Below are 141,758 nucleotides of genomic sequence, written 5' to 3'. Positions count from 1 at the left end.
CTTAAGACATAAATAAATGAGTCTCATTCCGTCATGGTCTCGTGGACTAAACTAATCAACCAGATCTGAAAGGTTAAACACTTACCCCAATTATGATAAAGCAGACAGCTTTAATAAAGAAAATGGAGAACCATTTCATTTTGAAGTGTGGTTTGAGAGAGCTTGAGATGATATGAAATACCAATGACTAGCAAGTAGTAATAAATATGGAAAAGAGTAATTCTACAAAAAAATGCTAATCTCTCGTTCTACTTTCCTAAAAACTGCTGAATACATCGGGTACCTAATGCGCATATTTTGACGACATGCTTACCATATGGCTAAACTAGACCAACAAATGGCTGATTTATTCGACATGAATTTAGAATGAGTAAATGCAGAGAACTCTAAATCTCCATCCATGTGAAATTGGACACAGCTGTCATAAAAACAGGATGTAAGCTACCTGAAACCATATTTTAATACACGAAAAACAGTAAACATATATAGTCAGTTCAATAATAGATAAACGCGGTTTGCAGACTGCTGCCCGAAAGAAATGGAAATACACATTCGAGAGCTAACTTTGTATGAAATGTGCACGATCGTTAATTGAACATTATTTATGAAAAAATATGCAACACTCAATAAAACTTATTAAAACCCTTTTGTCTCGAAGGTACCTAAGTCTTCTCTTAGATTATAACTGGGTCATCAGCCCAAATCCGATTATTGGTCTCTTTCTCACACCGTGTTTTCTATAGGCACACGGAACGTGGCATCCCCCTTTCAAGCCTATCTGAAAGCATCAACCGCCCTCGTCGCCTTCCTCTTATTTCGCAGCCTCGTCCTCTTCTTTGTCCTTCATCCAAAAAACCGCCTTCCTTTACTTCTTCTTCGTGTAACCGACGATCCAACCCCAGTTTGTTTTTTTTCTTTCTCGTCTTCTCTTTTTCTTCTCATTTTTTTAATTCTCGTCTTCTTTCTCGTCCTCGTCTTCTTCCTTATCCATCTTCCTCAATCCATTTTCTTCCTCGTCCCCGTTCAATCAACGATCCAGTCAATCGGCCTCTTTGTCGTCGTCTACCCTACGATCCAGCCTCTAAGGTCTCTCAAGGTTTGTCTTTTTTCTGGTTTCCTTCTCTGTCTAATTGACGATCCAACTTCCAAAAGGTCATCTTTTCGTTTTCTTCTAACCGACGATCCGCTTCCTCGTCAAACCGCCGATCCGTTTTTCGTCGAACTGACGCTGCGGCCTCGGAATGGTCATCTTTTCGTCTTCGTCTAACCGTCGATCCAGCATCCAGTATGCCTTCTTCATTATTCTGATCCGCTTATTCAGAAACCCTCTATTTTATCTTGGGTCTATCAACTCTTACGCTAGGTTAGTTCAACTCTTACGCTTGGTTAGGGTTCGTCTTTAGTTGATTCTTTGTTGTCATTGTTTCCCCACTAGATGTCTTTGTTAGAGAACAATCAACGGTAGAATAACTGTTAAAAATGACTTTGTTGCAAATTTTGTTTGCGGCGGGTGTGATTTTTCTAGCGATATTTTTTATTAGTCTGCTAGTCACGTGTTCTGGCCGATCGGTTTAACACACAGCACAACAGCCAATCATCATCTGAATCAAGAAAAACTTTTTCGTATCTTTTCCACTGAAATGGTGAAGAACCCACACGAGTAACCATGACTTTCGGTTAGGTATACTACGAATCTGTCAGCCTGGTGTGTGTCACGTTCGGCACCCTAGCAGTGTGATAGCAAAGCACAACAGCCTTCGGTCCCAACTCTACTTACCCCCTAAAGGAGTAAAAACGTCTATCGGCGGAACGGACTTTTTCTCATTTTGTCATTTTAGCTAAAAAAGGGGGTATACCCTAAATAAAAATTTTAATTCAGACTTTTTAATGAGCATTATTTGTTCTTACTTTGTAAGTATGAAACCCGGACAAAATCGTACTGTTGGATCTTAAAGCAATTTATAATCAAAAATTTGTATTTGGAAAATATATGGAGTAATTATAAAAATTAAATTATTATATATTAAAACTTTTAATAATACTTACAGTATCAAACGAATTTAAAACACCCCTCCCCTTCGTTTTGCGAGTACATTCTTGTTGCGCTACGTGTCTCATTGCAACTCGAACAACTTTTGAAGGGCTAGAGATGGAGAAAAGACGATCTACAAATTTGATCAGATTTAACCCCACGTCTCTACATCCTCGTTTACCAATTAAGTACACCCACTTTTCCCCGCCATAAGCACAGTGTTAAAATCGGTCATTTAAAAAATTAGAAAACAACACTTTGAATATAAAAGTTTTTTACCAAAAGATGCATCATCAAATGGTAGATAAAAATAAAATATTTTCATAATTTATGAATATTTTCTAAACAACTTCCCTATCCATCGAAAAGGGTCTTTGCATGAATAAGGGATCGGGTGGAGATCATAATCATTCGAATCAGTTTTTTACGCTGATTCTCGCATTTTTTTTTATTTTTTTTTTTATTATATTTTTCTACCGTAATCTCTCTTCAAAGTTGAGATAAGCCCCTCGCAGAACAATACAGACCCCCGCCATGTTCGCTAGGCGGTCCTTTAAATGTGATCAATTTTCAGACGACCATCATTCAAATCCAAATCAGCCTTTCCGCATTTCGCCTTTACGCCCTAGAGGCAAAAGAGGGTTGTAGGTAGCCATAGGCAGCACGAAAAGGGTTATTTGGGTGAAGGTCGTCTGCAAATTGATCACATTTAAAGATCGCCCACCAAAAATGGTGTGGGGTCCGTTTTAAAGTGGGGGGAGCTTATCTCATCTTTGAAGAGAGATTACGGGGGGATTATAATTTTAAAAATAAAATAATAATACTATGAGAATCAGCGTTAAAAACTGGTTGCTAAAACCCCATCTAGCGACGGCTATTTTACATTACTGTGTATGTAGAACATGTTTAAATAGTGATTTGAATTTTTTTTACCCGTGTAAACACATTTTCTGGTGGAGGTCGGACCTATTGCCATGCCGGTCCGACAGGGCAATAGCCCTCTATGGCTATTGCCCTGTCAGTGTTAATAACCCCATCTAGCGACGGCTATTGCATTTTACTTTACGTATGTTGCATTTTGCATTTTTTCTTTAGTCAAGGCCTATTACACCTTCTTAAATTGTATCGTTCACGACTCACGAATCATGTGAGTGTTATCATGTATGTGGAATAATTTATGTCCCCATCACAAACTATAATGGATATGATGATTCTTATACCTACGATTGTTACTGAATTCTCAGGTTAGATAACCGTAATAACAGTAAGCGTTTTGTTTCATCTCGTTCAGTGCAAATAAGTGCAAAAAAGTAATCATTCAATTAAAAAGGCATAATAAAGGTTAAAGGGACGTGCTAGTTAAAACGCTATACAAGACACGGTGCACTTTAATGTGAAAAGAAATCATCGCGGAAATCTGAAAACTAATCAGTGGATCAAACATAAAAATCACAAATCACAAATCAGTGATTGAGAGGGTGATCTTTTACACAAGCAAAAAACATTTTCGGTGGTTCTTGTATCATAAAAATCAATTGAGAGAGATAGTACACGAGTGACGGTAAACACACTCTTGTGTAAAATTCGAAGGCAGGACACTAATTAAAACTGTATAAACGAAACTCTATAAACTAAAAAATATAATTGGCGCAGGAATACATAGGTAGAAAGATGAAAGATTTCAATGTCACGGAATCAGATCGATCATTAAAATTCAGTGAACTATCCGTCTTGTTTAAAAAATATAACTTAATGTTATTTTGTTAATTAATATGCGGTGATTGAAGTGCTTAAAAAATAATCGACCCGGGGGAAGAAAAGCATTCAAAGTGGAACGATTCAGTGCAACAGGCGTGAACCAGTTTTATTTTTTTAAAGTAGCAGGACGGCAATATTTCCTGTGTTCATGATTTTTTTTTTTTTAGACTATTGAATTTCCGTTAATTCTCTCAGACGTAAGAGGGTGAACGATGAACCATGCGCAGCCAGTTCTGCATAAAACGGGAGACGGAAGAACGGGAGTCCCGTCGGTTAAGTAGTTCAAATCTTTCGTAGCCTATGTATTTCTTGTTTGATTCACACGTTACGTGGGAATCAATCTGCAGAAAAGGTCGATAGGGTGAGTCACGTTGCTGGTTGATGTTTATTCAAGGTCGTTAACAACCCCTCGCACCCCATTCTGACTTCTGAGAACTCCGGCTCAACCTTCAACCAACCAACTGAACAAGGTCAAGGGGGGAGACTAAGGGTGACTCACTTTGTTGTTGTAAATAAACCAGGTAAAAACCCAACAAATGCGTTGCGTTTTTCAAAAATGTCTTACTATAAACGAGTTTTAAAACTATTCATCCATAATGATACGAAATTTTATAAAATATCCATAATTAATATACAATAGCTTACTTTAATTTAACTCTAGTTTTGTTGGATCCAAACATAGTAAAATAAAAAAAAACGAGAAATTATTTTCGTGTTAACTTATTCCAGATTAAGGTTTATAATCATAAGAAAACAAATTAAATGAAAAATTTTCTGGGATAACTTTACAATATTAAACGTTCCATATTAAATTATAACTTTCCTAGTCGTTAATTCTACATAGTATTCATATGGATTCAAAAACGCTACAATTTTTTTTCTTTTGAAGTTCATCTTTCTCATATGCTATTTGATTGATTTTTATGAAAAAAAAATCATAAACATCCCTTCGGATACCTTGCTAATAACGCAGGTAGCTGACATCATATCGTGACATGTGTTTTTCGAAAAAATAAAATTTTTGTCATAAAATTTGTTTGTAATTTTACCCTATGCATCTTATTTTAAAAACCCAAACCAAACCTAAAAGTTTTACCATTAAGATTGTTCTTGGTTCAGAAAGGCTACCAATAGCCGTCGCCAGGTGGCGGTTTTAGCACTGACAGGGCAATAGCTCTCTATGGCTATTGCCCTGTCGGACCGGCATGGCAATAGATTTCACGCAATTTGCTGGGACATGGCAGCTTTGTCAGGGGTATGGAGAGAAAGGTATGGGGGTCTTTCCATACCCCTGGCTTTGTTAAACACACTTTCCGTACCATGTCGAGAGTAGGCATGGTCGAGAGTACTCAAGGCATCATCTTATTGGGTAAAATGTGGCATCACGTGACTTTTGGCAACGTCTATTGGGAGATTGACTGTGTGCATGGACTACTCTAATTAAGGACGGGATTCTTCGCCTATCCTGCCTTGTTAAAGCTAGTCGGGTGGGGTATTTTCATGAAAACATTAATAAAAAATATCATTAAATTCAGTTTTTTTTGCTGATTCCAACTATAGATATAAATCTTAGTGAAATAAACTAATCATTAAGATATTATAAATTTACTTTCAGAAGTAGGGGTAAAAGGATAAAACACCGGTGCCATCTAGCAACCAAACACCCTAAGCTCTTAAGAATATACGCTACAAGGTAAAATATAGTTAGGCAGCTATGTCAGAGGACTAGATAAGAGAGTGGTTTTTTCTTTCTCTCGGTATGCATGCATGGGCATCTGCTTGCAAACTAACAAGAGCTTAGGAGGTTTGGTTCCTAGATGGCACTGGTGTTTTGCCCTATTTCAAATTTTTCGTTAAGGAATTGGAAATATCTCTATAAAAATAAATGTTAGGTATAGGGCTCTTCGGGATCTGTTTTATTTAGCCGATTTATCTGGCAACGCAGCATGGTTCGAGACTTTTTTAGGGCGAGAACGGGGAGAAGAGGGAGAATGGGAGGACACCCTCCTCCCTCCCATTCCTCCCATCCTCCCTCTTCTCCCCGTTCTAGCCCTAAAAAAGTCTCGAACCATGCTGCGTTGCCAGATAAATCGGCTAAATAAAACAGATCCCGAAGAGCCCTATAGGAACATATGGTAATTCTATGATAATTTTTAAATTCTGATTCTGATTCTCCCACAAAAAAATTTACATGGCCGACATAGGAAACGCCGAAGAATATACCGTCCTTAATTAGAGTAGTTCATGCTGTGTGCACACTTAACGAACCCCACCCGTGAGCCGCCCAGCAGTCGACGTTTTTTTCTAACTTCGAAGTTGTTCTGGTGTGCGAAAAAAATGACGAATAAAGAATCAGACAAATGTGTAATATGCACTCCCGGTAATATTAAAAAACATATTTTTTTAGTTGTCATTTTGATAAAATGTTTGCATTTTTCAGGACAACGCATATGTCTGTCGGATAACCAATATATTGGAGGAGCCGGAACTTACACAAGACAAGGTTATATCACATCATGTTTAGCAGGTGTTGTTAAAGTAACTTCACAACCTGATAAGGTTAGTGGTTAAACAGTGAAATTAGATCAGTGAAACAATTCATTTGGTGTGAAATAATGAACTTCCGAATATTATGTTCAAACTTTTCTTCCTAGAGAATCCTGATAGAGGTTAGAAGTGGTAAAGAACAGACAGTTGTTCCATCTGCTGGTGATGTGGTTACAGGTACTGTTTAAATTATGTGTTGAATTTTGTGAATTTCATCTTAAACCTTTAAATAGCCAGAGTAACACAAATAAATCCTCGCTGGGCACGATGTGCCATTTTGTGTGTTAAGGACATTGTATTGGCAGAACCCTTTAGAGGACAGCTGAGGAAAGAAGATGTGCGTGCTACAGAAAAGGACAGGGTTGAAATGTACAAATGTTTTCGTCCCAATGACATTATTTTAGCAAGAGTGGTAATTATTTGATTTTGATCATTATTTCAACTGTAAAGTGAGTATGACTTCTAAGATGAAATTTTTTTTCATGTTGCTGTTAGCTCTCATTAGGTGATGCACATTCCTATGTTTTGTCAACAGCAGAAAATGAATTGGGTGTTGTTATAGCATACAGTGAAGAAGGTACTCCTATGGTTCCAGTAGGATGGCAAGAAATGCAGTGCCCAAAAACTTATGTTAAAGAATTGAGAAAAGTTGCAAAAGTTTCGCCAGAAACAATTTCAAACGAAAATGCAACAGGCGTCTAGATTATATTAATACATGAAATTTGACAACAAAGCTTTTCGGATTTTATTTTATTGGTGTTTTGTCGACTGCTTGCGTTTCTGTTCAATTCATTTCATTTTCTCCAAGTTCCTTTTTTCTAATCATAATTTATATTCTTATAGTTTTTTCAAGCATGTAAATAAAATGAGGAAACATCGCCAAGTGAAATGGAAAAATTTGCCGAAATCTCTAGCTGTCATTTTTATAATTGGGTATTTCAATTCCTAGCGAGTTCTTGTAATCAGCATATAGAAAACTACAATGTATCTTTTCTTTTTTATGAAGAGGAGGAACTACTCTGGCATACCAAATTCATTCTTTAAACCGCCGGTTTTCATCTTTATTGTCAGATGCCGCAGTTGAGAGAGAACGTCAAAAGGCTGGGTGCTATATTGCTATTCCTCAAACTGTAATTGAAACTGAGATTCATGCTATGACCTCTAAACTGAAAAATGTTGAACAAATGGTGGAGACTCTTATGAAGGGACCAACACATCTTGGTCTTGATTCAAATCCCTGGCATCTTCTTCGAATTCTTAAATCAGAACTCCCTTCTCATACTCAAGAACACTCCACTGCTTTAAAAACATTGGCTACTTCACATTATAATGGTATCTTCAAATATATTATTTACAGATTATGGTTATGGTTATAAAGTGTAAAATAACTGCTGATTATTCTTTATATAATATAGTTGGATTATCCCAGCAAATTGCCCAAGCATGTGATTTCAGGGTTAGTGTCAAACTGGCAAGAACAAAAAATGTTAACCTAAACTTGTTCCTACAACCCCCTGCTTACATAATTTCAACCTCTGAGGTTTTAAATTATATATTTAAAAGCTTATAAATGATGTGTCTTTTAAACAATCCTATATCCTCTATTATAGCCCATAGAAGATGTGTTAAACCACATTCTTGACAAAATTCCTACCTCCAATCAACACACTTGTGCTACATATTTTCTTAGCATTGCTCAAAAAATTACTGAAAAAGACAAAGATGAAGTAAGTATTTCATTTATGTAGTAGTTGATGAAACTTGTATAATATGATTCATTTGTTATTCCAGGAATTCAATCTTAGATGGGATCCTGATACTGCTAGAATTATACATCCGGGAAACATTGTTCAAATCGTAGAGCTGTACTTACAAGCTTTATTGGAACTGTCTCGTTCATTCGAATCCTCAATTTTAATGGTGCAAAATGGACTTCTTGTCGCGCTCTGGCGAGTCGTGCATATGTTCAACAAGGAAGCAGCGCTCAAAGCATTGTGTGTTAATATAATTGTGAACATCTCTTTATTCTCTCAGCTCCATCATCAGATTTTTCAATCAGGTATACTGTATAAGAATTTAAAACGTAATAAATTTTACGTAAAAAATTAACTTAACCTAAAAAATTAAACAGGTTGGATTGGCCTTTTAGCAGAATTTTTTGGTCCTCAACATGCTTCTCTAAATTTAGCTGCTGGAAAAGCTCTAGCTAATATGGACCAAAATAGCCGCAAATGTGGAGTATATGATAGATCAGTTTACCTGCTGCATCCGTTGTACGAGGATAAGGATGAAAGCAAGAAACCTTGCGTTAGACAAAATGTAGTTGGTCAAATTACGCTATGTTTTGCTAGTCTCATAAATGTTTACTAATTTTCTTTACATTACTTGTTAATATTTCATTCATATATCGCATCGACACTCGACAGGCAAAAAAATGGAGCATGGATGTTATTTTCGTTCATGGACTTCTTGGAGGGGTGGGATGGACTTGGCGGCAGAGTGAACTACTCGGCATGAATAGCGACTATAGCGAATGCTGGCCAAGGTATAATAATAATAATAAGCTATGATGTCATGCTGGCTCACTAGGTAAAGTTTATGATTACTCATGTGCGAGTCGTTAAGATTAACCATAAAAGAGGAGGTTGTGTTGACCCGCTACACCCTTATAATCTTTATTTATTTACTAATTTCAATGGGAATTTATTATTTTACAGGGACTGGTTACCGGCTGACATTCCTGATCTCCGAATTCTAGGTGTCGATTATGCGACTTCTCTGTCACACTGGAAGAGTCGATGTCCGGATGATGCACGTAGGTAATGGAAGCATAAAAATCGGAATAAGGGGGATTTGTATTGGTTGCTTTGAGACAAAGTAGAAATCTTAACCTGTTATAAATCATTTATTACAATAGGAGTGCAATCAATTCTAGAGCAGACCAAATATTGCTTTCACTTAAGCTAGCTGGAGTGGGAGGTCGACCTATTGTTTGGGTTGGACACTCCATGGGAGGCTTGCTATTGAAACAACTTCTAATTAACGGTAGGGTGTTGTGGATCCGCTCTCTTCGGAATATTCACTAGCTGTTATTCTTCCCTAGCTTCGAAATCTACTGATCCTGAGCTACAGAATATAGTCAGGAACACAAAAGCATTGTTAATGTTAAGCGTCCCACACGACGGATCAAGTGTAGCAACCTTGAATCTACCTGCGCGTTTCCTTCTGCTTCCTTCTGTAGAAGTAGAAGAATTAAGGAAAGGTGAGTAAAAGACAATGTTGTAATACTACTTTTTGTTTCTTTATCTACAGAGAATTTCTTGTGCAATGCAGGCTCTAACATACTAGATAATCTGAACTTAGAGTTCAAGAACTTGTTGCTAAAATTCCCAATAGGAATTGTCAGTCTAGTGGAAACCAAAGCAACGCTAGTACAACCATGGGGAATTGAGTTCAAATTTGTGGAACCAAATTCTGCTGGTAAACCCATACTTTATATGTATATACATTTTTTGTTAATCTCTTGATTTTTAGATTTACTTTCCGCTGGTGAAGTTCATTATTTACCTGTTGACCATTTTGAAATTTGTAAACCTCTTAATAGGTATAATTTCATCTTTATCGTCTTAAGTTTTTGTTTAACATCCGAATCTTTTTATTTTTTTTTAGAAATTCATTTATCTACCAGCGCCTTATTAAGCTGATTCTGGGAGTTCGGGTAGGATCTCCACCAAAAGATCTAGTTCTCACACTACCTGAACATAAATAGGAGATTTTAACCATTCAACTAGTACCAATTTATGTTTGAATAAAGTGACAAATGATTTAAAATGTATCAAATTATTTACTATTTAGATATAATGCCAAAATAAGAATAACTGGCAATGCCATTTGAAAATACTCAACATGGTGTATTTACAATTTTAAATTCATGACAAATTTTTTTGGACAAAATAAAATGAGAAGCTGGATTTAAAATTAGTAATACATAATTTTTTTTATATGTATATTTATTGTCATGAGTTTTATATTTTAGAATCCTCGAAAGCCCGATACCCACGTGTTTATTTTACAGGCAACATTGGGCGGCTGTTGTGTACTGTCGTCTGCTTGTACAGATCACAACTAAAAGTAAAAACTGAAAAGTAGCAGGACTACTAAACGAAAGGAACCTTGGAAAATTCGAAGGAGTAGAAGAAGCTCTATCATTCGATTGAGCGCTCTCGATGGTAAACCATCGAAGTCAATCTCATCCTCTCACTCATTCCAGTGTTTATCTCTCGTAAACGATGGCTGAATTCGACGAATACGAGTCTTTGCCTACCTCGAATTCCACTACACACATGATTGCTGGTTCCATGGCTGGAGTTTTAGAGCACTGTGTAATGTATCCAATCGACTCTGTCAAGGTAATTTAGATGAGACATTAAACCTTAATTTTTGAGCCAAATAACTATATAGTTGGGTGGGACTTGGGAGAAAAGTTATCGTTCAGTCTGTACTAGTCTAATGCATTCCATGTTTCCATAATTAGAATTTTCCCTAAATTTCTTATTCAGTATGCTAGCATGTGATGGACATGGGTATCAAATATTGGATGCATTCATAATAACCTGTCTTTAGACAACAAATATATTTTTTCTGGTTTCTTTTTTGGAGGCTTATTCACATTTATGCCTTTTACATTTACGCCTTATTCACATTTATACTTTCTCTCAACGTAAAAAGTCGAAATGGGCGAAAAAATATTTTATTTGATGGTCATATCTTAATCCGGGAGTGTGCTTATGACGAAGGATGTAGCTTTATCACTGTGACCTGTGTCTCTCAGTCGAAACTTTCCACATCAACTTGTGGCTCAAGTTGCACTGCTAGTACGCCGGACAGCTGATAATGATAGTGGGGTTGATAGCGCGGTTCTATGTTTATGATTACTATTGGCCATCCGAAGCTAGCAGTGTGTGTGAAATGTTGATAAAGCCAATAAAAACATGAACTTTGGAAGATTTCAAAATATTTCTCAAAAGTGCCCTCTCATTCCATTTGATTAATATACTGTTTTATCTCATGCAGACCCGTTTACAGAGTCTTGTTAGCGCCAATCGAAGTCTCGGGTCAGTCCTGGTGACTATGATGAGAGATGAAGGGGCATTGAGACCTCTTCGCGGAATTGGAGTCACGGTGGCCGGAGCTGGACCAGCTCACGCCTTGTACTTTGCTGCCTATGAGCGATTGAAAGTTGATTTCACATCGACAGGCTCAGCACATCATAACTACTTGGCTCAGGGAGCAGCTGCCTCCGCTGCCACTGTTCTCCATGATGGAATTATGACGCCAGCGGAAGGTATCCATCACGTTTCCGACAAAGTTAATGCGTGTAGCTTTGACAAATCCATATGATCTGATGACCGACTGTGTTTCCCTTGAAAAAAAAATTAACATGAAAATCCCCTGCTAGGTACATCATATCAAATGTGATGGATGTAATTTGATTTGTTTCTTTTTTCTTGGGTGCGCTCACAGTGGTGAAGCAGCGATTGCAGATGTACAACAGCCCCTTCCGGTCCATGACAGAGTGTGCCCTAAAAGTCTATAAGACGGAAGGATTTTCCGCCTTTTATCGCTCTTACGGCACGCAACTCGCCATGAATGTGCCGTTCCAGTGTGTTCACTTCATCGTGTACGAGGCAATGCAAAATGCCACCAACCCCGAACGCACCTACAATCCTTTAGGTCACGTCGTCTCGGGTGGAGTTTCAGGTGCGCTTATTATTCATGTTTTGTAGGAGATATGTAATAACTATCCATTTTGGATTCATAGGAGCCCTTGCAGCTGCCCTTACCACGCCGCTTGACGTCTGCAAAACTCTGTTGAATACTCAGGTAATTCCTTGTTTTCCAGACATTCGATTTCATTTTGAACTTAAATCTCAATTTTGAAATCATTTTAGGAGGCTGAAGTTCTGCAGCGAGCGCAGAAGACGCAAATCAGTGGATTTGTTAACGCCGCCAAAATGGTTTACCGACTGGGCGGTGTGAGCGGCTTCTTTCAGGTGAAAAATTTAATAATTTTCTTCTTTATGGGTCCACACCAGTTAATTTTCAAAAATCAACCTATATACATCTATGGATCAAATTGCTCAGCCTTTTTAACTCGTAAGCGTCGAATTTCGATTCCGTGGCAATGGTGCATTGCCTTCCTATTCACCTTCCTCCCCTTTTGTTGCCAACAAGGTTAGTCATACGAGTTGCGTGAAATGTGAAATCGCTTCATCGTTGTGCCACCCAGAAACCCGAGTCCTTGAGCTGTTTGTCGAACTTGCTTGTCGTTTGTTCGGCACAGTGCCTGTTTTTTTTTTATGATAACATCGAATCAATTCATGCGACATTTTATTAACCAAATTTTCTCAATTTATTCTCTTTGTTTTCAGGGATTGCAAGCGCGTGTATTGTTTCAAGTTCCCTCGACGGCTATCTGCTGGTCCGTCTACGAGTTTTTCAAATATTTTTTGACAAAGAACGGACTGAACGACCAAAGAGAAGGGGGCGGAGTCACGTATGAAAAATCCGACAGGGTCAGCGGAGGCTCAGGAACTGGCTATCCGCTCAATTCGTTGAACGACGTCTCATCTAACAACGCTATCGTTGGCGGTGTGTCTTTGGGGGCTGGCCACGTCCTCATAAAAGAGGACCTACTTCCAACCGGATCTGCCGCCAGCTCTGCTTTGTCAGCCGCCCGTGCCTTGGGTGCTGTTTAAATATTTTTCTTCCTTCTAAAGCAAAGAAGTAGAATGAGAAAAAAAAAAAAAAAATCGCCAAGTATCCCCAATTAAATCCCCAATCTCTAGGTCACGCCTCTCTTTCTCTTCCGTTCCCAAGATCTGTCAAAATTAATAAACACATCTTTCTCTAGCGACAACTCAAATGGCATTACGTATATAAATTTGCACCAGAAAATGTAGCCACAAAAATTACTTGAATTCTTGATGCCATATGAAATTGTCGTTAAAGAAAGTACGTTGAGTTATTTTGATAGCTCCCATTCAATTCTTTTATACATCCCGGCTGCCTTCTTTTGGATCCTTCTTCGGAAATCATGTCTATGTTATCACATGTGAGTTAATCATTCTGTAGGAGCACCGTAACGATATCGTTATTTGTATCCTTTTTTTTTTTTTTTTTTTAATTGTTATTGTTCCCCCTCCTTCTTTTTTCACTGTTCATTTTACGTTTTATCCATTTCCGAAGCAGCTGTTGCCTCGTTGGGGTGATTAGCCTTTAGATGAGGCAGTCCTTCCAGATCTGAGTCTTCTAGTCTGTGATGCTATTTTCCTGTTTTCCCATTTGTTTATTAACTTTGGACGCTTCGCGTTAGGGGGAAATCATTTTTTTTCCTTTTTTTTCTTTCATACCAAGTCCCACAACAATCTCTCTTCAAATAACCTCAACACTTCCTTGCAGAAAGCAACGATGAAGTTATTCTATCACAGTGATAGTGTGTTAAAAAAAAATAACTAACCAAATTAGATTAGAAAAAGCAAGAAAAAATTTATTGGCCTTTGAAAAGTCTGGCCGCTAGGTGGCACTTGGGTTCCAGAGTGAACTAAGTTGCCTCGTTCGAAATGGTGCGGTTTTTTTTTCAGCCTTTTAGATTTGAAGATTGTTTCCTACACATTTTCTTAAAATTCGGTGTTGGGATCCTTTTTTAATCGACTCTTTTTTTCCTCACATTCCAGATGATGTAGGAGAACGGGAGAAAAATTAAATGAGACCCAGTTCAAAATTTGTTGGATTTACTTTATTGATACTGTGACGTAATTATCACCCGTTTCCTCCACACCCAACTCCCCTTATTTTTTTTACAAGCCTTCTGTCGCTCAATGATGTCAATGCCCAGTGACGGTTTACTGAAATTGATGTTCATCAGAAGGTATAGGGGGTGAAGTGAAGTGGAAGAGTCTATTGTTTGCATAGTATTGACGGAAATGTATAACGACTAGAAAACGAAACGAAGAAATAAATGCATCAATGTAGGAAAAGATCGATTTCTACTAGCAGGCTTGTTTGGGTTCGTGTGCTATTTAGAAGGCTAACCTACGCTGTGTAATAGAGAGAGTCTACGACCATCCAAGAGTGGCTCGTCTAAACGGTTGACTATATCAATAAATACTTGATCCTTGGAATTAAAACTTCTTCTTTTATTTCTAGTCTTTGTTTTGTTTTTTTTTTAATTTCAGGAAAAGAAAACTGCCTACGTCGCATGTTTCGCGACTGCTGCTGAAAATAGACAAGAAAAAGATTTTTTGATTTTTAAAGAAAAGAAAAAAGAGCCATGCCCATATAACTGCGGTCACAAGCACGCAAGCGTCTCATGTCTCACCCCGAGCGTGCCAGGAGCGCGCGGGTGCGTTCGGATGGATGGCGATAGAAGGAGAGAAGAAAAAAAAAACTCTTTCCACTGGAACTTTGTCTACGCCTGTTTAACCTTCAACGTCAGATCCTCTGCCTCGAAGGCCGGGCTGCATACCTGTGCCCAACACACACAGACTCCCATACGACTGCTGGAACGACTCTTTGTAGCTGGACGCGCAATCTCCAGATAGGGCGGAAGGACGAATGAGGAAAACAATCGACTTAACCCTGGTCTTTTTTTTTTGTTTTTTCCTCAAGAGAACTGATGATATTATTGTGTTTAGAGGCGTACGAATACGTCGAGTAGAAGAGTCAACAAGAAATAGAAAGAGCCATATGGAGTCGACAGGACTGACAACAGCTGTCGGTAGGTTTGTTATGTAAGAATGTCTAATGTTGTGTTTCTCTCTCTCGTTCCCGAAAACTGGCCAGGGGAATAAAAAGAGTGGCGCAGTTATGATCAGGAATGGCTGGAAAAATGGCGATTCGGTGGCCACTAAGAACTGGGTTGTTGCGCAATAGTCCACCACCTGAATAAGGAGAGAAACGTTTTAATATTTCGACAGAGATTTCAATGCGCAAAAGTAAGTCGAATTTAGTAAACAGATGAGAGAGAGCGACGAGAGACAAAGATGGTTCATCATCATCATCTAGAACTCAAATTGTTTCTTCATCCCCCGAAGTCCCGAACGAAGCAAAAGTGCTGGTAATTGTTCGCAACTTTCCTGGCTGCTGGCCGTTTGACTTATTATGCAGATCTCATGACAAAATTCAAAAATATAATACAAATCAGCACACACAAAAGCGGAGAAACAGAGAGAGATGATGATGTGGCATGAAAGAGTCTTATTACTAGGAAGAGCTTAACCCTTTTTTATTTTTCTCGGCCACAGCCCATTGAATGTCATTGTTCATTCATGGTTTTATTTGCGTTCCTACATTCTCGTCCCCATTTTTGTTTGTTTGCCCACAAGAAAAATAAGACGGTCGGGAAAAAAAAAATAAACAACATGGCGTCACCGTATAGAAAGGGAGAGCGTTTTCTCTTTAACCCTTTTTTTGGACTGCAGGCTTCACTTCCCAATGACGGAATAGGCAATGGGGAAACATCTGGTCGTAATTTGGCCTTATTTTCTTGTTGTTTTAGTTTTCATTTTGATTGTTATTTTCCCTTTTTTTCTTTGTTTTCAGCAAAGACTCACGTTCTTTTCGGCTCGTCTGACGAGCTATTGAATTATTGAACGGGCGTCGATGTGTCACGCTATAAGAGCCGCAAACGACGACGCTAACAGACCGAGCAATATTATACAGTTGCATATATTATTACGCGACCAGAAATGAAAAATAAACATTTTCAGACGGTCCCTGGAATTGACCATCAAATCAAGTTGCACGGTGGAAATGGGATGCGCGCAAAAACACAAACAGGCGGCGGTCACTCTCACTCGTGACGTGTGTTTGATTATATAGGCATATGCTTCGAGTCACGATGGTCCACCATGTCTGAACCGAACCGAACCGAACCGGGAAAAAAAAGAGGGTCTCTCTTATCTATCGCCGTGTGTCCGGCCGTGCGCAACTTTCTTGACCCTGTTCTTCCCGTACGTTGGTGTCTATTGTTGCCAAAAATTCACGCACACGCTATTTGGAAAGAGAGAAGAATAGAAAACGATGCTATCCGACAAAACTCGTCAAATGATGGCGAAGTTGGTTGTGCCGACAGGTCCGTGTGACCGTGTCATCCCATCAAGATGATAAGATGGCGTGGAATTTTTCATGAGAGAGGGGTCCCACTTTCCCGCTCGCGGGATGAGCCGCCCGGATCCTATCACTGGGAATCAAAGTGAGACGCTGGGGCTGGTGAAATCTGACTGAACGACTAGGTTATTTTCCACACAAAACTAAATAAATCATTCGACAAAATCCACAGAGAGAAATTACTGGCATATGCAACAGAATGGACCAAATAATAATCAGAAAAAAAGTTATAAGAAAAAACCTGTTTGCTTTTATATTTCCACGCTCCAATGCCGAAAAAGAAATTAAAAAAACGGACACACATCGCACAGCAGTCAAATTCGTTCATATGAATTTATTGTTTCGGGTTTTTCTTTGTTTTTTCGTTTTTCCTCAGACTTTCTATCTGCTTCTTTTTCCTCGCATTATACAATTGAGAGGGTTGTTGTTGTTGTTGTTGTTGTTGTTGTTTTGAAGGTGGACAACAGTGCTCACTCAATTGGGAGATGGTCTTGTTTGGCTGTTGGATTCGTGCAAGTGAAAGTGAACGCGCCGCCGCCGCTCTGTCGCAATACCGCCACCAGTCCCCCCCCCCACCAATCCCGTCACGTTTGTTACATTGTATACGTCACGTTCTTTTTTTCTTTTTTCCCCTCTCTATTTTGCTCAACATCTCTTTCCGCCCGGCGCTCGCTCACCCATTTCCCATCATGCATCTTTCTTCCTATGCCAGACATTGACGCAATATCCTAATTTACATGGCTGACATCTTTTCGTTCGTGCCAAAAAAATTGCGCTGGGGTTTCCGTGACGGATGTTTGGATCCAGGTTGCGAGATCGAAAGGTGAGAGCCGCAACGACGTCACAGAAATTTTCGGGACCAACAAGGAAAAAAAAAAGTCGAAACGAAAAAATACCATCCCCGAAATGGGCAAGATATGGGGGGGAAAGTTGAATGCCGCAGGAGAGGAAGCTGAAGAATGACGCAACAACAACAACCGGCATAATACAAAAAAATAAAAATAAATCCGGAGGAGGGTGATAATAATATTATAGTATTTTTCTTTTATATGATTATCTTTCCACTCACTCTCTCTCTCTCTATCAATAAAGATTGGCCATCTTTCGTTCGGTCTTGTTAGATTCGGTACATTTTGACGCAACTATAGACTCGCTTGCACGCTGCTGGCGACCCTGCCAGAATCTAGAAGTCGGTCAAAGTCAGCAGCGCGGTGTTTTAGACTCTCGGTCAAAGGTTCTCATTGGGAAATCAAGGTAAGAGTCCAAAATTGGCAGTCAGTTCGTTTCTACATGTAACGTTAAGTCCGCGCGCGGCCCTTTCTCTTTTTTTTTTCTTCTTCTTCTTCTTCGCTTGTCTAATAACACACAGGTGTGTGCGCTGCTGGCTGGATTTGACGCTCGTGGCAGCTCTTTTTTTCAGACATGGTAAATGCGGATCCCCAGCAATATCCCGTTCGTTCGTGTCCATGTTGACCGAGTCCCCCACTTTTTGTATTTATTATTAGCTCGGCTATAAAGCGCCAAACTCTAGACTCTCGGCCAGTGCAGGTGGATAAATAGAGAAAGCGATCTGTATAGACGATGAGAGAACTCTCGGCCGGGTATTGATTAGATCGAGCCCGTGATTTCTCGGATTGGAATCGGAAAACAGCAATCTCGCATTAGGATTTTGACTTTTCTAAATAGTAGCGGACGTGTTTGGGATTAATTGAAAATTTCATTTCAGTTTCGCTTTTCTTTCGTTGACCGTCGGCGGCGTTGATAAATCGCACGCAAGTTGACAACTTTCACTTGCTGAACTTCGTCTGAGAAAGAGAGAGAGAGAACGTCCGGCCACACACACATAAACAAACAAAAACTCTCGTCCTGTTGGCTCCTTGCCTACAACTTTTTTTCTCCGTATTTTTGAGGGCAATCATCATTTACTAATTTCTTCGTAAGCCACTGATTTTGATAGCTGGACTGAACTAGTTTTTATTCCCCATTTTCTACGTAATATCCCTTCTTTTCTTCTTAGTATTTTTTAAAATGAGTCCTGATAGTTTTTTGCTCCCTCTCAGATCAACAGAACCGCAATATAACAAATGAGTATTAATAATCAACACCAAACTCTATAGACTGGGCCATACACACAACAGCTAGAAGGAATTTAATAGCACCCGGTATACGGGTTTGGCTGCTATACTTTGGTATATAAGTATTTTTGAAAGTAAAAGGAGTTTTTTAATTTTTTTTCCTTCTTCTTCTTCTTCTTGTAGTGGAAAAGAGGGGAGGAATCGGTCAATCGGTGGTTCCACGCACAGGTGCGCCGGAGGAGGTGTCTATAAGCGCGCGCGCACAGGTCCCCGTGTGTGTGTGTGTGTGTGTTGTGTAGAGGAACAAGAAGAGAGAGTGAGACACACACACAACTTTCTCGATAGCTATACACAGTCAAGGTTACGTAAACCTACATTCGTGGGAGAATGTGGAGAATTCGAAGCTCTCGGGCCCGCTATCACGATGGAAGCTTGCAAGAGTCGTGTATGTACAGAGGAACATAGACATACGCTGCACACAGAGTTTCCCGTTCATTTTGTTCACCCTCTCCCTCAATTTTCAGCGTCAGAGAACCATGCAGAGAAAAGTTTTTATTTCAAAAAATACGAATATACTCATAGGGTAGAAGACCTCCTTGTCAAACTTTTTCTGGCTAGGCTTTTTTCCCCCTCTAGCCCGTCATCATCATTGGGCCTTTTTTCTGACATTCTCACGCATCGTGCGGCCGAATATTCCCGGCATTTCACGCTGCATGCAACTCACTCTCCCTAGGGGTTTCTTATATTATTACCTGCATTCGTAGCTATATATATATAAGGGTAGTTTAATTATTTGGGATTTTATTTTTAACCTTAACTTTTTTTTCCCCTTTTACAATTTTTGACAAAAGGAGAAGCGATGGCTATCGCCAAAGACTCTTTATTTTATTTTATTTTTCTCTCTCTCTGAAAGAAAAGAAGTCGACCGAAAAGAAGAAGAGAAAAGAGCATTTTTTTTTCTTCTTCTTTTTTTTTAAACATGGGAAAATGTGTGGTGGATAACTAACGCACCGCGCGAGCGATGCATGTTAACCTTGGCCTATAGCCGGAAGCTAGCAGATCCGCCTGCCGCACAGGCCCGCGCTTCATCCATGCATTCCCCTGGATGTGTGTGTATACCTTTCTTACTTTTTTTTTTCAACATTTTGTCTTGTTTCTTTATTTTTTTTCCACCTGTTTCATTTCTTCCCTCTCTTCGTGTTCTCTCCGCTTCTTCCTCTATATTTATCCATTATTATTTTTGAGGTTCCCAAAAAATGGGGGGTGCAAAGGGGAAAAGTTTTTTTTCGGGGACTGTTGAGGTCCTTACTCTTTCTCTCCACCCAATGTGAAGAATTAGACGGTCCTGCGGCAGGATCGTTTGTTCAAAAAATGTGGAAAAGGCGCGCCGTAATAACAAAATGACTGTAGCGTTTTATTATTTTTTTAAAAATCCCGCCCTGGTGATCCATTGAGTTTAAAACTGTATATACAGTCGTCAAATAATTGTGCATGTTCCAGCTGTCATTTCATAACTAGTTAGAATTTTGTAACCATTATTTTTTGGCGATGATTTTGGCATTTGACTAAAGTTGCATAACATGCTGGTAAAACTTTTTGAGTAGAAATCCTTTCAAAACTTTCAAAGGAAAATTTTCCCTTTTTTTTTGGCGACGGAGATAGACCCTAAATGGAGCAGATGGTTTTTGTTCCGATTGCACCATGCATTTTCATTTGCCGTAGTGAACCAACTTGCCAAGGCCGCGATATTATAACGTTATTTGGCGAGTTGCATATATTCCGAAACGTAATATCCCCAGCCAGCTCAGCCGCCAGAGTGTTTCAATGGTGTCAGTTTCACAACATTTCCTTTCTCTCAGTTTTTACCTGCATGTTTCCACCTATAAATATATTATGGCTATACCTATATACTGCCATTTTCTCTTGTTCCTATTACGGATGAATGAATTTTATGGAATGATTTAGAGAAGCAGAAACAAGTTCAAGGAGTGATTTGCGGCGGATCTCTCCCGTTTTTGTTTCATTTCTGCTTCAACATTGCCTTGATTGACATCCTTAACCTTCTACTCTCCTTTTTCCCCGTCTGAGATGTTGAGGGATCGTTAACTGGAAGACCTTGGCGTTAGGCAAAGAGTTTTCGCCGTCTATCCTACTATACACACATTCATTCAGACATCGAACGCGTATACGACATAGGCATTCCAATTAGGTGTGGCCGCCACCCGTATGCTCTTTGAATTTTCACTTTCGGTCCCGTATATATGGAGACAAGGTCTTGTGCTCTACCTATACCTAACCACCCTCAACTCGTTTTATTTTATTTTCTTTTTGAGTCTATTACGTATATTTACTTTTGTTTTCTTTAAGCTGCGGTTATTCAGTCTTCCCTCTACATGTGAACGGAAATGGGACATTTCACTTGCTCGGTCGGGGCGCACACTCACGATGATTATTTCAAATTTCCTCTCGACGACGACGACGTCGACTAATAAGTTTGTGTAAACTTTTCTTCTTCTCTCATTCACGAGAAGAACCATTATCGTAATAACCGTTTTACTTCTTTTTATTTTATTTCTTCTATTTTATTTTTAGAAAAAACAACGACGACGATTGTCCATTAGTCGGCGTGCAATCCCAGCCTTCTGCCGCCGCTCCGTCTGTCGTCGCTGGCTGTTTGTCTGCGTTCGTGTAGATATACGTAGAGTGTGTGGTGGATTGCCCGTTCACACGTCACGGGTCATGCTTCAATATTTGCCTAGAGCCACAAAAAAAAATTCTATTTTGGTATTTAAAGAATTAAGAATTTCGGGATAGGCGCATATGGTCCGTTACGCTTTATGTTTTCTTATTTTTTCATTGCCATTTTGTTTTATATCATTTCATTTTATTTCATTGTTGCTATCCTCGGTTCCTCCCTATATCTTGTATGGGCGACGTTTGTCGCACAGGTGCGGAGTGCCTATGTAGAGTCCCATTTGGTTTTCTGGCTGTTATATACCGTGTTGCGTGCTGTACACGCCGACGATCATTATCTGCCATTAATTGTTTCCTGTTGGGCGAGTCTGCTATAGACAGACGAAAAAAAGTAAAAATGCCGTCATCATCTGGTATGGGCTCCTTTGCTAAGAAAAAAAGAAAAAAGAAACAAAAAACAAATTATAATAAAACAGTCAAAATGTCTTTTCTCGTCTGTTCGTCAATGAACGACTCGCGGCCGGTCAGCGTCTACGATATCTTCTTTTTCGGTTGTGTTAGTCTCTTCTCTATACGGCAGGTGTGTCCCGCAACTCGTCGGGTTTAACCCATTCGTTCACCCCATCGGCAAGTCTGGAGATGAGATAAGAAATAGAAAAGAACTTGTGATTCTGCATTCTTTCGTCCTCCTTTTTTTCCTTTTTTCTTTTTTATATTATGAATCCCATTTGCATATCAGGGCTAATGACGTTCTTCAGAGCTCCGAAATGTCTCGCCGGAATATCCCAAGGTGAAAAAGAACGAAACAACCTGTAAAATAAGAGACTAATCGACGCTAGACACAACAAAACTACGACTCGTCGTTATGTGTCTCCCGAAATGTAACCCATTAAACAATGGGGGGAAGAAAAAGAGGGGGGTCTGTGCTTGTGTCTGTGTGTGTGGGTGATTGGTTCTTTTGTATAATTCATAGATGTTCTCCTTTTTGTTTCTCCTTTGAGAAGAATAGAAGAGAACAAATAAAAAAAAGGGAGGTAACAAGATAAAGGTGGGCGAAATAAAACTGGGCCACTAGACTGTGACATTGACCCGGCGGGAGTATTTCCAAATCTAAGAACAGCAGCACACAGGTAGATAGTAGTAATATACAGGACTGACTGGCCATTGAAGAAGGAGCGGCATTTTTTAAGTCGCCGCTGCTTAGTAATCATCAAGGTAGTGCTGAACTGCCGCTGCCAGTCGTGGCCATTTCTTTTTACTTTTCCACAGTCTCCTTTTTCCGCTATATAGTATCTTGTTTCGTTATTCTTTTGCTGTGTGTAGGTATTTAATGGGAGATCGAATGCATCACCTTTTGTCCTTGACAGCGGTATATATATGTAGAGAGAGAGAGTCACGGCCGTCTGGTTGCCTCCAACACATCGCCATCGGTGAGCCAACAACTACAAACTTGAAAATCGAGAGAAACAAAACAATTTTTTAAGGGGAAAAACAAAATGATTCTTACATTTTTCTCCCAACTCGACTCGACTCAATTGGAAACATCACGCACAAAAATAGGGGAAAATTTGCATACGTGATTGAACAAAACGGATGAATAAATCAAAAAATGACTCATCAACACCTGAAACATTTGATGTCAAATGTTTTTCCATTTTCTGATGATTGTGATGCAATATTTTCAGTTGGCGCGCTCGGTTCAAGGTTGTCTCTACTAGCACTTTCTTTGATACCCGAAAATAAAACGAAATAAAAATTCCCAAACGCAAGCGCGCTGTATATACACACGTACGGTTGCGGGTTTTGAACTTCTCCATTCAAAATCGAAAGGGAAAAAAAAAGAGAGAGTGTTTCTTTTTTTTTTTTACCATTTCACTCTCCCCTTCTTTATATGATTCCTGCTGCCCCCCTCCTCACTCTCTCTTTCGTTCCCACTGGTAAGTTCTTCCTTTTGCTGGCCCGTACAGCTCCAGTGCGTCCGCTGCCGGCCGTTTTTCGAGGGTTTTTTTTTATTTCGTTGTTATTTTTTTTTCCTTCTCTCTATTATTTTTTTTTTCGGCCCAGCTGGCGCCTTCCTCGAACGATAAAAGAAGAAGAAGAAGAACGAAAATGTTGGAGATGTGGAGATAAATGAAGCGCGCCGTTGTTATATAATGAACCTGTTTTCGGGGCATCTTTCTTTCTATTCTTTTTCATTCAACCCGGGCAGCACCAGGAGCAAAGATTATTACAACAACAATCTCTTGTTCCTATGCAGAAAAAAGTTCATGGGGGATGGAAGGAAAGGAAAAAAAAAGTGGTGGGGGGTGAAGGGAATAAATAAATAAAAAAAAACCTGACCAATTGTTGTTGGCTGTCGGAGCTCTTTTGAAGCTTGTAACTTATAAATATAAGCATCAACTATTTCCCAAGATGAATAGCTTTTATGTTTAGGGTTGTGTAAGTTTTTTTTCCCCAACTTGTTTTTATTATTTTCCTTTTTTTAAAACAACAACAACCGGCTTACTGGTTTTGAGGAATCTTAGACGAGTGTCTATATGCGTACATGCGAGTTGTAACACAAAACAAAAAATCCACTCTCACTCTCACTCTCTGCACCAAAACTGTGCAGGTTGTCCGACCAGATAAACCCAGCAGGCAGATGAAAGTTGAAAAAGGAGACAAACAAGCGCAGCAAAAGGCAGCAGGGTGCCAATGTCAATTGCATCGACTTCTTTTTGTTTTAAGAGGAAAAAGAGTGTCACTTGACTAGCCTCCGTGACAGCGGCCATAAAAGGGCCCTGCGTTGCTGTCCACTTGTGTGCCTATGTACGGCCACTCTTAACCTGTCAGCCATTAAAAAATTGATAGACGCAGAGCTGTGTACCTCCTGTCTCCCAATCATGTTTCGCACCTTCGTTATCCCTCCATATTTTCCAAACGTACGATTTTCTGTCTGTCCTTTTTTTTTCTTCCTTTTCTACTATTGTGGCCCTTTGATTTCACATGCCACGAGAGTCGATGATGTCGTAAAAAATAACATGCAACAACCCAGCCAGACCAAAGCAGTTTGCCTATTACCCCGCCTGTCACCTTGAATGGCATTTTTATGATGCAGAAAACCAAATCGAACAATGCGAAAATGTAATATAAAAAAAGAGAGAAAAAAACGGGTATGTGTGTAAGCATTTCTCGTGGAAAAAAAAGGCGAGTCATTCTCACTTGGAAAAAATTTCTTTTTTATGATGCCAAAAAAGTTATTCTTAAGAATATGGACAGCGCGAATTTTGAAAATTTAATTCTTTGGCGGGATATGTAACACAGACGTGGTACTGGGTATATGTGCAGCATCTCAAAGGTGTTTATTGAAATGCTTTGGCTTTATATTGTCCTGCTAATTTTTCGTAGTTTCATTTTGAGATGGAAACACATCACGGCAATTGGCGCTTAGGTGATAGGTTCGATGCTGAGGTCTTCGGCGCGTTTATCGGTTAGAGCCGTAAACAAAAATTCGTTTCCCCCCTTTCAAGGTCTACCAGAGTTTTCACTATTTAAAAACCAATCACGTCATTTGGGAAAGTAAAAGCGATGCGTGGCATCGGTGACAACCGAACGAAGACGACGGCGGCGGCGGACGGGAGTTTTTTTTATTATTATTATTTGTTGTGTTTTGGTGCCACATCATGGCGTTGCCAGGCACCGAACCTTAACAATATATTCTTCTGAGCTCTTTTAAAATAATATCTTCCACATTTGTCTTTTTTTTTTTTGGTCATGCACGGCCGACGCTTGATGCGGCAGCGGACGTTTTGCGCGTCCGTTATGTAATAACCAAGATGGATCTCTCTTTTTCTGACCATATTGAAGACTCGCCCGGCGTCAAAACAATTCCAAACGGGATGATGTTTTCGGTTACCCGCGGTGGGCTCGCCATGGGGGTGCCTTGTTTGACAGACAGAACAACACGGAATGAATAATAATAAGAGGCGCCCATTTTAAACAAAAAAAAAATGCCAAATGAATTTCATGCCGTGTTTTTAACTCGTTTTATCTTTTTCGAGTGAAAAATTGGTCGGCGAAAATTTAGAAGACGCAGAATGTGCTGGGCGCTGCCCAAAAAATCCAAGAGATGAGTCTGCATCTTTTAACAGCCCCGGCGGAGAGTTTCGCCATCATCCGCTTGAACGAAGATCTGTGCCAAGCTACTATACAGCACAGGCGATAAATGGTTGGTTCCTTAATAGTCTGCTAGGTGGCAAAAGGGCTGGGCCACATATCACAACTAGGCTGTATGTGTCATACCGTCTAAACGATCATTAAAAAGAAAAACCCAGAATTGGCTATTACACATGCTAAAAAGAACGGTGTGTTGTACAGCACGCGCCAACTCTATAGTTGGATTTCGTCCTCCAATTTTTTCGACTCGGCGTTCCATTTCTCGACCGCATGAGCGGGCCAAATGAAACAATCGGTACTTGGGCGATGTTGCGACTTTTGTTGGTGATGAAATTCCTACCCAAAAATTGGTTTTATTTTGGTGTTTTTCACTTAGCCGCCGCCTTCGTGACATCGTCTAGGCTCTCTGTACATTGTTGTGTGCTGCTCCTGTTAGTCCCTCTTACTGCCATATAATTGACCAGATCTCTCTGCGCTGTGCACATTCGCATGCAACCGCCGCGATTATTATCGTTACAAAAATGCACGAGAAATGGACGACTGGAGTAAGTCAAAAGTGACGTCACTTAACGATTTCTCTAGCTCTCGCGTCTTTTGGGAAACCTATTTGGCGCGCGGAATGAAAATAAAAAAAAGCGAAAACCAAACGAGCGACTTTTAATGTTTTAATGAGACCTTCGAAACTCGAATTCTTCAAGCCAAAACTGTAACTGGGAAACAGCGAGATGACAACACACACACACACACACACCAAAGAATAGTATAGTGCGTCTGTGGTCCCTCGACCGTTAAAAAACCCACAGCGTAGAGGACCGTGCAGCGGGAAAAAAAACGGAACATAACATAAACAAAATATAATCGTTTGACATTGTTATATGTATTTGTGTGTCCGTAAGTTAACAACTGACCAGGACGTTTAGCTGTGTGTTATACCTTTCAAGGGTGACTTATTATTATTTTTTTCTGGCTCATGTGTGGGTGTAGTCTGTACTAATATGTGCCAAATTTAATTATTGAAATAAAAAATAGGTTTCCACTTGGCTGGCCACAAAATGTTGAACCTGTTGACTGTCGTCGTCAACTGCGGCAGCGGAGTCGGCCATGCGTGCGCTTTTCTTCTTCTTCTTCTTCTTCTTCTTTCAATTTTCATTTCAACATTAATGGCCGGCAAATGATGGGTGTCCTTGGCAGGCGAAATAGTAGTCAGATAGAAAACAACAAGGTAAAATAACACACACGTCTATGAAGCCTTCATTTAGTTTTTTAGTTTTTTATTTGTCGTCCTCATGTCGGGCGACATCCCACCCACCGCTTGCAGTGCCTTCAAGGAACTCTGGGAGGATGTTCTAACCCCCCCCCCCCCCCCGCTAATATACACACAGCACTCGCTTAGTTTTTAAGAGAGAGAAAAAAATAAGACAGAAAATTGAATGATAATAATTGTACGATGTTCCAGCAGCGACCGCAAGCGCGGCTTTCGAATGCGCGCGCAGGTAGCGCTGCTGTTGGCTGCTGCTGGCGCTGCCACTTTGAGAAAGTTGTTGTAACCTTGCCGGACGTTTAGTCGTCGGCCGCTATGGGCGCGCGTGTAACTTTTGAGTAAATGCGACGACGACGACTCTATGGAGATATAATATAACCAACGACCGGAGACGCAAAAGATGATGATGAACAAGAAGATGACGGCCAAAAAATATTAGTTTCCAGAACATTCGCGTCGTTGGCCAGATGTTCGTCAAAAAAATCTAGTCAGACACTGCGCGGTAGAGTCGTAGAGATATACTTGGGTTTTTTAGGCTGCTACTCTAATAGCAGTGGTATAAATTTGCGTTCGCGTGAGTCGCTTGCGTCTTGGTCACCTGTCGCCGCCAGCCACTCAGCGGCAGTAACGATGAATTGTGTAAATTTATAATAGCACTCGATGCTAAAAGAGAGAGAGAAACGATTATGAAATATAGAAAGGACCGCCCATATGTGCGCACCAAAGAAAGCAGAAGAAAAAAAAAAACAAAAACAAAAAACAATAGCGATTGATGTTTGTAAATATAGTTAGATAATATACCAGAGGCTTATATAAATGGCGCGCATCCTCCGGGTATACTTGGACAACAACCGAGACGCTACCAGAAACCGAATGGGTCACATCTTTTCTAATATAGACGGCCCTGTTGGGTACCAATATTTCTTTTTTCCTTGGCGTCAATACAGACTGTATCGAGAAACAGATATGTACACAATCACCCACCTCGGGTTTTTTTAAATTTTTTCATCTATAGACCTCTCGAATCATGGCAGTCATCGTCGACATCATTTTTATCCGTCAGCTTTTTCTTTGTTGGAAATATGGCAGACGCATCGGCTGAATAGAGAAACTGCACAGTCCCCCTCTGAAAAAAGTAAGAGGATGATGAAACGAAATTTCGTCAATTTTCGTGCGCCAGCATAGATCGTTCGGGACGAGAGAGAGAGAAGTTTCATTTTTGCAGATGAGATAAAAATCCGTTTCGCCACTTAGATGTGTAAAGATCCCCCTCCCATCTCTGGAGAGGAGTCGTGTGTAACACATTGACAACAAGTGAAGGGATTTCCCCATTGGTAATTCGTAAATGTGCCGCGCAAATAAATGGTGTTTCTAGGTTCTCCAACGGAAATTTGCATTCTCTAGAAGGATATCTATATAATATTACTCTGAGTCGCTCGTACACATATACCAGCAACTTTTCATTTTTCTTTGAGGAGGAATAACCTGTAATTTACAAGAATTAAAAAGAAAAAAAAAGAGAGCTTAGCGGGTTTAGTTGTTTCGACTCGACACATCCATCATGTGTTTGTTTCGACCCTCCTTGCGAAAACAATGTCCCAACTTTTTTTCATATTATTTTTTCAAAAAAGAAAAAGGGCGGGAGAAGAGTGTCACATTTTCTTATGATTCAATTATTTCAAATCTCGAAAATTTCTACAGTCGGTCGTGCTGTTGCGTGATGCACGGGGGATGAGAAAATTACCGGCGCTGTCGTGCAGCACTATACACAGGTACGGTGACGGGTTCCACGATATCCACAGCCTGTCGCTGTGATGGGCCTCACAAGTCACACACCTTCAAGGATGGTTCACAGTATTGCCCGCGTCTTGTTGATTCCTCTCTCCCACGCTCGTCACGTTATCCTCGACTGGGTCGTGAGTGTACATCGAGACAAGCGTAGATGAAACGAATCCTAGCCGCCGGTATTGTACAGCACCTTACGTAAGAAGCGATACACTACCGTATGAACCCGGCCGTGTACGGATCGGTTTTTTTGGGTTATTGTCTTGTACATATTGTACATATTGTACACGCTCCTGCAATGTTGATGGATGGAGGCGAGCTCGTTATATTCGGGACTGTCCATCACTATCACTCACTCCCTTTTGTTATAACCTTTTCCATCTTGACTGTTGGGGTGGGCTCTTGTTTGATGGCGTGAGAAGGACCATTATACGGGACCCCACCTGTTTGGTTTTTTTTGTCAGGTCCAGACAGAATATATATGGTCAAACAAAAAGTGCATCGCCAAAAATCGCCGTCTGTCATTTTTGGCAGAACAAATATGTACACGGAGCGGTGCCCGATTTCTATTGACACGAAAAATAAAACGGTTCTCTCTGTGGCACACAATCGACGTCATGCGCGATGACGCAAACGGGGTATACTCGAGCAAATATAAGGGAAATACATATGCGATGGCAAAAAATAAATAAAATGCGCGTCCTTTTTTGTTTTTCATCCGAAATGGCATTGCGGTTGAAGCGACAAATATGTAATAACGGAATTGTGCGCAATAGGTTATAATCCTTCCATGGCTTCCTATTTATTTATTTTTTTTTTTTTATTATAATATTTTTTAAAAAATCATCTATTGCCTCATCGAGTTGAAACTATGTGAATGTGCGTACTATACCGTCTTGGGTGTGTGAATTGTCCTTGGCGGTTTCCGAGTCGAGGCTTTTTGTTTTTTTGTTTTTGACTCTCTCTCTGCTGCTGCTGGTTACTATTTCTGTTTCAGAGTTATTTCTCTTTTTTTTTTCCTTCTTCGCCTCGTTGTGTGTCGCAGTGAACAACCCGGACTCGTGACGCACATATCAATAACGGACCGCGCGGGTACATTAGTCGACCGAAAAGTGGGTCGCACCTACTTACCAATTATCGTCGTTCAAGTTCATTCCGTCTTTCGCTTTTTACTTGGACTTTTTTTTTCTTCTTTCGCTTTCCACTTCTTCTATCTTTCACGTAACTCTCTCTCTCTATTGGGGCTTCCATCCTCATTTTTTGTTTTATTAGATAAAATCAGACGACAGGCCGATGAAGTCGCATAACTCGTTTAGGTAGAGAGGCCCGCGTCGATGCTGTTGGATGTATAAGATTTTCCCATTCGGATTTTATTGCGTAGAAGGGAGTTTGATTGCAGGGGGTAATCCATCTCTATACCACTGGCAATCTTGGCGTGCGACTGGAACTTTTTGATCATTTATACGGCTCATGTCCTTTTGCCTTGATTATCTGTTGCGTAAAAAAATAAAAACGGAGAGAAAGACATAAAGCCGGGGCTGTGTGTACGAAATATTATATGATTATTCGTTCAAGGTTATATATAGATGGATGACACATGATGCGTCAAAAGGATCTCTTTTTATTCTTTCTTTCTTTTGTTTCGGTTGCAATTTGCTTGTTAAATTCCGGTCGCAGATGGCTGGCGATTATTTACCGATGGGCGTGTCACGTTCGGACGCTGCAATTGCAATTTATTCAATTGAAAACATTTGGCGGAATCTTGGACAAGAATGTCTCCCTTTTCACGGTCGTATAACAAGATAAATGCATTTATGGGACAGCGATTGTTGTACATAGAGATATACAACTTTCGTTCAACGCTCCAACGAAAGAAGAAACATAAAAACCAATGAGGTATGCGCAGATCTATTTCGCATTTTCTTTGAAATTGATTTCTTCATAATTCCAGACAGAAAGAAGAAAGAACAAAAGATTAGACTGTATTAGACGTACGACGAGGCCATATTACACATATTGTTCACCTTCTATTCTCGGTGAGATGAATTGGAAGAAGGGAGAAAAAAAAAACGGCCTCCCAGAGAGTATGAGGACTAAGGACGGACTATAAGGCGAAGGCTTTATATTGTCAACGTTCTTCGGAGGAACCTTGTATCGGCCGTTAGGTATAGCGATAGGCATTTCCGAATGTTATTTCGTATTGGGAAAAAACGCGGACCGGTTTTCGCTTCCTTCCCGCATCCTGGACGGACGACTGAGCCTTGAAAAGTTGGAAGAATAAATACAAACCGCTTTTAGATGTATATGTAGTATGCACCCTCAAAAATCCGGCATTGACCGATGAGACATATCAAACGAACCCGCCATACAATCTATTAATCGTTTTCTTTTCCACTTTGGTTTTCTACCACCTTTTTCAATCTTCTAACATTTTTCTTTTTTTTTACTGAATATATATATACACATCTTCAGCTTGATGGTGATGGCCACTTTCCTCCACTGATTTTTGGGCAGATAAGGAAAGGCGAGGTTTTTCCCGTGTAAAGTTGGGGGTCGTGGTCGGTACGAGCCGGTACCATTAATTATCAAATTGCCAGACCAAATAAGTACCTTTGCGAATCTCAGCACCGTCAAAACAGAGGCTTATATAACCGTAGGTAACCTTGCACGATAAAGGTCGTTTACTTTTTTTTTAATCAAAGACGCATTGCTTGGATGCTTCCAGGGAAATATCTACTACTATAACCAGTTTAGAGCGGTTTACCATCATCAAACCAGAATAACTCTTTAGGAGCTGTTGGAGCCGCTGCTATTTTTTGTCGGCCGCTTCTTATGGATAGACGAGCGTGTTTTTTTTGTTTTTTAAGGGGGGAGATGGGATGGAAGAAAAATAAATATGAAGGACGTTCAATATCATTATTCATATCGCGACAGAGACACAGCACGAATGTGCGCACTTGAAACGTGCAGACCTCTCCGTATGGGAGAAATAATTCCCCTGCTTTATCGTCGAATTTAAGCGTGGCCCAGAGCGCTTCGCATGGGGGAAGAGGACAGAGTGGTACTTGATAAGTAGACGCTTGTATAGTCTGTTACTGTAACATGTATGTAAGGTCGTAAAAACAAATCGGTCTAGCGTTTAAAATGACTTAAAAAACTGGAAGGAGAACCACCGAGTGGAAATACCCAGGCCTAGGAAGCGCGGACAAACTACTGCCGGGTAAAACCTGATGTCGCTTAGGTTTGTTTATGTAACGTTGTTATTTTTTTGTTATCCAGTTATAACGTTTTTTCTTTAAGGGGTTTCGTATGATTATCATTTTCTTCGGAAACTTAGGAATTGAGTTCGGTCGAAGGAGATATTGTCACGTCATGGTTTTGAATGCCGCAAGGAAACAAAAGCCGAGCGTGAAGCGAGAAAATGACCAGTCGAGAGTAACATGTAGTACTAGTCTATAGTGTAGCCTTGAGTGTATATCTATCAACCACTAGGACGCTTCTATTATTCGGTTTAGAGGAGCGCAGAGCCCACACGTCCGGCATTTCTCCTATACACCAAAACGTGGACGCGTACAATTTGTCATGTCGGTTTTCTTTTTCCGTTAACTCCTCTTTCAATAATCGCGTTGACTGAATTACACCCTATGTACACTGTATACACTCTAGATCATCTTTAGATAACGCGCTCGTTGAAAATAAAGGTGCAGTAATAATATAAGGATTTTTCGAATGTTGGAACTTCCGGACTCCGGGGAGGTCTCTATCTCTTTAGAAGTTCGGACAACCTCGTTGAATACGCGCAGTCGAGCACGAAAAAAGAAAAATGACAGTGGCACAATATAAAAATTATTTAAAACAAAATTTTATCTAGCTACTATACAGTATTTTATTATTAACTTAAGTTGATAACGTTGATACGTATACCTTTGCTGCTCAAAATATATGTATAAAATCTCTTGGGGGCACCCCCGAGTTTTTAAGTGTATGCTGATGGTCTGATGGATCGTTTTACCTTGAGCGGGCTAAGATTATTCATCATATAGCGTTTTGATTAATGGTTGTTGGCCAACCAACCAGCAACAATCCGACTTTGCAACATTTTTGTTTAGATGCAAAGTGCAAAAAATAAATAAAAAGGCTAAATTTATTTCAGGTATTTCAAATCATATTGGCTTGAAGCGAGTCCCGAAAAGGGGCAAAATTTTTTATTTATATTTATGCTGATGATGGATCGTCCTAGTCGTAAATGTTTTATCTCAAATTCAATTTTAAACGATTGTGGTCGATTCAGCCCAACGTTATAATTTCGCCACAATTTTTTTTCTGCTGCAATCGTATAAAAGTATAAAATTATTCTAGTATTTCAAAGTAATGTTGTTTTGGAGTGGTAAAATCATTGGAGCTTAGAGTCCCGAAAGGATGACATTTCTGCCATCCAGTTGAATAAGTCTCAAATTCAGCACAGCGGTTCTTGCATTGTCGATTTTTATAGGACTTGCACTTATTCAACTACCGCATCTCCGATTACCGATAGATAATGTCATCAACATATTGGCGTCAAAGTCCTTGCATCGTGTCTGTTATAAAAAAAAAAAACATCTGCACAGGAGGGATATAAATTTTACAAATATGTTGAAATCACTTTTAATTTTTTTATGTTTATAACGTTGTCCCTGAAAATAAATAACAACAAAACTAATTTGAAAAAGTATTTTTTTAAACAATCAATATCCATCGTTAATGTAAAATTTTAAATTAGTATATGCAATGGCTATAGGCAAATTAAAAATTTATCAGCAAATTTTCTTTTCTCGGAAGTTCTCCCATTTTTGTCAATTGTCATTTGTTTGTTTCCTGACTAGTCCCCCAGGGCGAAGCTCTGGGTTTTTTTTCCATTATGTAATCTAGTTTTTTCCGCTTCGACAAGGTCAATGCCACGCAGGTTGAACGCGTGGCGAAGTAGAAATAAATAAATGCGAAAAACCAAGATAATCACCAAAAAAATTTATGTAAATACTCTTTGCAAGGGAATAACACGGAAATCTTCAATTGCATGCTGTCACTTGTTCCGCCCATTCGGAATTTTTACACGATGCGAATCGTTACTTTCAGACGAAATCAGCGTGAAATAAATGAAATAACAATACGCCACAGCAGGAGTCTCAGAACTTCATGACAGACATTTTTCCCCCACTTTCTTTCTATTAGATTTGGCGACCGGAGTCTATAGCTCTGTTGGCGACGAATATTTAAACATTTTTTTAACGCACTCGAGTGAATTATTGAAATCCGCGCAGGTTGCAAAAAAACTGAATGTCTCAAGCGATCGATCACAGCGCAGTGAGATGCGCTTTTTAGTAAACAAAGAGACTATGTACCTTATGAACCTTCAACTGACGTCGGCGTAACCAATTTGGTTTTTTCTCTTCGTCACGTTCTAACGTGTACGCCTACAGAGAAGCTTTCAAATTTTCCATGTTTTGATACAGCGCTATAGATCTTCGAAGATATATTTTTTTTTCGCATATAATTTTAAAATGATTTGTCTTCCTCCATGGTACAGCATTTTTACAAGCATAAGGCTTAGGACTGAGCGTACTAAGCTCAGCTGTCAAGTTGAGACCGGAGACCTTGATAATTTCGACACCATTAAACACCTATAGCTTCCTTGCTAGATATCTCCTCCCTCCGCCTATTGTCGAAATCCAAATAGTATATAAGGAATTCCCTTTTTTGGCTTTCGGCGTGCTAGAACCCTGATGATTCTCCGACTTACTAGCAATTATATATAAACAACACGGATATAACGAACACATGTTACTGTTGGCCTTCATCCTGGATGAAACCCACAAGTAAATTCTTCATGCAGCCCACATTCATGAACACCCAAGGGAATCTGTAGATAGTAAATCATTTTGGACTCAGCAGATACGCAACATGTGGATTCTTGCACAATAAGTTTGGTGAAAAAAACAGCAGCTTTTGTAATTTTCTTTAATTTCAGATTAATTTATTTTTTGCTTTTTGCTTCCAGCCAAGCAATATTCAAGCGAATTTTTTTGTTTTTTGTCGAAACCGCTTCTCTCCTGTGCGTTTCATAATCCCTAGCCGGATCGTTCCAGTTCATAGCAAAAAAAAAAACACATGTTAAACGCTTGGGGTCATCGTTCTGACGACACAAGTCATCAGGAAACCGAAAAAATAATAAAGTTGTTGCGGATACGAAGGCCAGGGGAGGAGCAGGGAAAAACCCTTTTCCCCAGGAAAAAAAATTTCAGATGCGGAACGAAGAGGTACGGATGCGAGTATGCGACCGAACCGTCTCCGGTTGGCACCAATCGTGAAGTGTTTCGTTTTTTCGCAGGTACACAAAGGTTGCTCCTCTGCACAAAAGAACGAACCTTCTAGAAACATTTAATCGGTATGCTGCTCAAGCGCCCGATTACATAACAATTGAGGTCAACCCGACTCCAGACTAAATTGCATTTCAGCGAATGTGTATTGTATCAAAGTGTGCCGTTGTGTGCCTTCCGGTTACCAACGAAAGGCCAGGAGTTCTAATTAACAAAAGTATATTTGAACTCTCTTTCTAAAAAATCAGCATCAAAGGATTTCGAAACGTTGAATCATTTTCTGTGCTACTTTTACTGCGCTTCAAGACAAATTTGCGCCAAATTCAAAATGCCTCCTCACCATACATTCACAATATGCAATTATGTGGGGTTTCTAGTTTATATTTCCCGTTGAGAACGTACATCCCGTTGTCACACTGGGGATTCGCCTACGTTACACCTAGTGCACGTCAGTTTTCTACGCAAAGAGCGTTGACCGCTAAGCACCGTACAAGTCACGACTCGGCCGTGTATGTTGTATGTATAGTGGGGTGCTAGGTGCTACTCAGGTGCTACTTGTTGCGACAACTGGCGAAGAAGCGTGCTACTTTTTTTTCGCCAGAATAAGATCAAAACATGAGGTCGGTAAACCTTTTCAAGGGTGGCTAAAGGATCTGGATTTAGCTGGTTTGAGGCGTGACAATCAACTATTACGCAATTATATGTTCTTTTTTGGTTTAAACGAAAAATTAAATTCATTTAGCCTATCTGTCGTAGATATTACAGCGCTTCGCTAATGGATTTTGCATCGCGTAATTTCGTTACTTACTGGGGTTTTCTATGAATAATATGTACGACTTATAATTGTTGACACTTGCCTTGGGAATAGCTATCTGCGCGTCAAGATATGAATCTCATTGCATCAGAGAGTCGAGGAAAATGGAATAACTCCTTCTAAGCGATAGCCGGCCCTGGTGAGGATGATTTGGCAAATAATATCAAATTGAATAGGAGGTGCAAGACACGTTTTTCTGTCAGGTTGTTCGATGAATTTTCAATGATTCTTGAAGGTTACCAGGAAACGGAGGAACTCACTCAGCCATATGTTGCGCAATTAAAATCAAAACAGAAAGGTCGTCGTGAAGTTGATAAACGCGAAATCAAGGCCGACATTCCTGTCCGTTCCTGTCAGGCCTGCCCAGGCTGCTGATCTCGCATTGCGCGTTATCTCATCTAATTGCAGCCCAGTCAAATTCGGAGAACATCATCGGCTTGTAGCAGTACAACATATCCTAAAATTGTCAATGTCTACCAAGTCACGCATTGTGAATCAAACGGGAATTGTCTCTCGGTGTTCCTAATAATTTTATGATCGATGAACGATAAAACCCATAGAAATCCTTATCATTCCTTATTCTTTTTTAGAGGACGACCAAGTTTTTTTTTCTCAGGCACATCTTTCGCTTATCGATTCATTCATTTTTTTGTTTGTTTAGCTTATACCGCACGAATCAAAATGCCCTTGAAAGATGGAAATTTCAAACAAACAGAAGAAACACACAAAAAAATAAGAATATAAGACAGGGGGCGAAGGGAATAGATCTTCCTTTGGCCTTTCACACGAAACAAGTTATTTTTTGTTTGTCTGCTGGAGAGGTTTTCTTTTCAATGTCGTTTCTAACAATTTCTTTTTGTTTGGATCGCATTCATCCAAACTGATGTACACCACCATACATGAATAACCGAGCTGCGCATATTTGCGCTTGCTATTGTCTGAAATAAAAAGTAAGGATGAAGACTTGGGAACAATACTTTAAATACATGAATCAGTAAATTGAGGAAACGTGTAGGTACATCTAAAGAAACGAATAAAACAATTATTCGTCTCCGACAGTGACATAGTTTACCCAGCAGAATTTTTTTGCTTTGATGTAGTCGTGCAAACTTTTTGACAAATGTTCGCATTATTCTGTATACGATCGATTTTTATGATATTATGGCGGAAGTACCCAAGTGTTTGATTCTCGATTGGTTTTTTTCTTTTTTGACGAGGTTCGCGTAACCTTCATACATCCTCTAGTCTTTACAATGTCAACATGCGCTTTGCATCTTGCCTTTTTTCCCTATGTCTTCGTTTTTTATTTGCCAACCGAACGACTGCTTGTCACCATTTGGCATTTAGGTGATATAATTTAGAGGACATTATAAACGAAATTGCATCGACAAAATTTTTATTTCTCGTCCCTGAAAAATATAACTATTTTCATTTAATTTTTTCACAGCAGTTTTTCTTTTATTTATTTTTCTTCGCATTTTCTTTGTTTCTTTTCTTTGTTTCTTTTCACGAAATGCGCTATTTCAAGTCTTATATTGCCCACGTGAGTCGATGGTTTTGCGGGCGTTCCTCTTCACGATCACCCACACAGTGACGTCAACGAACGACGATGTTCCATCCGTTGCGAAACAATAAACCCAGCAGGTTATGAGGGGGAATCCGGACTTCCCCTGGTGTGTAGATGTAGTCCACGTGTTGCTTGTGTTTGGCCATGCATTGCATACACGGAAGATCAGAGAATGCTAGTCTAGAACCTTCCAATCCAAGTTCAAAACGTTGCCACGCTATAGGCGAATAGACCAGCGTAAAAAGGTATAAGCTAAAAAGGAATGAGTCACAGACCATGTGGTAGTAGGGACTAGAAGAAGCCAAGCATAGTTACAAACTTGGTCGTATCCTAAATAGCAAGTCATGGCGATTCAGCATTCGCCTTCCATACCTATCCTGAAAACCCAAAACAACGCTTAATCACCGCTTGTACGCAGTATATTTTTTTTATCCGGTTTCTGCCAAGTTTATTAATATAATGACAACCCGCAACCCTATCAGTTATATATATATACTCAATTGCTGTACATGATGTTACTAAAATATTAACAGTCTACTTAAAAATGGCGGTGGTTTTGGTTGAAGGATTCGGGATTCTTTTTTTTTTTTTTTTTAACATTTCTGATCCGGAACGGCCTTTAATTGGTTGTCGTTCATTAATAATGAACGACCATCACGAAGCATTGCGGAACATCGCAACTCATTCACGTTCCGTCTCTCTCTTTGTGTGTGGGGTCGTTTTGCTCGTTTGCGGCCACTAACGAACTGACGGAAGGGATGAGTTTCCCATGTCGTTACCGTCTATACTTCTTTCCTTAAGCTCTCCGTTTTGATATAGCCTTGCCAGAGCTAGTTTTACACTATTTTCTAATATTATCTGTTACAAAGTAATAATTCGTCTTTTTTTTCTTCTTCTTCTCTGGGTCCTTATTTGCCATCGTCTAAAGTCCTTGAAAAACTCCAGATCGAATCGGGAAATTGCCGGAACAATGACTTGCCGAGTTTGAGTATAGTGCTGTAGAACACTTCTTCCAAGGCTCTTGATATCACCTGTCCCCAGCGAACTTCTGCACTTGGCATAAATACATTTTTCTTTTATATCATGCTATTTGGTTTGAATCGTATTCTGAGCAAAAGAATAAATAAAAAATTTGTCAAGTTTGGTAAACCACATTTCGCAACCTCTCCTATTTTTGGCGACCAAGCATACATAGATTTACACATGATTAAGAATTGGTCACTAGAATATAATTTTGGACATGTGTCTCGGATCTCCGAAGATGGATTAATACATTTGATAATTATAATTGCAGTCCTTGAAATTAGCTGATACCGCAAGTTGATTGCGTTTCATAGAAATTAGACGAGGAATTTACACGATGTTAAAATGTACTTTTCTAACAGCGAGAAACAATAAATCCGGAGCCATTGGCTCGGTGGTAACCAACGATTATTATTATTACGCAAGATGAAAGTAACGGCCAAACTGGTGTGATGAACCGCATAGATATATACTGATATCCGCTTATTATCTCTCTCTGAAGAGATTTATTGCGAAGGTTATTATCGTTCTTCATCAGCGTATGATGGCCAGGTAACTTCTTTCTATTTCTTTGAATTCTCCCACCTTTTCTGTTGTTTTTTGTTCCTGCCTCAAAAGTTTCCTTGACTGAATTAAGCTAAATCTACGGGAAAAAAATCAATCGAAATTATTTAAAAAATGAACTAACATGTTGTTAAAATGATTAAGCTATATATCCTCCTGACAGCCAGCCTTCTATGCGCTCCTATATCTTATCTCAAGGGTGTTGCCATTTGCGGTGCCTACGGTATACCATAACTGCAGCTGGTAATTCGAGAAAGATAAGTCACGTAATAATAAAAATTGAAATTAATAATAAAATTGCAATCCCCTGCGGGAAAGGGGGAATCCCATTCTACAAGGCAGCGCATTAAAATGTAATTTTTTTATTTGTTTTTCTGTTATTGAAATATTTTTCACGTACTTTTTTTTCCTTTTTTTAACGTTATTGCGGTTTCCTATACCGAGTGTTGATGAGTGAAAGAAAAATGTGATTTTGATCTTATTTCAAGGTTTTTGAGGTATAACCTTGTTGCAGGAAGGCGCACTGATGTGCTGGTGGCAAGAAGTGCTTCCATCTTACTTCCTGAAGCGGAAAGGAAGTTGCGTCGTCGTGTGTTGATCACGATCAGCGTGTCGCCAGCAACAGTCGGCATTTTTTTTTTCGCAGCATAAACGTAAACGCTAAGCTATTGGGAAGACGTGCATCGCTCAAAGAGACGGTCATCGTATCGCTTAGTCACGAACTTGCAATTGTACACCGCGCCCGTTAACACCCAAACGGGCTGTATATTTATTCAAATAGGAGATGCGGAAGGTCTTTGCAAGGATTTTATACAATTCTTTGAACAGGGTTTCCGGCCAAACCCCTTATATCCCGAAGAATGGGAAGGAAATGTGTTATGAATTGCGCTTTTGGAAATATTATTTTTTTTTTACTTTTTGTTTGTATTATTGACGATAATTTTTTACACCTAATATAATCAGGGAAACGTGTAGAAAAGGGCTGTCTTCTATATCCAGCTCTAAAGAAAATAATGGGATAGTCAAGGTAACGTCAAGCGCATGAAGTGCGCATGAACTTACTGAGTTCATCATTTTTAGTAGTCTCTGAGTGCGCATAAACGCCAAGATACAATAAACTCATTCGAGTTATTTGTTCTTTCTTATATATGACATTTGGGGTTTTTTTCAATGAGCTTCTTCTTCGCCACCTGTCGTTCTGTTTGAAATGCTCCGTCCGAGCGATAATTCCTATAGCGTCGTAAATGCCACCAGCCACCCGGAAATGTGTTAATGTGTGGAGCCGACGGCTAAAAACAGCAGCATCACTCGGACACAAGTCTCTTCCGGGTTTTTAAACGCTAAACACACACACACACACACGGCGACACACGAGAAGATACTTAAGATTTACCTGACGTGTCACTAACTAGCTACTGCATCCATCCGCAACCTTGGCAGGAAATAACCTCCGTGTAACGCATTCTCAATGACGTACTATTGCGAGCGTGCAGCTGACGATTTTGAGAGAGACAGATAGAGGAAAACGGTGCCGGTGCTGATAGCTTTGCGGTTACTTTGATTTGAAGAAAAGTCTCATCTTTAAAAAGCATCGCTTTGTATTGTGATGAGAATGTCGTATCCGCCGTAGGCCGGATGTTAGTTTGTATTACGGAACTTGACGCAAACCAAAAATCAAAAATAATAATAATAATAATTCTCATCAGAAAAAAAGGAAACAACAGAAATCCGGATTCTTGGGAACCTTGCGGACATGACTGTTAATATTATTTCATCTAATTTGGCATTGGAAGAAGTAGTTGACGAATATTTCAATACTCGCGCCTTCACCTCAATCACGGCGTTCGTCAATTGATTTTTTTAATAAGATTCGCCTTGGAACACTTTGCGGCAGACACTCATTCATTTCCATCATCCGCCCAGTACAGCAGGAAACTAGGTAGACTTCCATTCACAATTGTGATAGTCTCTATTGTCTTTGCCCATCAGCGTAGTGTTCCTCATAAACTATTTGGATGGGTAAAAAAAAAAGGTAAGAAGAAGCAGAGTAGGGAAGATAATTTCAAAAAATAGAATTATATCGTCGTGGAATTGCTGTCGTCGCCGACGCACTCTAAACTATAAAGCCTCGTTAAACCATAGCGACCTTGCTTAAGAGCTGGCCGGCTAGGCGACATGAATGGTTGTTTCCGTCGTACGTCCGACAGTCAACTCGGCAGAATAAATACAGGGAGAGAGAAGAGTAATTCAAAGATTTTAAAAATAAAAATTGTAGCCTAATGTGTGCATTGCATTTTACTCCAACTCTCAAGGCTCTGTACATGCCGAGATGTCAGAATTGCTACCCTTTTTTGTTTTCTTTATTTTATTATTTTATTTTTTTCACTAGACTTTCTTTTGTGTTATATGTTTCTTTTCATTCCTTCCGGGAACATTATTCGATACTTGAGGGGTTCTTGTGTTCACCAAAAGAGGAGCCGACGAAGCAGTGAATTACACATGTATTATACCCGCGTCGTCCCCTTGGTCTATAGTCACTGGAACATGAGAGACACGAGGCCGTGCCTGGCAAATGTCAAGGCGCTCTTCAAGCACACGAAGGCTTCCGTGTTACGTGTGGAGAGTATAGAGCACTTAAATGCGCGGAGGAGATAGAAAGGTTCGATATACATACAACACAGCGACGCGGTTGTCAAAGGCCAAGCGCAGTTGATGACAAAAGACAAAAGAAAAGCCAACGGGTACAAAGTTATATATCATATTACAATGATAAACCCAAGACGGCTGCCCATGTAAGCGTTTGGCCGCTTTTCTTTTCTTTTTTCTCTCTCTCTGATTGTCTCGCGGGAATGAGAACTGCCGGCCAGACGGCCATACCTGCGATAAATAAAGATTTGACGACCTTTGCGTCAGCTAAATCTCTTTCTATCCTATTCCATTATTCAGCAGCATTTCGGTCGATTTCGGGTTTTTATGCAGCGACTAGGAAATCGATCGTTTCTTATCGGTTAATGTCGTCGTTTTCCCTCGCCGACTTGTCGAGTTTCCTGCTCTCCCCGCTGTATCATCTACCGAACCAGAGATGACAGGTCGCTCCTTTCACGCACGATCGGAAGGTCTCTCTCCCCATATGGTTCTCGGCCAACACGCAAAATTACACAAGAAGAAAGAAACAGACATCCACGCCGAAATAAACGCGTAAATGAGCATGAATGAAAATTGGAAATGAATCCCTTCGTCGGCTTTTTTGGCCGCTTATACACTTTACAACGCATAATATCTGCTTTACGTTTGGATGGACACGCACGGAATAGGGAATCTTAGAAACAACAAAAGTTGGACACGAGGAAATAAGGATTTTTTTTTTTTTTTTTTTCGCAAAAATCGGAAATTCCCGAAACAATTTGGCTAGTAATGTTTTTTTATCGTGAGAATTCCAACTCGTATAATAATATTGCCTTTGCTTCACCTTCGATGATTATTGTCACTTCCTTTTTACAGCTATTCGATTTTTGATACTTATCAATTCCCTTCGCATGTTCGTGTCGTTTGGATCACTTCCCACTCGAATAACAATTGAATAGATTGGGAGTTTTGTAATTGAAGTTCGTGGAAATTCAAAACTGTGTTTTTTTCGGAAAGGTCAACAGTTCCTGTATTCGTGCAGAGTGACTTTTTGGAAAAAACCCAGTAACATTAGCTTCGATTATTAGCTATGACGTTTCCACCCATTTGAATATCTCCAATCGTAACCGTCGTGCAGCGGTTGTTTTCGTCCGACTCGACATGTTTCATAGTTTGACGTAACTACAAACAAAACAAAAAAAAAAACAAAAATTTGGGTAAGACGTTGGATAATGGACACAATCTGTAATTCAAGTTTCCAGTCATTAGAGTTCTGCTATTCCTTGAAATCGAAGGAGGGAGAGTTGCATTCATCTTTTGGGTCAAAACCTCGGCAGAGGTTTCTGGGACGTGTCTTTAAACATTCTGATCTGTAGATTCTCGAGATTCAACAGACAGGGTGACAATGGTGCACTATCCGACCCCTTTTGCTCTCACCTGGAGAGCTGTGAGTTGAAGATAAAACACTTTTTTTCTTTAAACGCTTTTAACCATCTATTATAACCTTTCTGGCTTTCTCTCCATCAGAGCAGCCCAGAAAAAGCCATGCCCAAAACATTATCCAAACAATCGACTTTCCAAGTCTTTCGCTTCCAACCTCGTCGTCCTGAATTTTGTTAAATAAAAGTATTTGTGAGGAATACAAGTAAGAAATCTAATCTTAATGGCAGAGTACAATGGGTAGCAAATGCCATGTATTTTTATTTTTATATTTCTTACAAAACGTCTCTCTTTATTCTGTCCGACACAATTGCTACTGTTAAGATCATGAACTTCGATGTGGTCTCTCTCTCTCTGTGCGCCAACCCACTAATCATTGTTCCTGGTCAACCCCATGTTGAGGCAGCACTATGGGGGGAACAAACCGTTGAGGTTTTTTCTTCTCTCAATGCTGCTAATAACTAATAACTAGCCGGGATAAGTGTCAGCTATTGACGTTATCATTTTTCGCACCTCTGCGAAAATCATTCTCATTCACGCTGAGATAATCACACGTCAGGAAAGCCCCCAAAAAGTATTATAAGACACTTTTTCGGCGGTGTAAGAAACAACTGGGAAACATACTACGAAAACTTGAAAAGATTTTTCGTCGATATACTATACAGACATATACAACTATGTGTTTATATTATAATATACATACGTATATATTTAGTGAGAGACGAGAGAGAGAGTGAAAAAAAGAAACGAGCGGAGAGAAGAGAGAGACTCGACTATTTCAAGGCCGTACGTCGATGGATTGGGTGCCGGAATGCCGGGCTCTTATTTCTCGACTTGTATTCCGCGCCCCCCGGACGACATTTTCACTTTCGAAAAAGGTAAAATAGAAGAAGGAGAGAATGAGAGAAAACGAAAAAAAGTTTAAAAAAAATCTTTCTCCCTTCTTCTTTTTTTTTCCCTCTTCTTCTTCTTCTTCTTCTTCGTTTTACAAGGTTAAACCTAGAATACGGTAACTTGGCTCCGAAACTTGTATAGCCCGCGCGTTGCGGTCGGGGCTCATCGTCGACGTGGAGCCGGCCATGGTGCAACCGTGCACAACTCCAAAAGGTCCTTCTTCTTCTTCTTGTTCCTTTTAAAAAATTGAGAGAGGGACACGGTAGTTGTTATATGGCGCTTCTTTTTTTTTGAAAAAAAAAATCGAGGGTTTCGTTGTCTCCCTTTCGCTTTCATTTGAAAAACTGATGGAATTTTCTCTATAATAATGGAAGACGTCACGGCGAGCGCGTTATTACAATCCCCCATGAGCCGCTGTATACATACACCGTATGGTGGGGGATTGGCCCAGCACCGCGCGCAGCAGACAACTTATTAACTAACCTTGACTGTGTAGAGTTGTAGAGTGTAGAGAGCAAAGATGATTATCTGGGTCCGATTGCAGTGCGGGGGGAAAATCCACGAAATCGAAGGTAAATTAACGTCGAAAAAATAGAAAGGGTTGAAGGTAGGACCGGAGAAAAAATAAAAGGGTGAGGGCGAATAAATCAGGGTCAGATGCGCGAGTTTGGATTGAAAATTTTGAAAAGCTTTCACCCCCACCTTCGTCGACGCTCACCTGCCCTATACCAAGAACTTCGGTGGTTGTGTGTACACACAACACACCATCCTCTTTCTCTCGCTCTCTCCATCTTCTTTTTTTTTTAGTTTTTTAACTTTTTCTCACCTGGATTTCCCAGCAGGAGGAGGAAGAAAACATTCCGGACCCCAAGACAAGTTTTTCGGTCTTTTTTTTTCTCCACTTGTTGTTTTCCACGACAGCCCTTATATTTTCTCCCTTTTCTTTTTGACTCGCCCTCCACCCTTTTATTCTAATTTCTTTTTTTTTCTTTCTTTTTCTTTCTCTGTGTCTTTTATTTCTTTTCTCATTTCGGTACTTTTTCTCCCATCTCCCTCTCGACATTTTCTAATTCGATTTTCGCAGACAGCACTCTCAATTTGTCGGTTATTTTTCAAGTGAGATTACTTCTTTTCTCTTTTTTTGAAATATCGACTTGATTTATTTATCTCATTTAAATATAAAAAAGGCAATTAAAAAAAATGAATAACTGAGTTCAAACAATCGCGAACATTTGCGTGGGAGTGTGTGACAGTTACAGCATAACGGGAGCTTTACGATATTGCGGTTATCAGATTGTCAAACGGGTGCTGATGTCAACTGTCGCAGTGCCGTTTGTTGTTTTGGTTGACGTGCGTGAAATATCATCGCCATTTTTGGTGTGAATACACCACGTTGCCCCACCTCCGTTTCCGCGGCTGTCGTAATCTAATATCCGGATCCGCAACATAATCTGCCCATTAAAAAAGCTGGCGTTACATAAGACACGCAGTCTGCTAGCCCCCATCCTAATTCAATTTCCGTTACTCTTGGTTTCGTCTGCGTTTATTATTCATTTATTCATTTCGAAATGAAGACAACAAAATCCCCCCCCCCACCAAAAAAGAGGGGGAAAAAACCCAACTCCCTTGAAATTTAAAAAATAAATTAAACAAAAAAAAAAGAAAAATCCCCCGAAATACTCACCATCACTTTTGTCAACGAGAGGACTCGACTAGCAGTGCAGCAGTCTTTTAGTGAGAGAGAGAAAGAGAAGCCCCTGGAACCGAAAATTCTTCTAGTCTCACTGGATTGGTTCGGGACCGAGCCGAAGCCCCGCCTCTGGTGGTAGAGCGGGCGGCTTTTTGGGCTGTATAAGCTATCTCCTACCTATGTGTATATACCTCCCCGAGTGGCGAGAGGGTGTTGGAAGAGGTGGCGAGAGGCTTCCAGCTCAAAAACTGGGCAGAGAGACTCGACTAGTCGACTGGGCTTTTTGATAAAAGGAAGACGACTGGAGTGGTGGAGTCTTAGTTGAATCGCCAAAGCCACCGAACTTACCTGTTCGCAGCCTCGTCTGGTTGTGTGTGCGCGTCCGCGTGTGCCAGTGTGCCTTAGTCTCTCTTGTGTCGTGCCGTGTCTCACTCAGGTAATGATCGTTACCCCCGCTCTCTCAACCACACACATACATACACCCACACAGCCAACACAACACAGGTTGCTACCGCCGTTATTGCGTCTTTAAACAAATCAAACCCCCAGCACCCCCCATTCATCCAATGGATTTTTTCCCCAACCACCAGAAAAACAGCAGGACGGAATAGTTCCCCCCCCCCCCCCCCCCCAAATTCAACACCGAATTGAGCGCGGGGAATTTAAAAATTTGGCGTCAGATTGAAAAAAACAAAACAAAATTGTAACATCATCGGCTGCTATTTTTTCTTTCCGTGTGCCATCCGGTTTTCTCGAAATCCATGTCCAATGTGGGGAGAGAGAGAAGAGAAGAGAAGAGAGAAAAGAGGCAAATTAAAAGGGTGGAGAGTCTCGGATTTTCTCTCTTCTCTCCTCTCTGTGGAGTCTTCTTCTGCTTTCCTCTCTTTGGCTCTCTGTATATAGTTGTATGGGTTTTCGGTTTCCCAACACAGCTCGCCGATGGAATTACCCTTGATCAAAAATTTTAGAAAGTGGCGCGGACTTATTTCTCTCTCTCTCTCTGCCGGATGTTTCTAGACTAACCGACGTTGCTGTTCGATGTTTGGCCCGCTTTTTTTTCTCTCTCTCTCTTTGGCAATTTTTTAATTATCTCTTTCCTTTTTAGCATGAATTGGATGTTAGCCGCAAAAAAAAAAAAGAATGAAATTGAAGGTATCCAAAGTCATTGGACGTCGGGACTCGTTGTTAGTCATGTTAGAATGTCCCGTTTAGAATCATTGATTTCTCAGAAAGAACTAAATCTCAAATAGAAACATTGAAATGTAGAGTGATAAAACGAGTTTTGGGTTGTTTCATCTAGTTCGTTCACGCTGTGATGCGATTCTTGTCGGTCGCAACCGTCACGGATGGGAGTAACCCTGTCCTCTTATATGCGCTACACATTCTCGTTCTCCTCCTCTCTCTCTCTCTCTCTCTGTTTTGTTGTTGTTGGGTTTCTAGCGTATGTGTTATGTCTTTTCTCCCTCTCTCGGTCTCTCTTTCTATTCGGAGGCTGTTAACCTACTTCAGGCTGCCTCGTAGCACTGGTTCGGGTCCCGCCGCCGCCGTATCTCTCTGCGTGTTTCTTCTCTTTTTCGTCTCTACTACTACTTACTTCTCCTCACTCGATTCTTTCGCTTTCTTCCAACGAGCCCCCAACAGGTGTTAGGAGCAGGGCGATGCATAGGCACTTTTGCAATGAATCTCCTTTTTGGGCGTTCTTTTTCGATGTATAGCCGGTGTGTTTGATACCAACCACAGACAATGACGACATTCATTCGTCTCCTATGGGTTTTTTTTTTCTTTTCTTGTGTAGCTTAGAGACGTCACCGCGTTCGGTAATGCCGCACTTGGTAATCGAGGGAATTGCTGATTGTTTAGCCAACTGCGTGAATATCTTGGTAACGGAATTCCTTGGTGGCCGACACCGAGTGTATCTTTTTTATCTTGTCACATCGATCTTCTTGGGCAACTCAACCCGCCGAAAGAGAGAGAGAAAGCGCAAGGGTCGTAGTCGCTACTTTTTTTTTTTTGACGTTATAAGACAATCGGGTCAATATCTGTCGCCAATCTTTTGGATTAAAAACGATCAATATTATATACGCGCAGTCGAAACTCGTCGTGACAAAAAAATAATAATCTAGTTACCCAAATTTAGAATTTTGCGAAAGTGGTTGTCAAGTTTGCCTTTTTTTCCCCCGCCGAGTTCAAATCTATTTCAAGGATATTTTTTTATTTCGATTGTATAATTTTGATTCGGGATTCGGATTTCCAAAAAGTACTTGCCCTCTTTCTCACTGCCGCACCTGGTTTCGTTATTTTTAGTTTTTTTTTCTGTGTGTTTGTTTAAAAAAAAAAGGGATTTTATTTTCACGAAAACTGCCTCCTTATTTTTGTTGGTTAATTTGGTATGGTTCGGTTTTTCGACGGTGGCCGAAATTTCTCCTTTCGCATTGTTTAGCTCACGGCGCGGCCGACTGTATTTTCTGTTGTATTCTTCCAGTTTCTTCTTCACGTTTTCCTTGTGGCTAATGGCATCAGCAATTGAATAGCTTTGTGGTGCCATGGTTTTCCATCGAGGTCCTAGCTCACTGCAAGTCGGGTTGGATGGTTGGATGGCCAGTTTGATTAGTCGGTGGCGGGATTGATTAGTATCTATTTCTTTTGACTAACTTTTCAATTCATTCAAATGTTTTCTTTTTATTCTTCCCTCCATTTTCACCGAGTCAAAATAAAAAAAGAGTTGCGTCAAGTAGATTATATTTAGTGTAGATGTATTTACATCCCCTAGAGGCCCACCAGATTGGCTCCGCTGACTTGCTAATAACTTGCCTAATAACTACTGGCCGAGGACTACAAAAAAAGAAGAAATATTAAAAAAATCTTACCCACACAGAAAAAAGGCAACGCGCGCGTTTCACTTTCCAAACTCGTTTTCCGTGTCGTGGATTTGGCTGGCGAGCATCTCGCAATCTTACCGGGAGAATCTAATGCGCGTGTTTCTTTTGCTTCTCTCTTTTTTTTCTCATTCTTTTGCTTCGACTTTGTTTCGCTTCTTTTTCTTTTCTTTCCTTCTGTTTTTCTCTCGTTTGTTGTGTTGTGTAGCGCTGTACAGCAGACAACGTTTTCTGCCAGGGATGTTCGACTACTCTTTTCTCTTTTCTTTTGTCAGCATCGATGTCTTTTGATACGGCAGCCGGATTGTTGAGGACGCGCATTGATTCGCGATGGGGAATCGTTTGAGCATCTCTTCTTCTTCTTCTTCGTCTTATTGTTTCTTACTTCTTCCTTTTTTTTACCTTTCCAGCCGACGAAAGCGAAGGAATGAAGATAAGCAGCGCCAGAACTTTCCCTTGCTAAGTTGAGTTGAATGGCGAACTGTTATTCAGGTCGAAGAGCTCTCGGTCAGAGAGAGAGAGAGAGATGGAAATAGGCACACAAAATAAAAGTAAAAAGAGACGAGAGAAAAAAAGGGGGGATATTTCTTCTTTCATTTTCTTTTTTCTTTTTACTTTTCATTTTATGTGGCGCGTCTGTCAGGTCGCGTGACCCCGTTCGGACACTTCCACCCTCTTTCCGTTTTTATTTTTTGCCCAGCGTTTGAGTTGTTGTTGTTATCGTCTAGTATATATTTGCCGAGAGTAGGAAAGAAAGTAAAAAGGGTCGGAAAAACGGTTGGGGTTCTCGGCTTTATTCAGTCAGGTGAACAAAAAAAAAACGAAAATAACCTTTGGAGATGGGTTGTCCTGACCTACCCCACAAATAATTTGGAATACTTTTTCAATGTCCCATGGTTGTTTTTTTTCCTTCCCCCCATGATGAATCGTTGTGTGCTAATTTTGGGTGTTTAAGTGACGGGACTCCCTGCCGTTTGAGATCTTTCAATTTTCATTAGAAAAAAAAAAAGATAAAAAAAGTGGGCACACACGAAAAAATAGAAAACGAGGACATGTGTGCACTGCCAATGTGGACTGTGGTGGTACGGCGTTGTGCACATGACTCAGCAGTCCGGGATCAGTTCATGGCCGTTGTGTTTTATTTCTTTAAGAGGGGAAAACGACGATGGCTTTTAAGGTGATTTCAACCGGCGGACAGCGTCTCGCCGTCAGCGGCAATGCTTACATAAGCTGTCATGCCAAAAGGAAAGAAAGAATATAGGAGACAAGTCACAGAGTAAAAAAAAAAAGAGAGAGAGAGAATGAACGAGAACGAAACGGATCCGTGTCGCGCATGATTTCACTTGCTCATTCGACTCACTTGAAGACAAACCTTTTTCTTGTGCGTTTCCCTCGCGTTCGATATCCAAGTCATGTCAGGAGTTGTCTCACTCTCCCTTTCACGAAACTCTCTACACGAGTCGCTGGTTTAAAAAATAAAAACACATTTTGATTTCTGAATTTTGTGTTTGATTATTTTGACAAACTTGATTGATTAATCGTTCTTTTTTTCTTTTGGTTTCCTTTTTTGACAAGCAGAAATTCTAGAATTGGATCAACCCAAATTGCCGGTTTCCATTCGATCAAAAAATCAACAGGAGGGAAAAAGAAATAAGACGGAACAACTTTTGGGGTTTTAAAAAGCCAACCATTTGGACCGCCCAGTGTTTTGTTTCATTTGGAGCTCGAGTGTGGGAACAACGACGACGTCGAGCGTCGGCGTCGCGATCATTTGATTGGCGGGCGGCAACCCCCTTTGAATCCTGCCCGAAAAACAAGAGAGCGGCGAATTCCGTGCCAATTACTCTACAACAAAATGTAAGTCTTTCTCATCATTACCGTTTTTCTTTAGATTTTTCAAACTCTCGGGTTTCTAAATCGATGCATCACTGTTGTTATTATTATTGTGCCGTAATATTTGCGTGGGAGAGAGAATTTTGTAATCAGTTCCCAAGAGTGTGTCGAGTAAAAAAAAAACCATCGGGGAGGGTTTAAGGGTGCGGCTATTTTTTCCCGGCTTATATATATATTTGTGTGTGTGGTAACGGGCGGCACATACCAACCGTCTCATAAAGACTATCAAAATAAGTTTTACCCCTCCAAACAGTAAAAAAAAAGGGAAAGAAATGAAAAGCGAAAGGTATACATGTCTATATGATTGCCTTCGTTTTCTCCCTTGCAAGCCAATAGTTTTGAAGAGAGCCCCTCCGTGCCCTTATTGTCCATTTCGGCCATCTGTGTGTGTGTGTGAAACAAGTGCTTTTTTGGGGGCCCTTTTCCCTCAAAAATGTACTTTTTCTCTCTTAAACATTTTTATGAAGGTTGGAACGGTTCATCTGCTCAATACCAAATTGCCCCCACACGGCCTAGTAGGTCTGGGCAGGCTTAAGCCGGGTTAGACTGGACCCAGGTAGAATAGCAGATAGCATAAATATATAGATGAAAGAGAGAGGGGTTTGGCTTCTGGCGTGTATCTGCTAACAGCGATACAGACACGGTCACATACACACAAGACACACACACAGGTACAGGTACAAGAAAAGCGAAAGTTTTCCCTTTTCCTTTCTTTTTTTTTCTGTTTCTTTTTCTTTTTTTGTTTTTCTTCTTTTTCTCGGTCCTTCTATTCTTTATTCATCGCACCGCATCGCACTCCTCTTCGTCTTCTTTCGGACAGAATCGAGTCTAGAATAGGTAAATAGATGCACGCGTCCAATAGTAAATAAGCTCTTTTCTCTCCCAAATATTTTACTTCTTCTTCTTCTTTAGACTTCTCATATTCTCTTGCTTTTCTCTTGTATACTCACCTATCCGTCTTTTCTTTCTTTTTTTTGGGAATTTTCCGGCGCGCATTTCAAAAGCTTCTTTTGACGCTGCAGCTTATAGCTAGTATATAGTATAGGATATGGCCGTTGAGTGTAGCTGCTGCCGGCCCCGTGTGTGTGCGTGTTATTTTGGACGTTGGCTGGTTGAAAGTAAAAGTGAGAAATTTCTCTCGGCGCTTGTCTTGCCCCCCTTCCATCGTCCTCCTCCTACGTATACCATCGTCCAAAGTTCTTTTAGGCTGGGCTGTCGCTGCTAAAAAAAAAAAAAAAAAACCCAGCCAACTCTATTGACCTCAATGTTGAAAGACTCGCCGGTTTGGCTTGGCAAACAGGTTCTTTTCTAAATTCCTCCCATGTGTGTTTGCTTTTTATTTTCTGCGATTCCTTTTCACTTTGGATTTTGTTGTTTTTTTCTTTTTTCTTTCGATGTAGTAGGTCTGTCGCAATGAAAAGGCAAATAACAAGCCATCCGTCAGATTTTTTGTCGTTTTATTCTTCGGGTTTTATTTGATTTAGATACAAAAATGTGGAAATTGTCAATGTGTATATGGCGTTCCGGAAACGAACAATCAATGATCCGTAGGAATGTCTCTTTGCTCTACCTACCTGTGTGAGCCATGGAAAACACAAATTTATTTTTTATTTTTACGATTTCCAAATTTTTTCCCCTGGTTAGTTTTCGTTTTGTTTTATTAGTTTTGACTCGGCGTAGGGAAAAAAAAAGAGTGTAGGTATATCTTATGGTGGAAACGTTTGTCCTATCCTTTATATGGCGAGTCAAGAGAAGAAGAAAAAAAGAAACGAGAGAAAAGGGTTGCGCCGTTTGGGGCCATAAGCGGGTGCCCATAAGTGTTGCGTCCAACGAGCGATTCAAGGCCCCGCGTGTGTGGAAAACACACACAGACAACAACCGAAACTCGTATACTATACTATACTCGCTCTCTCAGCTTTTGGTGAAGCTTTAGCTATTTATTTTTCTCGTTTCTTTTTCAAAAAAGGAGAGCCAAGTTGGTCATCAAAGTAGGGCAAGACTCTCCTAGCGGGCAGGAAAAAACGAAACACAATCGAGCTTTTTTATATATTTTTTTTTAACTTTTTGGTGGAGATTATTTGGTTGCTGGCTATCTTTCGTTCGCTTAACACAGACGATCAACAAAACAAACCCTATTTTTTTCTGTGCTCCGCGTCTTGTCTGAAGGAGTAAAGTGTGTGTGATATGCTAATAAAGATGACGGACGATTCGCCAGCGATTCGCGCAAGGTAAGAATAAACGAAGGAATTTTTTCGACTGGTCAAATCTTTTTACTTTTCCAGACTCTCTTGATCTCTCATGTAGCACACTCACTTGTCTGGCCAGTCGTTTTCCCTTTCGTTTTCTTTTTTTTTCAGTTTTGAAGGGAGCTATGCAAGTATATCTGTGCTTGCTGGTCTGTTTTAATAGAACGGCTGGCCTTGTGGGCTCTTGTAGTCATGGGCATCTTACAGTCCTGTTCTTGTTCTCTTCTTAATTGTCCAATAAGGTTTTCTTTTTTTTCCAATGTTTCGAAAAGTTATTATCATTATTTTTGGGAAGCTTATTTTATGGAAGAGGTGTGTGTGTGTTGCAGCTTGGGCCGTGTCCCGTGACGCATGAATCCCGTTTTGTGGTATACACATGGCACTAGTTAAAAAAAAGAAACGACCAACAACAAACACAAACAAAAAACCCTGAAGGGCTCGGTTCCGGCCTCTGCCAATAATCCGCCGTTCCTTTTATTTATTTATTTTTTTCATATTCGACCCGCTGAAACGAATCGAACGAGGGAGATCATTGGGTTGGGATAATATTGACGGGCCAGTCGACTGGAAAAATATCCCCGTGTAATGCGAGAAGGGTAAGGCACCACACAAACGTATAATCGCGTGTTCTCTTATACAAAACACACAAGAGCATTTACGCTTGTCAACATTGTAAACACACGGTAGGCACGACACGCGTGCGGGAGCTCGCCAAACTCTCGTCGATGGGATTTTGGAAAGTCGATAAAAGTAAAAATCGTAACCTATAGCTATTGGCGATTGTCTTGCGTGCTTGCCAGCCCAAGCTTATACATGTGTGTGTTCCCTTTTCTCTCTGCTAATTCACGTTCACAATATCAGTCCTCTCCCCACCGCCCGCCAACTGGTTGCCCCCCTTTTTTTGGTTCGTTGTTGTGCCATTCATTGCGGATTTTGGTCAAATTTCCGTTCGCATCCGGGGACGATGTTGCCGAGCGAAACGAAACCGGACCTAAGCACGATATAGTGACCGTCAGAGAGAGAGAGAGAGAGAGAGAGATTTGACCAAGTATACACGCACGTATACATGTACTACCACACAGTGAAAATTTCGATATTGAATTTTTTCTCGACTGGGCTGGACTTTCCGGCCGACCGCTTCACTTGTCCTCTCTTTTGATGGCTTTGTTGCGGTGTAGTAGATTATAGAAATAGTGAAATGTGCAGGCAGTGACTGTGTTTGGACCGTCAGCAATCCGGTCATTCATCATCGATCCGAATTCGAGAGAAACCGGTCCGGTTTTTTCTTCTTCTTCTTTCGATGGTCGTCCTTTTTTTTATTAGTTTTTTTTTTATTGTTTAATAATCATTTGCTTTGTGGGGGAGTTTTCGACGTGATGCGTGAGATTCGCTTGTCAGCTTGTCAGTGATATGTGTCGTGTGATTTTGGGAATGCTCGTCGCCGCCGCCGCCGCTTGAAACGGACGAGTTTGCGGGAGTTTAGTTCACGTGAATCACGCGCTTTCACGTCATCCATTCACCTCGCGGGCTCAGACGGACGGTATCCTACATACGTAACGAACTCGTGTAAAAGGTAGGCTATTGTGCAAACCAAACGGGACCGGTGACGTAGCAGTCCGACGTACAGTCTGGCCCGTGACGTCAAACAACACAAACAGGGATAGTGTGATGGACTAGCGGTATCGGATATTATTACCCTCTGCGTGTAATCAGCGATTGACCGAACGGTGCCCGATAGGGTCATGTAATCGTTTCGCCAAATGAGGCAATGACAAGACCGAAGAACAAAAGAATTAGCCAAAATAGGCCAAAGAGAAATTTGCACTGTGTAACCGATTGGAAAGAGAAGGTTTTTCTTTATACCTTATTCTCTTTTTTTTTTCTTCTCCCGAGCTATACTTGCGGGCGGGCTATTAAGTTTTTGGGGCTCGTCTTATAACCAGTCGGCCCAACAGGTGTTAGGGCAGTGGCCACTGGTCAGTTATACATAAAAGTTTTTGATTTGAGAGAGCTCAGAGACGGTCGGGAACTTTTGTTTTTTTTTGTTTTGTTTGTGGAACGAAAAATAAAATAAAATAGGGTTAGCCGCCGCTGTGTCTGCGTTAACCCAAAGTTGCCGTAGCTAGTAGCGGTTTTCGTTCGATGGAACACTTTGGCGCGAAAGTTTACCGCGTCTGCTTCACTATTTAATGAGCAGTTTTCTCCTCGCCCGTTTCACGCTGTATTTTTGTCTTTTTTTTTTATTATTATTATTCTTTTTTCCATTTTCTTTGAATGTGGTTTGTGCTGCTGCTGGCGGCTATCGGGTTATTTTAGTATTTGGCAGTTAAAAGCAGAGACCGGCTATCTTTTCTGTTTGAATTTCATTCGTAAATTTGGTGAGAACGGCGCTTGATGTAGTGTGAATGATTGGAATGTGCCAGTAAGTCGGTAACTGTGAATCTCGTGTGTAAGTTTGACTTTGAAAGATGGACCCGGCCTTTTTGAAAGAAAAAATCAGCCCTACTCTACATTTACACGAGCCGTAAGGCCTTCTTAGAAGATATTACTAGTAAAATCCCGCTCGTCTAATAATCACGCGTTCCTGAATGTCGAACGAGCCGAGATTCTTTCTGGGAAAAGAGCAAAACAAACACAAACAACCGAGAAAAATTCACCGGCCCTCTAGGACTTTTTTCTTTCTGCCCCATTCATCGTCTTGTCGCTGGTTTTTTCCTCCGTTGTAATTCCATCGCATATCTATTCATCCGCCTGAATATATTACACAGCGTAAACCCCTTTTTTCCCCTCTTTCTTGATTCGGTGTCTAAGGTTCCCATCGGCAGTTATTCAACGTTTTTTTTTTCGTGCGTGTTACTTTGTTTGGTCTAGGCGTGTGTGTGTGTGTGTGTGTGTGTGTTAATATTCTGAGCCAGCGCCAGGTCGTCTAGCGATGGCTGGCGGTAGTTTTCCCATTCGCTCTGTTCGCCATGTGAATTTTCGGGTTCCGTTATATAAGTCATCTATAGGGGGAAAAAGAAGAAGAACGAAGTCGAAACACACCAAATAAATACCGGCATAATTTTCTTGTTCTTTTTTTGACCGTTGTTGGTCGTTGTGTTTCGGACCTCTTCAAAATGGACGCATCTAAATTTCTGTCTATAAATTTCGGCCACGTTTCGGCCTCTTTTTCTATTTCTGTACAAAATAGGAGCTCCTTCTTTTCTTGCAGTTGTTGCCCTTTTGGATTTTTTTTTTTAATTTAAAATCTGGACACCCCTATAGTCATATATGCTCACGCAGAAGACGGGAATGCTGTTCGGACTTCACGAGCGTTCACGGACAATGTGCTGCCCATGTGAACCTGTTTCCGACCTCTAGGCTCTTTTGGGGCCTGTCTGGCTTGGTCGCTCAATCAGCGAAGATATGGGAGGGAGAACAAAAGAATGAAGAAAACAAATTAACTGAACGTTATTTAACGTCTAAGAGCTTTGGGTTCCACAAATGGCGACATAGTGAATATAGCGTAGGTGCGGCCGTGTTGGTAAATATAGAAATAATAGAGCGAAACAAAAGCGTTTTTTTTTTATTCTCTTGAGAAAAGAAATTGACGATATAGTCGAGAGAGAACCCCGAACGCGCGCAATGTTTGGAATTCCAAATTGAGCCCCACCAGAATGAGAAAACGAGACCTTGGGACTGCGGCTGGCTGGCCGGGCGCTCTCTTCCGATCATCACGCCGCCACCAAGTTCATCACGGACGCGATGATGCCCCTTTTCTCCTCTCTTATATTTTTTCTTCTTCCCTGTATCCTATAAGACATTAGAAGGTTTTTTTCTTCTTCTTTTGTTATCTCTCTCTCTGATTTCTCCCAATCTCTTTTGTTACAATCCTCAAGTGATGTTTTCTTTAACCTTGACCGGCCAACAGGGTTCTGAGGGATTTATGATGAGGCATTAGTTTTATTTCTCCCTTTTCTTTTTGATTAGTTCATGTATATACCTACATAGTTGAAATTTATACCTCTCTTGCCCATCATCCATCCGCTTGGATTTCTTGATTTGCTCCAACGAATTTCCCTGGCGTTCACTCACGCTCTCTCTCTATCTCCTTCTGATTCATTGCGGGTCGTATACTACGAAGGAAAGTGCAAGTTGCGCTGTTTTTTTTTATCTTGGTGTCCCAATTTTTCGCCATTTTCGGAATGTTTTGGTTCGGTTTTTGGGGAAGTTTTGGGCTTTTTCGATCGATTGGATCCGCTGTCTGTCTAAAAACTAAAATAAAAAATAAAAAAAGCCGGACTAACGACTATGCGTGTGGCCCATGTGTCTAGTTCTTGTTTGGTGGACCGCAAGTCGCCCTCGTGACTCACGGTTGTCGGGTCGTTAACATCAATGCCCGGGCCAGTCAAGACAGAAAAAACCGACACACACAACCTGTTGGTAGGTGTTCTCGGAAGACATTTGGGAGAGAGAGATACAAGCAGGCCAGCTGGCCGGCTTGCCGACCAGTCAGCCTAGATATAATATCGAATAGAAACAAAAGAGTAATAGATCTACATACTGCCAATCAGATATGATTTACGACTCGCTCTCCTATATATATTCGCTTCGAACGAAATCACGCTCACGCACATTCACTCAAAAAACAGCTACACACACACATACTTGTGAATGAAATGATAATGCCCTCTTTTGAATGAAGTGAAAACCCTCGAGCGCTTTTTCCTCTTTTTTTCTTTCAACTGTTGTGTGGACCGTATAGCCAAAAGGTAGACGGAGAAAAAAAACCGTAGGCTAACAGGTGTGCTCTCTCTCTACTATCTCGCCTTTTTTTTTTCCTTAAAAACTTGGCGTTCCTCCTCCTCTTTGCCCTTTGATTCACCTCCTCATTCCTCCGTATGTTTCCCTATTTATTTCCCTGGTTTTATTTCAGCTCTTAAGACTTCTATCTTGTTACTAGAGGACATGAAATTCCTGTAATTTTCACGTTAATGTCCCATACGCCCGATGTTAAAAAATAAAATAAAATGGGTGAGGCCAGTGCCTGAAACGCTTCTGACGTGCAATCCATTCAAAAAATTTTATTATTTTCTTTCTTAGCGTGTTAACCCCCCTATCCTTTTCACGCAAGTCTATGGGTTGTTGGCCCTGGTAACAACATCCGACGTCACATCCGGCCAATTTTTTTTTGTTAGTAGTAGGCTATACTTTAGGAATACGAAAACCCGAGATGAGATCATCAGTTACACCCTGCGCCGACGTCACGCCTTTTTCTTTAATCCGAGAAAACAATCAAACAAAAAACAACAGACGCCGGAATTCCCCTTTGCAATCTTGCAATGTCGCACCTTTTACCAAATTTAATTAATTCACACCTTTCATTTTGCAATTGCAACCCCGGTTTTTTTTTCTCCACCCAATTAGCGCGCTGCGCGCTTACGCCTCCATTATTCTTGACGCTCTTTCAGTAGTCTGCTCTCCCACGACGAGACGAGAAGTTCCCCGTGACAATCCTCGTCTATTTTGTTTTTTATTTTTAAATTATTTTACATTTTGAACGTAACTGAATTTTACAAGTGTCAGAAAAATTATTAATCGACCGAGAGCAAAAGAGACAAGATATCGAGAAGAATTCGAGAAGATTGTTCTTCTACCTTGGCGCAGCAGTCATCATCATCGTAGGCTGTCAACGTAGGACCAATCCTCTTTTCTGCCTCCATCTTCTTCTTATCTCTTCTTTGAGTTTTTTTCCATTTTTTTTCTCTCCATCTCCTCCCGGGCTTGTGTCTAGCGCATTTTCGAGTTGGCTGTGAAATCGGACTCGCCTCTTGGTTGTATGTTTTTTAACTTGGGGGTTTTGGCCGTATAAGCCTGTATTTCTCTCTTTTTTTTCTCTCTTTCCATCTAGCTGCTTCACTCTGTAGTCGCTGTAGTTTTGAGGCCAAGGTTACAGTCGGAAGGAGGGGCCAGGGCCTCTCTTTTCTCTCTTTCTTCATCGGCTTCTCCCAACAAAATTCTCTCTCTCTCCAAAAACCCACCTGAGCGCTTTGCCAGGAGATTTTTTTTTCTTTGGTTTTTTTGGGCCCGAACGAGCTGCTGCTGCTGCCAGGCTGCCACCAGGCGACAGGTTCACGCTCTTTTCGCTCGTTCCATCTGTGGCCCCTTTTGAAATCAACAACAACCCAAATCTCTCTCTCTCTCCCAATCAATGCCGAAGACACTCGACGGGTTGGCTGGCTGGACTTAGTCGTCTGGTGCGCCTCGTCGAGTGTGTTTGTGCGCTGATTGTTTCATCAAAGTGCGCCCGTTGGTCGTCGTCGTCAGTTTCTGGAGAAATCAGAAATCAAATGTATTCGTTTTGTGGCTTGTTTCTTGTTTGTCACGGTACTGGATTACGAAGAAATTGATTAACAATTCTTGGATTTTTTCTTTGTTTGTCTTTCTTTTCGGCCGGTTTTTCTTTCAACAGGATGTCTGAAGACATGATGAACGGCGTCGGAGCACCGAAGACGTCCGCACCACCTTCTCCACCGATTCACCGCAGCGGCGCCGACAATGAGGCGGGCAGCGCCGGCATCGCGGAGGCCATTTTCGTCCGCAACGCCTGCAAGAGTTATGGCGTCGGCAAGCGCCGGTCCACCGTCTTGCGCGGACTCGACATGAACGTCAAAAAAGGAACCATGTAAGTTGGTCGCCTCATTCTAATTTTTTTATTTTCCCGCCCGTGATGACGCAACAAGTGTTATGATGTCATTATGAGGGTAGTGACACTCTCGTGCAGTTTGAACGCCTTCATCGGTGTCGACGGCCATTCTTTCATTTTCCTCCTCAATTGCTGGGAATTTGTGACAATTTGATGAGTGGATAATTGACGGGGGGATTGTCTCCGCTGATAGAACGGCCGAAGAATTCAAACAAGAAGGATGTCGCCTTTTCCGTCTTGCTTTCTGTCTCTCTCTTTTTTTAAAAATATGGCGGCGGTGTGTGCCACATAAGAAAAAGAAAAAGGCAGCCGTTTTTGTTTTCCTTGTTACGCGCGGATTGAAGAGACAATTGAGAGAGACAGAGAAATAAAGGATTTGCCTCATTATCGTAGCGGTGCGGACGACGGGGGGAAGAAAGGGGGTCGACGTGATTTATGTTTATAGTGTGCCGCGACGATCGTATCATTTTCCCAAACGTCCAGGGGTTGACTGGGTTTACATGTCTGGCAACTTATTGCCTTTATTCGTTGGCTTTTATTTTTATTTATTTGACTTGTTGTATTCAAACATTTTTTTTTGCGTGATTTTCTCCGTAGATACGGATTGCTCGGAGCCAGCGGCTGCGGTAAGACGACTCTACTCAGCTGCATCGTTGGCCGGCGCAGCTTCGACAGCGGCGAGGTGCTGGTGTTTGGTGGAGAGCCGGGTTCGGTCGAAAGCGGGATCCCCGGTCCGCGGGTCGGCTACATGCCGCAGGAATTGGCCCTTTACGGCGAATTCACCATCAAAGAGACGCTGCAGTACTTTGGGCGCATCTACAATTTGCCGACCGCCTTCGTCAAATCGCAGATGGAGTTTCTGTTTAACCTGCTCGATTTGCCGCCCGGTCATCGCTACGTCAAAACGCTCAGCGGCGGCCAACAGCGACGCGTTTCATTCGCCGTCGCTCTGTTTCACGAGCCCGAGCTGCTCATCCTGGACGAACCGACAGTCGGAGTCGATCCGTTGCTCCGCCAAAGGTTTGTGGCCTTTTTTTTTTCCTTTGTCGTCTCCATTACGGTTTTGTCGCGTGCAAACATTTGATGGATTGTGACCAAATTAGTTGGACATTCTGAGAAAAAAAGAAGGAAGACGGACGGTATTATACAAAAGGGCCGTTCTTTTATAGCGATAGATTACCCTATCTGCTTTGGAAATCCCATCGGCCCTCGAGCTGTAGAGTCTCGGGGCTCATGTTCCACTCCAGGAATGTGCCACTTTGACCGCTTGTTCTTTTCCCTCAGACATTTGATTGTTCGCAAACGATTTATTTGATTTCGTCTTCATTTAATTTATTGTTTGTTTTTTTGTTTGTTTGTTTGTTTTTTTTTGCCGATATCTGCAGCATCTGGAACCACTTGGTCCGTCTGAGTACCGACCATGGCCGGACGGTCATCATCACCACCCATTACATCGAAGAAGCCAGACAGGCTCACACGGTAAGCGCCAACAGCCAATGGGAATCGGAGAAACCCTTTGACCCTATAGAAAACATTGTCTGTGGCCTTTATGCACATCACTTTCAACTTTCTCAAACGAGCCATAAATCATTTTGGCTGACTAGTCCTTGGCAGCAGTTATTTACCTATGAATATCCTCTCGCATACTACTTGCTGAGCTGTACTGTGGCCATTTACTGCTAGCCCCCCTCCTCACTCTTTGTTCATCCTCCTCTTTTCTCTACCATCTAACCAAACACGGGTGGGGATATCATCATCATAAAAAAAGGAAAGAAACTATCCCCGAACTATCCATTCCGTCACTGCGGGCGGTTTTGTTTTTTAAAAGGCCCGCGCGTTCTGCGCGTTACCGAAACAAAATGAAAGGGGGGTCTCTGATTTTTTAAAATAAAATGTTTCTTAAGACATTTTTTAAATAAAAGATGTACTGCAAATAGTCAGAATTTTGGTGAATCGGCGAAAAATCTAGCGCCAAATTTGTATAGGCGCTGGTCACGTGTTGATCAACCAACGTACAACAATACCTTATTTTACTATTTGGCTGCGGGGCGACGAATAACGAAGAGGTCAAAAACTCTAGCCATCTTCTGTTGGAGTGGGACTCGACTGTGGATGGATGCTTTCGGTCCGTGCGTGCGCGCCTTGGCTAGTTACCTTGACACGGGTATGGTGAGATCTTCTAGAACTTTCGGTCTTTTTGTATGGAGGAAATTTCTTTTCTTATTTTTTCCAGGGGAAGAAAAGAAAAAGAGTCGTCAACCCCCAAATGGGGTAACCGAGTTGTTGTAGGAGTGTGGAGGATTGTGTTTGGGCTCACAGCTTTTGAGACTTGGCTTTTGATCTAGGACACACGATAGGGCAGCAAATCTTGTAGAAGAATGGGGCATGGGAGTAGTTTTGTGGGCTCTAAACCCGTAGCTTCGTGTTAGGCTTATTATATTATGCATCTCGCCCAGTGGGCGTCATCTTGAGGCCATGAGGGTTTTGTGTCGTTTTTCTTGTGTGTGGTTAAGTTCGTTGAACTTTTCTCTATTTTTCTATTTTTCCTGGGACTGGAATCGTCTTCATTGTTGTCTAGAACTAGTCTAGCTTCGCTTTTATTATTTGACGTTATCATTACTACTTAACGGATCAAGACATCTGTTATGTTTGCAACTGGCAATGGCCTAGCGATACTGATGAATGAGATAATCATTATTTTTGTTGGTGATGTGTTATGGTTTCGTTAGATTGGCCTGATGCGTTCTGGTCACCTGCTGGCCGAAGAGTCGCCCCACAACCTGCTTTCTCTGCACGGATTGAGCACGCTTGAAGACGTCTTCCTCAAGTTGTGCATGAAGGATGGCGTCGTCAAGCACGCTACGGCGCCCGTCGTCGCCACCATTACCAACGGCAAAACTGGCTACCCCAATATGGCTCACCAACAGGACCTGGAGGGTCACGACAACCCTGCCTACGTCCAGACTTTCAATAATGTGGATGCCATCACGACCGACATCGAACATCAACACCACAACAGCCAAGATGAAGAAGAGGATCACACAGCTCTAGCGCAACTTTCAATCGTAAGTCGATAACATTTTTGGCCGTTCATTTGTTTCTTCTATTTAATAATTATTTTGAATGGAAACAGATTCCTTTTGGAGCCCAATACTGGAAGAATACGAAATCCATCCTACCGGTAGCCGATGAGGATGGCATTGTTGGATTGACTTTCAGTCCGTCTGGTGACAGTATGGTGCACACATACAGCAACAAGGCGTCCAACAACCAGCAGCAGCACATCAACCAAATGAACGCGTTCAACAATCACGGCAACGACGACTCGGCCACCGCCACCTTCGACACGAAAGAAGGTCTCTTCAACTTGAAGCACGGCGGGAGCAGCACCAATGGAAGCAGCTCGAGCACGGCCAGCTGCAGTAGCTCCAGCAGCAACGCGGGAGACACTAGCAGCAGTTGCGGGAGCACGGCGGCCAGCAGCCGGGCGGTTGGCAAGCGCCGCAGCGGCACTTTCAAATTGGCCATTCCATCGTGGCATCGCAGCGCTGCGCTCATCCGCAAGAATTTCATGCAGACGTTCCGCAACATTGGGTAATGACATTTATTTTATTCCAACATTCTAGATCAATTTTTTAAAACATTTTTCTTCTTTTTTTTTGCAGAATGTTCTTGTTCATTTTCCTTTTGCCGGCCGCTCAAGCCATCCTCTTCTGTTTGGCTATCGGCCGAGATCCTTCTTTCCTGAAGATGGCCATTGTTAACGACGAACTGGATCCGAGTCAGGGCCGCGTTTGCAACTATACGACGGACTGTTCGTATTCCATGTTCAGTTGTCGCTATCTCCGATTCATAGACAATACGACGATAGTCCAGGTTCGATACTTTCCCTTTTGTTTTAGATCCTCCTAACGAGGCCATGACGTCATTATTAATTTTTTACGTCTTGTGCGTATTGCAGGTTCCATTCAAAAGTTTATCGGACGCCATAGACGCGACGAAACGGGGCGAAGTGTGGGGCGTGGTCCATTTCGGGCAGAATTTCACGGACGAGCTGGTCGTCCGTCAAGCGGATGGCAATCATGCGGACAATGAAACGATCCTCGCCAGCCGCATTGCCATCACCCTGGATTGGTCCAGTGCGTAACGTTTCCTGAATATTTTTCTTTCTTTTTACTGTTGTCGTTTATTGCGTGTGATTATTAATTTGTTTATCTATTTACGACAGATCAACAGATTTCGCTGACTCTCCAACGGCGCCTCATTGAGGCATTTGAAGACTTCAGCAAAGACGTTTTGTCCGCCTGCTCCTACGAGCCTGCGGCCGCCAGCATCCCCGTCACGGTAAATAGAATTTCGAAAGTTTGAGACATTTGATTCTAGAGCACAAGCTCATGGGCGCTGGTCTCGGATTGATTCGTTACGTGCTCTGTATGTGTAATTCGCCTGGATAGCCCGCCAGCCGTTTCAAATCAACCACCGGTTTCAAAGTTATCCTGTTGTAACGAATCTTTTTGTTTTCTTTCTTTTTTCTTTTCTTTTCTTGCGTGGGAATTTTTGTTTTCCAATCAACTTTCAGTTTTTGGATCCCATCTACGGCGAAAAGAAACCATCCTTCACGGAGTTTATGGCTCCCGGTATTATTCTAACGTAAGTTTGCCACGCTACCTTTAGCGCTTTAATAGACGTCTATTTTCCAAATGTGTTCATTGCGCTAACTGTTATTTATTCTCTTTATTGCAGTATCGTCTATTTTATTGCCGTCGCCCTGACAGCTGCCGTGTTCATCAACGAGCGAAAGTCTGGACTCCTCGACCGTAGCATTGTGGCCGGTATGTTTTTGGGTTCTCCAGTTTTTTTGTTTTTTCTTTTTCTAAAAGGCAATTTCACCAAATGCAAATGTTTTCACAGGTGTCCAAATGACTGAAATTATGTTGGCTCATCTGGTCAACCAGTTTACTGTCCTCATTGGCCAGACGGCCCTTGTCTTCTTGTTCATGCTTCTCGTTTTCAACATCGCTTGCCACGGCAGCCTGGCCCTGGCCGTTTTCATCACTCTCCTTCAGGGATTGTGCGGCATGTCTTATGGTAAATTTAACAATGGCCTCATTTTTAAAAACTAAACAATTAACCGAATTTTTATTTTTGACTTTCAGGTCTGGTGGTGTCGACTCTGTGCGACGAAGAGACCAGCGCCATCCACCTCTCGCTGGGCAGCTTCTACCCGAATCTCTTGCTCAGCGGTGTTCTATGGCCGATGGAGGGCATGCCCGTCTACTTGCGTTACGTTTCCTACTTCCTGCCGCAGACGTACGCCGTTGAGTCGCTGAGGAACGTCTTCGGCCGAGGCTGGGGAATTGAGCGGCCCGAAGTCTACTTTGGCATCGTCATCAGCTTCAGCTGGATTTTCGCCCTCTTGGCGCTCAGTCTTATCGTCGTGCGTATCCGCAAGTACACGGGTTAGAACTGCTCACGCGCGGGTGCGGTTAAGGAACAAATTAGAAGCAACGACACAGTAGGAAAAAAAAGAAAAGAGACGAAGGTCGTGTCATTCCAGACGGGGAAAAAAAAGCAAGTTCATCATTTTATCTTTATTATATGACGCAAAAAACAAAAAAATTGTACGGGCTCCTTTTTTTCTCGTTCCCGGGTTATTATCTCTTCAACGTGTCGACACTTAAAAGAAAGAAAAAAAACGCAAAAAGAGTTTTACCTACATTTTTCTATTTGTTTGAATTTTTTGGGAAAGTAGTGATTTGTGTGTGCGTGTGTATGTGTGCGTAGACCCGCGTATTCCGTTCCGCTTGTCGAAATGTCTGCTCAAAGACGCATCTGATATCCTCGTACGTTTCACGTCCACTTCAAACATGGGCTCTCCTCTGCACAGCAAACGACTGGACCGGGGAAGCCTTTTTTATTTAAAGAAAAAAAACACTTCATGGATATATGATGACATGATGTTGGTCCTTTCCACTTCTTTCAAGCACATCTGGATAAAATATTTTTGACATTTTTGCGTTCCCATCACATGACTTTTGTACATCCCCCCCTAGACATCAATTCCTCTGGATTGATTTCCCATTTGAATTTTCCATCAAACGGCGCGAAACCGTTTTTTGAAGTGGCTCGTTCCACTTTGAAAATGTGAAAGCGCTTTGTGTCACAGTGTATGTATGCTTGGTCCCCCTTTATTTTTTAGTTTATTTCTATTTTTATAAATATGCAGGATGTGTTCTTTAACGTTCGATTTTTACAATTATCTTATCTTATTCAAAGCGTTAGGTCAATGCGATTCTCGTCCTCTCCCGATTGATTTCGTTAGATTTACATTTTTGACAAGTCCTCGCTCCCAATATTTGGATTTTTCTTTGCTCTTTGATATCGTTTTTTAAATAAATTTAAAATCAATAGTATCTGCGTCTGCGTCTCGATCGTGTGTGAATGAATTTTTTTTTGAATTTTTTAAAATTTTATTCTTTCCGACTGTAATGTTTGAGTGACTGCGACAAAAGGTGTGCAAGTGAGTACGAAGATGAGCGGCGTTAAAAAAACAACAACACAATTTTCAATTCATTTCCGGGGGGTTATTTCCATCATTTTTTTTAAGAATATTTGTATTATTTCACTGCTAAAAAGGAAATGGCCACCCATTCACTTTTGCTAAGTTTTTCCACCCAATTCTGTATGACATGGAATTCTGATTCGACTTTGTAGCGTCACGTCATCATTTCAGCATTTGCTCAAATCGTCGCTCTCCTTTATTTTCTTTACAAAATAATTTGACTGAATATGTATTGTTGCACCAATTCAAATCAGCAAATTACTCCGCAACTTCTTTCTCACTTTCATAATAGTTTTTTTTTATTCTTTTTTTTTATGATGAAAAATGCCAATTCAGATGTGCTACATTATAAACAAAAAAAAGTATGTCGTGTGAAAGAAATAGATTGTAATACATGCCCCCCTCCAGCCCCTCAATCGACTCTTGAATAAAAATTGTTCATCCCGTACTTAGTCTCCGTCTTTTATTTTCTTTTTTTTTCCTCTGCGGTTTTTGCCATCGCCGAATGGACTATTACCGTTGTTTTCTCTTTTTTTGTGTGTATGCTGAAGCTACTATATACGTACATATATAATATCTAATTTCAGAAATTGGCGATTTATGAAGTATAGCCTACTTTATGCTATTGGCCTTTAAACCTGGAAATGAAAACATGTTTGAAAAGACCTGCGGGTAAAAGAACTATTTGGCTGGCGAAAGCGTAGCCGTCAAGGCCGCGATCCGCCTTAAATGGAATCAAGACTCTTGTCTTGTGTAATTTTACTACGTGTATATATATACGCATACGCAGTATACGCATATGAGGAACGCGTGAATAACGTGGAGTCGTGAATGCATTTTGCATCTTCCCATCTGTTACAAGGGCCTTTTACGTTGGAATTCCACAAGGAGAGAGTTTTTTTTTCCTTTCTGGGTTTTCTTTTATTTGATTATTTAAAATTAAAAGACGCAGAAGGAACGAGAAAGGAAAGGGGGGAAAACACAAAAACAACTGAGCCTCTGATCAATAAGACGAATCCAAATGACATTTCTTGGGTTTTTTTGTTGTCCTTCTCGTCGTCTCATCAAGTGGATTAAAATTAATATTAAATCAATTAACGACATCATAGTTTCCAATGGACAAGGCCACGAATGACCAGGCTTTTTTGTTGTTGTTGTTGTTCAAGGTGGAAGAGTGGGGGGCTCATTTGCGCCTTTCAAATTGAGAGTTTCTCCAGGACGAGAAACCGGATCTTGAAAGAAAATTGGTGATGATAGTGGACTAGCGGTCTAGCCAAGTAAAATAGTCATTGGAATGCCTTGAGGTATCGCCACTACCTACTTTAGTTGTGACATCGCATTCTATACCTGCATACACATACACCTTTAACTATCGACACATAACTCGACTACCTGCTTTTTATTTTTGTTTTATGCCCGTGAAAGATATAGTACGACTGATTTCACCTGGCTCTTCTTACCTACAATATAAAATATCATGTGTATATCTTGTTGTCGTCGCGGATTCCTAATAAACAGCAGGCACCAGACTGGTGGAATGTCAAAATATGCGAAATTTTTTCGTTTTCTTTTTCTAACTTGTTTTCCTGGTTTGGTAATAGAGAGTGAGCGAAATACCGATCATTTCAATAGGTTTCTCAACTCACAAAGTTTTTTATTTATGAATTGAAATTTGACCCGATCATCAGCAATCAGAGTCTTGTGTTGGTTTCGAGAAAGTATAAGACCTCTTATACTTTCTCGAAACCAACAGTCCTACACTTATGTAGAAATATAATATCTCTATCTGCACCGTTCGATTAAACAAATATTAATCATATTAAATGTATTCAAATATTTGTTGTTAAATGATTATTTTATAAAATATTAGGCAATAACTCCTCGTTAACTTTTATTTCTGAATAAATTGCTTGGCGTGCTTGATTATAAATCAACAAATATTTTATAGAAATATTTTAACTGTTGCAAAATATTACAATCAATTAATCCCTGTACCATTTATGGATGTTCGCATCATAGACAACTGAAGGCCATTTGATTTTGTTCCTGTTGAGGAGAAAGTTGCGGAAAAACAAATATTGTGACAGGATTGGAACGTGTTCCGGTATCATTCAGCGTTAGTACCAAATGACATACATACTTTAAAAGTTTCCCAGTTACTCAGAGTGGAAACTGGAAACAACAGGTGGTTTGCAGTGCTGCGCAACTGGAAACGGCATTTCGTTTCTTTGACGTAATCGAACGAGAAAGCTGCCGAGTTGCATACTGCTTACCGGTTTCACAGATGACCGCGAACACAACATCTTTTCACTTTCCCTTATAGAAATGCCATTTGTCTCACATTGGAGTCAGATTTGAGATTTGTTGAAATTTCACTGAATCTCGGATTAGGACCTTATTATTTTTGAAATGAAAAATGAGACTTTCTACTTTGTTTGGGGAATTCCGTGTGGAGATATTTTCTTTATTTTTTTTTGCTTATTCTCACATTTGGAATATACAGCAATCCGGGATAAGTTATTTAAGAGACCACGATAAAAAAAGTTTTTATTTGCGGTGCCACCCGATCGTCTGATCGAGTTTTTGATATTTGTGATAAAGATACATGTTGGGGATAGGTGAAACCTAACTTTTTCAGTGTCCGCTTTCCATACGAAATTCTACAGCAGATGTAATTATACACTTCTTTATTCTTCAATCGTTCAAGTTTCTCAGTTACAAGTAATAAAATTATTATTATTATTATTCACATTCTCCCATTTAAATTTAACTTAGAAGGACACGATGTAGGGCACATCTAGGATCATTTTAAATTGCTCGATAATTATTATAGCATATGTAACAGATGGTATTATAAATTAAGAGTGAAATCTCGTTTCAGTAAAGGGCCCATAACTCCATAATAGTAAGGGTAAAAAAAGACTATTAGTTGCGTTTTTCCAGATTCACAATTTAAGCAACAGGTCGAAAGGATCTTAGCGCGTGTCTCTTGAGTATGGGAACGATTCCATGCATCCGACCTTGAGTCAAGCAAAATGCTCTTTTGTTCGAAAAACACGCCTATTTGATCGTATAGAAAATTATGTCGTTCGAGTTTCGAAGATACAGACAAATGAAAATTTTTCTGGAATTAAAAAATTTTCGCGTTCAAGCAATGATATAACTTATGGGGTGGTGTGAAATATGAGTCGCATAGAGCTTTTTCTATGAGAATTTAAGTCTGAGAAGAAATGGCAGCCCATATTTTATTATTATTTTTTAAAATCTTACATTTTGTCCTTTAGTGCAGTTTATGACGTATTTTTATTAAATTGGAGTCACTGATGTTTCTTTGGGATCCATAGAAGTGAGAAAAATATGTCATAATGAATTAAATAGAGCAATAGTCTCTTAGTCTTTGTTATGCTATTATATTTAATTAGACTATCCCAGAAAATCGAAAATTACTACAACGGATTTCTAATCGACACTTCGGAGACAAACCTAAACACACCCAAATGACCTTGTTTATTATTTCGAAAACGCTAGGAAAATCCACATAAAAAAAAGAGGAAAGGCTAGAAAGGCATAAGGTTTATATGCTCGAAAACAACAGAGGAAAGGTATTCTTTTCATCAGGTCAAGGTAATGCGGCAGAGGTTAGGTTAACTATTTTCTTTATTACTTGTGTAACTCCCACCTGCTTTGGCATCACCTGCATGCCCTCATACTTGATATTAGGCCTATGCTAGGCTTTCCAATAAACCACTTGCTGTTCAGCTACCGACCGAGATCCTCGACAATTTTATCCTCTTGACATTTTTAGACAGCAATTTTTTCACTTTCATACTCACCCCTGCACCCCAGTTTAAATCAGACAGCTTTGTTTTAACAGCAAGTAATTTGTTTTATACAACATTTTCAAAAATTGAAATGAAGAATAGCGCTGATTTACCGAAGTTGGCGGCTCCGTCCAGTCAAGGCGTCATTGTTCGAAACGCGATTAAAAGCTATGGTGTTGGTAGTCGTCGATCCACAGTCCTGGATGGACTCGACATGAACGTTAAAAAAGGAACCATGTAATTAAGTTTTCTTAATTCATTTGACTCCTTCATTGTGTTGGTGTTTACTGAAATTTGCTTTAATTATTGAAAATATATTTTACAGCTATGGGTTGCTGGGAGCTAGTGGTTGCGGCAAGACAACTCTGCTGAGCTGTATCGTTGGTCGCCGTAGCTTTGATAGTGGACAAGTGATGGTATTAGGTGGTCCACCAGGAACGCCGGATAGCGGTATTCCAGGTCCGCGGGTCGGCTACATGCCACAAGAACTGGCTCTGTATGGTGAATTTACCATTAAAGAGACGCTCCAGTACTTTGGCCGCATCTACAAATTGGAAGCGGATTTTGTCGACTCGCAGTTGGACTTTCTGTCGAAATTGCTGGACCTGCCACCTGACCATCGCTACGTCAAGACACTGAGTGGTGGCCAGCAACGGCGTGTCTCGTTTGCCGTTGCACTCTTTCACGAACCCGAATTATTAATTTTAGATGAGCCAACCGTTGGCGTTGATCCTCTACTCAGACGCAGGTATATCTGAAACTTGGTTGTTCTTGATTTCTGTTCTGCAGATTGTTTGATCTTATTTCGTTTTCATTATCCTCGTGTTAATTTTTGAAAATATTACTTAATGCGGATTGAATGTTCTATTGTAGCATATGGGATCATCTTGTCCAGCAAAGTGTCGACCATGGGCGAACGGTAATTATCACTACCCATTACATCGAAGAAGCACGGCAAGCGGATGCGGTAAGTGCTTAGATAATAACCTTACAGTAAATCTTTTTGCGAATAATATAGCTTCAAATATTGGAAAAATAAGTAGCACTTTTAGACCATTTGACTCGTCCTTGGACGTTTACTAGTCTCTGGGGTTTGCTCTAACAGTTTGTTATTGTATACTCGAGAAATATTCCTTTCTGTGATTCTCGTGATTTATATGACGTAACCTTGGGCTTTCAAGTATTTGACTGTCTTATTGCCTGGTGAATACTGTTTCGTCTATTGTTTGATTTCTTTGAAGCTGTACCATAGAACTATACAGACTTTAGCACTGAGTTGAAATGCTTTTCAGCATTTCACCAACTTTCAGCCGAGTTTTTAATTAACTGTATTCATCAATATTTTAGATTGGAATGATGCGTTCTGGGCGTTTGTTAGCAGAAGAGTCGCCCGAAAATCTGTTGAAGAATTACGGGCTCCCTACATTAGAAGAAGTGTTCCTCAAACTGTGCATGAGGGATGGTAGTTACAAGGTTAAAGATGCGGTGGTAAACGCACCCATTTCCAAAGAGAAGAGCTATACGACATCTCAAAACCATCTTGGTGGTCATGACAACATGGCTTTTAACTACAGCATCAGCCAGTTTGATGTCTCTCAGGTGGGCGTTGAGCGTCAAGAAAACATTAAAAGCCATCCCGGATCTCTGGCTAATTACGATGTTGTAAGTAAATTTTGTGATTTACAGGGCTATATCTGCAAACATGAACACACAACTGATTTGTCACTACTTGTTCTGATTTACAGCCGACTTCGAAATCAACTTTGCCGATCGATGGGAATGGGATCGTCTGTTTAAATTTCAACCGATATGGTGACGGAAGTCTGCCTACGCACAGTAACAAGCGCGCTGATCTGCTGCAAATTACTAACAGTTCTATTCAGAATCCTTCCAAGAATGGGCCGAGATCCGCAGCATCGTTTGAAATGAAAGGACGGCACAATCTCCCGCTTGGGGGTAGCATCACTAAGAGGGGAACAGTTTACACCATTAACCAAAGTAGCAGCAAATCGCCCGAGAATATAATTCAAGACAACGAAGTTATTTCACGACGCAGTCGCACATTCAAAATGACCCTGCCGTCCATGCACCGTAGCGCAGCGCTCATCCACAAGAATTTCATGCAAACATTCCGCAATATTGGGTACGAATTTATTTTCCATGAAGTAGTGCTGTTCTAATTATTTTTATTGAATTTTAGGATGTTCCTGTTCGTTTTCCTGTTGCCTGCCCTCCAAGCCACAATCTTTTGTCTGGCTATCGGACGGGATCCGACGCTTCTCAAGATGGCCATCGTTAACGATGAGCTAGATCCGAGTGAGGGCCGTATCTGTAACTACACGACGGACTGCTCGTATTTCATGTTTAGTTGCCGTTATCTTCGGTTTGTTAACAACGACACAATAATTCAGGTTTGGTTTTTTTTTCTTTGCTTTTTTCTTTATATTGAAAAGTAACATCCAGGATGTGTTAAATAGATTCCGTACCCAAATTTGTCGAGCGCCATTGAAGCTACGAGGAACGGTGAAGTGTGGGGGGTAGTGCACTTTGGCCAAAATTTTACGGATGAGATAATAATTCGACAGTCTGACGGCAGTGCGTCCAGTAACGAAACCGTTATTGGGAGTCGTATTGGGGTTACTATGGATTTTTCTAGTGAGTTTCAATGGTCAATTTTAATAGCTCCCTCTAATATTTAGCTTTCATTTTTCACAGACCAGCAGATTTCGGTTGTTCTTCAGCGACGGCTGAATGAGGCTTTCGAGGACTTCACAAATGACATTTTGAGAGCTTGCGATTACGAGCCAACTGCTGGCAACATCCCCGTCACGGTATATTTTTAATGCAATTTAATCGGTTACTTGTGTGCTTTTATGTGGACTCGTGATTGATATCGATCTATTTTTCTTAGTTCCTTGATCCTGTTTACGGTAAGAAAGATTCTACGTACACCGAATTCATGGCTCCTGGAATGATTCTCACGTAAGTTTATTTTTATCGAAGTGATATGCATCCTAAAACAATATTGATTTTTCAACAGCATTGTATACTTCATTGCTGTTGCATTGACTGCTGGTGTCTTTATTAGTGAACGAAAGGAGGGTCTGCTAGATCGCAGTTTAGTGGCCGGTATGTCATGTTCAAACGTTTTTTTTTATTCGCGCGGACATTTATTGTGAACTGGTTAATTTTTACAGGTGTACAGATGACTGAGGTGCTGTTGGCTCATTTGGTTAACCAGTTTACGATATTGCTTGGTCAAACTGCGCTGGTGTTCTTGTGTATGCTGGCAGTCTTTAACATCCCGTGTGAGGGCAATTTAGCTCTGGCTGTATTCATTACTCTGCTTCAAGGTCTCTGTGGGATGTCTTTTGGTAAGTGTGTGATCTTCGTATAGGTATAGTTTTGGTTTGCTAATTCGAATTTTTTTGGCGCTAGGTTTTTTGGTGTCCAGTATTTGCGATAGCGAAATCAGCGCTATTCACCTTTCACTTGGGAGTTTTTATCCTACTCTACTGCTCAGTGGGATTATATGGCCGATTGAAGGAATGACATCAACTTGGATGCGTTCTTTGACGTATTCTCTCCCGCAAACGTATGCCATAGAAGCTTTGAGGTCAGTTTTCGCGAGAGGGTGGAGTGCTGAATTGCCTGATGTCTACCGGGGTATCTTGATCAGCACTGGGTGGATTTTTATCATGTTGGGTCTTAGCTTGATAGTTGTGCGTGTTCGCAAGCACACAGGTTAAAGTTCTTATTCTCGCGAGAATCCAGAATTCAGTACTGTCAAAGGTTATTGGTTAATTGTGGTGTTTAAGTTACCGATTTGGCAGTGGTGGGGGAATTGGAGATATTTCATTCCCTATTTCTCAGGACTGTCCTATCGATTCGTGTAGAATTTTGAGCTCACTTTTGTTTCAATCGGTGTTTTGTACAACCAACTTACTGTTTTTAACGAATCTTCAACATTGTAAAATTTCTAGTTAAGTGTAAACTCCAATTCCGGTTTAACGAGGTTTGTTATTACTTATTATTGTCTAAAGTTCATGGTTGTATTCTAGTTCGACAATTGTTTCCTGTATTGTGGTATTTTCTTCGCTCACTTACAACGCTGCGTTATTTTTCATTTCGTTGTTTTTTTTTTTTTAATTTCTAGTGTCATTCTGTTGTACAATCTGCATAATTGTGTCTGAATTCACCTCTTATTATGATGGGACGACAGCAGTTCATAAACTGTTGCGCATACTTAGTTATTCCGACAAATAAGAAAAAAATAAAATTTGTCATGAAATAATTACAATTATCTGAACATTTATTGATCAACATATTTCAAGATAACTGTTTGTCCATTGAAAACAATTTCCCTATCAACCATTTCAGTAATTGTAAAATCCATATTTTCTGACAAACAATCACCAGAAGAGGTGAACAAATTAAGATGAGGTTTCCCTGTGATGTTATTGAAATTGGTGATTTTACATGCACTGGCAATGTAATCAATACATTTCCCTACAGACCACAATGTAGAAACAAAAACACCCATTTTAGCTTGTAAAGGGGTTTGGACCAAAAAATATACCCTTTCTTCAGCTGGTAGTTCACTAACACCTATCGAGTTTTGTTTAAGCTTCATTAACTGTACTTTGGCAGAGAGTTTATCCGATTTCATTCCTCTACAACTTTTCTTGCCTGCATTTTTCATCTGAATCTGTCTAACCAATTCAGCAGTTTGAACCATTTTTTCTACAGGTTTCTCTAGTTTAGAGCAATTATGTTCAACTTGGTGGCGATGGTGAAGGCAGAAGTGTAGATCACAGAATGGACATGGCATGTTGATCAATTCTTTAGTAGTACAATGGGGAAGAGAACAAACATGCATTTCATGTGGGATATCAGATGGTTTTGGCAAGGAATCTTGATTGGATGAACATGAATGATCGAAAGGCTGAAAATGTGTTTTGCAAAATGATTGTCGACAAAAGTGACAACAAATTGGAAGGATATCCAATTGTTGGCACACATCCATGCTGCATCTCTTACCCAGGGAAGGAAACTCCATAGTTACTGCTTGGAATAAAAAGAAATGATAAATGAGGGTACACATAATAAATTGGTATAAATTATTATTATGATAATTACTTACAAATACTATTATTGAATTGTAATTCGATTAATTGCAATATCAGCCCACTTCTTTTCAACAGCTTTAAGGGAATTTTCTGTGTTTAAATCATCAGGGTCTGGATCGGGCAATTCAATAGCAGAAACTGCTATATCATCAGTTGGAAGGGAATCTTTCGCCCACTCTTTATCAACCACTTCGACAAGAGAAGCTTCCATTAGAAACTCGTTGTCCATTTTAGCATCAACTATAATATTCTAATACTACCAATTCGTTTGCCGCACAACAATGACTTAACTAAAATTCGGTGTGTTATCGAAGAAGCTCAAACGAAAACAGTGTGGATTGTGCCTTTGGAATATAAACCATTGACATATTCATCATTATATTCCGCATAGTGTTCAACGGCTTGATTCCGCGCACTTCTGTCGGTTTGATTCGGGGCTGCCAGATCTGGTCTGGCAGAAAAGTTTTAAAGACCTAAAATAAAGAAAGACAAGAAATGAATTTGAAAATATTAAAAATGAATTTTCAAATTCATTTATATATGTTTATTCTTCATTAGAATAAACAAAATTAAGTAATTCAAAACACATTTGATTTTTTCTTGCGCAATTTTCAAAAAATTTTGAATTTCAATAACAAATTTAAAATCTACAGTAGAGACCGGGAAAACAATTTAATTTTAAGACAATTAATAATTTTAAGACTCGATATCAAAATAAGAAATAAATTATCTACAATTCCATTTTGAAACGATTTCAATGGTCACCCGTCGCGGTAAAAATTTCTGCGTTTTGGAGGAGGAAAAGAAGATTTTTTTTGCGTTTAGTTATAAATATGACGGTATATTCATTAAAGAGTAAATATTCCCTGAGAGATTTTTTTAAATTCTTATTTTATTTTTAAATGATGCCGACGAACATGGTTCATTTTACGTAGCTACAGCGCAACGACATCGAATACAAGAGAATGAGATAAACTAACAGCATTGGCTGCTGAGGCGCTCCGCCAAAAATTGCGTCAACAAACTGGCGAGTAATGTTGGTTTGGCCGCTGCAAGGCCAACGGTCCTGTACAGAGTATAGCTATAGCCTATATTTGGACAAATTCGAACGTCCCGCCTCAAAACTGTGACCGATTCAACTTTGTTCAAAGTTCCAAGGGCCAACAACTAACAGCAGGTATCCTGTGGGTCTTTCTGCAGTTTCCCCTTCTGCCGTCATTGGCAGCCGCTGTATACAGTTTGAATCCTACCGTCAAACTCGATCACCGCACTGCATACGAGCAGCGCAGCAACAACATCAACAACTATTTTTGTTTGTCCTCTAAAAGAGTTCTTTTCCCCTCTTATGTAGACTTCCATATAACTCTCACAGTCAACACCGCTAGCAGGCGGAAGGGGGGCAAGACGGAGGAGCGTTCTTCTTCGTTCTTTACCATCAATATTTCTGTTTTCTTCCTATTTTTTTTTATCCTGTCCAGCACGTTTACCTACGTAAGAAAGTACGTCATCCACCTCCAGCGCGTGTCTGTGTATGTGCGTGTTTTGCGACCAAGAACAATTCATCAGCTCCGCATGACTCAGCTCGCAACAAGAAAACAACCCTGAGACCCTGCTGCTGTATACACGCTGCCTTGGTCGGTATATAAGCGTGTGCTATTCTGTCGGCCAACAAAGACCCTAGATGATGTGGCTACACAGTTTGTTCAACAGTAAACACCCAACGCCATCAAGTACTGCTGCTGCTGCTGCTACTACTACACTATATACTAAGCGTCAATTTTGTATGATGATGCATTGTTTTTTCGCCGACGCCAGATGCCGTGAATGATGAAGGACAACTATGTTGTTCCCGAGAGGACGAGATCTCGCATCGGACGTCAATGATAAAGATCTTATAGGATAGGCTTTGTGGCCATCCACGTGCAATTACTCTACAGTGTATATAAACGAATATATACGCTAAGGAATGTCGAATGAGCAATCAAAGTTGGTTAATGCCGGGCTATTTTTGGTGAGGCCGACCGAGGCCGACTGATGATGATGTTATTACGACGCAACAGCAACCAAACTTTTTCGCATCTCGAATTTAATCATCACGAACTGGGACAAAGACAATTTTTGTTTTATAACATTTGCAAAGTAGGGCCTATCTTGACAGTTTGATGAGACAAGGTGTTGATTTTTAAACTCGGTCATTTGGGCACTATATACTTTATGCTCTAAGAATTCAACTTTGTCTAGTGGAACTTGTCTCCGTTGATAATCAAGGAGGAAATTGTTCATTCTAGGTCATTGGGAATTGATTTCCTTTACCAAGACTATGTCAGATAAGATATGAATACAGAAATTGCTGACTGACCGGTGCGATTGTTTCTGGTAATCAAAATCCGTTGAAGCGCAGCACAAACTAGAAACTAGTCTAGTTTCGACTAAATTGCGCAAAGTTCTGCCAACTTTTGACAAAAACAAGAAAGGATGGCCAGCCGTTTGAAAATTGGCCGATTGTCTTAACTTGAACGAAAGTTGGGACGGCAGCCTTTATATAGACTTTGCCACTTTGGCGTTAAATATTTAAAAAAGGTCAGTAGACGCTTATATGTCCATTTTTAAATTCGTCGGTCACGGAGTAGCAGTTGACTGTTGGAGTCGACTCGTCGCTATAAAGTCGTCGCTCCCTCTTGCCTATACTGTGCCGCCCAAAACGACGCACACTCGTGAGCGTTCAGTCGGCGGGAAATCAGTGTCGACAACACAAACAGTGGTACATCGTGACAAGATGTGCGTGTCGAATTATTGAACATTAAAAAGTCGGAAAAATCAGCCGAATTAATGGTTCGTTGAATCCTTTTTCCTGGACGAGAATAAGGACAGATTGACGTTTACCAAGATGTTATTTTAAGGTAAGAATGAATAGATGAATCATCATTTTGAATTTCGCTCGCGTCAGCAGACCAGGTGGTGACATGCGCGGGTAGGCGACCGGCACGACATATTTTGACAACTTGTTGCCTTTCTCTATTTGAATTTCGAAACAAAGTGATGGATTATTGGATTTGAATTGTGATGTATACGTAAACGACAAACTTTTTAGGGTTTTTTAAATTATTGACGCTAAATTATTTCAAAGTTTTTGAACTTTTTGGAATTCAAAAAGCCGAAGATTTCAACTTAGAATTTGTGTTAGATCGGCTTCTATGAGATTAAATGTAATTTTTAATATTTTTTTTCTTAATATTCTGTTTTTATTTTGACTGACTAGTTAAAAGTGACGTATTTATGGGGAATTAACAAGTAGTGCCATCTAGTGAATGAATAAGTAACAAGACATGAAATACAATCGAAACAGTAAGAAAAAAAACATCGTTATGTTTCATAATTTCATAATTATAAATTTTGGAAATTTAGGCATGAAGAATATAAAGCGCGGTACTTAAAAAATTAGTCGAATCAAATTTACAATGCGGATGCTGGCGTTTGAAATGAACTGCAATGTTAACTATAAAGTTCGCACACGCCAGCCATAACTTTAGCGTTAACGTCTTTGTCGTTGATTTGAACTTGACATCGTCATCTTTCCCCCCCAGATCTTCTTCCTTTTTGGAAGGCGCAGGACAAAAGAGAATCGAGCCATTTTTGTGTTGTGTTATTGACTCAGCCACTTTGAGAAAGAACCGGGTGTGATTCGAAAAAAAGTCTCCCCGCTTTTTCCCTCTCCGCTGTCTATACGTCGCCCAGCCAGCCGGCCAGTTATATTCTGTTCGACTATGTGTGTGTGTGTGCGCGTGTGTGTCCCCAAACATTATTTGGCTAAACCACGCTGTTGTTTTGTTTTCTCTTATATATATATATATGTGTGTGTGTGTGTGTGTGTGTGTATATATATATATATATTCGTCGGCGTCCAGCGTCGTTCCGTTCTAGACTTTTCCATTTGGTTCTTGTTTACCAAGACCTTGCATTTTGTTGACACTGCGCCCGGCTTCGCCTGCTTGCCTTCCTCTTTGCTCTCTCCCACCAAAAACTCCCCCCTCGCCCACCTCTCTCTCTCTCTCTCGCAACGAATTGGGTTGCGTCAACTAGCGTGAGCAGCCGTCGAGGGTATTAGGCGGGTGGGTGATGTGTGCGGGGTGGTAAAAGAAGGAAGAAGAGGAGGAAGAACAAAACAGTAGACAAGTCTCTCGACGCTATCCACGGGCTCCATGGACAGTGGGGGGCAAAAGGAGGAAAGCGCTTTTATATTCTCTTGTGTGTGTGTGTACTCTATAGCTGTTCATTCCACCTATATAGAGACTCTCCTTTTCGTCCGTTCTCTGGCCGTCCGTCCGTCCGTCTCCCACCACCACCACCACCCCCTTTGACCTCCCACAAGCTTTTCTGCCCCACTTTGTTTTATCAAGGATCCTTGTTGGTATTTTCTCTGTATTTATTCTCTTCTTTGGCTCCGGCGCGTGGGCATTCGTCTTCCGGCGCTGATGTGACTTTGTGTGTGCGTGTCAGTTATTTTTTTTGGGGGGTTTTGGGTGATGGAACAGAACAGAAAAAAAAAAACTAAATAAATGTGAACGCGATGAGCCGATGACACATAATTATTATTATATTATTATTATTACAGAGGAAAACGAAGAGCGGCCGATTAGCCAGTCGCTAGATGGCACAATGTCCGATAGTATACAGTATATTACATATCCGAATATGAAAGTAGCAAGGCGCCAACAACAACACTTTCGTGATTATAAGGCGAGCGGTCCCCAAAACAAATTGCCGCGCCAAGTCTAGCGGAAATAAAGCGGGGCAAATACTTGTCTAGATATATAATCTGAGAAATTGAACTGTTGAGATCTCAAAGTCGACTGATATAGCATTGGACGTTTCCGCTTGTTCGCCCTCGCTCGAAACGTTACAAACGGAGGTGGGCTCCTGTGGTGACGTCTCATGCGTCTCTCTCGGCAGCCGACGCCAAAAGCACAGCACACATCTACCCACACACACTATAATACTGTTGACAAGACGACTCAATCACACAGGTCTTTTTTTTTTTCTTTTGATGTGAACTAAATGGGGGCATCGACTGGCATGAATGGAAGATCGCCCTCATCTACGTAGAAAGGCAGCCCATCAGAGAGAAATGCGACCTCTCCTCTGACCTGGCGTGTCATTTTTCCCTCGCACTTGACTGAACATCTCAACTCCGGGGTGTGTGTGCTGTGCGGGGATCCCGTTTGGAAGCTGCCAGCATTTGTGTGACTAACGATACCATTAAAGAATGTGTCTTTGTAATTTCTCACTTTTCCCCCCTTCTCTCTCTCATTTCTCCCCGGCAGCAGCAGACAAAAAAGAAAAAAAAGGTTTTGTCACTTGCGCTATATAGCTTAATTGATCCGATTCCGATCAATCAATGCCGTTATATCTATAGTAGTATCCCGGATTCCCCGACTGCACTCTCTCTCTCTCAATTGCTGCGCACTCCGATGGTCGCAAATAAATACGATTTGGGAATAAGACGTTTGAATTCGGGAGTTTTGGGGTCGGGAAATTGAGAGAATTGTATTCAAAATGATTGAGTCGGTGTTAAAGTGGAATAAATCAACTTGAAACCGCTTCGAATTGCAATCGTTGTTTGAGTAGGTTTGATGACGTTGGTGATTCAAGCGAAGAACGTTATAAGTACAAATGTTAACTGCATTATCCTAATAAAATAAGAGAGTCGGGTTCGTTTGAATTGAAGTGGATCAATTAACAGGTCGAGCGAGAGCGCCCCCGCCGGAGTCTTGTACAGCAGCTAGCTAGAGCGCTCGGCTTTAATGATAAGCGGAAAATAAAATTATACAAACATGCTGCTGCTTGCGTCTGCATCGCATTATTAAAGGGACGCGTGGAATCCGAGATGATGCATCCGCTTCCTGTTGCTGCCACTGTGTCGCTGTCTATATAAACCTATATATATAATAGATAGATAGATGTGAAACTACTGTGCTCTGATGTACAACTCATAAAACACATTATTTGCATGCGCCCGTCAGTGTCTTTAGAGGCCCCGAAGAGCCCGTATTATTGTCTCCAAGGAAATGGCTTGTTGAATGTTAGATGAACCCTTTTTTTTCTTCTTCTTCTTCAATAACCGAGTGAAATTATCATTGAAGTACTGCATGTGTGTGTGTGCGTGCCAAATGAACTCAATGCGACTCGTTGTATATATTATATGAGAGATTGAAAGCTCTCTAGCTCTTCTGTGCATCAAACGCTCAAACACAAATAAAAATAAGAGTTTCCAGATGTAGTAATAATGAACGCCGGCTCTGCTTATTGCACGCCGAGCCAAGATTTTCAATTTCGTCCATCCTGTTTAAGACGAGAAGTATACAGGCACTACTATACTAAATTAATATTTTTGAAACGGGGTAAATTATCAAAAGATTATCGGATGAAATTGAAGATTGAAATTGTAGCTCGGGAAATGTGGGCTGGACGGTGGCAGTCGGTGAGAGTGTTACTAAATATAAGGACCAATATATGCTCTCCGCTTCGATATTATTAGCTGATTTTCGGTTTTATGTAACATATATATACCCTGGCGGTCCCTAATCGTAAAAGCAAAGAGAAAGAAGCGCACATAAGATGTCTGATCAGCGCGATTTCTTTTGTATTCGAGTTGGACCTATATTTTTGATTTGGTGAAGGAGGAAGTTTATTCACCGGTCGTCCAACTTGCTTGTTTATCTGATATGGGTGACCAGAGCACCGCAGAGCACATGACTTATATATTAGATGCTGCTGCTGCTGCTGCTGCTGTATACTAGGCTGTCACTATCAAAAAGATGTGACCAATGACCGCACAATATGTGGCTGGCTAGAATTTTTCTGCTTGCCAACGCTAGATCCACCCGAAAACATATACACTCAAATAAAAGCGCCCCGGCCAATGTCGCCGATCTATATTTGTGTCCTCCATCAAAATCTCTTGTCCAGCTCGGCCTCTCACTACTAGGCATCCGCACATATAGTCCTCGCCCCCCTCTCCGAGATCCATCGAAAAAGAATGAAATTCCCCTCTCTCCCACACACACATACAGCGGGGCTTTCATTTATCGACATATTTATGATGAACAGATAGCGTTTTGATGAGCATCTCTCGGCTGACCGAATGGACACAAGGCCATACGCACACATACATAACACATATATTTATATATATATATGTGTACTATATACAGTGCAGGCGTGTATGTGTGTACTTGATTGGATGACCGCAAGTCCTCCTGTTTTATGGATTAATATCAAGCGCGGGCGGCTATGAACATGCGATTTCAATATTCTTTGATTGGATGTATAGCCATGTAGGTTCGACCAATATCTAATAGGCTGCATACCGCACCAACATATCTGTGTATCCTATGCACACGGTGGATTTATTGAGAACCGAACTCATAGGATATAGTATATGTATTATATAGGTATATATATATATGTGTGTGTGTAATAGTACATAAAAAAAGAAGTGGAATGATGAATGGTTAGCTTTTTTGATTGTTGGCTGCGGTGCCATAGCGCCGTAACAAAAGATCCCCATCGTCTTTTAGCTTTTTTCTTCTCTCGATTTCTATCGATATAGTATATATCTAATGCTTCTTCGGCTACCCAAAGTTCTCCTTCTCTACTCACTCTCTACACACTAGTCTTTTCATATTCAAATGGCTTTACTGGTTCTTTTCACATCGCTTCCAAACCATTCATCACCACAGCCTCTTTCTAGCTCTCTCTCTCTCTCTCAGCCTTTTTTCGCATATACATATTATAGATATTCGTAATATTGATGAATTGTATAACTATTTCATGTATGGAACACTTAGATTCTTCCACGTCTATTGCGGTCGTAAAAGAAAAAAAAGGAAAAAAAAAGGCGATTTTTCACCGGCGAAAGGGGAGAAAAAAGAAGTGGCGATGAAAGAAAATCATAAAAAGATTCTCGAGTTTTATGGTGTTGTGTCGTACACACATTCAAATGTTGCGTCATATCGGTTTCGGGTCACCATTCACGGCGGCTATTTGTCTCCATTTGACTAGACTGTCAAACGCAAACTGTTGTCGCGTACAAAAGTTTGTAGGCCTTTTTGCCGCAGCACAAGGGCCCTCCTCAATATTATAATAATAATGTATACAAGTATTATATACAAGTAGGGCTCCTCCACTGCTTGGAAATATCTCTGTCAATAAGGGGGCTGGGTCGACCACAAGACGGCCACGGCCGGCTGCTGCTGTATTTATATATATCGTCCATTTCTTTTATTATTAATATTTTGTCTGCGTCAGTTTGTGTGTGTGTGTGTGTATACGTCTGAGAAAGAGTGTGTATATTATCAAGTAATGTTATGTCGATGGCTGTTGAGGACTTGAAGCTGCAACTTTTTGTTCGTTTTTCTTTTTTCTGGGTCTGAAGCCAAATTCGTCGATGGGCAGCAGCAGTGGCGGGATATAGTACTAGTTGTGTGTCGTCATTTTGATGGCTGTTGGCTCAGCAAGAAGACACACTTTCGGGTTTTCCTGCTGACGGCTCACAACAGATTATCACACACACACACAGGGAAAAGAATAGGAAAAAAGAGTTTCTGAGGGAACGACTATGACGGGGGGCGGAGGATATGCGGCCGGTCAGGTTATTCCACAGTCAAGAATGCCTATACTATATAGCCAACGATCGTTTTGATGTTTTTAAATGTCTCAAAGACATTGCCAACAGAGGGTGAAGTCGTGAAGATGGCCATAATGTAAGGACTGTCCACCGTTGGAATCGACACAAAAGGGAGGAGAGAGAGAGAAAATAAGAAAAAGGCTAGTTTTTCTATCTCCCCAGTCTATATAGCGTGCACTTGTCGTCTTTCCTCCTTCTCCCACCCCCAAGTGGGCAGAGCGCACTCGGCAGGAGCGTGTAGTGTATACCCAGCAACGTCCGGACCGACGGATTTATTCAGGAGCGCCAGTGACCGGATGTATTGATATTCCGGCCCTTTGGCCGTTTTAATGGCTCCATCTAATCAATCCCGCTCGAATGTAACAACGGGATGGACTGCCGCTAAACTACAGTGCAAGTATAGTTCTACCCAGTCTACACAGTCCCGCCAGTGTATATAAATAGGGACAGCAGCCGCAGAGGTGTATACCCAAGACGACGGGCGGTGACAAGCCGATGGCCTCAACGGAAAAATAACTCGCGGCTTTACACATTTTTTCCGCCCATGAAACTAAATAAGAAGCGCTTGATTGATTCCATTAGTATTGGCTTTTTCCTTTTTTTTTTTTTTTTAGTCTTGGGAGGGCTAAATATTGCATCAGAGCGGCGGTTTCTCTGTAACAGTTAATTTTTCGAGTACATGTTCGATAATACACAGGCAACTGCGCATCCGCCCAAACCGCGCCAGTTTTATATACCCCCCCTGCGAATTTAATTTTCCTCCCAATGGGTTTACCCAAGCTGAAAAAAAATGAAGCGCTTCCTTTTCACTATTATAAAAAAAGTCATACAGTCGACTATTGAAATAACAAGACCAAAATTGATATTTATTTTACTATTTGTAACCATTTTTTTGTGTGTTAATTTACACAAAGAACGAGGAAGTTTCTTTTGATTGAGCAAAATGACCACCCACCGCAACGACAGCAACGTTATGATAGTGTTGTGTAACCAGTCTCTCGGATTTGATCGATCCTCTATTCGTACCTTGTTTTTTTTTTATTATTCCTTTTCATATTTCGCGCTAGTTAATCACTTGAACGATTCCATTCAAACGGGCAGAAGATGATATACCTGCGCTGCATTGTACTCAATTGCCCTCGCTAATTCCGTTCGGGAAAGGACTATAGAACACAAACCCAACGACCTACATCGAAGATATTTTTCGGTGAAAGAAGTAATAACAAAAAAGTCAAAATTGATAACGAAGGAATCGCTAAAAATATACTGCGTCGCCACAATATGAATCAATATTCATTCAAGCGTAATAACCTTGCGTTTCAGAAATTGATGTTGAATAATATCGATTTTATATAGGGACGAGGAAGCAGGGGGGGGGGGGGGGAGGGAAACCGCCCGTCGTTTAGTATCGAAGGAGAAGTTGAGTGGGCAAAAGAGGCAACAACTCCGAGACTGGAACAACACGCTGGCTTGACGGAAGACGGTTAAAAAGGTAAGGATCGCGCTGTGTGTGTTGACACAGGGGCCAGCTCTCGTCGCGCGTCATCTTTTATTTTAAATATTGTTTTCCCGCGCGCACATAGCAAAAGAGGAGGACTGGAGGGTGGTCTATAGCCGGGAGAGTATAGAGTAGAGAGAGAGAGAGGTGTTGGTTGCTATAGCAGCAAGGCAGTACATATGACTGGGCACCCAAAGTCAACATTAGGAGGCCCTTCAAAAAGCGCGTCCAACGGTCTCGACACATAGGCGCGCGTTGGTCCGCGCTCCGTTTGCCATCCACAACAGACAACAACACACACACACACATAGACAACACGCACGGAGTGTATAGGGCCAGTGCACTTTGCTGTTGTTGTTGTTGCTCTTTCTCTCTCTCTCTCCTCCCGCACACACACGGGGCTCTGAGCAAAGAGAGAGGGCGCGAACGGGAAAAAAAGTAAAAAAAGAGACCCAGTCATCGTCAACACACTTTGCCTCATTATTCTCGTCGTGTTGTTGTTTCTTCTCTCTTCTTTCTATCCAGACTCTTACTTCTTTTTTTTTCGGGGCTGGCTGTTTTGTTTTGTTACGGGCCAGCAGTTGATAAAAGAACAAACAGACAAACGTTGGACGGACTCTCTTGTAGTCAATATATTTTCTTCGTATTAAAAATAAAATAAAAAAATATAAAAAGATCCCAGCGTGTCGTTTCCGTTAAATTCCCAAATAAGTTCTCTGACCATTTTTGTTTTGTTTCTCTTCTCTGTTTTCTTTTTGAGGCCTCATGTATTGTTTTTAGATTTTGTTAAGTTGCTGTTAACGAGTCGTGTGTACTTTACCGCCGTTTTCAATTAGAGTTTGACCTATTGCATAAATATTCTACCTGGTCAAAAATTGAAAAGGTGAACAATTGGGTGGCACGTGTCGATCTAGGTTGGCCTACATTTTGATCGTCCGGTATATAACACACTACTACTCAACCAAGAGACGCCCGACGATATTATAATAAAAATTATAGATCTAAAAAGAAAGCGATAGAGAACACAGTTATAGGGGTGTTTCTCCAGAGATTCAAACAAAAACGTCTAGAGAGGCTAGAAAACAAAAACAAGCCGACATCAATTTCTTATTTGTAACTAATAGCTAGGGGATATAGCGATCTTGTTGACCGATCCTGTGGGGATTTTTATATAGGGTGACCCAAAACAATCGATAGTCTATAGCGTAGTAGCAAGTAGGCCTACTAGCAGCTATTATACTACTACTACTACGTCTAGAGTATAGAAAATTGTAGAGTGAAGAAGCAAGAAGCAAGGTCACATCAAAAATACAATAAAGGTGAAACGATAAGAAAAACAAAAATGACAATTTTTTTCTTTTAGACACAAACACAAACATTGATCGGACGTCGGTGCCTCATTCATTGACCTTGGGGACCCTCTCCGGATGACCTCCTCCGGTAAAAATGACCTCGCGTGACCCTCTGGTAGTTAGCTGATGGTCTTTTAAATCGAAAAGAGGAAGAAGAGCAACTCTGTGTGTGTGTATACTGTCATTGTATACACACAAACAACGGGGCCGCCATCATCCCCCCCTCTCTAGAGTGAATGCGCTTTTGTGTGTATTAAAAAGAAAAAGTTAGTGGTAAACAAGAAGATGCTGGCTCATTGTGAATTTTCTGCGATGGATCCATCATATTATCTTCTATGACCGTCTCCGGTGTATAACACAGACTTGATTGATTTCCACAGCAGTCCCCTCCGAATCGTGTGACAACTTATCGCCTTAATTCTTTAAACATTTAAATGGGCGACAATAGAAGAGCTCAACAGCTTATTGAAATTAATGAACAATATCGTCATCCGATTGTATACGGAGGAGAGAAATTTAAAAGTTGGCGCGGAGACCGACTGGCGGGTCGGGTTAGTTGGCCTAATAACTTGATGTTGTTACGGCCGGGGCTTGAACACACGTACACGAGACGGCCGAAAAACTCACACACCGTGTAATTTCATTTTCCTACCCCAAAACACACAAAACATTAGAATTAGAATAAAAAAACAAGCCAAATGTTTCCAGCTAACTGCAAGTCTATGGGGGAAAAAGGGCGAACTTAATGAAATCGTTAAATTTTATTGAGACGAAATAACAGTTTTGGAGCGACCGCACGCCGAGATCTCTGTTTCCTCTCTCTCTCTCTTTGACCGTCTGATTTCGTTATTTCGTTTCAGACGTCAAACAAAAACAAAAAAACAACCCAAAAAGAGGGACAATAAAAATTACAAAAAAAATGAAATGCGCGCTCGAAAACATTTAAACTTGTTGTTGCTGATGGAGTGAGCTCGTTAAAACGCACATAGCCGCCGCAGTTATAACCGTCGTCATCTCCTTCTTAAAGCTCTTTTCTTCAATCATTAAACAAACATCAATTTTTTTTTTCGCCTTTGTGTGTGTGTGTTTTTCATTTCGGGTGAAACACACAAAAAAACAAAATTGGAAAGGGGAGAACGCGCAACCCCATCGTCGCAAATAGGCGAAACAAAAATATCAACCAAATTTTTCTGATATTTTTAAGCACCGGAAGCGGGTGACATCATCGCGTTCCGCCAATTGGCGTAACAGAAAGTGCCGTTGCCAGAAAACAAAAAAATCAGAAAAGAATTTATTTATTTTTTTCCCTTTTGTTTTTGGCAATGCGACCATGTCTGATATAATCCATTGATTTCTTTCGTTCGTTGGTTACGGTCAGAGAATTTTCTCATCCATTCATCTCAAAATAAAACAAAAAAAGGTGTCGAGACCTTTATTACACTCGGGAGCGAACCATTTCCAAATCCGGATAGCCCACCATCCGTCGGCCTTCCGCGCAACGCCCGGAAGGACTTCTATCCAAACTTATTGCCTAAAAGTTGATGTCCCCCAGTGCTCTCTGCTCTACTCTCTCTGTGTGTACATAAAGAAACAAGAAAACATTGAATGTTCTCCTTTCAAGTCAAAAAGAGTCGCGTATTTTTCATATTATAGCATTTTGGGTCCAGCTTGTGATGGACGACCGTCAACCACGATGGCGCTTATATAACTTGTTCTCCTCCTTTCCTCTTTGTAACAAGAAGCGAAAAAATCAAAGCGAAAAAATATATATATAATGTTAAAAATAAGGCGACGAGGGTGGAAGAGAGCGGACAAGAGGCCAAAGCAGTTACATATGGATATCGGGAACACATAAGGAATGCCGTTTTCCTTGTGTTACAACACACACAACCGAAAAACGCGCGGCTTTTCTTCCTTTTTTTTTTTTTTGACACTGGTGTAGAGCTAGGTTTCCCTTATTCTTGCTGTATGTATTTTCTGCGCAGTGTCCAATGACTTAACGCTGGTAATCATTGGTTGGGAAGTCAGGAAGAAGAAGAAGAAGAAGAAGAAGGGACACAGCGAAAAATACGGAGGACGTTTTTGAGTGTTTGAGGGGGAGTTTTTCACAAAAAAAGAAGAAAAAGAAGAAAAAAAAGAGAGGCTGTCAGACATAAATTACATCGGCTGCGAAAGGTACATATATATAACCCCGGCCATATACCTTTAGTTGCTGAAAATGCCCATTGTAAACTTGCGTGTGTATTCGTGTGTTAGTCTCTGTTAGTTTGGTGTGTGTGTGTGTGTGTATATGTTAGTGATGCACAGGCTGTGTGTGTGTGGGTCGAGGGTGGGAAGGTGGGCCTCTTCTTGTTTCCTTGGGTGGCCAATACAATAACACAAGAGCAGCTAAGCAAGAGAGATGCAATAGTCCAAGACGAGAGGTCACTTACCCTCAACTCGTAAAAATGAAGAAAAAATATTTTCCCAAACTGCGGAAAGAACACAGAGAGCTGTTGATTAACTTTTGAAAAAGTCCTTTTTTCCCCCCTTTCGACTCCCTTTCATTTGGTAATCAAACGGTGACCGCCAACAGATGGCCGAGATTCAATCAATGCGGGAAATTCGAAACTGGGATGATGGTGGCTGCCGCAGTCTCCCCGATCTGATTGTTGATTTTGTGGGTCTCTAGCCCTCGTTAAGTTGTCGGAAAAAAGGACATTTTCGCGTTGTTTGGAGAGAGATCTAGATTTCATTTTGCGATAGGTCTCACATGACGTCACGGGCTAATCTGACAAGGAGGTGAGGTGACAGAAAACAAAAAAGGTGGCCCTTTCCTCGTAAATGGGCTCAACTCGACGTCGACCGTTTTGTTGTCGACTTTCAAATGATAATAATAATTATACAAAGAAACGAGCTGAGAGAGTGAACTAAGGGTGAACCAAAAAAAAAAAAAATTTGTCACACCAACTTCCAAATTGTCCAAGTTTCCTTTTTTTTTTTTAAAGTGTGCCTGGAAAAACTGGTTTTCCGAGATTTTTCTTACAAGCCAAACCCCCCTTAAAACTAACCCCCCTCCCACCACCTTCCTCAGTGTAGTCTATACCTAAACCCTCATCCAATTGGGACTACCACCCTCCCACCACCCCCTCAAATGTACACACAGCACACAGAGAGATCTTTTCCATCTTCTTGTCGAAGGAAGAACAAACTGTGCGTAGTACAAGTCGAAGAAGCGAATGGTCAGCAAGTTCCAGCCACCACACCACAGAGACTCATTAGACTTCCTTTCTTAGACAGGAGCAGAAGCAGAAATAAGGAAGTTGCACCAAGTTTTGATTTTTTAAAAGTGAACTGAATTATTTGTATTTCAAACTCTCGATCGTATTGACTCAAATCGCATCTCCGCCACCTGTGCTGTTGTTCATCCCGAGGTTCATCCGGTGGACGTCCGTAAAGACATATAGACGCTTCCAGTTGTTTTATTTATTTTTGTGCTGGAATTTTTTCGATTGATGGACGTAGCCGTCCGGCAGTTATTCAGGATAATTCTACGATATTGTTGTGATTCAAACTGAGAGCTGGTGGTGAATTTTTTACTGTGATAGAAAAAGCCGCACGAAATTTCAAACGGTGCGCGCGAATTGGAAGCGCGCCCCTATATTTTTATACGGACAAACCGCCCAGCTGACTACAGTGTCCGAGACGGACAAGCTTCCGGCTGTCGAGGAATTACGGCGCCGCCTCTTTCGGCTATTATACCCGTAAGTTTCCAGAATTTCAATTATATTTTAAAAATAGCTAATAATCGAAGTATATAGCCTATAATATGAGATTCCCAATAGAGAGGTGAACATTCAACCGCAAGGTGGAATTCCAGATATTTAAAATGCCTCAAATTACTACGAATTTGGAATGCAATGTCATTCAATTTGAAGGTCTCGGTAGAGACCTGTAAAATCGTTAGTTCGACGTATATTAAAGGATAATTTGTTTTTAATTGAATGACGTTTCAGACCCGAAATGCGTTTTCCTTAGGGAAAAGATGAAAAAAATAGAAAAAAACAAAAAACAAAAACAATTGATGTATACAAGATATATATGAGGGTGTAGAATCGGTAGGGTGGTAGAGGGGGGAGGTGTCCATTGATATCTCAAGCTAAAAGTGTCCCCACCGATTCTCTGGCAGTGCCCGACTGCTGTCGATGAGATCTCTAATAGCTTTTCTTGTCCTTTTTTACCCTGCTCTCCAGTCCAGCAGGCGAGGAGGGTAGGAGGTCATTCATTATTGAAATTCCGAGCTCCTCCTTCCCTGCTGTATAGCGCACAGCCTCCATGCTCAAGTCACAGATACTTTGTGTCGCGAACGTTTGCTCTTTCGTCCCGGCACGAAAATTCGACCGGGGTTTCCTTTTTCCCCTGCGAACACTGGAACACACAGGTCAGAGAGCCGTTCCAGCACACACAGTTGTTCCATCTCCCGTTTCAAAAAAACCATCTCCCCTCCTCTTTTTTCTCTTGTATTCTTCTACCATTTTTGACTTTTTTTCTCCCCCAAGAAGAGAAAAAGAAAAAAAGCATTTTACGACACTTCCGAGCGCGGCTCAAACACAACTGGCAAACACGGTGAGTGCTGGTCAGTCAGTCAGTCAGTCTCTCTCTATATATCCATTGCGTCGTTGTTAACACAAGGTCCCATAGTCCCATATAGTGTGTGGGAGGGGTAACTGGAACTTTTTTCTTCTGGACCACGGACGACTTTTTTTTTTTTCGTTTTGTTTCTTATTATATTCCCATAGACCGCGCGCTGGTTTTTCGCCTTCAAATTTCAATGCACCTCCTCTTTTTTTGTTATGTGTGTTCCAGTTCAAGAAAAAAGAGGCCCCCCCAAAAAAGACCCTAGATGACCGATATGTCTATAGCTATTTGAATTTTGCCGCTGCAACCAAACTCTTCTAAGAAAAAAAAAATCTCGTCACACACACACACAACACAAGACCATATAACCAGAAAAGCTCCTCCTATTTTTTCCATCTATTTCTCACTGGTACACAACACAATCAAGACTTTTTTTTTTCTTTCCCCTTGACCATATGGACCCCTTCAATGAATTGCCATGGTGTCTCTTTCTCTCTTATTTGGCTGTGGGTTGTATAAATGCCACGGTAATTTTTCCCCTTGCGTTTTCACTATACTTTATATATATAACATAATAAACAAAACAAAAAAGAATCTTTGTGGGAGAGAGAGTCAAATGCTCAGGTCAACAGACAATAGATATATAGGGTGGGTGCTGCGCTAGCTGTGCTCTGCGTTAAAGTTTCTGTGTGAAAACTGTGAAGCGCGTTTCTTCTGTGCTGGTATTGTCCGCGCAAAAATAATATGCTCGGACAAACAGACGAGAGTCGACTCTCTTTTTGCTGGAACACCTGGGCTCATATGTTTAAAAGCGAGTGGTTAAACGAACTGGAGGAAAAGGCGATCCCTAACTTAGCTAGACCAAAAAGTCGAAAAAGTGAAACTGTGTTGCCCTGCTACTGACTTCCAGAATTATAATCTATAGTTTTGAGTTTTCTTCTTTCATCCAATGTTTTCTGCTGCTCTGTAATACAACAGCCGGAGAGCGGGCTACTATCCCGTTTCGTTTTGAATCCGGAATATAAGTTTTAGATTCCCGAAATGAAAAGCTGACTTTTTTTGTTTTTTGATTCCCTTTAAAACATTTGAATGTGTTGCGCTGTGCTACTGTGTACAAATAAAAGTTCATTTCCATTTTGACACAACCAGAAAAGGGTGGGGGGTTGAACTCTTCCGGAAAGAGAGAATAGCCCCTTCCGATGATGGAGAAAGAGAATAAGAGATGGGAAGTGAAGATGTGTATAGAGTCGACCAAAAGTTTTGTGTGTGTGTGTGTCTATATATGAGGCTGCTAGCTCAGGAGTACGGCTAGGATTGCCATATACTATCGTGTTTGTATTTCTCTTTTGGCCTTTCTCCTTTTGGGCACAGGAGAGGAGACGTCGGCCGACGAGAGTTGATCAACTTGGGCCGACGCAAACGGGGCGCACTCACCCAAAGACGAGGTCTAGTATTATACGTCGTAGGAGTACAGTGGGCACGAAAGACACAGCCGAGCAGGGCTACTACTAGGCTAATTGGAATAATGCAAATGAGCAAGTTGCTTTCTCTCATATGCCTACATGTGCTGCTGCTGCTCCTGTCGGCCCACCCAACCCCCCTTTGCAGCCCCTCTTCTTTTCAGTATATAAGCAAGACAGAGAGAGATAGAGAGAGCAAGTGAAGTATATTATACTATAGGCAAGAGAGTGTAGTGAGCAAAAGTCGCTGGCGAACCTTTCAATAGTTGACGAAGCGTTGTCTTTTATGTTGCTAATTAGTCGGTCCGTATCTAGTAGTCATTTTTGAGAGGAAGAAGAAGAAGAAGAGGCTGGCCGCCTACTCCTCCCTGCCTTCTCGAGATTTTCTTGTTCAACACAAACTCGTGTGGCCAATCGGCATCGCTCCCCTTCTTAACTCATAGTCGACTGCATTGGCAAGCAAAATTTGAAAAGCTCCTAGACCGCTGCAAAGAAGGAGAGAAGACCCAACTGATTTTCCGTATTCAAAAGACGTCGCCCGCGCACAAAACGCGCACCACCAACTCAGCCAGAGAGCAAATGTCTTTTTTTTTTATTCTTCTTTGACTTTTGCTCGCCAAAAATGAGGATATAAGGAAATGAGAGACACACTCTGAAACTAAAAAAAAAAAAAACGTTTGGTCAATAATCAGAAACTATACAAAGAAAAACTGGGGTGGAATTCTCAATTTCACACACACACAAGTTATTTCTTTTTTGGGGGTTGAATATTTACTCCTATCACGACAGAGCAACTCCGCGCCGGATGAAAAGCTCTCCATGTTTTTTCTTTTTTTTATTCTATGCGCATTTTTAATATTCCGGATGTGTCTTATACGCGCACCTATATACTGCACGTAATGTTGTGATGTATTACGAGGAGGTATATGTATTATAATATTCGTTTCCTTTTTTGTTCTTTTTTTGTGACCGAGCGCAGCGCACGCCAGCCCACAGTTCGTCCCATTAATTGGCTGCCGTGTGTGTGCAGTTTTTCTTGTGCGATATTACACGGTACATAATATTTTGCTTAGAGTCTCATATACACACACACATATACAGTCTATATTTGTGTGTGCAGTCGTCGACGGTTGTTATCTCATCCGCCCGAAAAATAAAAAATGAAAAAAAGTTCTTTTTGTCTGTACGTGTGTAGGCGGGATGAAATGTATAATGGATTTGACATTTCAACCTAAAAATAAGGCGACACACACAATTGTTTCGTGACGTACCGATGTCCATACATATATAACACTCGTGATTTTTTTTTTCTTTCGTCCCGTCCCCGCTGTAATACGATGAGCTCTTGTTTGGTCTGCAACGCTCGTCGGTTAATTGATGTAGAAAAATAGGAAGTTTTAAACCAAATCACGCTTGTCCCTCTAAAACATATCGTGTTGCGGTGATGAAACTTTTTTTTTTGTTTCCACCTTTTTTTGTATTTTTTTATTTTATGATTTGATGGGAGTCGGCCGGTGGTACTATTAAATGTGTAACCCTAATCATTAAAGGGTTATCACAGAATGAACGTATATCCCTCCCTTTTCCAACCTCATCACCTCTTTTTGGATCAAATATAAAAAAGTTTCGTTTCATTTTTTTGTTCTCCCCCTCCGGCACGGTTATTTTAGCTGGTGGTGGTGCATGGGGTCCGCCGACTTGTATGTGGCATGTCATCATCAACAAATTGTTAGGAAAAAAATACAACAAATTGTCGCCAAGTTATCGATCAAATGTGTGCTGACGCCGGCCGCATATACAGAACCGCACACCGTGTACTATATACATTTATACGCACAGGCTTGGGATGTTATTATACTGCAACCCGGTTAAGGGATATACTCTGCTAGGGTTGCGGTGGTGACGTGTCACATCAATTAGCCACTTTGCCAAGGGCTCATGACCCGCACAAGTCGCTCGTCTGATAGAAAATTGTGCCGGGTCGACATTTATGAAAATATAAGAAGAAGCCCAAGATGGCGTGACGTGAGCAGGTTCAAACTCTCTGTTCCATACATTCATTTTCGTCTATCAATGCCATTGTGTGTGGCATGCATAGGTAGAAATGATCATTAATTGACGACGGTAATCAACTTTTCTGACTTAATCATTTCTAAATCGAGTCGTCGTTTGCCAGAAATGTCTTTTATAGATCCTCAAGGTGGAAAAGGTTATTTCGTCTTAACACCTTTGGCTGGCGTGGTAGGAGGATGTGTGCGTTTGATGACTTTATTTTTGTCACATCAATTAGCCACACTTGGCGGGAGCGGTGAATCAAGCCGACGTCGGCGGGAACAAAAAGACAAAAAAAAAAACGAAAAAGACTGTCGTCTATTCCAAGTATTTCGGTCGGAAGCGTCGACAGCGTCTTCCGCGTTTTGCGTCTTTTATTTCGTTAGATATTCACATTATGTCACGCGCGCGCGCTCATAGATTTCACGAAAAGGTTCATTCTTTTTTTCTTTTATTTTCTTTTCTCTTTACTTGATTCTAATAATGATCCTCGCTGGTGATGGCCTGACGCCTGACCACCACCGGCAACAGGAATATAAGATTCACGCTGGTCTGCCGATTGATATTAGATCACGATGGCCAACGGACAGATTTATACAGTCACGCAAGGGGGCCGGCCGGCCGGCAGCGCTCAGTCTGGCGAATTATCTCTAGCTCAGCAGACTTGATATTTCCCGCTCCCGACTGACCGGTCTCTGCTGCTCTCCGTGTCGCTGCATAGATATATACAAATATATTTATAATATAGGCGCGCTTGCTGGTCCCACAACCACCGCATCAGCTATAGCTCTCTCAATAATGGAACGCGCAATTGGATCGATTGGCGTTTGGCAATTAAAGTGAATAAATCAAGCGCCGCCGCCCCTGACGCTATAGTATACATCGTCGTCATGGAAGATTCTCATGCAATCGACCGACTGTTACACACACTATTACGTTAATGTAGGTCTCTCCGCGCGGCTCTGCTGTGTGTAGGTATCTTGCAGACATAGTATGTATATGAGTGCACCGATGGATGGATGGATGGATTGTTGTTTTTCGTCGCAATTCGTTCGGGAGAAGAAAACAAAAAAACGGGCAAGGCAGCGCAGTAGCGCGGGTTCTCCCGCCTGGCCAGCTAATTAATTTTCTCTCTCTCTTTCTCTCTTATGTCTGTGTGTGTGTGTGTGTGTGTTGACTGCCAACTTGTTTACTCTCTTTCTCTCGCTGTCGGCCATCTTGTTTTTTGGAGGAAGGGGAAGAGATTGGGGGGGGGGGGGGAAGGAAGGGCAAGGGAGTTGAGTTGTTGTTGTTTATTATGGGATGCAATATAAGAGCCGTTGCTAACGACAAACAAGTCTGAGGGAGGGAGAGGCGAGAGGGAGAAGCAATAGAGGGTGGTGCAGCAGATAGTCTGCAGGGAGGGAGAGCTTTTAAAAATGAGGGCGAAGGTGGAGTGGGTGGTGCTGGAGACCTGATGGAAGGAGAGAGAGGGTGGCGCGCGGACGAGCGGGGGGGCTTCAAGTTTATCCAGCGCCAACAACAACAACAACAACAGACCCCCTCCTCTTCCAAGGCTTTCCTTCTGATGGACGGTCACGTCACCAACACACACACACACACACACACACACAGTGAACAGACCCACACACAGACACACACACTCACGAAACCTGGTGTGCAGCCACCAGTCGCTCACTCACTCCTCTGGCGCTCTTCTCGTCGCTTCATTCAAACTTAACACCGAGCCCGCGCTATACCGCACCGCGCTCTCTGCTATCCAGTCCCGCAAAAAAAACAATTTTGTTTGACCGCAGTTTAATTGGATTAAATCGACGACAGCAGCCGCAATTGTGTGTGTGTTGATTGACGCGCTACTTCAATTGAAACAGTTTTCGCAAGTTTTTTGGTATTTTTCTTTGAGTTGTTTCGACCAATTTGTTTTTTTTACCGGCGTTTCGTGCGCGTTTGAATTTTCACTCGACTGGAACACGCGGACAAAAAGGATGACTCGGCTTTTCTCCAGGTTAGAATCATGAGATTATTTTCAATGTACGTCATTTGTGCAATTTTTGGTTGGGCCGAGACGATTATCTTTGCCGCTATTTTTATACCCAAATGTCAAAGTCTGACCGACTTCCGAATAACAAACCCCCTCGCACACGCACAGACACAGAGACACACACACACACGCGCGCATTCCTCTGTTGATTGCGACTCGCGGGGGCATATGGGGACGCGAGACGACTTGTTGTTCTCGCTCGGCTCCCTTATAACCGAACGAATCGAAAATACGCAAGAAATTTCTGAGCGGATCTTGATTTCTTTTGATTGGATCGCCTCTGATTGCATTAAGTGATCCATCTTGATTATTGTTTCGTCATTCAGTGCGGACGGTGGGGACTCGAAAATATACTCACGATTGTTCATCTCTTGTGAAGGAGCAATAACAACAACAAGTTGAGCATTTTTCTTTTTTTTTTATCTCTGTCAAATGATTTTCTTGTTTTTCTTCCGGCCCGCGGTGTCCACCCCCTATTGATTACCGCCGGGCCTGGTCGGATGTGTTTATCAATCTCCGTGAGTTTCTTTTTACCCCTGGCGCATATGCCCATTGACATAGACAGCAGCAGCGGTTGACCGGGCAACGTCAACCTATTATTGAATCTGTTGAAACTCTATAGTCTGTCTTTCTCTGTTCTCTCTTCTCTGTGTGTGTGTGTGTTTGTTGTAGTTTATTTATATGTTGGGTAACTCGTCCATCCAAACATTCTCTCTATACAGAGACTGACAATATAGAGTTTCGGATTTCTTTCGAGAGTCCCAGTCCATTCAGCCAACAAATCTCGTGAATTATAGAATAAACCTCATCCAGCAGACCAGCAGCCAGCCACAGCAATAGCCCTTAATGATCATCTTCTTCTTTCCCTAACTGATGGATGGAGGGGAGCAGACGGGGGGGTGGGGGAGAGAGAAAGGGTCGATATTATACCCACGAAAACAACAACAACAACAACATCCACCAGCATCCGGCGGCGCGCATAGCCTTCCCAGGTATCCGCACGTCAAAAATTCTCTGAGCTGACGCATTGCCAACAAAAACGTCACGGCTGTGGCCCCAAAAAAAGGAGCAACAACAACAACAACAACAACAGTCAAAAATAATAAGCTTAGGAATTCAAATCTAACTTCGAAATGAGTCGTTTGTAAAATGAAAAAAAAAGTGGGTGTGTTTTTAAAAACGAATTTCTCCGAATGCGATTGTTTTTCTTCTTTCAATGGGGAAGGAGGAGGGGGTAGTAGCTAGCAGACGAAAATAAGAAGGAAAAAGATAAAAACAAAAAGTCAATAGACAAATATTTTGTCGATAGAAAACGGTTGCCCGTGGAGAGAAAGAAACTGCAGGAAGAAGAAAATACGACGATGATGGTCTCTACTACTCTCTTAGTATACACACAGAGCAGTAGTAGTATATGTGTTGTTGTTGTTGTCTGCTATTGCTGCTGCTGTCCCTCTGCTGTTCGTGTTTGTGTTTTGTGGCGAATGGGCGGAGGGGGGCGAAAGAAGAAGAAGGGAGAAGAACTTTCTATTTATCTCCCGGGATGTTTTTCGGACAACATCTAGGACATGCCAAAGGAATAAGAGAGAGAGAGAGTGGGGGTATGTGTGTGTGTATATACTCCTGGCCGGCGCGCGGGAAAAGAGCCGGGTGGAAGATGTTGTTGACTGTGTTGTTTCGCCCGGCTGCATCTCCTTCATTCCCCCCTCTTCTTCTTCTTTCCTGCATATACCCTTTTTTCTCTCTCTCTCTCCACCGTGTGTACGTGTGCCAACACAACAACCCCCAACGACCTCGGGACCTTATTTTCCCTTTTCTCCCTTTTTGATTTCGCTGATGTGGCCTCTGACCTGTTTTTGTTGTTCTGGGCTGGGCTGTTGTTGTTGTTTTTGGGGGCCTCGCGTCTCCCCGTCTATATCTAAGGTTCTTCTTGTTGTTTTGTTGCTCATCTCCTGATGGATAGTTTTCAACCCCAGAGCTGCCCCACCACACCATTCTTGGAGGGGGCCAAAGGGAAAAAGAAAATGATTCATGGCTCTTCTTCATGATGTTATTTGTTGGCTCCATCCCGCTGGAATTTCCTACCGTACCCGAAAAACAAACGAAATCGATCGAACTTCATTATATACACCGGGGGTAGTACAAAATATCAACTTTGTTTTGTTCATTTTTGCCGATTCCGGTCGACAACAGGAAATTTAAAAAAGAAAAAAGGAGCGTTGAATTGCGCCAAAGTTTTTTGTGTACAGTTTGGGCATTCGCGGAAGCGGATGACAGAGAGAAGGATTCGTTAAAAGTGGGGCGGATAGTTTTATCAACAAGCGCCGAGAGTAGTAGTACACAGTAGTCTATCATATAGCAGCAGCAGAAGAGTCGTCGGGATATGGTGTAGTAGTATCTATAGACCGCACGGTAGCGCTCATATATATAGTCAACTCGCCAGATTACACACACACAAACATACACACACACAACAACGAACGCACGACAAGAAACGCCGTCGTCAAAAGTTTCGGGCAGCTCTCTCTCTATCCTATAAATCCCAACTCTCGATGTCACCAACCGCCACCCTTTTATATATCCCACACAACATAACATGTGTATATGTGTATACCTGTCGTGAAAACATCAGCTCGACGACCAGAGCAGTTTGGGGTTTTTCTTTTCTTTTTTTTTGTTTTTGGCTGGCAGCAAAGCAAAGTCTTCCCTAATTGCTTGTTTATCTAATTGTTGCTGCCAACACAAAACTTTGTGCCGGTTTGGAAACGGGAGGAGGAAAAAAACACAAGGGGGTGGTGGTGATGGTGGTATACTATATATCTATAAGTAGCGAGGCGGCTCTACTTTAACCTGCTACTACTACACCTGCACCTCGCTGGCACCTTTACACACGCGGGCAAGAGACAGAGAGGAACGCGCGCGTGCGTTTACTAATGAATTTCGGCTCTACAAACTTCTTGGATGGGTGTGTGTATACAAGAACGCGGAGACAACAACAAACACAACACAAACAATTTAGAAAGAAAAAAAAAACGTTTCCACGGATACGATTTCAGATGTCATTCCACCAGCCGCCGCTAAAATGTCTTGATAGTATATCCGGATCAATAATCTGCCGTTTTTTGTTATTTTAAAATTCCCTCCGTTTTTTTATTTTTTATTTTGCGCAAATTTAAAAAAAAATTAAGACGGGCAATTATTTTCGTTATAAAATAATAAACGAAATTCCACCTTTGAGAGATGTAAAAAGTCGACATCATTTTCAATTCGGCGCTCTATCAAAAGCTATGCGGTACGGAGAGAGAGAGAATGATGCGCACGTCGGGGCGAACAGTGTTTCTCTTTTCTTTTCTGTCGTTCGGTTGCATGACAAATGATTGAAGATGGCGGAACATCTTTTTTTTCTTTTTTGGCCCAGGCAATCGAAATGGTTTTTCAGCGTACACTTTATATATCGTATAGTGTATAGGGAAGAAGAAGAAGATAAAAGAAGAAGAGGCTTTGCGATGATGCGCTTTTCAAATGTCATGTCCACACGCGTTGGCGGCTGCCGTACCGCCCGCCGCTTTCGATTGATGAACTCCCGGATCATTTCGGATATCTGGCCCTCTTTTCTCTCTCCCCCCTTTTTATACATCCATGCCTTGGCTATGATATCGTTTCCCTCCCCCCTTCTTCTTTTTCCGCCCGCATCCGATCGTTTGGCTGTATCTTTCGGACGGTGTACACAGAAAAATGCAATGGTCCGGTCATCGAAAGGTTTTTTTTTTACCATCAATAAAAATGGCCAGCCTTCTTTTTTTTAAAAAAGGAGAAAAATTTGACCACATTTTTTCGCGGAGCCGCAGTCGGCCGTAAGGATATATGGCAAAAGGTATATATATATGAAGCTGTTGCCGGTTGATGTGTTTCTATACTTAGTCGTGTAGGATAGACATTCTGCATAGGTTGATTCCAACGTTCTATATCCCGTCGAGTTGTCAAAAGGGCCCCGTTTTTCTTGTTTGACGAATTGTTCCATGAGCCGGTAGTCCACCATCCATCATCGGCAATACTATAAAAGCTGCTAGAACATTTCATTTGTCGGTTAAGGGGCGTTTGTATACAGGAGGCAAGGTCCGCCCTTAAAAAATAAAATACCTAGATGTACTATAACACAAAAGAATCTAAACTTCTCGCCTCGATCGGCTCTCATCTCGCCTGCATTTCTCTGTGGTGGTCCATGTTTTTCTTTTGGAGATTCGTTGCGCTGACTTCATCAATGAATGGCTGATCAAGCATCTTCCGGCCTTTATTTTGTTTTTTCTCCCCTTGGTCCTCCCTTTTCTTGTTGTCTTCTCCGATTGACAAAAGATATACACAAAAAGCTGAACGACATTTTCGCCGGCTGTCAAAAGGAGAGGGGCCGCTGTGTTGTGTGCGCTATAGTTGCCGGTAGTCAAAAGGGCAATCGCGGCCTATAATATCCTCCAGCGGTGCTGTTTTGTCTTATATATATTGTGTTGTGTGTTTTGTTGGATCAGTGGCTGCTGCTGCTGCTGGGCTGCGCTGCTTTATTGTTGGGCTGTTTGGTTCCGGTCCAGTTCGCTCGGCTGACTGCCCATGGAATGTTTTTGTTGTGTTTTTTTTTTTTTTTTTTTCTATTTTGTTTTTTCTTGGTCGTGTTTGCTCTCGTGTCGGACGACATTCAATGTGCCGCCTCCCGCTGCGTGACCGCCTCGCTAATCTGTCGAATAGCGAAGGAAACGAGCGTTAAAATATAATTTCCCGAAAGGAAAATATGAATCACAGTTGAACGATTTAAGAGGCGGAATTTCGCCCGGCCCCCCATCTCATACAAGTTGAAATTCTTTTTGGGTAGGATTATTTTCCACTTGCTGAATTATTATATTTCTCTCCTCCGGTTTTGGGATATCGAACTGAAATTGTTCCGGCATCCATTCAAACGATCAAAGTTCACACACTATATCTGTGTATTAACGACTCTCTCTACGTGCTGCGTACATAAAATAGTGGCGACTATACGTTACTACATTAACAACATATCACATCAGAAATCGGGTACGCGCGCGGAGAGTTTGAAGGACCAAAAAAAAAAGTGAGGCGCGGGCGACTTTGAATGTCGAGCCGGGCGCTGGAAGCGGAGTAGCGAAAATCATAGATCTCTCCGCTCCAGCAGCTCGAACCCTTTTTTCGTATACAACAGCGTATAACACAAGGAGGCCTTGTGCTGTGTGCTGCCTTCACCTCTTTGCATTTTCCCCCATTGAAAAGAGAGAGAGAGAGACCGATGATCTATATATTTTATTCACTCGATGATAAACTATCGCTCAAAGGGGAAAACCAGGGTCGACTTTTGCCACTTTTTTTTATAAGGGAGGCGAGTATATAGTGGTGTGGGCCCTTCAACCCTCAACTCCATCAGTTGCCGCCGACATTTTTTCGGGGGTGTTTGATTAAACCTATAGACGGTATAGTATAGGGGCGTTCAATAAAGTCAAATTTATTTTTTCAATTCGAATTTTTCAATTTTATTATAATGAATGAATGAAGTGCTGGTTGTCAAATTTCAATGTAAGGTCCTTCATTGGCTGCCAACCGCTAGGAAAATTTAAAAAAAAGCCTATAGTTGTTGATTATTTACACGTTTACAGTGCGGTAATCACTTTGAATTTTTTTTTTTCAAATGACGCGGGCGATGGTCCCGGAATTTCCCATTGAAAAACAGAAGCTGATAATAAGAAAATAAATGGTAAAAGCCAAATAGGCCTATTATATTACAAAAAAAAAATCAAAAGAAGTCCATCTCCCTTCCTTATTCTATTCTAATCTCTACATCAGTTGAGATTTTGAGAGCGGTTGATGATGCCACGATACGGCTCATGGTGGCTTGTCAAAAAAGAAAAAAAGGGAGGGAGTCGACGGCCGATACGAATCGGAAGGTGTCAGTGTGCTGGGAGCAGAGAAGAAGAAGAAGCAGGGAGTTGGGTGGGCTTTCTATACAAGACAAGAGCAGGTTTTTTTTTTCTCTTTTCTTTTGGGTGGGAGGAAGAATGAGGAGGCGGAGTAGCACTGGTGAGGTACACCGTCGAGTTGCATCGGCGCGCAAGTTTCTTCCCTTTTCATTTCCCTCTCATTTTCTTATTTCTTCGTCTGCTGCTTGCCTTTGGCTATTGTGGACAGCCAAAAAGGAGGGTTGGGTGGGCAGGGGGGTGGGCAGAAAGGGGCGGCGGCGGTAGCGGACTAGCGTCATTCTAGACAGCGGAGAGAGAGTATATGGAAGCGTCGAATAAAACACACACACACAGAGCAGCAGCAGCAAAGAGTTAGAGCCTTCAGCGAGGGTGTATATCACTGGGTGGTCGTGTTGAATGCGGCCGCAGTTGGGTGCTCTCTTCTTCACTTCGCGCACTTGACACAGGCTCCGCAACACACTCCTTCTTCTTCCGGCCCGTCTTACCTGCGCTGCCCACCACCCAGCATCCGCTGCACACAAACAAGTTTTCGTTTTCTATTTCTAAAAAAAAAAAAACTTTTGAATTTTTTCCCGCGCACAGCGGAAAAAAAAGTGCGGAACGTGTTCCGCCTTTTCTCACCTCTTCACTTGACGATTTCTTCTTCCGCTCACGACCCAAGGCCAAAAAATCCCAAACAGTCGAAACAGTCGGTGCGTTCAAATATGGACTCATGGTGAGTGTACAAGCTCTAATCACATCTATCCCGAAATATGTCGCCGTTTTTATTTCTAAAATTTGTCGTTTTAATTTTTAAAATTCGCGCGCTTGAAGAAATGTAACACTACCGTCTTAGTCGCGCAATCAAAGCCGTTGATTGTCTAACGACTTTGGCTCGCCGTCAGATTCCAAGTAAAATAGTATTTCCGCAAATAACCGCCGACCGCGACGTCCTCGAGTGATGATGTTTGGGCTTGTGTGACTGTTGTGTGTCGAAAATTGCTTCATTAAAACCCCCCCGCGCCCAAGAACTTGTGAGAGCACAGAAAGAAATGTTATAAAGGAGAGGTTGTTATTTAGGGTAGTTTCTTATTCTTATTATTTTTTTTTTTTTGTGATGCGGCCGAGAGAAGAGTTGCACACGGACGGAGACGAGCGACTCATTAGCAGAAGGAAGAAGTGTTTGTACGCGTGGCCGCGGTCGCGGAGGTCTGTAACCACCACTCGGCGGTGCATGGGTGGTGGTGGTGGGGCTCTGCCAAGCAAAGACAACATGTTGTATATCAAGACAAGAAGAAGAAGAAGAAGAACGACCATCAAGGCTCTTGATGATGATGATGATGATAGGAGAAGAAATACATAAGGACGGGGGGGGGGGGACACTTCATTATTTCATCATCATCTTTTGATTCTACACACACACACAACAGCTCGCGACCGCAATCCTTCCTCCCACCTCTCTTTTTCTTAGATATGATTCCATCTCTCCCGCGATGATGTGTGGTGTGTCCCTCTGTGCGCTGGCTCTTGTCTTTTTAATTGCGTTTGAATCGACCGATTGTTGAACTCGTCTCTCCTCCCGTAATTGGATCGGCGCACTATACACACACTCACATACGCACAGACAGTGTATAGACGTATTCATAATTTCCTGCGAACAAAAGAGATGCTTGTCTCTCTGCGACTCATCCAAAAACCCAAAATCAAACAGCTAGAGAGTACAGTGCGGAATTGCAATTCTAGGCCTAATAGACGTTGGATATTTGATGATAAAATTGCAGATAATAATGGGCGCTTTGTTTTCTTGATTGTTGACTCCAAATAGGTTGGGGAGCGCGTGATGGATCCAGAGACGGACGTAGACGGTGCCATCAACCTGAGCACTCATCAGCAGCAGCAGCAGCAGCAGACGGACAACCGCCCCGCAATTCTGGTTGTTGACCAACAAACGACGACGACGTCCAGCATCCATCGCCAAGACGTGAGTGCCAACCTTAACATAATAATATTTCCGTTGCGAGTTGCTTCGGCTTGGATGAGCCGATGTAAATATCTACACACCGCGTAGTTTGAAATCGCGATGCAGAAGTTATTTATTCCTTGTATTATTTGTGTGTCTGTGTATCGCCGTAATGACGTCATAAATGCCCGCCAGTTCAGGCCTATACATATAGGAGAGGTCTAACTGTGCCTCCGTGTCGAGCGGCAACCTGTCAAGGATCTTATTAGATTGCGAGTGTGGCACTCACTCGCATCACAAGATGCTGCTGCCGGGCGAACAATCGCTTAGACCATTTTGTGTATTGTGGTGGGTCTCGGGCGGCAGCGACGACCAAAAAAAGAAGAAAAAAAAAAAGAGTCCGGTCGCCCCAGCTCACGCACGTCTCCATTGAATGGTCCCGCTGGGAGATGATGGCGGCGGACCCACGTCCAGCAGGACTCGAGAGGGTCCCGCCATCGGTTGAGTTAGTCAGCGGTCAAGCTGGGCCATATATAGCAGGCCGACTAGTAGGTGATGCTGGCCGGTTTGTATTTGTGTCCTCCTGACTTGATGCCCGGGCAAGTTCATCGCACACCAAATAAACGACCAATCCATCGCCTTTTGAGATGGGCCTTTCCGTCTTGCTGATAGCCGTACCCAATCATCTTTAGATATATTGACTGCGACCCATCTCTCTCTCTTCCATTATTTTCCTTTTGACTCTCGCCAAACGCCAAAGAAGAATCCCAACAGAATTGCGGCCCATAAGACAAACACGGTATATAGAGCTGATGCTCGTCATATTCGACTGAATCCACCGAAAAAGGATATAGGCCTTTATATGATTATATTAGACGCGTGATGCCAATCATCGCCGACGCAATCGGGGACGGCCCAATTGCGCGCTGTTGTTACATACACCCCCCTTCAGATATATATACACATGTGTCTAATGTGCAAAGATGTATTGAAACAACTGGTTGGGTTTTCTTCTATATCTTGGGCGACGCTGCCGTGAAGGTGGGTGGGACGAGAGAACACGGGCGCAGGGGGCAAACTAATTAACTGACTCGTTGGTGATATGCTGATGGGACGGGCTCGTTAGCCGCTTGTTTATTCGGAGACGCAAGCGAGTTGGGTACACGGCAAAGGGCGGTGACTTTTCTCACAACACAATCATTTCAACTCGTGTGTCAGGCTTATTATGAATTTTCCTTCCGAGTCGAGAGAGAGAGAGAGAGAGAGAGAGAGAAACTGGAGGCTGCAGGACGACGACAAAAAGAAAAGCACCAACTTAAAACTTAACTACACAGCAGCTAGCAGCAGCTTTCCCCCCTGCTGATGCTGACTCATTAGTAAAAACGTCTATAGAGAGAGAGAGAGAGACAGCTAGGGGACATGCTAATCATATCTATCGCATTATTTCTCGGCAAACTTTATTGCCGACTGATACTCGGTAGTCATATGCAGCCGTTTTGTGTAGACATTACAGGCCTATTCCTTTTTTTTTCTTTTTTTTAACCCCGTTAATTCGTTCAATTTGAATTGACAATTGGGTATTACTGTAATGATTAGACTATATTTATGTCATTATTATACAGGATGATTCGGAATCGACTGGCCAGTATTTCAATGTGTTTTGGCCTACACTAAATTGTCTAGCGTGATGTTATTCAACGCCGCGGTATAGCCGATGAAATATTGGACATTTGGCTGGCTATATTAGCCCTGTTGTTCTGGTCAGCGTGTGTTCTCCATCACCGTCTTTCAGTTTCGGGTCAGCAGCTCAGCACACAGCACGCGCCTTGTTTTCTGATGGTGATAAAAGAGGCGCATCTATATACGAACGCACCGGCGACGAGTCCCTCCTGATGTGCTCGCGAGTCACGTGTGTTGTAATGGATTGTCCGCTTATATACCCACTAAGGGGCCGGCTATATATGTGTGTGTACATACGTATAGCAGCTAAACGTAGAATTGGGTTCGATATATACAGCTCTCTTCATTTAGTCATTTAACAAACGAGTTACAAAACGTTTTTTTCCCCTTTCAAGTAGACGCATTGAAGAGTAGTTTGTGAACAGCCACTAGTTTTCTTTTTCCACGAACCGGACCCGTTTGATTCTTTCCGGGATATCAAAGATTTGTGTGTGCGGATGGGTATAATACTATGGATATTATTATTATTATTATTATTTTTTGTCATTGGGGGGAGGAAGTAGGAAGATTAGTCTGTCTGGCTGTTTCATTTTAGTTTATTTTTATTTTTTTATTTTTTGGGGAGATTATGAGTTTACATGTTAAAATAACTCTATTCGTAAAGTAAGAGCTAAAAAATAAAAATGTAATGTACGCGCCAGTCATTTTTATCGAAATAACGCCATATTTTGGCCTTATTTCGTCAACAACTTTTTTCCCTTTTCTGATTTTTTTACCGACGCTTTCAAACATCTACCTAAGAATGTTATAAACATGCATGCATATTTGAATAAGGATCTGTCAAAATTAAAGCGCTTAGCGCCTAAACGGATTTAGAGGTGTATGTGGCATAGTATAGACTAAATTATTTTCAAATGTTAGGGTCTCGTCCTGTTTGATCCTGACGGTAATGACTTTTTACAAAGTCTTGCAGATGAAGTCATCGAGTGGAGCTTACAGTTGCTTGAAAATGAAACTGTTTCTAGATCTGACTATCGAGAATTGTTGTTGTTAACCGCTTTTATTTGGGTGGGTGCGTGTATCCCTTCGTTCTTTTAGCCAGACTTTCATTTAGTCTATTCTATATGTCATACACACAGCTAAATCCGTTTAGGCGCTAAGCGCACATATTAAATTTTGACAGATCCTTATTCAAATATGCATGTTTGTTGTTTATAACATGCTTAGGTAGATGTTTATAAGCGTCGGTAAAAAAATCAGAAGAGGAAAAGAGTTGTTGACGAAATAAGGCCAAAATATGGCGTTATTTCGATAAAAATTACTGGCGCGTATATTAAATTTTTAATTTTTTAGCTCTTACTTTATGAATAGAGTTATTTTAACATGTAAACTCATAATCAGAGCGTCCCCCCAAAAATAAAAGATAAAATCCTCTAAAATGAAATAGCCTAAGAAAGATGGAGTAACCGGATATGTAGATTGCACCATTGGAAAAGAGACGAATAAATAAAAATAAAAAATGGAATTCAATGATGTAAAAAGCCTTGCGATTAGCCAGTCACAACTCACACAAAGACGGCCATTTCGTGCTGAGTATACTATAGCTACACACAGCATTTCCATTTTGTGTGTATACCGCGCGTATAGCCTATACGTAACATATAATAATAATGCGCTGCTATATACATAGCTGCTGGCTGGCCAGAACACTGTTCCGATTCGAAATCCTTGTCCACGGCCGGCATCTCGAAACGCGGAGAGAGACAGAGCAGCGAATACATTAGAAAACGGTCGTCGATGCATCGGAGCGAATGCTCTCCTGTATCTCCATCTCTCTCTGGCTCTCTTTATTCAACATAAATATCGGAGAATCGGAGTAATGTCTCCCCCCTTTGACAACGATCATGCCGCATATAATAAAAGCTATAGGCATGGGGTGGCGTGGTGGGTGGGAGGGGGGACACGCTCATATATAATAGTGTCCTATAATGTTTGTTCTCTTTCCGATGCAACCGATGCTCATAGTAGCGAGATATATAACGCCGCGGTCGGTGATGATTCTCCCAGCGACCGACGACGAATGGCTTGCGGGTTGTGTTCACTATTTTCTTTTCTTTTATTATTTTTGTTGTTTTTTCTTCTACTACTCGACCATGTTTTTCATCGCTTTCGCTCTTCCAGACGAACGGCCACCTCCTTCTTCTTTTCCGCCGGTCAGTTCCGTATTATAGGAACGGCGTCCAGTTTTCAATATATTCCAAAACTTCTTTTCTTACTTTTTTTTTATATGCCTGTTCGACCGGTATTTATTCACCCAAATGAACAACGATTTCTCCTCTATGGATATACGCTTCCCCTCCCCCTCTTTTATGGATATCATGACACGCAAATGGCCTCTAGCGAAAGCTGTATATATTGAGCATCAAGTCTTGTATAACTCCTCGACTATAATATACATCCTCCCGCGTCTATCATCATCGGCCTCCTCTCTCTCTGCACTGTTTACACACATCCGTCTTATTCTCTACGTTTTCGACTTTGCAACGCCGACCATCAAAACGTCGTCCAAACTTTTGTGCATTTTTATTTGGATGGCAAATGGCTGGGAGGATGTTGTCGGAAATCTCTTGGCGTTTATAGTAGTTTCCATCTCTTCTTCCTCCCCTTTCTTGCTGTTTATTATTGACTCTTCGTTTCCTTTTGCATAATGAACAATGCTGCTGCCCAGTCATTCATTCCGGTTCCAATAAGGATCTAGGCCTGGTAGCTCGGTGGTAGGAAGTGGACTGTATTTCACTTCAAAACACGTCAAAGTGTGGGTGTAAGGCACACTGTGTCAAAACAACAATTCAAAAGCTATCACCAATCCTATACGATACAAATACAATTAAGATAATGACACAAATCACATGAACAACACTTTACGAATACCTGGAAGTGACCAGGCTTGGGTGAGTCAATACTCAATCCTGCAACGCAGGCCTTTTCAACTCAATGGGAAGACAAATAGTGTCTAAACATGCAAATTCAATTAGGTCAAGTCAGGGATAAAACATAATGTAACCAACAATCTAAAACGTGTCTCACCAATTCCACATGTGCTTCTCATGCACCTCAATTCAAGTCTACAGACAGGCAACATGAAATTCCGGGCAATCCTTATCTTTAAAATTAACAAATATATAAAAGGGGAATTCAACAAACAATTAAAACATTAAGTTACCCTTTAAAAGCCACGGAAAAGCACAAAGATTCACATCAAAGAAGAGTAAAAGTCAAGACGCAATATGTCAACTGACAGCTACAGACGATTACTAAACGGCCGTAATTTCAGGCCTAAAACTCAATGACTACAGGCCTGCCCTCTATGCAACAATTAGAGGGCCAACGGCCTAAAACAATAAAAAAGCGGTCTGTAACGCCATCTGGACCTGCAATAAAATTAATACAATCAAATCGCGGCTCCATTCTCCCCCGAGCCGGATTCTGTCGCCTCCGTCGCTGGATCCGGCGAGTAAGCTTCTAGCAGAGCCAGCTGATTTGTCCCACGTCGCAGGATTCCGGTAGAGAATTCCACATCTGCTGCTCGGACTAATCCGTCGGCACCGGGGTAGACCTTGACGATTTTGCCGGTTCTCCAACGCCCGCGCGGAGCATTCTTCCAATCATCCAAAATGAAATCACCGACGGCAAAGTTCCGCGCGGGTGTTCTCCATTTCTTCCGGCTGGTCATCGACTGCAGGAAAGATCCGCGCCACACGTCCCAGAAGAAATTAGTTATTCTCTGGACGTATCCATAATGATCACGCGGAAGGGCCTTGTTAAAATCTCCGGCCGGCAAATCAGCTACAGGAGCTCGATTAAGAAAATCGTTTGGGGTTAACGCACGAAAGTCGTCCGGGTCGGAGCTGCAATAAGTCAAAGGCCGAGAGTTTAACAATCCGGAAACTTCAAAAAGAAGAGTGCGCAGAACTTCGTCACTGGGTGTACGCAATACACTCTTCTCTTGATCCAACGCGGCATAGAAAGCGTTTTTCACTGATCGCACCAATGACTCATGTGAGCCTCCAAAATGTGGCGTTTGCGCTGGTTGGAAAAACCATTCGATCCGGAGCGCTTTCAACTCCGTGGTCAGCACACTGTCATCTTTCAGCCGATCCAACTCCACACGTAATAAACGTTCAGCGCCAGTCAAGTTCGTGCCATTGTCCGAGAACATATGCGCCGGCTTTCTATACACTGATATAAAACGTCGGAGCACCATTAAAAAATCACTGGCGGAGAGGGAAATTGCAATGTCTACATAAACTGCTCTGGTCACCATGCACGTGAAAAGTACGCCCCATCTCTTTGCTGTTCCACGACCGTGTGTCACGTCTATTGGTCCGAAATAGTCCACCGACGTGTAGGTGAAAAGAGGATGACCGGCGCCCAAGCGAGCTCGATGGACGTCGGCCATCATTTGCAGAGCTGCTTTCGGACGAAATCGACGGCACGGCACACATTCATTGCGGACACGTTTAACCAATTCTCGTCCGCCCGTCACCCAAAAATGTTGTCGAACGTGAGATAATACAAAATCCGTGCCAAGGTGATGCATGCTGTCGTGAAACGCTCGGATGATCATCCGAGAAAGCGGATGTTTTCCGGACAGTAATGGAGGGTGCATGACATCGTAGGGCAACTTGGCCCGGCTTAACCGACCTCCAAGTCGCAATACTCCAGATTCGTCCAGAAAAGGTGTAAGCGGCAGCAACGGCGAGGTCGAGCGGAGCGGCTTCGTCTGCTGCAATCTTTTCAGCTCTTCAGAATACACTTCTCGTTGACTCTGTTTCACGAGATTCAGGAATTCTCCTTCCAACCGGATTAGGGCCGGAATATCTTGGGCTGAGATCTTGACGTCTTTCCAATTGAACACGGTCGGCGGCTCCACGGCTGTGGAATTCAGATGGACGTGGACAGACCGGAGTTCTTCCTTTGCGGCCATCCATGGCAAGTCCTTTGGCCAGGCCGGCTCCTCTTCATAAAGGAAAGGCGGACCATCTAACCACCAACTTGGGATTTCTTCTTCTTCCATCTGCGATCGGGTAGCAGCGTCGGCCGGATTTAAACGTCCAGGAACGAAACGCCATTCGTGAGGCTCAGTGAGGGTTTGAATTTCACCGATCCGGTGGCTGACATAAACTTGGTAGTGGGAGGACACGGCCCGGACCCAATTCCGGACCGTGCTGCTGTCGGTCCAGAAGTATCGGCAATCCATTTTTCTTTTCAGGGCCGTTTGGACAAACTTAGCCAGACGGGCGCCCATGAGCCCAGCGTTGAGCTCTAGTTTACAAACGGAAACTGTTTTCAAAGGAGCAAGCTTCGTCGCTGTCTTGATGTGCCGGACCAGCACTCGGCCATCCTGATAAACCACACGGGTGTAGCAGGACGCGGCACACGCCTCTTCCGACGCGTCCGCGAAAGTGTGCAATTCGGTCCGGACTATTTCTTCCGCCTTTGGGAAGAGACAGCGGGGCAGCTCGATCTCCTTCAAACGTCCGATCTTCTGGAAATACTCTTCCCACCACTCCTTTTCGTCACCAACCACTGGATCTTCCCACTGAAGTCCTTTCACGCCCAATTCCCGCAATTTAATCTTGGCTTTAACAGTCATCGGGGCGGCCGTGCCCAAGGGATCGAACAAACCAGCCACTTGGGCAAGTAACCCCACTCTGGTGTAATTCACACGGGACACTTTCACTCGGAATCCCAGATGATCAGTCGAAGGATTCCACACAATTCCAAGGATCAACTCTGGGTCATCACTAATGCTGCGCACTTGGGTCTTGACAGTGGTCCCATTGTCCGAATCCGGCTGGACTGCTGATAAAAGCTGGCTGCTATTGGACACCCAGTGCCCCAGGTGGAAATCGCCGTCTGCTAGGACCTTATTTACACCGGTGGCTCTCCTTACGGCATCCTCAAGTCTGCTAGTCGAGGCCAGGTAATCGTCGACGTAGATGTCTTCTCGCACGTCATCGGCCGCCTCCTTCATTTCCGGTCCAGCATCGTCTGCTGCGCGCCAAGTGGTTCGTATGGCGACGTAGGGCGAGCACGTTACACCGAAAGTCAATCTGGTCATCTCACATGTCGATATGGTTCCATCCACTTCGGGCCATAGGAATCGGTGGTACGGACGGTCAGCATCCTTCAAACGAATCCGGCTAAACATTGCACCAATATCGGCTGACCAGCCAATCTCTCCTTCCCGGAAACGGATCAACACGGCCGGTAAGGGGTTCTGCAGCGCCGGACCACTGGTGACAAAGTCATTTAAACATTTGCCGTTCGACTTTGCAGCAGCATCGAATACGAGACGTAACTCAGGCCGCCCAGCCTTCTTTGGCACTCCAAAGTGCGGGAGAAAATACTTCGTCGGGCGCTGCTGGATTTCTTCCGGCGTGAGCCGTCTGGCGTAGCCTTCGCTAAAGTTTTTCTCCATGGCTGCACGGTAGTAGGTCTCGTAGTCTCCTGATTCGCGGGCAAATTTATTCCGTATACTCTTCATTCTTGATTCCGCCGTGCGGCGGCTATCGGGAATCTCAGGAGGAATGTCGTCAATCCAAAGCACCGGGGCTGCATATCCTACGTCCAGCTTTTCAGTCTCCGCTTCCAATTTGGTCACCGCCCTCCGATGTTCAGCCGTCATGCATTCCGATTGGAATTCGGTGCCAAATGACTCCGTATCACAAAACCGTTTGACTTGTTCGGCGAGTTGAAGAGTGGAATCAGCTGAGGTCTGTACATGATGAATCCGGACGATATCGGGTCCACCACTGGTCGCTACCGCTCCTTGCAGTGTCCATCCCAGTCTAGTCTTGGAAGCGGTCGGCTCGTCATCTTTTCCGAATCGAGATTCACTCGCTGTGATGAGTGCGGCATGGTCTAATCCAATCAATATGTCGACACGTCCACCACAGTCTCGAAGCGGCGGCAAGTCTTCCATGTGGCTCCATCGTCCGCGTAGTTTCTCCCACTCCATGACCGGTACTGGTTTGGTGATGGAGGGGATAGTAGATCCCTGGATCGACACTGTCTCTCCCGCCGACGTCTTCAACTGCAACTCCAGGTACTCTGAATTTACATGGACGGAAGATTCTTCACCGACGCCACCTACAAATAAGGTCTGCCGCTGGCCAGTAAGCCGGAGTCGACGCGTCAGCCCCTCGCGAATGAGAGTTGAATCGCTTCCATCATCCATCAAAATGTTCACAGGCACCATCTCCCCGTCGGCGTCGAGCGCGTCCAGGCGGAGCATCTTGAATGCTATTTGTCGTCGGTCGGAACGTAGAGTGTGAGGCCGGGCATTTCTTTCTACCGGACCATTCTCCTTGTGGAGAAGTTTATGATGGGACAGCTTACATCCGTCGATGCCACACTCCTTCTTGAGTGTGCAATTCATGAAGCCATGCCGGACGCCGAAGCAGCCATAACACAATCCTCGACGTTGTGTAAAGGTCAGTCTATCACTGATGGGAAGGTCCTTGAAAAAGGTACAGTCTTCAAGGTGGTGCGATCCTTCACATTTAAAGCAGTGTGGTTCAGTCGGTTTCTTCTCTTTCTGCTCAGTCGAGCCATAATTCTTCTGGGAGCTTGATGCTCCATGATAAGTGCGTGCACTTCTTCTCTGCTGCTGTGGTTGCTGGAATCTATTTGGCACCTGGGATGGTTGTTGGCGATCGTTCCTACTTCCTCCGTTCGCCGACCGTTGCTGGTCATCCGCAATTGCATAAGCATTCTGATAGTCCGTTGCTCTAGCCGTCAACCAGCGGCCAAAATCGTTGATGTTCCGATTATCGATTTCGCCTCCCCGTCCATTGTTCCAGGCCAAACGATCGGTAAGCTGCAGCTTGAGGGACAGTCTCTCGATGATGTCAACGTGGCCCGTCTCACCAATCACCGACAGGTTGAAGAGATGAGTTCGCACACGTTCAGAAAAGCGTTTGAAAGACTGCGGGTCATTACGCGGCGCCTCCATCCGATCCAATTCCCGCAGATGGGCCGCTCGAATCACCTTCCGACTCCCGCACGTGCTCTTCAATCGCTGTAGAACCTCCTTGTATCCAGCTTCCCCTCCTCCATGGCCATGTACGATGTCAGCTAGGTCGCCCTTCAAATAATTTTTCAATATGGCCAGCTTCTCGCTCGGAGTCTTGCTCGTAATGTGGACCAGCGCGAACCACATACTTATCCAAGAGAACCAATCAAGTGCGCGGCCCGTATAAGCTTCCAGCTGAACGTTGACCGAAGATTTGGCTCCCTTCTCACGAACAATCGGTCTCTCCTTTCCGGCTAGATACGTATCAATCCAAGCATCAGGGGCTTCCGCTGGATAACATTCAATCTTCTTGGTCGGCTTGGCTCCGACTTGCGACGCGGAGTCGGATGGGTTCAACTCCGATCCGTCTGTAGGCAAAACATCTCCTCCTAGATAAATGATGGCCTGTTCAGCAGCTGCGACTTCTGCTCGGGCATCTCGTAGACGCTGATATGCGGTCTCTAATTCCTGTCGACGTGCAATCTGGTCTGGGGTCTCGACAGCAACTGATGAAGCATCGTCTCGGCGTAGGAGCAGATAATCTTCCACTAAAGCTGAGCAGTTGTCGATGGTTTGGGCATACAGCTGATGTTGATTATTTTGTTGGGTCAAGACGTCGTTGTCGTCTACCAACTCGATAACGCGATCGTGAATCGTTTCCAATTCGCCCAAAAGGACTCTTGCGTCAGCTAGAAGCTTCTCAGCATCACGACGAGATAATCCAGCTGTCACGATGTGGTTGATGCGAGTGTGACAGCCAGTGATGCGGGAACGGACAACCTTTTGTCGTCCTTTGCAGACATCCAATGTCCATGTTGATACTGGAGGGTTGGCCATTTTCAATCAAGGCTTCGAATCAAGGTCAGTCCAAGGTCAATTCAATTTTGATTCAAAGCTCCGGCTCGAAGGACCAGATGGTAGCTCGGTGGTAGGAAGTGGACTGTATTTCACTTCAAAACACGTCAAAGTGTGGGTGTAAGGCACACTGTGTCAAAACAACAATTCAAAAGCTATCACCAATCCTATACGATACAAATACAATTAAGATAATGACACAAATCACATGAACAACACTTTACGAATACCTGGAAGTGACCAGGCTTGGGTGAGTCAATACTCAATCCTGCAACGCAGGCCTTTTCAACTCAATGGGAAGACAAATAGTGTCTAAACATGCAAATTCAATTAGGTCAAGTCAGGGATAAAACATAATGTAACCAACAATCTAAAACGTGTCTCACCAATTCCACATGTGCTTCTCATGCACCTCAATTCAAGTCTACAGACAGGCAACATGAAATTCCGGGCAATCCTTATCTTTAAAATTAACAAATATATAAAAGGGGAATTCAACAAACAATTAAAACATTAAGTTACCCTTTAAAAGCCACGGAAAAGCACAAAGATTCACATCAAAGAAGAGTAAAAGTCAAGACGCAATATGTCAACTGACAGCTACAGACGATTACTAAACGGCCGTAATTTCAGGCCTAAAACTCAATGACTACAGGCCTGCCCTCTATGCAACAATTAGAGGGCCAACGGCCTAAAACAATAAAAAAGCGGTCTGTAACGCCATCTGGACCTGCAATAAAATTAATACAATCAAATCGCGGCTCCAAGGCCTATATCTACTTGTTTATCGACCACTGTACCGGTTTCATTTGGCCAATGCGGGTGTGACTTACACCGTACATACTATAGTCGTTGATTGACAGGGGCGGCTAACTTTGATTGGCGACATTTAACTGCCCAACAATCGTTGCCGGGCCAATCTAGTCGTACACATATAAAATTCTGGTAGGCACCTGTGCGTGCAATGTTCTCTCCCCCCTCCCTTCTGCGGTTGAATATTGCGCAAGGAGAGACACAGCGTTATTCGTAAATAGCAGATGAGATGAAGGAAGAAAAAAAGAGCAACTGAATCCTTATAGGGGATGGCTCGACGCCATATTATAGTCACCACCACCCTGCTGGACGACCTCCCCAATTTGTTGCTCGGTGGAATCGGATGAGCTGCAACTGGCCGTGCGGAGACGTGGCCGGAGGAGGTAAAAAGACATTGAAGAGGGGGGGATTTTGGTGCGGGCTATATACTGCTGACATTAGCATTTGGCAAGGTTCTCTATGGCTTTTATGTAAGCCCCTCACCCAACCGAGAAAAAGCACACGGCGGCGGAGGACATCCATACCTTTTCCTACTCCTCCCACTCCGTCGATCGCCCCTCTCTCTCGCTCCCTCCTGTTTCTATTGCAAACTTCCTTCCGACTATCTTTCTGTCCAGCGTGACCGCCCGTCAACCTCCTCTCTCTCTCTCTCCCCTATAGATGTGTGTGCAAGCTGCCCGTCTCTTATTTTTTTTCTTCTTTCCCTTTTCTAGTATCTTGATGCCAGTCATAAAAAATAGCGGCCGATTGTCGTTTGTGTGCTTTTCTTTCTCTCTCCAAATTCCAAACCAGTTCTTCTCTTCTTCCCTCTCCTCCACCTCTTCTTATTGTCGATTGTTCCGTTTGCTGCTGCTGCTGCTGCCCATCGTCGTCGGCGATGTGAAATGTTATTTTCTCCGGTTCTCTTCAGAAGACCGCGATATCCTTGACTACAACAGTTACAGTATTCTTTCGATATATAAATAGATAGACTGCTCTCTCTTCCTCTTATTATTTCCCAATCGTTTAGTCTTTCCCCCTTTTATTTTTGAGGTTATTTTCATATTACAGTCTATAGATTGCATATTATATAGTATACAGCGGTTGATGTTGTAGTAGTAGGAACGGGCGCTAGACCGAGTTCCGATATGGCCGGCAGTGGGCGGGAACAGCCAAAAGGGAGTCTATTATATATAGTATAGGATGCTGGATGCTGGGCCGGTGTTTCTTCTTTGCGGTCAATATGGTCGTCGCCTATATCTTTTTTTTTTCTTCTCCGCTTTTTCGTTTGTCCTGAAAATGCCGCCCGCCGGAGCTTGTCAATATTTATTGGCTTGACGGGTGATCTTTCTCTTTTCTTCTGTTTAGATGTATTTTTTTTTTGTCCCTTTTATCCATTTCTTTTCTTCGGACAACAATGGCAGCCCAGCAGTTAATCGATCCAATTTCGAGCGCGGTCCGGTGCAATATCTTTTCTTTGATGTCTCATCGATACCTACCCAGACGTCGTATAGACATTAATCGATTTTTCAGTGTCGTCTAGGTGATTAAACATCCGCTAAGCCATCTCAAAATAAAGGAAGACTATAGCGAACATTTGAAAATCTCTGCAGTATGCGCCAGTCCCTATGCACAGTTGAAATCAACGGAGGGGATTTGAGAGGTTAGCGCGGGATTATATGCGGGTCTTAAAAATCGTGAAGGTGTCGTCGTACGCGGGTACGGGGGTTCTATATAAGTTTGAACGTTTCTGTTGTCTGACGCCCAGCCGCTTTCAGAGGCACAACAACACACAACATAAAAAAAAATAAAACTTTTTTCCTTTATATAGACGACGGATGAAAGATAGTGCAACGAGTCAACACAGACCACTTTATCGGGACAAACGCGGGCCCCAAACATCCCGCAGTGGTAGAGTCGGGCGAGGCGGGCGAGCGGACGCTGCTGTGCTCTCTGTGCGCCCTTGCTGATATTTGCTTAGAGCAAGTCGCACGCATCAGCCCGGCGAGTATAGACAGCAACTCGTCGAAGACAAAATATAGTCGCGCATACACACACACAGCCTCTCTATATATATAAGACAATAGGAGAAATATATACGACCAAGGGTTTGGAGAGAGAATATATAAGCTGGGGAAGTTGAGGCCGCCCGGCTTCTCTTTGCGATGACAACGACCCATGAACAACAACATTCTACTCGCCGGTGTATGCCTCTTTTTTCTCTTTCTCTCTCCCCATATCAAACAAAACTCTTATTTCTTTATCCTTCCAGTCCTAACCGGAGGTAAATATCACAAGAGAAAAGAAGAGCAGGAGAGCCCATAGCCCAGATAAATCACAACATCGAGAGATTCTCTTTCTTTCTTGATATATAATCCGGGGCTCTGGCGTTTGGTTTGCTGGGGTCCCCGCGCGTTGTTGATTCTGCCATTATTCCGAAAGAGAGTCCTGCTAAGGCCAGGGAAATCATGCGCTTCTCTTGTGTGTGTGTGTGTTTCTATGTGTATCCGCTCTGGCCGCTCATATTTGTCGTCTCTCTCTCTCCACCACCTCCGCATACCCATACAATTTTTTCTGTGTGTGTATATTTTCGGTTATTCAAATTCACTCGGCATATATGTGTAGACACACACACAAATACAAATACAAAAGGAGGAGGCCTGCCTCCAGTCGATGCGAACGTGCTGTCCGGCCGAACGGCGAAGGCCTCTGATTCTGTTTGTTTATGACGAGAGTCGGGGTATTTATACTAGTTTGCTGCATCGCCAGTTCACACAATACCTTCGGAAAAATGTATATAAGCCCATACGCCTGTATACCCCCCCGTGTAGATATATATACTCTCAAATCTTATCTATATATTCGTCTGTTTATCTGGTTCTCTTCTTCCACTACTGGAACACTATCTTGGACACGAATTTAGCTTTATTCTTTCTTTATTTTTGATTCAATCATTTGAATTGTGAGGTGGAAAATTGAATCCTGTAGGATGTATACAGACCTTTATACATTCAGTAAATACTATCTCTTCAGAGTGGATGTATCCTCTCTTATACGAATAAATCAAAATTTCCCAGAGCTGGACGAGTAAACAAATAAAAAAGCTGCATACGTTTTGTGTGGACACGAACATTTGTTTTTTTTTCACGCCCGCTGCAAATCAAGATCAACAAATCTATCTTCTTTATTCTCCTTTCGCCTATATGGGTTGTGCAAGCGCTTTCACTGGGCCGAAAAAAACCTTCAATGAGTTTGTGCCACTTTCTATGGCGACAAAAGTTACAATGACATCTAAAGGCCTTCCATAAGTTTAACCGATCCAATGTTGTAGCAAATACTCGTCGCCGCACCTCAAATGGATGTCAATTACCAGCCTCGGCATTGTCCGTCAAGTTGTTTGCCCCCGCACCGATGGAAAAGAAATTTCAAAATCATCGCCAAGAGAATGACAAACCCCAAGCAAAACGGGTCTTTTATATATAAATATAACGCTGAACGATCCTCCCGAGCGTAACTCTCTCATCCGTTTGCTATTATCGAACGAAATTCCTTTTTTGACTGACTCGTTGTTTTAAAAAAGAAAAGAAAAAAGGAAGACAATAGTTCGTCCATTGTCTAATATTATATAGAAAAGCGCGTGAAACAATCGCGATGTGTTGGCAGAAAAAACATTGTGAAGCGTCTTCTCTCCTTTCGAGCCGCGGAGCGATAGGGGCTGATGTGTTTTGCTGCTTGTATTATTTTTTTTCCTTTTGTTGTTATTCACCCTATATTTCATTTGTCAGCAAGGAGACAATAATCACAAGTACCATCCTCCTCCATACTTCTCGCCCGCCGCCCACCGAACAAAACAAAATAATAAAATAAAATAAAAACAAAAACCCACACCGGGAGAAAAATCTTGTTGTGACGGATCTGTCGAGGGCTCCCAAATGGAGAAAAGATGCATTGTGTCAACGTCATTGAACGATGGCGAGAGAGAGAGAGACGCTCTCGGTCAAGTGTGTCTCCCGAGTTGACGAGAGGTTTTGTTCGACGGTTTTCACGCGCCAGCACACGGACACAGCAACGTGCCGTCTCGTTGTTTATATCGAGTTCATCACACACAGCACACAGCCAGCCCGGAAAATATACAAATTCTATAAAGACAATCGACGTCGTCGTCGTCGTCGTCGTTCCTTGGTCGTCGCGCACGTTTCAAGTGGGCGACGACATACCGCAAGTGTACATTATAGGTTGTCTTGATTTAGAGCTCTCGGCGGGCCCTCACGGCTCGTTACTCGAGTGGTCGCTCATATAATCACGCTGATGGAACAGGAGCGTGAATGAATACATATATCAACGAGTTGTGCTGCAGAAATGTCGACAACATATTTCAGATGTATCGATCACCTTGCAATCGATGACGTCTTGAATTTCAATTCTACTTTTGATGGCTATACATTTGCCGCTGTAATTTTAACATTTGATATAATGATGATTCCCCGTTATATTCTGTGCACAAACGGGTCTGCTTGATGTTCGTGCTGCTTTTTTTTTTTGAAAGTTGCATTCAATTCTTGTATAGCCGAGACGGGACTTGGTAAGGTCAGACGATGAGATAGGGGAGGTCGTTAATAAACTGCGGAGCAATCAGCAGTCTCACCCTGGCTCCTTCTGGCAAAGTCTCGGCGGCCGGAAGGAGGCCTGCTTCTCATTCTGAAGGCAAAACTTTGTGAAACTCGATTGAAAACCGAACCCTTTGCCCGGATGGGTCTCGTCGTCGTCGGGGGCCGGCAAGTGTTTCAGACGTCGGCTTTTCATTCGACTGGAAGAATTGCTAATTCAAACAGTCGGAAAACGGCCCAACTTGGCTTCTGTGTAAAGCCTACACACACACACACATACGCAAACGAGGCCGAGTATAGTCACCAACCTTTTGTGCTATATCAATGAACTGGATAAATTTAGATTCTAAGTGCGGCATCAAGTTGATCGAATCCGTAAAATGCTGGAAATAAGTAGCCGAAGTCAAAACTATTTCTTCTTTTTTTGTTACCAATTTATATCTTAAAATAGACTTTGCAATTATTAGGACTATAAAGGTCATAGGAAGTGAGAATAAAGCAAAAGTCAATGGCGTTAAATATGAGTTTCGCATAATTAGCTGATCCCAATTGTCTATTAAATGCTAAATGTTCTCTCTTTGTTAAGCATTATTAGCATTCGCTAACTTTGTACAACTGAATTTAAATGCTCATTTCCGTTTTCGTCTATCCGTTTAGGCTATTTCAAAAGGATCGCTTTCACCCGTAACGAAGTTGGACGGCAGTTCTCCCATTCGCGAACCGGAAAACTTGCCGATTCTCAGCACCGGCGGAAGTAGTAGTACAGGTTGCAGCAGCGGCAGCGACAGTAGCGACAGCAGCAAAAGTAGCAGCCCGCCCGTGATCCACTGGGAACCGGCCTCTTTGCTTTCGTCTCTTCACAGTAAGAAAAGCGATCAGCCGATTTCGTCGGAAGCCGATCCAGCTGATCCTTTGGCAGCGGCGGCAGCAGCGATCCGAGCTCACCCGTTGCTCATGACACCGCAAGGTCTCGCACTCCAGCAACACGTCCAGCAGTTGCTGCGTGACCAGCTGATTCATCCTCAGGTATTTAGTATTAAATGCAACAAAAGTTATCGACCGCGTCAGTGGACTAAATGTTTGTGTATTTCTCACCCAAGTTACAGAGTATGTTGCTGTACCAGAAGCAACAGCAAGAAAAACTGGCGGACCTCGGTCGTAAACAGTTGGAGACGCTGCTGACTCAACTGCAGGAGCAGCTCCAGCTCAACTTGTTCCAGCAAACTCAGCTGATGCAACAGAGGAGCGGAGCGGGCGTCAGCGCCGCCGAACGGAGGAAGAACAACGAACTGGCCCAGACGTTAGCTGGACAACAGCAGCAGATCATACATCAGATCCAGTTGACTCATCAGCACTTTGTGCTCGGATCCGTTCAACAGCAACAGAATTTACTCACATCTCCACCCACTTCAACTGGTTAGCGTCACATTATCACATGTCGTTGATATCGTGAAAGACTTTGAAATTTGAATTTTGAATTTTTTAAGGCGAAGAAACTACGGCAGAAATGGCCAGCAGCAAACCGACTTCCGTCTGGAATAACAAAGACTCTTCGACGCCATTACCCGGCGGATTGAATGTCAACGTTTCGGCATCCGGCCTGCCCACGGTTCAAGTCACCGCCTGTGACTCGCCGGCTTCCATCAGTCCCATTCGATCCTCTGCCGATTCCGGTAAAATCGCTACCAGCAACGGCCACCTGAACAACAGCGGCGTCTACTCGTCACCTCACTCGCACTACCAGCAGACGACTTCCGGTTCGGGTGACATGAACGACAATTTGATCGATCACCATCACGGCGTCGGTGGTGTCTTCAACCCTTCCGGATCGAACGGCGTCAAGAACGGCGACCAGCAGCGGATCTCCTCCTCGTCGTCGACTCCTCTGTCGAATTCTTCCTCATCATCTCATCCGCTATTCCTTTTTGGAGTGTGTCGCTGGCCCGGATGCGAATCCCCTTGCGACGACGTCTCCACCTTTATAGAGTAATTCAAATTTGAATTGATTATTCGTTTCAATCCGATGTTTATGATGTTCATTTATTTTTCAAGGCATTTGAATCGTGAGCACGTGCTGGATGATCGCTCAACGGCTCAAACCCGCGTTCAGATGCAGGTGGTGGCTCAGCTGGAGCTCCAGCTGCAGAAGGAACGCGATCGACTTCAATCCATGATGGATCACCTCAACCGAGCCCGTCAACAGCAGCAGCAGCAGCAGCAACAACAACAACAATCAACCCTTCCGGCTAAGCAGTCACCCGTGAAGAGCAACGGCTCCGCCATGCGCGGCCCACAGCTTCCAGTCAACTCGTCCGGTGACTCGATGAACGCGCTCCAACATCACAGGATGTCCCCGTCGCTGGCCGCCCTGGTATCGGCCACGATGCGCGGAGTGATGAATCCGGTGACAGCCTCTTCCCACCATCACCTGTTGCTCCATCCGCCGACTCCTTCGACCCAACATCACGGGTCCATGAGCCAGCAAAGTCAGTCCCAGTCCCAGCGCCGAAGGCTGTCGGAGAAACCCAATTTAGGGTCCAATTCCGGTAAGTTGTCCGTCGTCGACGTGCGCCGTGCCATCGTCATGATTTTACTCATATACTTTTTGTACGTCTTCTATACATGATTGGCAAAAATAATGTCCGTGTCCTGTCCTCGTTCGCGTCTCTATTGGTCCGCATCGGCTGAATGTCTGTGTTTGCTTATCGCTGTGTCCTGTACAGGCGCCGTCGAAGATATCCGCTTACGCAAACGGAGCGTCACTGAACGCTCGGCAATGGATATTTCCGAAGGTACCATCACTCGCTGTCTATATTCTGAACTCTTTTCTGTTATAGTTGACAGATTTGATGTTGCTTTTAACTTTTCTCTATAATTCACACACACATTTGCTACGCTAAGACTATATTAGCCTATTTAATCTGTTTCAACCATTTATACTGACAACTATTTAATTAACACCTTGTTTTTTTTTCTCTCTCTTTGATATTTTGATTCGATCCTGCCGCTCCTGCTGTTTCGTCTTCTTTCTGTCTTTTCAATTTTCGGTGGCCGGTCTCTTTCCCTAATACTCCGGCTGTCTTTCACTCTTTGGTGTTGAATTCTTCACGGTGCTTGACAACATAAAGGACTGCCTTATCTGCTTGACAGAACTGGTCTGGATGTTCATCAAGGTATATATTGATATAACTTGTGTTTCGAGGGTTTTACGGGATCGGTTTTAGATCTTCAGTTATTTCTTCATTCTTTTAATCTTTCAGTTTCCTATACTAACATACTTTACGTAGACCAATGTTTGTGCTCCAATTTATCACAAGCCTTTAATATAAACTGTTATGATTTTGATTCTTATTAAATGAACAGAATTGCAACGCAATCGGGAGTGGTACCGGACCACGGATACCCGTCCACCATTTACTTACGCCTCTCTCATCCGTCAGGTTAGTATTCTTTTAAAATATTATTGTAAATGAATGGCTAGAAACAATGTTCCATTTTGAAAATAATGAATGATCTTTGTATATAGGCCATTATTGAGTCCCCAGAAAGACAGCTGACGCTCAACGAGATTTACACCTGGTTCCAGAACACGTTTTGCTACTTTCGTCACAACGCCGCAACTTGGAAGGTACGTCAATTTTTGGTTACTTTTGTTTTCCATTTGATTTTCTAGAATTTATATGGTCATCCTTGGGATCGCTTGTTACAAAATTGTTAAAACGGGTGGGTCATGAGCTAATTTATATTGGATGGGTATAGTTTATATTATTAAAGTTAAATAGAATAAGAGGTGTATAGGAGTGCCCCAAAACGAAAGAAAAAGAACCCTGAACTAGCCCGTACAAACCCTATAATAGAACGCAGTGCGTCACAATCTGTCGCTGCACAAGTGTTTCATGCGAGTGGAGAACGTCAAAGGAGCCGTCTGGACCGTCGACGAGGTGGAGTTCCACAAGCGCCGACCTCAAAGGTCCACTTCGGGGTACGACCATACAAACCTAATATAATCTCTCTTAGTCTCTCTCACTCTTGACTTCTTTCGAGACCCTCTTTCCTCTCCTTTCCAATAAAAATCAAACGGTTGACTATCTACATATGGTCTCTACGATTTCAATTATATTGACGGTTTTCCGTTTGGATTCTCCCATTTTCTATATATTTGCGGGCTTTCTCTATTTTTTCATTTCCAGTTACCACCTAAAACACATTGCACATTTTCGCCTATTACTTCACACAATCACTTGAATGTTTCATTGTTTTTCATAACAATTTTATTGGCTATCAGACTGTTATTCTCTTTCGCTCTTACTTATTTGTTAAACATTTTTTTTCTAATAACTCACCAGTCACCACATTGCGTAGCTATATATGTACACCTTAAGCTCTATATTTCCGGCCGTGTTGTTTTTAAATTCCTCGGTCGTATATGCTTCGTTAAGCTTGTCATGTCCCTGACCGGCACTTGCCTGATATCAACATCTGCATAACCGCACAGAGTCTGAGTATGCCAACTGGATCCATTTCATTCTTGGTCACGTTTTAACGGACTGTTCACAAAGCGCTCGGAAATAAGTGAATCAAAGCTCTACTAACTAAGATATGTTTAATATTTTCTTTACGGGGAGATATTCTCGCAAATGACATTTAGAATCGGTGGTTTTTAATAGCGATGGAAAAGGCGATTGTAACGAATGGCTTACGGCCAAAATGAATTTCTATGGATGTCTGGTTCTTTTGTCGGGACATAACATTCAGAGCAACTGGGCATATGTGACCGAGTGTGTTCTGCAAACGTGTACAAAATAACATAGAGCGCGCGTGTACATGAATGTCACAGTCGATTGGGCCAAGTCGCCCATTATTTCGGATATATTACAATCGGAATGGAGTTGCTGCTCCTCTCAGATGGATTTGTATTTGCTCTTTGCTGCTTTATTGCCTTATTGTCTTCCTCCAACTGGACGGTTGTCAGTTGGTCGGATGCCCAGTGGTCGATGACTATAAGTTCATGGAAAAAAAAGGAAAAGGACAACACCACTCCATTTCGTTTCCCTGTTGCTTCCGGAATTTCATCTTGTCGTTACAGCATCGATTCTTCACGGCTGTAAAGATGATTTGATTACATAAGAGTTACTTTTTTAAAATCGATTTACATTTACCGTTACAGTCAGAAATAATTAGGGGAAATTTTGTTACAATTGGTCATTATAGCGGTACCAAAGGACAGGCACTCAGATAAAATATCATTTTATAACGGGTCAAACAATCAACGAACAATTTGTCGAGGTACCGTTCTGTTTTGTCTCTTTTCGGAACGAAGAACGCCATCCGCACCAATCTCTCGCTGCATAAATGCTTCGTTCGATACGAAGACGACTTTGGTTCATACTGGATGGTCGACGATGCCGAATTCGTCCGACGTCGACACTTGGCGCGCGGCCGGCCGCGCAAATTTGAAATCCCTGCAGCAGCAGCTGCTGCGGCCGCCGCCGCCGTCCAGCACCACCAACTTCAGCTTAATCTAAATCGTCCAACTTCCCCGCATTCTCTGCAACCACCAGCGTCGTCGTCAACCATCCGAGATCACAGCACTGACGGAGCCGAATCTGCACGACCCCTGATCTTAACTGACGGCAAGAATGTGGCCATCCGCTCTCCTTGCGCTCATCGCGACAAAATCGCGACCCAGTAAGCGAAGTGTTCAAACAGAAACAAACAAAAAAAAAAACAAACAAACCCTCCAGTCGTCAATTGTAGCACCATCCATCGTCAATGCACCACTCTTCTCTGGATTCAGCGAATATGAATCTGTTGTTCAAGTTTTGCTAGATATATGATTATAGCTCGTTCTATACTTGATCGTTAGTCCAGTTGAAGATCGAATGGTCCCAAGACGATGGGTACAAAAGCTGCAAAACTGTAGTCCCCTGAGTGGGATTCATTAGTCCAAGTCCTCTTTACGACATCTATATAATAATATTAACTGGTGTCAGTGGTCAGAATTTCGTGCGCTTCTTTCGTTTGGCCAGCGTCTTGATGCATACCCGTTGTGACCAATTGTGTCGAATAGAATAGATCTTGATGTTGGTACTACTCTGAGAAGAAAAAGTGCCGATTTGGCGGTGGTGATTGTTGATTGATGTGCAAGAGCCAGTCTATACATGGTTGGCATTAGGCACGTAATAGGCGTGAATGAACGTTGTTTAGATATTTACGAAACACAATTTATAAAATAGCTAAGAATTTTTGCGTGTTTTTGGTCGTATTACGCTTCTTTTTTTAAACCAATCCGAACAGCAATATTACAATGCCACATTTTCAGTTTCCCTGCTTAAGATTCCGATTAAAATCCGCTTTGTACCGTTTGCTTGCTTTGAGTTTTTACATTCATTTTGCTATAGAGACTTCAGTTAGTATCTTGCAAAAAAAAAATAATAATAATGGGATCAAGGACCATTTCCCTGTATGGAAAAAGGTTTCTATGGCCTAGATTATTCGAATTGTTTTTTCAAGATACTATATAGCGGCCCTTTATCATTCTGATAATCTGATTTCCCGCAAAAACCTGCACTGTTCATATTTATTTACTGGCATGCTTGTCGAAACAACGTTGTTTGGTGACATTTTAGTAGTAGTCTCTTCCACCTTATCATGCTTCCATCTGGCTTGGTCTGCTTTCTGTTCTCTGTTTGGATCTTTGTCCTCTTTTTTCACCCACCGACAACTTTTTATCCCAGCCATTGCGTTCGAAAGAATCAATCGATTTTAATCGTGCCTTTTTCGCAGGGGTGTTCAATCGAAAAGTCCCAGCATGACGCCCAGTCCGACGCTTTTTGGTGAAGCTCTCAACGCCAGTTTACAGGTATATTTTGGAAATGCAAAATATTGCAATTTGTAACATGAAAGAGTTGTTATTAATTACTTAACTAATTCCTTGCAGGCTGCTTTGGCAGAGAGCAACATGAGTTTTCTACACAGAAGCCAGTCTTCTTCATCACAAAGTCCACTGGATCGTTCATCCGGCTTCCATCATCACCAACACCAGATGCACGATGGGTCGTTGGTCCTAGGAGCAAAACGTGTCAAGATGGAAGCTCCGGATGAGGAGCTTAGTAGTTGCAGCATGAAAGCGCCAGCTATACCTTCAGAAGAGTATTATTGCCGCAATCCGGCCGGTGGCAGTAGTTTAGTGGTGATCAAGCAGCAGCAGCACGAGACCAGCGCTGACGGTGGTGGCCATCATTCAAGCGGAACCGATAACGAGGATAACAACGACGCTTCCTCAACAGAAAATTACGAGCCACTGGATTTTAAAGCCTGGCGAGCCCAACGTTCGACCAGTAATAACACATCGACCGCTGCCGCATCCAACGACGAGGAAGATGAGGAAGAAGAAGACGGCTTCGCAAACACTATCCCCGGACGCGCTTCCATTACAGTCGAAGTGGGTCCGGCCTCCTCAACAAGACTAATGGACGCCAGTTCGGCAACCACCGGCACCGACTTCATGACACACACTGTCCGCAGCGCCAAATAAGAATGTTCAACAACGTTGTTGCGCTGTTTGCTCAGCGTGCAAAATAGACTGAGCAACGACTTGATAGTTGAAAGCAAAAATAACAAGTTGAGCGACAGATTGTTTCTCATCATATTCAGGGCAGACATCGAATGGGAAACTTACAAAGTTGACCATCACCTCTCGAATTTCGCTAGTCTGTCATTATATTTTTCAATTTAATCGGTACGCACCTCAGCATACAGATTGACGATCCTGTTACAGACAAGCCAAGGTTTTCTAAACTCTTCAGTATTATCATCGTGTTCACAATTTGAAAAAAAGCAAAAAAATTACTGTTCAGTGTTTTGCACTTTGCCTTTTTCTTTTTTGAAAAGTCTTCGTATTACCATTTTTAATTGATTATTCAAAATCAACCACAACTCATTTGTACTTTTGCTTATGGCGTCTTTTAGAAAATATTATTTGAGTGCCAAATTGATTTCAAGCATGAAATTAAAAATCAGGATAAAAAGAAGGTGAACGTGGTACCAAGCACTCTACTACAATATTTGTTTGCATCGGCGTTTTTATTTTTGTAAATTAACTTTTCTTTCTGGTCTGTCCAAAAGACGTCGCTGAATACGCATATTTTTTTTTTACTGTTTCTGGTTCCGTCGAATTTTTGTCTTATCTCACAACCCATAAATGTGAATCTTTTCATGAGCTGGCCCATCTGTGAATTCGTCTTGTGTCTTTTTGTATTAAACATGAATTATTGTATAAGGTTTTGGTTGCTATTTTCTTTTCTCTATGAAATTTCCTTGCTTTGTTCATTAGTTTCTTCCATAGTGATTGAATCAAGTAATTTCTAGTATTACTGCTACGCAACTGAAGAAAGACGGTACACATGATTTTTATGCATATATGAGTAGCATTTGTGTGTTTATTATGAACTTATTTTTCCGATTCTTTGCTGTTGTAGATCGGTCCTCAAGATTCGAACAAACTGCTTTCGGTTTTTGTAATTATTCCATTTTAACTAATTGATTATACAAATACACCAGTCAATAAAATGCTGAGTCATTCAAAATTCAACGATAAATACAAGGCCATCTAGCGACTAATTAAGAAACCTCGACGCGCGAGGTTCAACAACCCAGAAGCCATCTAGTGAGTAAAACGAGAAACCACAAGGCGCGTGGTTCAAAAATATTGTCACCTACCTGCGTCAGCAGGGTTTGAGTAAAAAAAAAAATCAAAAGAGATATGACCTATAAAAGTTAGGGAAATAATAATAATAAAAAATACATTTTAATACATCTAAAAATAGCCATTTCATTAAGGTTCATTTAAAATCAAAATACCTAATCAGTGTGTGCTTAAACAGCACCACTTATCTGAAGTCCGTTACTGCCGTCACGAATGTGGCTGCTGCAGTCTGAAACCAATGCTTAAATTAACCCATTGTGTTGAACTTGAATTAAGGGAATTTCATAATCTAATCCGGGTTTAGTTTTTTAAAAAGCTGCAATCTTGCTGTAAGTTAAAGTGATATTTAGTTTTTTTTTCAATGCGAGATTCAATGTGGACTTAGGGGAGACAAGAGTAGGCCGGGACACTGGGTCAAGAGGGACAGTAAGGGGAAAAATAGTAGATTTTAATAAAATTAAACTTTTTTAGTATGTTATTTAGATACATGCCTAGTAATTTGGCATGAAATTTGGTTGAGTTTTGTCAATAACTGTATCAGTTATAGTCCGGGAGCCACAATGACACAGATTTACCCCATAAGAATAACTTTTTTTAGGTTCTTAAAATGAAAGGCACCACAAAGTCAAGTAAAAAAAACTTTGTCTTGACGATGGGCGATGGGGCGTTTGGGTGGGGGAAGGGATCAACAATCGGAAAACTGATCGATTTTTGTGGAAATTTACCCCATAAGAATAAAATCTAGAAATAAGCTTAAAATTTAGAGAATATCAAATAGAATTAAGTTACATAAAATCTGACATGAAAATCTGGGGCTTTCATGTAATCAGACTGCGATTTGTAGCCCGACGGCTGATTTTTTTCACTTTGCCGTAAATGGCAACGCAGCATTCGTGGCGCAAATTCAAATTGCATCGAAAGCAAAAGAAAATTTGGTGGAAGGATTATAGTTATTGGTACTAATACATCAATACTATGACCAACTAATACTAATATATCGAAACTGTATTTGGCACAGATATTATTTGAAATGCAAGCTCTTGTAAGGAACGGTTCAACTCGGCCACTTCCGTTTGGGTGACGGATGAAAAAGTTTATGACCCTTCTTCTTCATCTATTGTGTATTTAACTATTTACCACCTGCGACCACCTGTACCTGAGTCACACACAGCCCCCAACCAAATCTAAAAAGTTCCTCGTTTATATTAAAGTGACGACCTTCTTCTTCATCTATTGTGTATTTACCACTTGCGACCACCTGTACCTGAGTCACACACAGCCCCCAACCAATTCTAAAAAAGTTCCTCGTTTATATTAAAGTGACAGGTAAAGATGCGACGATCTCAGTGGCGCCTATTAAGAGTAGTGGATTCTGTAATACTGAAGGAGGAGTTATGCCCAATGTCAAAATTCTACAAGAACCATCCGGTGTGAATTGTCAACACCTAGGACATCTAGGCGGAACCAGGAACCTTGGCATAAAGAGCTTCATTTGCCATAATTGTACACGCGAAAAAGATAAAGGAACACCGCCAATCAAAGCACTGTCCACTATCTGGACACTCCAAAAACTGAAGAAAATTAGATCTACTAGGCCAACTTTTTTCGTTGTTCTAGTCTCCCGTAGTTCCAGTAACGAACACATTCCCAATTCTCTGTATCAAACACTAAAAGAAGCAATCATAAAAATGAAAGGTAAAGAAATTTGAATTTAATAACTGTTACAACATCAAGTGTGTGTAGAAGACTGCTTGTATTCAGGCTCTGCATCTGAGGGGTCTGCCTTGACCGTACGACCTCTAGTGGTCAGATCTACAACAATAACCTAACATCACTGTCTTACTACTATAACGAAATTTTCATTTCTAGGAAAATACTTAACTATCTGAAGGTGAAAACTGGTTTGGAATACGACATCCATGTAGTACAAGAAGTTGGGATATCCGGAACCATATTGGCAAGAATTTCAGATTGCCACGTGCATTTGCACAACGGTGAAATTGAAAGCCATGTAACTGGATCGAACATGGCAAACATCTTTTTGTTTTACAGCGCATACAAAAATTCGAAGTTTGGATATATGTCAAACTCACCTGGAGATTTGAATGGCAAAATTTCAAATCATGTGAGTACCACATTTTAATTTAATCGACCCTAATCGTCTTTTTCTTCTTCTCCTCGTTAAGGATTTCCACGTTTGTCCCTTTTATTTTTCTTCTTCTTCTTTTTTGGAACGTTTCCAGTTTTAATTTTTGTTGTTCAAGAGGAGGGGAGATGGAATGGAGTGCATAAATCCGGCTTTATCAGTCCGTCTCGTGATTTCCCTCGACTTCATTAAATTTCTGGTCGAAAATGAGCAAAGTTGATTGGCCGTTCCCCCTCCCTCCAGCTCCTATTTTCCATATTTAGCTCAAGCATCAGGATCGGAGGAGGGGGAGGGGGCAGCTTGTTATCGTCATCACGTCGCACAAAAAGTCCCTCCTTCTTCTCATTCAGAGAAACTGCGCACCAATAGGATCGATCCTGATTTTTCTTCTCTTTCTTTTCCTTAAATGACCGCCAGGGGAAATGTTAAGGGTCTTTTCTCTTCTTCTTCTTCTTCATTCTCCTCTGGTGAAATTCGATTTGGGGATTGGCTCCCAATGATTTCTCTTCCTTGTTGGAAATGTCCAGTTAGTCCAGTCGGGTTGCCATGGAAACTAGTTGCCAGCACAGACTTCTCTCTCGTGTCTGTCTGATTGGCTACGCGTGAAATTGGACGTTGTTGTTGTTGTTGGAGCAGGAGCCCAGGCTGCCGCCACCACCACCGTTACAATCGATATCCATCCATCCATCCATTTACCCTTCCTCTTCTAGTCTACAGAGTGAGAGAACGTGTTCTGCTCCCCTTCTTTTTTCTTTCACGGGGGAATGGCCGGGAGAGAGAGAAAAGTTGGGAAGGATCAACAACTCGACGTTAGTCCATCCATCCATCCAGCGGCTCCCTGTGTGTTTGTGTGTTTGTGGGCGGATTTTCTTTTTCGATTTTGTTTTTTCTTCTTCTTCTTTCCGGGAGAGGGTTGTCACGTGCATTAACCAAATCTACAAAAAAAAAACAACAGGGTGTCCCGAACCTGTTGGACTCATGGCCACCATTTTTTTTTGGGGGGGGGGGGGGGGGAGGGAGGGAAATTAAAAAAAAAAAGTTTCCAAAAAATTTGATTCGAAAAGTTCAAATTTTTGGGGGTAGGTTTTTTCTTTTCTTTCCTACGGTATTTTGACGTGACATAAGAAAAAAGGGGAAGGAAGTGTCTGAATAAAATGCGTTGCATTAATAAAGATAATTGCCTTTTCGCGTAACTTTGTGTGTAAATCGAAAAAAGGGGGAAAGAAACAAACAAGAAAATGTTCGCCGGTTCAAATTTTCTTTTGAGTTTTTTGTGAGTTTTGTGAGTTTGATTCCCGTCCCGTTGTTTTTAGAGGCAAACGTGTCGCTGCATTTCAAATTTCAAAGGGGAAGGAAGAGGATGAAACGACTTATTTTTTTTAAAGAAAAAGAAGAAGAATAGAAATGATGTAACAGTTGAAGGATGTTTTCTAGTAGTCGAGTCGATGGATCGATTGATAAGAGTCGAAAAAGTCAACAATCCAATGGGCCGCGCCACTATGTCTTGTTCCAAGTCTATTCTCTTTTCTCTTTTTGATTCTCTCTCTCTGTCTTGTGTGTAGTTGGATTGCGAACAAATAACAGTATTAGCCTTTACTCCTGTCTCTTCTCTCTCTCCTTCTTAAAAAAATCCAAAATAAATTCATTATTTTATTTATTTATTTATTTATTATTAAATTTAAAAAATTCACTTTCTTATAATAAGAAAGTGCATTTATAGAATTTATTATGTCACTTCTTTATATATATTCATATATGTTAACTATTCTATGTCACTTTTTTAAAATTTAGATTCACAATTTGAAACAACTACGCGAGGGAGGAATTGATCCGAGCCGTGTTATTTTCATGGCATCCGGTGTCGAAACTGTTTACAACAACAAATTTGGAACAGGAGTCTCCCAAAATTTCACTTTGTGTATGGTGAGGAATTGATCGAAATAGGGAAACAGTATAAATCGAAGAATTCCCCACCATTTCCGAAGTCTACCGAACCAAACGTTAACGGATACGTCTACGGAATGTGTGACGGTAAGTTATGTCACATTAAACAAAAACATGGCATAATTCAAATTTAACACTAGAAGCGACTGCACGCCTGGTCCGTCATGTTGATTATCGTAAGAGTCAAGTCAACATCATCGCCCCTGGTGAGGAGATGGAAGAAAATGATGATGAGGTAGAGGAGATGGAAGATGATGATGGGGGAGAGGAGATGGAAGAATATTATGATGAGGGAGAGGAGATGGAAGAAGAGTATGATGAGGGAGAGAAAATCTAATTAAGACGGAGTCATTTTCATTCCGCCATGTCATTTCAGGTGAATCGAATTCTTCAATCTGTCCAACAGTTGCAAAAATTAAATAACCTGATTTGTGTTTAATTCTGCAGAACATCAAAACCCACTATCGAAGGTCACTCTTGCAAGAATCAGCCGAGATCCAGGCTGCCATCAAACGACTGATGGACTTTGTCTACAATTTCTGGATTGACGATGTTACACCAGAAGTATTCAGCGTGTTCGGTCTTGTAAACCGAACCAACAATCTCGTTGAGGCGTGGCATCGTTGTTTCAACAAACGTTGTAGAGGAAGTCACCTAAACTTTTGGGATTTCACCTGTAAGTTAAATTGTTTTTTTTTTAGAATAATTCTAAAAATAATGGACTATTTTTATTTATGTTTATACCTTTAAACAGACGCCCTAAAAGTGTCAGAAAATTCAAAGATGCGCGATTACTTTGCTGAAGCAATCCTTGGGGATGATAATCGAAGAAGAAAGACACCATATCAGTGACAAAGGAAACGCAACATTTCCAACAACGAGAGGGTGTACATGGAGGGGCAAAAATCAATGGACGATGTGCGCAAGTTCCTAGAGACGGCAATAATGTTTATGGAGCCTGATGTAAGTCCTATAATTTAATTAAGTACGATTGTATATTAATATTTTATACACTTACAGCTCTCTGCTTCTGTTGAAAACGAGCAGGATGACGTCCAGCCCGAAGGAGACCAACTCGATAATGGTCCAGCCCAGAATGAGGTACCGCGACGACGTCAACGCTTTTTAGCTGGCACGCCTCAGCTTTTTGAGCCTGCTGATGAGCCTGTCGCGATCCTGAAGTTCCGCGCCCAGCTGTTCGTGGTCGTCAACGTGGACGACAAATCGTCGAGCCACGTCCAGCTGCCAATGATGTAAGGGAACGAGCTGTCGCTTTGCCTGCTCTTGCCGAAGAGCCCGTTGAGGTCGATGCTGTTGCTGCCGAACCGTTGCCTATTCAACCTGCCGGCCGTACACAGCGGATTCGTCGACGACCTCGAAGCCTGGAAGAAAATGGTGATTTTGTGTTCCTCTCTGCTCGGCGAGGAAGACTGAATGCTGCTTCTGTTCGTGGCCGTGGTCGTGGCAATGGACGTTAATATCTTCAATTCAGCCCAATTTCCATTAAACATATGTATGATCAAGACTATAAATAAAATTCATTTTCCTGCTCCAGTCGTCTATTCTTCAGTCACAATTCTCTATTCAAATATAATAATGAATGAAAATCATGTGAATAAGCAAAATTAGTTCATCTTACCACCGACCTCACACTTTTGCTACATCATTACTAAAGAATTCAATCGAATAAAGCACCTTCAGCCTTATGTCTGCTTCTTCCATTGACCATCACAAGGTTGTTGTCGTATGTTGTGGACTTGTGGTGTATCATTTGAAAAATAACTGTAACGAGAGCTTAACATCACCATTCTGGGTGATGAGATGGGTGAACAGATGAAAACACTAATTCTTGAATGATTATGATGGAAGTTGCTATCCGATACATGACTGGCTGTTTTATGATGCAGCCCAGGAGAAACATTCTGTTAAGAGTAAAGCATGAAATTATTGAGATAATGTTGAAATAAAAGAATGAATTTTGTTTGAGAAAAAGTTACAATTCTTCTGAGCTACAGCTTATTGTGAGTTGTTCCATCTTCAAAGGATTTCCATATAATTTGGACGAGTACAATATAATTTAGCTCTTGAAAATCTCTTTTCTTCGTCAAATCAGTAAAAGGATTCTGTTGAGAGACGAAATTAGTGAATTTTAATGGACTATCATGTTAACAAGGTTTTTGTGTATGCTGTGTGCCGTCAGCCCGTCACATTCCGAAATGGGTAGCTAAGCAACGGGTAGCAAGTGTCACCATCTGTGGGTAGCTGGTGTCATTTTATATAGGTAGCCACTGTCGGGGTAGCAAGTGTCGCCCCCATCGGTAGCCAGTGGAAAAGGTAGCCAGGGTCCGATTCCCAGCTTGCAGACATAAAGGTGCGCTGAATAGCCTACAGTTCAAGAACTTTGAATTTCCTTCCGCTAGCTGTTAACTAACATAAAAAACGGCTGACTGTAATAGTTTCATTTGTTTGTAAGAAGAAAAGCTGAGTGATTTAATAGATGTTAATCAAACAAATTTCTACGTGCTTGCAATATCACATGCGCCATTCCTGAATGAGTTATAAATGCATTGATCATTAGGTACATGAGGCACTAATACTCGTAATTGACTAAAACTTTCCGATGAATAACTCTACCAGATATTGTGCGCTGAACTTTATCAGTTGAACAAACACCAACAATTTCATTACAAATGACTGAATTTGTGACAAGTGTTAGATTCCCCTTATTGAAGTCTTTTCTTGAACTTGGAACTTCCGACTCTTCTTTTTCCATGAGCGACAGGTGTTTCATTCTCCTTATTTGAAATGTTATCTTTTAGCCTACTTTGGACTTTCTGCTCTTCTTTTTGTCTATACAAACGATAGGTGTTTCATTCTTCTTAGTTAATCTTTCCCTCTGAATCTGATTCTTCCGTGACTTGCATATTGCGGTAGGAGATCCCGTTTTGCTTTTGTAGACTTCTTTAGCTTTTCTTGTTGCCGAATATAATCTTGTTAAATTTCGTCTTTCCCTGGCGTATCTGTGAGAACTTTAGATTTCCCCACACGAGCTTTCGTTACACGAAATTTTCCTGGTTTAATTGCCTTATTGGATAAGGTCTGACCTGGGTGATTTGTACATAAGGTTTCGGCGGAGGATCAATAAGTTCAATGGAATCATTGGATAGATCATGAAAACAGGTGGAGGAATAATCTCAATGGAATCACTTGATGGATCAGGAACAGATGGAGGAATAAACTCAATGGAATCAATCGACAGATCAGGAACAGGCAGAGGAATAACTTCAATGTAATCATTCGAGAGATCAGAAACAGGCGGAGGAACAAGTTTCTCGACCACATTATCTGACATAAGATGTAAATATCATTAGACGAAAGAAAAGATTAATATTTAACAACAATTAATTACCAATCACGATCTGCTATCCAAGATGGTGCATATTTCTCATCTGGTATAGCGAATCTATTAAAGGGTTCAATCCCTGTGGTCCTAAACGCCGATATGATGTTTGCTGGGGTGAAAGCTGCAACATAAGCTGGTCTTGTTAATTCTGCAATTTTCTTCACTGTTTTTAGTTTTTCTAGATTTAATTGCAATCAATCATTATGGCTGACATCAAAATCTTTCTTGAAAGGTGAATAGACGCATACGTCCAGTGGTTGCAACGCGTGGGAGCAGTGTGGTGGAAATGTAAGTAAAATGATGCCATTATCATTCGCAAACTTTACTGCATCATAATGAAGATGAGACACATGGTTATCAATATCAATATCAAGTTATAAGAGAATTGGGTTCGTGATTGTTTTTACAAATCCATGAAAGTGTTGCAGAGATTCAAAAAAATTATCGTCGATCATCCAGCCTTAAATAGATAAGGTAGGATCACAACAATTTGATTTTTCAGCGATTCGTAGACTGACTACGGTATGGCTTGGCCGCTTGATGATCGTGATACAAGTACTATAAATAACACTGGAAAAATAGCTGGCATTGGTAACCACTTGCCACTTGGGCAGTGTCCAAAATGTGTTTTTTGACCTCATTGGAGCTCCATAGTCGACGCTGGCTTCAAACAATTCCCTTTCCGTGTTAACGTTAGCAGAAGATCTGAGATGTGCAGGATTTTGGCAATGAACAACGTGCGGTTACCAAAAAATTACCATTTTGTCAACAGGGACGCCTTGTCAACAACTTTTTTCAGACCGTGTTGTGATACCCAATTAATTTTACAGGCAAGGGATAAAGTGGTGTGGATTTTTCTTGCACCATAAAATAAACAAATTTGTTAAAAATGAACACTACTAATGCAAAATTAGCTAGTAATTGAAATTATAATTAATTTAAAATTAGTCTTACTCAACTTTTCGAAACTAACTAGTATTGACTCGAGGTCTGCACAGTTAGATTTTTGTGCACGTTGTTAACAATTTAGAAAATTTCCATGCCAATGGAAACGTTTCTTCCGAGTTTTTTGCGTAAGAACGGAAATTGCTTACGATCTGCTTCTTTTTTATGCACACTCTTGAACTTTTAGACTTATCTGATGGATACAATCGATCCGCCGTTAATAAGTCTAGATTTTCCCTAGCCCCTTTTAGGACCCCCTTCCAATTTCGCATTTTTTAAGGACGCTTTAACCCCTTCCCCCACTACAGAGAAAAACAAATTTACCCTATCCTAAATTTATTGGGTATTCTATGGCCACGGAACATCAAATTATCGTGACTACCGAAAAGTGTCCACCGAAATTTGAGCTATTGACATTTCGAAATAGATTGTGTTTAAAAAAAGCTATTCCGCCTTGCTTGGGAGGGCAATGGTTTGAAATTTGATCCAAGGACCCAAGGATTTCTTTCCCTCCCTCATCTCCGCGCCCAAAAGTTTCCTTACAACACTCAAATTTATCCTGTTCTACGGCCGTGGAAAATTTGGAAGTTTCAGATCAGCGTACAATTTTGAGTGGGACATGGTGAGTTAAGAATTCTTTTTCAATTTTTACGTGAACAATAGGAAGGGACGAGAAAAAACTGTGGCAAGCCTGGAGCGAGTGGAAGAGTGGCAGAAAAGACGGCCAAGTTCTAAAATGATCAAATCAGTGACGTCGACTGTAGGAGCCGTACTTTATAGTTTAATAACTTCTACAACACTACCATGTACCGCGAAACAGAACGTGCGGTGGTAAGTTGAAGTAAAAATAAGCAATTGATGGAAGAACTGCATTTCGTAATGATGTGGCAAGATTCCCTATCAGACAGCATGGAACCGTTATCGTGCTGGGCTAAGCAGGGCCTCAAATTCGTATACAATTTGCCATACCAAGTTATAAAAGCCATACAAGTTTCTCCCACAGTCGCTGTTGAAGGAAATTTGCTATCCAGATAAACACCATTTCTCCCAAGCTACGCGGTATATTTCATTGAAACATTTCATCCATAGCTCATCCATTAATAATGTGTTATCCCTTTTAGCTATGGTATAGAAAATGAGTCGAAGTACATAAGAAAAGGCTGTGATTTCCTAAAGAAAAACAAAGTGCATGTCGGGTTCACCAGTTCGCGTTGAATACATTGCATCTCCTTTAAAGAATGTTCGAATTCCCCTTCCTATTGACATGACAGAATTTGGTTAGATTTTCAAATTTTGAAATGCTGAAGAAGACGTATTAAAGGAATTGAATAATCAAGGAAGTTCACTGGATCAGAGTTCATCAGGTTTTCCTGGATCTCAACACTCACTTCTTTATTTACTAACACTATCAATGTTCTCTGTCTATGGTACTGCTACCTCTATGAGATCTACCAGCATGTTCAAGGAACTTACAATGGCCACGACAGAAGCTCCACACACCTTTTTGAAAAAAGTTAAAATTGCAACAGTATAAAAATTAGCAGCTAGTACGAACACTTTCATCTAACCTAGTTTATACTTGCCATTCATGATTCATCTCACTCATGAACTATAAAAACATCTCTCACCCACATTGTTTATGGAATGTAAGTAAAAGACTTTGTAGCATAAATATAACGTCACTAAATTTCAAGATTTGCATGGAAATCACGGGATGACAGCAACACGAATTACCAAACCAAAAATTATCTTATTCCAAGACAAAAAAATGGTCTTGTCTTCTTAATGCCAAATGATAAGAATTTGAATTACCAAACTAATGGCGCAAAAGAAATCTATGCGTATTTCACTATGCATCTGTATGCAGACTATTCTAATCATCAATACTTATCATAACTCCTAAATCAAAGTGGTTCCTTTTGCATTTACGTTTCCTTCATTTATGAAAAGCATTTGTTTATTTTGTTTTGCTTGAATGGCCAATCTGCTCAAACAATCATTATTTTGATTTTTTATTTAAATCACATAAGAAATAGTTATTTTTCAATGAAATACATTTTCGTACTTCCTAAAGGGTAAACGACAGCAGGACGACAGTGCTAACAAAAGGCAGTAAAACAGCACTCTATAAAACTACAATAGAAGACACTTCGACATTTTGACATGACATTTACAAAAAGGATGGACACAAAACCAATCAAAGAAAAAAACTATATTTTTAATTCATTTTGGAATAAAAGTCAGTGGAACCTATCGACAGTATTACCGTCACCATAACAACGGCAATTTACACTAGGACATAATAAATAAAAAAATGCGTTTCAAGTTTGAAACAAAATTAAAATTACAAATTATTTTTTTTATATTGTTATTTGAAATAAATTAATAACTGCCCAAGTAAGAGAAAGACAACATGGGCTGTGGGACCACTCGTCAACTTGCACTTCCTGACCCAGGAAAGTTCGAGGACTTGCCGCTGCTCTTGAACCCAGGAATGTTGTAGAACCTTCTCATCAACAACCTCATAATATTGAAGAAGGACCAGCTGCCCTTGAACGCCGAATGGTTTGAGGACGTACCGCACCTGAACCCAGGAATGTTGGAGGAGGTCCTGCTGTTGCTGGACCCAGCGAAGATCATGCCGCTGCTCGTGAACCCTAAAATGTGCGAAGAGATGCTTTTTAGCCAAGAAATGTTCGGGGACACCGTTCTTGGTCGACCCCGTGGCCTCACCGTTGCTGTCATAGCAGCCCACATACCTGATTTTCAGCCACTTGCTCCTCGTGTCCATAATCTTGAAAATGTACCTATTCCTGGGCTCCTGGCTGCCGATAGAAGAAAACCCGAAACCAGATGGTTGGTATAAACACGACTATATACGCGCAATTATTCACAACGAGGTGCTGAAGCGGAAGCCTTAAGCGGAAATGAAATTATTGGGGACTCCATTTTTCGTGCTTTTGTCATTTCGTGCTTTGTCAGATGAAGAAGATGAAGAAGATGAGCCTCAAATAATTGAGCTCAAAGTCAGTGAGCCAGAAGACAGCAGACCATTTTTCACAAATGTTTCTTGCATCATATGCCAAACACGGCGGCGTAGCAACGGGTCGATAGAGTGTGGACATCCTTACTGTCACAATTGCTACGACATTAATTGGAAAAGACAAAAACAGTTGGGTTGAGGGGGGGCTGTACCGAATGCCGAAGGAAAATAGGTGCTCTTGATTGAAATTTGAAATTCCAGTTCAGCTATCACATTGCTAAACGGCATGGGAAAAAGAAATTCAATACAATTGAAGTTGGGGAATCTTGGCTTCTCAACAGTTTTTAACTACAACACTATTCCAATACCTTTCGTCATCCAAAACTCGAACCTCGTCTTCAGTGTTACAATTTAACAAGATTTGCTCCAAATGTGAGTGACTCTGCCACCCCCTATCAGTAGGACTACCATATTCGATTGATTTTCCAAATTGGGATACTGTTTGAACAGGGAAATAATAAGGTCGGTATTTCTTTTTCTTGCAATGACTGGGTGACCTAGCTTAAAACAAATATTACAAACAATTAAAAAAAAAGGATAATTTTAGTTGTGCCCGTTTTGAATTTCTAAAATCATTTGAATATAAAACTGCGAAAATGTTTGATTAGGCCTACAAATTGTTGGTTGTTCTGCTTCTGCGAGAGTTTTTTTTATTGATTCTGTAGCCGTCATAACTAGATAAACTTTTTCTAGAGGAACAAATTGAGTTGATACGTAGGGATCAATTTTTGTAGGACAGCAATCCACAACATATTAAAAAAGCATGAAATTCTGGGCTAAGTCTTTGAGATTCTTTCTTGCAACAATTAAATGCAGCTTCGGTGAGGCCAATTGATGTATTGAATTCATTAAAAAAGTTTAAGGCGTGTGACGTAAATTATAAAAGAGAGACCGTCATTTCGTTGTTTAACGTTGTGTTGATCAAAAGTATTCGCTGCAGGTGGATCCTCCGCTGATTCTGCATGGAAATATAAAATTAAGGCTTCTCTTTTCTCCAAAATCTGATTAGTGCAGGCTTTTTCTGAGAGCCATCTTGTCTGGCCTATAGAGAAAGAATGGTGTGTTCTACATGGACAAACTCTTGATATTTTGAACACTCCCTTTTTCTGACAGAATTTCTGCTGAAATGGTTGTAAATGCCACGTATAACATCTCCCATTTCCTTTGGAAGAAGTTTACATGCATAAGAATCACAAAAATTTGCTGAGTGACAAGAAAAAGGAACTGCCAATAGGTTGGGCATAAATTCTTTAAATAGGATAGAAACTGAATGATTTTTG

General features: G+C 41.7%; 9 protein-coding genes and 2 long non-coding RNA genes across 27 annotated transcripts in view; 8 read left to right on the top strand and 3 right to left on the bottom strand.

Annotated features, from left to right (window-relative positions):
• The window catches only part of LOC124206100 (mucin-5AC-like), an 11,062-nt gene extending 10,791 nt beyond the window's left edge, over positions 1-271 (bottom strand). The window contains exon 1 of the mRNA XM_046603746.1: positions 86-271. The gene's annotated coding sequence lies outside the window, so the exon portion shown is untranslated. The remainder of the gene's footprint in view (positions 1-85) is intronic.
• A 5,744-nt stretch (positions 272-6,015) lies between these two features.
• LOC124206104 (exosome complex component CSL4-like) lies at positions 6,016-7,068 on the top strand. Its single transcript, XM_046603749.1, has 5 exons — positions 6,016-6,170; positions 6,231-6,349; positions 6,445-6,514; positions 6,571-6,749; positions 6,833-7,068. Exons 1-5 carry the CDS (start codon positions 6,035-6,037, stop codon positions 7,037-7,039), a joined length of 711 nt encoding a protein of 236 aa, XP_046459705.1. The 5' UTR covers positions 6,016-6,034; the 3' UTR covers positions 7,040-7,068.
• A 30-nt stretch (positions 7,069-7,098) lies between these two features.
• Positions 7,099-10,163, top strand: LOC124206102 (protein SERAC1-like). Its single transcript, XM_046603747.1, has 13 exons — positions 7,099-7,270; positions 7,344-7,669; positions 7,753-7,877; positions 7,948-8,064; positions 8,129-8,396; positions 8,469-8,656; positions 8,764-8,882; positions 9,055-9,156; positions 9,255-9,382; positions 9,441-9,599; positions 9,671-9,817; positions 9,872-9,941; positions 10,007-10,163. Exons 1-13 carry the CDS (start codon positions 7,203-7,205, stop codon positions 10,104-10,106), a joined length of 1,917 nt encoding a protein of 638 aa, XP_046459703.1. The 5' UTR covers positions 7,099-7,202; the 3' UTR covers positions 10,107-10,163.
• A 250-nt stretch (positions 10,164-10,413) lies between these two features.
• Positions 10,414-14,526, top strand: LOC124206103 (mitoferrin-1-like). The gene is made up of 6 exons (XM_046603748.1): positions 10,414-10,746; positions 11,411-11,681; positions 11,861-12,097; positions 12,159-12,220; positions 12,289-12,390; positions 12,769-14,526. The coding sequence occupies exons 1-6, from the start codon at positions 10,627-10,629 to the stop codon at positions 13,093-13,095; spliced, it is 1,119 nt and encodes a 372-aa protein (XP_046459704.1). The 5' UTR covers positions 10,414-10,626; the 3' UTR covers positions 13,096-14,526.
• A 3,103-nt stretch (positions 14,527-17,629) lies between these two features.
• Positions 17,630-21,761, top strand: LOC124206105. Its single transcript, XR_006879565.1, has 2 exons — positions 17,630-17,761; positions 20,950-21,761. It is a non-coding gene; the product is annotated as an uncharacterized LOC124206105 (long non-coding RNA).
• A 15,197-nt stretch (positions 21,762-36,958) lies between these two features.
• On the top strand, positions 36,959-38,365 carry LOC124204324. The gene is made up of 2 exons (XR_006878838.1): positions 36,959-37,628; positions 38,140-38,365. It is a non-coding gene; the product is annotated as an uncharacterized LOC124204324 (long non-coding RNA).
• A 7,380-nt stretch (positions 38,366-45,745) lies between these two features.
• Positions 45,746-66,157, top strand: LOC124206181 (ABC transporter G family member 20-like). 4 transcript variants are annotated; one of them, XM_046603880.1, is made up of 14 exons: positions 45,746-45,883; positions 49,902-50,180; positions 58,914-59,126; positions 59,745-60,167; positions 60,533-60,626; positions 61,877-62,212; positions 62,281-62,741; positions 62,813-63,023; positions 63,109-63,286; positions 63,376-63,491; positions 63,727-63,797; positions 63,891-63,979; positions 64,059-64,235; positions 64,304-66,157. In XM_046603880.1, coding segments are annotated over exons 2-14 (2,679 nt in total). In that variant the 5' UTR covers positions 45,746-45,883; positions 49,902-50,178; the 3' UTR covers positions 64,612-66,157. The 4 variants fall into 4 exon arrangements, with proteins under 4 accessions (XP_046459836.1, XP_046459839.1, XP_046459837.1 ...); XM_046603883.1 differs by lacking the exons at positions 45,746-45,883; positions 49,902-50,180 and adding an exon at positions 57,916-58,135; XM_046603881.1 differs by lacking the exons at positions 45,746-45,883; positions 49,902-50,180 and adding an exon at positions 58,516-58,793.
• Positions 66,158-69,383: 3,226 nt separating this feature from the next.
• On the top strand, positions 69,384-73,824 carry LOC124206182 (ABC transporter G family member 20-like). 2 transcript variants are annotated; one of them, XM_046603886.1, is made up of 13 exons: positions 69,384-69,767; positions 69,856-70,278; positions 70,404-70,497; positions 70,878-71,192; positions 71,276-71,673; positions 71,731-71,941; positions 72,008-72,185; positions 72,246-72,361; positions 72,442-72,512; positions 72,571-72,659; positions 72,728-72,904; positions 72,969-73,286; positions 73,380-73,824. In XM_046603886.1, exons 1-12 carry the CDS (start codon positions 69,622-69,624, stop codon positions 73,277-73,279), a joined length of 2,529 nt encoding a protein of 842 aa, XP_046459842.1. In that variant the 5' UTR covers positions 69,384-69,621; the 3' UTR covers positions 73,280-73,286; positions 73,380-73,824. The 2 variants fall into 2 exon arrangements, with proteins under 2 accessions (XP_046459842.1, XP_046459841.1); XM_046603885.1 differs by having other exon boundaries at positions 72,969-73,824.
• Positions 73,825-73,830: 6 nt separating this feature from the next.
• On the bottom strand, positions 73,831-75,067 carry LOC124206183 (AN1-type zinc finger protein 1-like). 2 transcript variants are annotated; one of them, XM_046603888.1, is made up of 3 exons: positions 74,920-75,063; positions 74,674-74,848; positions 73,831-74,594 (listed from the first exon to the last, which is right to left on the bottom strand). In XM_046603888.1, exon 3 carries the CDS (start codon positions 74,587-74,589, stop codon positions 73,843-73,845), a length of 747 nt encoding a protein of 248 aa, XP_046459844.1. In that variant the 5' UTR covers positions 74,590-74,594; positions 74,674-74,848; positions 74,920-75,063; the 3' UTR covers positions 73,831-73,842. The 2 variants fall into 2 exon arrangements, with proteins under 2 accessions (XP_046459844.1, XP_046459843.1); XM_046603887.1 differs by having other exon boundaries at positions 73,831-74,597; positions 74,674-75,067.
• Positions 75,068-77,371: 2,304 nt separating this feature from the next.
• Positions 77,372-128,861, top strand: LOC124206178 (forkhead box protein P1-like). Of its 11 annotated transcripts, none has more exons than XM_046603871.1 (13): positions 77,372-77,559; positions 104,142-104,297; positions 120,948-121,316; positions 121,391-121,706; positions 121,778-122,276; positions 122,343-122,836; positions 123,014-123,082; positions 123,419-123,463; positions 123,654-123,730; positions 123,817-123,918; positions 125,611-125,978; positions 127,077-127,152; positions 127,231-128,861. In XM_046603871.1, exons 2-13 carry the CDS (start codon positions 104,157-104,159, stop codon positions 127,825-127,827), a joined length of 3,153 nt encoding a protein of 1,050 aa, XP_046459827.1. In that variant the 5' UTR covers positions 77,372-77,559; positions 104,142-104,156; the 3' UTR covers positions 127,828-128,861. The 11 variants fall into 11 exon arrangements, with proteins under 11 accessions (XP_046459827.1, XP_046459826.1, XP_046459832.1 ...); XM_046603870.1 differs by lacking the exon at positions 77,372-77,559 and adding an exon at positions 89,280-89,938; XM_046603876.1 differs by lacking the exons at positions 77,372-77,559; positions 125,611-125,978 and adding exons at positions 102,608-103,052; positions 124,148-124,272.
• On the bottom strand, positions 108,725-115,649 carry LOC124206177. 2 transcript variants are annotated; one of them, XR_006879603.1, is made up of 7 exons: positions 115,414-115,649; positions 115,278-115,353; positions 115,122-115,203; positions 109,180-115,058; positions 109,044-109,119; positions 108,888-108,969; positions 108,725-108,824 (listed from the first exon to the last, which is right to left on the bottom strand). XR_006879603.1 is itself a non-coding variant. In XM_046603867.1 (4 exons), the coding sequence occupies exon 4, from the start codon at positions 114,871-114,873 to the stop codon at positions 109,408-109,410; it is 5,466 nt and encodes a 1,821-aa protein (XP_046459823.1). In that variant the 5' UTR covers positions 114,874-115,058; positions 115,122-115,203; positions 115,278-115,353; positions 115,414-115,649; the 3' UTR covers positions 108,725-109,407. The 2 variants fall into 2 exon arrangements, 1 of the variants encoding a protein (XP_046459823.1); XM_046603867.1 differs by having other exon boundaries at positions 108,725-115,058.
• Positions 128,862-141,758: the final 12,897 nt, after the last annotated feature.

The sequence above is a fragment of the Daphnia pulex genome, chromosome 10 (genome assembly GCF_021134715.1).
Source record: "Daphnia pulex isolate KAP4 chromosome 10, ASM2113471v1".
Lineage (NCBI taxonomy): Eukaryota > Metazoa > Arthropoda > Branchiopoda > Diplostraca > Daphniidae > Daphnia > Daphnia pulex.
The sequence above is the reverse complement of the archived record's forward strand: the minus strand, read 5'-3'. Positions and strand labels throughout refer to the sequence as shown.

What these genes read in the sequence shown, in the direction of transcription:
- LOC124206104 (XM_046603749.1), top strand. Translation starts at nt 6,035, where the DNA reads ATGCTGTGTGCACACTTAACGAACCCCACCCGTGAGCCGCCCAGCAGT. An exon ending in TAACTTCACAACCTGATAAG is followed by an intron (nt 6,350 to 6,444) that starts GTTAGTGGTTAA and finishes TTTTCTTCCTAG; the next exon opens with AGAATCCTGATAGAGGTTAG. An exon ending in ACATTATTTTAGCAAGAGTG is followed by an intron (nt 6,750 to 6,832) that starts GTAATTATTTGA and finishes TGTTGCTGTTAG; the next exon opens with CTCTCATTAGGTGATGCACA.
- LOC124206102 (XM_046603747.1), top strand. Translation starts at nt 7,203, where the DNA reads ATGAGGAAACATCGCCAAGTGAAATGGAAAAATTTGCCGAAATCTCTA. An exon ending in GGCTACTTCACATTATAATG is followed by an intron (nt 7,670 to 7,752) that starts GTATCTTCAAAT and finishes TATATAATATAG; the next exon opens with TTGGATTATCCCAGCAAATT. An exon ending in TCATCAGATTTTTCAATCAG is followed by an intron (nt 8,397 to 8,468) that starts GTATACTGTATA and finishes AAAATTAAACAG; the next exon opens with GTTGGATTGGCCTTTTAGCA.
- LOC124206103 (XM_046603748.1), top strand. Translation starts at nt 10,627, where the DNA reads ATGGCTGAATTCGACGAATACGAGTCTTTGCCTACCTCGAATTCCACT. An exon ending in AATTATGACGCCAGCGGAAG is followed by an intron (nt 11,682 to 11,860) that starts GTATCCATCACG and finishes GTGCGCTCACAG; the next exon opens with TGGTGAAGCAGCGATTGCAG. An exon ending in GTGTGAGCGGCTTCTTTCAG is followed by an intron (nt 12,391 to 12,768) that starts GTGAAAAATTTA and finishes CTTTGTTTTCAG; the next exon opens with GGATTGCAAGCGCGTGTATT.
- LOC124206181 (XM_046603880.1), top strand. An exon ending in GATCCGTTGCTCCGCCAAAG is followed by an intron (nt 60,168 to 60,532) that starts GTTTGTGGCCTT and finishes CGATATCTGCAG; the next exon opens with CATCTGGAACCACTTGGTCC. An exon ending in CCGCCAGCATCCCCGTCACG is followed by an intron (nt 63,492 to 63,726) that starts GTAAATAGAATT and finishes ATCAACTTTCAG; the next exon opens with TTTTTGGATCCCATCTACGG.
- LOC124206182 (XM_046603886.1), top strand. Translation starts at nt 69,622, where the DNA reads ATGAAGAATAGCGCTGATTTACCGAAGTTGGCGGCTCCGTCCAGTCAA. An exon ending in GATCCTCTACTCAGACGCAG is followed by an intron (nt 70,279 to 70,403) that starts GTATATCTGAAA and finishes GTTCTATTGTAG; the next exon opens with CATATGGGATCATCTTGTCC. An exon ending in GGTTACTATGGATTTTTCTA is followed by an intron (nt 72,186 to 72,245) that starts GTGAGTTTCAAT and finishes CATTTTTCACAG; the next exon opens with ACCAGCAGATTTCGGTTGTT.
- LOC124206183 (XM_046603887.1), bottom strand. Translation starts at nt 74,589, where the DNA reads ATGGAGTTTCCTTCCCTGGGTAAGAGATGCAGCATGGATGTGTGCCAA.
- LOC124206178 (XM_046603868.1), top strand. An exon ending in TGGTCTGGATGTTCATCAAG is followed by an intron (nt 123,464 to 123,653) that starts GTATATATTGAT and finishes TTAAATGAACAG; the next exon opens with AATTGCAACGCAATCGGGAG. An exon ending in ACAACGCCGCAACTTGGAAG is followed by an intron (nt 123,919 to 125,610) that starts GTACGTCAATTT and finishes TTCGGAACGAAG; the next exon opens with AACGCCATCCGCACCAATCT.
- LOC124206177 (XM_046603867.1), bottom strand. Translation starts at nt 114,873, where the DNA reads ATGGCCAACCCTCCAGTATCAACATGGACATTGGATGTCTGCAAAGGA.